Below are 144,179 nucleotides of genomic sequence, written 5' to 3' on the forward strand. Positions count from 1 at the left end.
AAATGGTACCCACCGCTCTATAAAATGATCTATTGGGACTTCAAAGCTGTGGCAATTGCATGTGGCACAGGATGTACGCAATTAATTATGTGATGCTTAAATGACAGGGTGTAGGAAAAATAGGGGAGGAGAAAAAGTTTAAATAAAAAAAAAAGCCAAAAAAAAAAAAATCCAAAGTAAACTGAAAGACCTGCTTGTCTGCCTGCCAAGAACCGGTAGCAGATAAGGCCTCCAGTTGCTGTGGAAACTCAGGCCTCCAGGAGCCAGAATCCAATTTCAGAAACCACAACATCAACAGAAACGTGTGCAAAAATAAAAAGGTTTGTTTGGCAAGTAATCCGGAGAAGGCTACCAATGTATAAAACACGTGAACCAAGGCGACCTCAGCCGTGCGGCCGTAATGACGGAGGTCGGCGGGCGGCACACTTGCCACCTCGGAACGGGCGCTAACGAGACGCAGCCCACGCTGCTCTCTGTTATCAGGTAATTGCTCCCTTTTTGAAATATTAACCATCCACGACCTCTTCCCGTGCCACACCTCAAAAAACACAACGCCACCCTTCAGGAAATCAACGCCAGAGACCTTAATTTCAGGCCAAGAGGCCAGAAAACAGACACCTAGACTTTCCCCTTTTTCCCCTTGCTCTTTAGATCATGAATTTCATGCTATGCCATCCAGGAAAAAAAATAATAATAAAAAAATTATATATATATATAGAGAGAGAGAGAGACAGAGAGAGAGAGAGAGAGAGAATGCTTAATAATTTCAAAAATTAATCTGCTTCTGAACTCTGTATTGAGTTTACTTAAGTTAGGAATAAAGAAGTAGCATCTAAGATTAATGCCTTCGGATGGCGGACAGCTTTCAATCCACACTTCCACTCCCAGAAGTTATTTACACAGGCACCGTCATGTTTGTGTCTTTTCTTCATTTCTGCTCGATACTTCGTCAATAGGTTGACGAAGTATCTGCCTAGGTAAGGCCAACTTTGTGTTCTATCGAGCACTAAGCCCAGAGGACTTTCAAGATAAACTTCACACAATGCACAAGCTTGAGGCCACACAGATCTCATGTAAATCACACAGATCTCACCAGTGTATTAGATTCCAAGAAAGTGACCTAAGCCTCTTCTCCAGGAAGGAAATAGAAAAAACAAACAAACAACACCTTGAATTCCAAACAGATGAATATGTAAAGAAAGAAACCAAACCCAACACATAGAAATCCTAACTATGTATCAATTCACCCCAAAAAGATCCCCATCCCTTTTATTTCTCTCTCCATCCTAAGTTTTTGCTCCTCAAACTGAAAATGAAATTTAAGGTGTATAATTGTATTTACAATAACCTAAATTATCTCCTGTGTGTGTAGAAAATCCTACCTCTGGGGCAGACTCCCTTTGTCTCCTGGGCCCACAGCTAAGCCCTGTCTCCTGGGGACTGTGTTCTGGCCAATGCTTTCGATGTGGGCAGAAGTGGTAAATTCCACTTTCAAGACTGGCCCTCTGATGACCCTCCCTACCCTGACCAGTTGCCCACTTACTGATTAAATACAGAAGATCCAACAGAAACTCTCATGTTCCCAGACACATCTCCTAAAGGAAGGAGTCGGGCTCTCTGGTCTACTACCTGGACAAGCTCCGGGAGGGTGACCTGACCAAGAGCAGCCACACTGGACATGGCAGGGATGACAAGCTTTGAATAGGTTGAGCCACTGAGATTTGCAGTTTGGTTGCCACACTGCAACATAACACCCCTCCAAGGACAACCTAAGCATGACCAACGTCTGGAAGCATCTTGGGCGTCTCTAGAAAAGCTTCTGCGTGCACCTCCTCCTGTTGCATCCAGCTCTAGTGGAGCACTGGTCACAGGTGATTGATATATAACTGTTACTGCAGTAAGCGTGCTCTTTAATCCATATTTTCTGGGTATCGCACAATACTCAAAGTTCATGTTGATGTTTGGAATCTAGAAAACGTATTCATCCATCTGCAGCTACCTCATCAGGATGAAGTTTTAAAGCCATAAAGGTCCAGACAGGTATTTTCTTCTTCCTGCCAAAAGCTTCTTTCAAAGCTCTTCAGAAAGACCATTGGGCAACCTGGACAACTAAGGGAAAACTCAGCTTATGTTTTGAACAATAAAAGACTGATCAGCCACAGGGATGGGAAGTACTTTCTGGAAACTGAGAGTGGCCAAGGGAAAGCTCAGAGCCCCAGGCTATTCAGTGTCATGCTGCCTTTTGACATTTAAGTGTCTGCTGTTATGAGCAAGGTTTGCCCCATATAAAGTTCTACCAGGAGTGGAGAAAACTTTATAGGACCAGCAGCCTGAGAACCTAAGGACTGGAAGAGTCAAGAGACACTGAGAACACTCTCTGTTCTTATAACTACTTAGGGACTGTAAGAAAGGGACCCCAATGTTAGAAGGTGTTCATCTGACTGGGCTCATGGGTAGCTGATGACACATCCTTTCTCACTAGTAGTTGCAACTTGAACTTTTTATAAAAACTCACTTATACGGAACACCCACTTGTTGAATTTATTATTGGTATAGTCATATAATAAAATTTTATGCAGACCTTAAAAACTCATGGTTCTAAGAATAGTTAATGACTTTAGAGAGTTTTGATATATTGTAAGTGAAAAATTAGGATATGTAATGTAACTTAAATCATACGAAATATTTGAGAAAGGGGCTGACACACCTATACTAAAAAATAAAAGCTATTTTAGTCAGTAGAATTATAAGGGGTTTTTAATTTAATTTCTTCTTTGTAATTTACTATAATTCCAGATTTTATCTACTAAATGTACATTGTCATTTTATTGTTAGACTAGATTAATAATTGTTATTTGTTAAACTAATTCAGATAATCCACATGCAAGATAAGTTTAGTGCAGCCTTCAACATTAAAATATGTTTAAATAGTGTATTCAAAAATAGAAGAGATCACCCGGCTGGCATGGCTCAGCAGCTGAGCATCGACCTAGGATCCAGGAGATAGTGGTTCGATTCCCAGTCAGGGCACATGCCTGGGTTGCGGGCTTGATCCCCCATACGGGATGTGCAGGAGGCAGCCGATCAATGACTCTCTCATCACCGATGTTTCTATCTCTCTCTCCCTCTCCCTTCCTCTCTCTGAAATCAATAAAGACATATTTTTAAAAAAATAGGAGAGATCATGAAAAATGAATGAAATAAAATTCTGTAACAATATTAATCATGCAACGTTTTGGGTACTCTTTCAAGCATTGGATGTATTAACTTATTTAATAACATCCAACAAAGTAGGTAATCATTTTACTTCCTTTTTACAAACAAGAAAGCTGAAGCACAGAGAAGTGGAGTAACTTGCCTCAGGTCACTCAGCCTAGTGGAAGACCTGGGATTTGAACTGAGGCAGTCTAGCTCCAGTGGCTGCACATTTTTGCAAGAAGAAAATGAGAGTTTGCCCTGGGGTTAGTCTCTCTCAAGGCAAACAGAGAGTACAGATTATATAGCTTTATCTTTCTATTAGAAAAACACAAATCAACATTTATCTGGATATAAAGATGTTTTCCCAGGCCTAAATTTTAAGAGGAGTGGATTGTTAAAGTTATTGAGTGGGAAAGTGGGCAGGACTTTCCACTGTATTCTTATAGAATATACAGAAATAAAACCCAGTCCAGGAAACAAAAGGAGGCAATGAATCCTTATGTGAGCTCGTGAGGCACCGCTTTTCAAATTTTTACCTTTTTGTAGGCAAAGGTGGATAACACTATGTTCTCTGACTATGAACAGGGGCCGTTGCTGGCTATGTAGTCTCCACTCTTTTCCCATTTTCCTCTTAATGACTAGAAACTACGACAAAGGCCAGAGTGGAGCAGAGGCGCAGAGTTAAACAAAATCTCTGTGGCAAAATCATTTCTTCCACAGGGACATGATTAATCTAATAAGGTTGCACATTAAATCCATTTGCACCAAGAAAATGAAAGCCACACATGGTGATATATAGAGAGCCTGTGGGAGCCCCCCCTCCAAAGAACCCCAAACCCCAGCCAGCGTTTCAGTCTCTTGCTACTCCTTTTATTTTATACAGAAAATTAAATTTTAGCAGTCAAGTTCTATTTTCGTTTAGAATGTCCATTAAAAGTCTGGCTGTAATATTTATGATTGCCAAAACAAGACCACCAGGGCACATATCTGCTAAAAGCAAGTCTCAGTTACAGCTCTGCCAAGCAGCAACTCAGACCTATAATGAAGAAAACACAATCATGTAAAAATCACGATCTAGAACAAACTATAAGAGAGAGGTTCAAATTGGGAAAACAGATAAAATAAAAGAATAAACGTTTTAAAATACTATTTAAAAAGTCCTCTGTGTGGTTCCGAAGCCCTTTCCTTCCCGTGACTTCAGGCCTGGGGTCAGATGGTATAGAATCGGCTTCAGTGAGTGCTCCCGAGACTCGTTATAAAAGCTTCGGGAAGAGACTTGGGAGGAGACACTCACATTTTTGTCAAGAATACGTTAAAGTCTAAACTGCCAGCATATTAAGCAAAGAATTAATTTTATCCCCAAATGTCTCCTTTTTTTGGTCAAAGCTTTTGCTGAATTCCTGTCGGATTTTCGTTTCATTTTGTCCCGTGTGTGTAAGAATCGGCTCACAGATGGACTTGGGCGGGAGTGAGGAGAGAGACAGCGATGGACTGTGAGGCTGTTAGCGGCCCATGCTGAGTGAGATAAATAACGATAGAACACATTCAAGATAAACCATGTCATAAATAATAATGGGAGCTAACGGGACAAGAGGATTAAATTTGGGGGGAAAATAAAACTTTTCTGCACTATGTTCCATTAACACATTACCGTCTACCATTTACCCCTCCAAGTTACAACTTAGGACCACCCTGGGCACTTGGAAATACAAATATGTTTTTACGTGATAAATTAATCCCTACGCTCGGTTTAAAAAACCCCCATCCGACGGCAGGTTCACCTTTGTCTGTGAGGTGGTCTTTGTCATCTTCTCAGGATAAGTTTTGTAAAAAGACAGTATTTCAAGACTGTAACACCTGCCCCATGGCATTGCTGTGCTGCGCCCCCAAGCCCACGGCGATGGGAAGGAGGCGTGGGAAGGGAAGGAGGCGTGGGAAGGGAAGGAGAGGCGAGAGGAAGGAAGAGCGTTTCCCTGCACTGCCCGGGTCTGCGGGTGGGGCCCGTGCCCGCCGCCTGCAGGCTCCGCGCCCGGGCCCCTGCGCTGCCCCCTGCACTCCGCACCAGCTCCTGCTCTCGACCACGTTTCTGGGCACGGCGGCGAGGCTTTGAAAAGCCTGGCCTGGGGGCTGTAGCCGTCTGGATGGTTGCTGCCAACGGACTGACTTTTTCCTAAACATTTCCCCCTCCCCTTTATTTTATATAAAGAAAGCAAGCCTCTCATTTCAGCTACAGGCCCGGGGAGAAGGATGAGGAGAGAGGGTGGTGATGTGGGGCGAGCTGATGAAAAACCCGCCCCGGAGTTCTTAATGGGTTTTGCTCTTTGGTTGAGTTTAATTTAGTGGCATTTCTGCGTCACTGGATCGGCTTAATCAGAGCCTTAGGCGCAGCGCTGGGCTGTGACTCAGAGCGTGTGTGAGCGTGTGTGCTCGTGAGCACGGCGACTTTCACGCCGCAGAGAACCGCTGAGCTAAAAATCTTTCCGCCATGGAAAGAGGGCATGGTTTTCCTCCAGCCGACTTTCAAAGGGCCTGCCCTGTCATCTGGGCGCGGGCTGGGGTGGCCCACCTAGACTCGGCGGGCGGCTGCGGGGCCCACTCCTCACTCTGCCTCCAGGGTGGCAGCCTGCCAAGCACTCTGGGCAATCCCGGGCTCTCTGCAGCTTTCCCGTCTATCGTTGAGCTCGGCAGCCCTTTTGAAGTGGACTCCCTCTGGCTTTGCTCACTGCTCTGCCATCCTGCAGAATGCCTCGGCGATATGCAGACTATAAAGGAATGTCAGATTGGAAAATCAGAACCTCAGGACCAAAGCTTCACAGCTGCACTGAGGAGAGCCAGAGTTGGAGGCTTCCGCACTCCCCCCCTCCGCCGTAACTTCTTTGCCACTAATGTACATCATTTCTTAAAACAGAAGCACAACCTTTGAGAATTATAATGTGATTCAGCCTCCAGTGTTGCCTTTTCATTAGGCAGAGAAAGAGCTAAGACCCAATCACCTTGATTCTGAGCTTGGCTGGCTTTCCCATTTAGCGGGCTCATCTATCTGAGTAGGCATGGTTGGCTTCACCACAGTAAATTCTAGAAAGGACTGACTTTTTTATGAGTCAGGTATATGAAAACTTTAAACATCCATCTAAGTTTATAAATTGGATACAGGACACAGATTTACCTTGAGGGAGAAGAGGTTGGTGATTATCAGGCAAGAGTTTAGAACCTCAGGTGCCTACATGGGGTTGGAGACCTGGGCCAAAGGTGGGATGTAGTGAAAAGCAGACACCAGCTGAAAAGGCTCATTCAGCGGGTACACCCTCATCACGCAGGGAAGGTGACAAGTTGAAGCATGATGCTTGATCGGGCTTTTAAGGCTCTATGTTCTCACGGACATACTAGACAAATGTCATTCCTCCGACTGCTTCCAACCAGGGTCTTTTTTGCTGGTTCTGATTTTCGACAAAATTGAGGTATATTTAGGTGACTGTCATTGCTGCAATATTGAGAAGGGAAGGGAGAGAGAATCAGGAAAGATTCAAAGTGCAAAATGGGCGCCAAAGTGTAGGCAGCTGTGATTGAGTCCTGACCGTGAGGGTGGGGATGGAGTTGGCCATGAAGAAAACAGTGCGTACAAGAACAATAGACATTTTGTTGTTGTTCATGCAATATTCATATAAACATCCTATCCTGAAAATCAAGGAAACTATTGAGACAGCCCCTGCTCTTAAATAAAAAGAGCAAGGCAATTTCTTCAGATTGCTCCAATTTTATATGCATTTCATAATGATGATTTAGTTGAAAGTCTTAAATCTGACTGAGTAGTTTAGATAGGAAATTATGTCTTATCGTTTGTGTTTCCTTTATGTGTTATCTTTGGTGATGTAGAGAAAGTGATTGATTTCAACTTAGTTCCATAAACTTTCCAATTAATCCAGCACATGTATTATTCAAGGTCATCCATTAAAATAATAAATCTTATAGGTCTACATAAAACATTTAGTCAACTAGTTTATTCATTGTTAATATCATTATTATTTTATGTTGCTAAGACTTAATAACACTTAAATGATTTCTTAAAATGAACTGACTGTATAAACATTTTCCAGGCATTTTTATTGTGTGCAAGCCCAGAAGATCGCACATAAAGTATTTTAAATACCTTTGATTACTTTACCTTGTGAGGAATATATCTGCTACTACCCCAGATCCAGCATCCTTTAGATTCTAGATCACTATTGAATCTAAAAAAGGGGTCACAGTTTTATAAAACTATAAAGAAATGATATGAATTTCTCAAACAAAGAACACACACATTAATGGTGATCTTTTCCAACAGATTTCCATCTATTAATGCATTTAGTATATTATCTAATAAGTTTGATGTTATATGACAAAGTTTTTCATCACTGCCGTGATAAATGCCCACTTAAAAAAGGCTTGAGAAGCTCCAGGATTCCAGAAAGAGGAAGAGGACTGAAAAATTGGCATCTGATGCTCCATCATGAGTAACGTGGATATCACTGTGCACAGCAAATACAGGGTGTCCCCCCAAAATGTATACACACCTTAACAGCTGATAGCTCAGTTGATGTTTCTTTTCAGATTTAACCCATTGGGATTAATAATTATTCAAAGTATGTACACATTTTTTGGGGGACAACACCCTGTAGATGGCCTTGACTAACTGGAGAACATGACATGAGGACATGGCAAAACCCTACCCGGGACATAATTTTATACTCCCCTTCCTTGCACAGTATTGCAAGAAGGTCCACGAGGTTTGAGATGGGTCAACTGTCGGCTCACTTGCCTGCTGGAACATGAACTTGAAGCCCTGAGAGCTTTAATGGCCATGTGAGTCTGTGAAACGTTGCAGTTGATTCCCTGCCATCACATCACACACAGAACTAAATGTATTTTCTGGCTGGCTTCCCTCTCTCTGTCAGTGGCACCACCATTTTTCCAGCCACCCAGGCTTGAAATTTTGGAGGTAGCATTCATTCTTTTGGCTCCCTACCCCTTCACCCAGTCGCTTACCAAATCTATTAAATTCTTTTATGCCTCTTTTCCATCCGTGCCTATCTCACATGTCCCACTGAGAGACCCAAATTCACACTCCTATTATTTTATGGCTGGTCAGCTGCGGCACCCTTATAATCGGACCCCTTTCCCACTCAGCTGGCCCTGTGAGCCCCTAGATTAATCTTCTTTAGACATTCCTTTGATGTTATTCATCCCCAGCGTCTCTGCCTTGTGCTTATCTGTGTTGCACAAGCGGGTGATGTGTTCAGCAACAAAAGTCATGAGATGAAAGAAATTGGGGGACGACCTCCTGTGCCTCTGTAGGAAACTCCATTGCTCCTTAGCATATAATCTCCCAACGCAAATCCCGGTTCATTTCACTTACCGCTCCCACTTTTCAAATTTAGCTGCACATGGGAACATTGTTCTTCGTGTACAAATCATTAATATCTCTTAGATGATGGAATATTTTAAGTGTCATACTTTGGGAAACATTTCTATCATAATATTCCTACTCCCGAGCTTGACATATTTCTTCGCGATCATGCCCCATTCTGTCTCCTCTCACGTGAACACCACCAGGGAGACGCGGCCATTCTCAGTGTACTGTCCTGCTCGGGCTTGCTCCTTCCCATTCACTTTTACTGGATAATAAAAAAAAAATATTTGTTTGCTTCAAGAGCCGATTCGATGCCCCTTTTTTATGAAGACCTCGTCATGCTCCAGTTTCAGCTCCGTAAGTTAGATGAGTCTCCCATGCCAGGTGAGGCACGGTCACTGTGACAGTCATAGAGCCATTCCCCATTCATCCAAATCAATTTAGCAGGAGTCTGTGAAGCGCCTCTAGTTGCCAGGCACTGAGGCAGGAAGTAAATGACGGGATGCCCTATACTAAAGTGCTCACCGGGGTGCCTGAAGAATAGGAGATACTGTTGTAATAGTGACATGAAAAGTACCATGGAAACCTAGCTCATTGTACTTGGAATTGGGGGGGGGTGGCTCACAGGAAGCTACAGAAAGATGGTCTCTGAGCCAGCTCTGAATTCAGTCCAAACACGAAACAACGGTCCTCATTAGACACTGATCCTGGTTAACCTATATGCCCGTACTGAACTCAAAAGCTCTATTATCTGGCTGTGCCTCATGACACAGAGGGCCCCCAGTCACCATCACCTATTAGGAGTTCCTCGTGGAGTTGAAAACTATTATTAAATATCTCTTCAGTGGTCACTTAGTCTTTGGGCTCCAGAAACCCGGCTCCTTTTATCTTTCCTCAAAGGTCTGATTTCCTTGCCTTTAATCATCCTTCTGTTTCTCTGAACTCCCTCCAAAGACTCCATGCCCTTCTTTACTTGCTGGTTCCACAACTGGTTACTATGTGGCATAAATAGCCGAGGAATGTCCTGGGCGACCATACAGCGCGCTGAGGTTCGAGCGAGTTAAGCACCCAACTCACAAATGCATATTCAGCATATCCCGACCTGGGAGTGCAAAACTTGGCCGGGGATCAAAAGTGTTTTAATGGTCTGTTCATACAGCATTACATGAGGGTGATGATTTTTTAAAAATTCTTCTGGGCATAATATTAAACTGCAGAAACCCCCAAATAAGTACATCTACACAACACACGATATTTAAGAGCTATTTATGATTTCCACTGTTTACTTTTTCAAATAAATATGACACATTAAACTATTTGAGATATATATCATGCACGCATACGATACTCAAATATACTAAATATCGAGTGATATAAAATTAAATAAGGCATGTAATAGGTTTTTTTACATGGTTTAAGTTTTGTGGCCTTGCGTGTGTGTGTGTGTGTGTGTGTGTGTGTGTGGCCTGCAATGGCCTGTTTTCTGACCACCAAATAGAGGATAGTCGAATACATCCTCAATCATAGGTGCACATCCCTAAATTAATAAAGTCTTCATCTATAAATTTTTGGCACAATAGGTAGAGGAAAATGACATCTCACTGAGAAAGGTAGAAGAACTGGACTGGTAGCAGATTTCCCAAAAGTAACAGCAGAAACTGGAAATCAGTGGACACTTCAGAATAGAAAATAACCATTGAACCAGAATAGCATACTGAGCTAATCTGTCTTTACAAAAATGAGATAAAATAACAATATAGTCTGAGTAAAAAGATTTCCACTAATGAGATGATTTGAAAAGTATGTTTCAAGGAGATGAAAAATACGTCTAGGAAGAAATTCAGGATGTAATACCAAGTAGTAAGAAAAAAAAAATGGTTCTTATAATTTTGGGGGGAGGGGGTTGAAAAGAGGGTTTGATAGTGTCAGGCTTTGTACTTGAGTAACCAACTATGCATGATAAAATTTCAGAAGTGGCCTCTAAAAGGGTAGTAATATGATTAATTCTAACTCTAGTTATTAGTTTTAGTAACATAAAAAATGGATCTTCATGGAAGATTTATAGTTTTAGAAAAAAGAAAGGGTGAAACTTAATGAGCTAAACATCCATTATTAGGAATTAGACAAAGAATGAGAAAGTAATCCTTAAAACAGAGAAGGAAGGAGATAGTACAGGTAAGAGCATAAATTAGCCTAATACAGAATAAAGATTCAATAAAGGACTCAACAAAGCCAGAAATTGTTTTTTGGGAAAGACTGACACATAAACTTCTCTCAAGGTCAAAAATAATAATAAGGAATGGGAATGGTGCAGATGCACGCATGCGGCAGGGATTCCAAGAGAGGGCATAATGAGCGACACTTTACCAGCCAATTTGAGAATTAGAAAGGAAAAGCGGAATATGGGAAGTGACTGTCAAGCGAGAAGCGGAACCAGGATGCCCAATTAGTCCAAAATGCCCCAAAAGGGCCAGGTGTGCATCACTGTAATAAACCGAGCTGCCTCCAAACCGCCGCAGGTCACAGCGGTGGCATCCGAATGAGTTTGGAGCCCTGGTCTTGAAGGCGCATTCCCGTTTTCACTGTGCCGTGCGTAAATCATAGAGACATGCTTTCCTGTCATTTCACGTTCCCGAGCATTTTCTCTAGGCCCCCTGCTCAGTCCTGGAGCCCCTCCCTTCCGAGCTGGAGGCATAATCGGATCTGGCCCGTCGGTACCAAGGCAACTGTCTGCGTGTTTTCTTTCTGCTGGATCCCAGGCCGCCAGCTCACAGCTAAGGAGCGGTCAGGGAAACGAAGCTGCTTCTTGAGGGGCTGATTAAGCAAGACACAGTCACTTAGCATCTGATTCCTCACAGGTTTCTGCAGGCAAATTGTTCCAATTACCCCAAACCAGTGAGCAAATTGTGAGATAATGAAAAGGGGAGGCCACGACTCCTCTGACAGGGCTCTGCCACCGAGCTGCCAGGAATTCTGCAGGAGGCCGATTCAGGGGCAACTCTGAACTTGCCAGTTCAGCTGCAGGAAAGTTCTGCTCCACGACCTATATCTATTAAAACACAACCCCTCTCTATGTTTTTTCATTTTAAGCGCATTTCAAGTGGGATGTGTTCGTCTACATTTTACGTTGTTTTGTTTGAGCAGTTTATGGCTTTCATTTAAATATAAAATAAATGCAACATCTTTACAAAGTGTGTTTAGTGTATATGTTGTCACAGCCAGGACGTTTTACAACTCTGTGGAATAAAAGATAGACTCCACTGCACTGTTTATAGTCTGTAACAGGCAACATGAAAACAAAGCCTGCATTAGTTGTGTAGACAGCATACTTTTATGGGCCTGTTAAACTTTGTTTTCACAGGCTACTTAGTCATTTCAAAATAGAGCCCAAACAAACTACCTGTGTATTGACTCTGTTTGTCACCAAGAGCTGAGATCTGATCTCATTAGGTAGGTGGTCATGAATGCAGAGCTGCAGAAATTTCTTTGTCATGTTTGTGGGAGAAGCTACCGAGAACCAAAATGGAACGGACCAGGAGACAGGATGCGGCAAGATTCCTTCTCAGAGCTGATTAGATGGCATTTTCTATGACATCATTTGAGCCTTCCGAGCAGAGGGAAATTGGGCTTTTCTGGTTGACATGATTTGGACAAAGAGCTTGTAATGTTGCACTGGTACAAACTTATAAGAAACCCCACCTCCCTCTGGAAAGGGGAAGGCACTGTAGCTTGTTTGTCTGAATCCGTTTGCACCCCTAAGGTGACTCAAATGAAGCATATGGTTCATAGTTTCCCAAAGGACACAAAACACCCGGCGGATGGTTAAAAAGAGCATGGCCAGCGCGGTGAGGAGTCAAAAGGGCGAATTGTAGGCAGGATGTCCGAGCAGTAGGATTGTGGAGGGTTGATGAAATCAGCCAGCTGCCTTCCAGCGCTTGAAGGAATGACGTGTGGCGCGTTAGACTTGTTCCGTGGGTCCCCCAGAATACACAGGGGTCTCGCCTCGTGATAAAGTATGATAAGGCATTACTTGACTATGTCACTTTCCCATTTATGGCATTTTAGTTTAATTTGTACACTATTATTTTCCTAGATTATACAGTTTTTAAAGGACTGAATATAACTTTATTCTATATTGAGGAAAAAAGGATTAGTATTTATTCTGTGTCTACTATGCACAGACAGTCCACTGTATGACTGACATCCAGGGGCCTCATTAGATGCTTACAGGAATTTGATGCAGTGAGAATGCAAATAATGGAAACCAAGATCCAAACTAGTTTTCTAGTTTGGCAATCTTTGTTTTTTGTCACTAAAGTGCACCAGTTAATGCTTGCCCTCTCCTTTATCTTCCCAAAAATTATTTGTAAGTAAATATTTATTAGTGCCTATTATATTATATACCAGATACTATTTTCAGTGTGTGGGGTGTATCAATGAAATAAAATCAGAGAGCTGGCAAACAATAAACTAGTAAATAAATTGTGTAAGGGGCTAGAAAGTGACAGAGACTATGAAAAATACAGAGGATGGTAAAAAGATGGGGACTGGGTGGGCTGAGTTGCACTTCAAATTGGGTGGGCAGGGTAGGCGTCCCTGAGAAGATACCATCACATGAACATGTCTAAAGAGAAGTCTCTCCATATGTGTCTAAGATACTTAGTTCATTTAAAAACTCACTTGAATAATAATTTATAGGGTTGATAAAAATCAGTGGATGACAAAATACTGAAACATAGTTGGAAAAATTACCACTGAAATCAAGAAATAGACAGGGTTATCAATTATTCTAGACATTCTAGCCAATGCAGTAAAGCTGACAACCAAAATCATCTAAATTGTGTGTATTTGTATCACCTAAATGAAAACCTCGCCTAATGCTTTGGAACACCATATATATACACACACACACACATATATATACATATACATGTATGCATATATCATACATACATCATATATATATATATATATATATATATATATATATATATATATATATATATAAAATTTTCCCCCTTTAAGATAATTCCATAAAGTCTATTTGTTTTGGGTCAAAGGGCACACATACAATTTAGAGTTTAAAAACAAATTTGCTAATTTTCCCTTAGAAAGTTAATGACACACATGCTCCTCAGGTTTAGAGGCTGGAGAGTGGGAGGAAAGGTGGGGAATGGAATTAAAAACATTTTAATCAACAGATTTGAGCTGTTTTAAAATGTTCCTCTAAAAGATGATGCGTAAGCCCAGACTATGTTGAGTTATATTTACACTAATTATCCAGCTCAGAAAAAGGGACAATTACCTAGAACAGCTTTGGTTCTCAAGTCACCTGAGTACTTACGGAAATATTGTTTTCACAGTAACCTTTTATATTTTTGCACTTTTAAAGTAACAATTAGATGCATCCCTAGGGAGGAGGAAGGATGCTACTTCAAGCAAAGCCTGACAAGGGGGTGTCACGGTTTCTGTGAACTCATCCTACTTCAGATGCACACGGAGAGAAACGGCCAGGATGCACTTATGGACTGCGGCTCCCCAAAGGAATACAGGATTTAATGACCCATTCACTGATATAGAGCAGAGCTAACCACAAAAGTCCACTCCAACAGCCAAGCGCCTCCCCGTGCCTGAAAGGAACTGAATGGCTGGGACACTGGCCCTATGGCTGACCTGTAGCAACACAGCAGAGCCACTTGTCTGTGACTCCCATTACCGCTGGGCCGAGTCGGCTGCCACTCATTCCGGCCAGAGTGTCAAGTTTCCCTTAATATTTCTAAACCAGGTCGGCTCTCCGAGTCTGTTTCAGCTTCATGTTCAGCTACCCCAATAGTATATATAAGCTCAATTAAGGCTATCCAAAAAAATGTAGCCTCTCTGGGATGCTATCTTCTGAGCTTCCATCACACCTGCGTGGTCAGAGAGCAGATGGATGAAACAAGCGTGCTCCTCAGAAGGAAAGAAACCTGTCCAACTTCTAATAGGCATTATGATTCATCCTCTGACGGCTCACAGGCCCCCCTGGACAACAGCGATTGGCCATCTGGTTTTACTGGGGATGATAAATTCAGCAATAACATGACTCTTGGTCCTCTGTCCCTCTAAACCCAAGTCACAAATATCATGAGTCAGATGTCCCCACCCAACAGCACAACGGCTCCTGAGCTCAAATGCTCCTTTGACGGGGCCCATGCCACCCAACTTCAATTATGCCTGGGCTGCATTTCTGTTGGAGGCACTACAAATTTTTTTTTTCTTCTTCAACACCACACATGCACACACACAAGCACACACACTGTTGTTTTTTTTAAGGAGGCAGAGACATCCAGCCAAATAAACTACGTTAAGCAGTGGGTTCCATTTTAGGTGTTGACAGTGTATAATAAATCCAGGCCTACCTAACATTTACAGGAACGTTATAAAATGAGTGAAATGGCATGAGCTGGTTGCCAGGCCAACCAGACAAACACAATAAACAGGCAGCTATGACAGGAGTAAGTTACACCATCTCTCCGGTCTGAAATATATCACTTTACATTAGTCCTTGACCGCTTTGAAAGCTCTTTCTTTTATATTTTTCAAAATGCTCTTTTACAGCATAGATTACCATGAAATCTTTTCAGATGAGGAAGTTGCTTTTTTTTTTTCTTCCCAAACTTGTGTAGCTCTAGAAAGCGAACATTTATTTTTATTTTAACTCCAATTAAAAAATAAATTCAAGTCTTAAGAACAATGTTAAGGCTCAAATCCTGAAGGTCCCTTCTGGCAGATTAAAAAAAAAAAAAAAAAATTTCCCCAGACTAGAAAGAAAATAAACAATAACAGTAGTTAGTATATTTCATTGGTTTAAAATGTTCTATTAAAATGGCAGCCTTCTGGGGTACTATTTAACTCTTTAACAGTCAGTCTGCACTCTGAGGAAGCTTCTCTCCTAATGGAGAATACATTTTATTATTAGCATGGAGTTCCAGAACATCATCGCTAAGGATCTCAGAAATCATCAAATAACTTCTTTAGTTGACAGAGTGAAAAAGAAATAAATAGGGCTTTTACAATTATTAAAAACAAGGACACCTCATTTTTGATGTGTATACTATACCAAAGTATTGATTTTACTCCTTTGGCCAATATTCATGTAAGTGAAAGAAGCAACATCTGGCTTCTGACTTTCAGTTTAGGCTTTGAGCAGCAAAGGAAAGTAGAATAATTTGGGATATCCCATAGAAAATGAAATAAACTACTATACCTGTAAAACACGTAGGGTGTCCCCACAAAATGTACACACACTTTATAGCTGATAGTTTCCTTTTTTCCAGATTTAACCCATTGGAATTAATAATTATTCAAAGTGTGTATACGTTTTTGGGGAACTGTTTAATAATCAGTTTAACCAAATTTCCTTGACTCATACAAAATGTTGCCAGGTTATCAATTGTCCTTTCCAAAGGCACACTTGGGGATGGGGTAACCGACTTGTCACAGTCTTTATGAGACACCCCAAGACACTGAAAGCCCATGTCTCAAAGAACCCCTCCACCCTGGGGAAACAGGTACAGGTGATGGCCTAGTTGGGAAGGCCATTTATTTTATTCTCATGATTTTACAATATATGTAATAAAAACTTGTTTGTAAATTTCTCAGAGGAAAATTTTACCCTTACCTAAAAGATAGTAGAAGTGAGATAAGCTCCCCAATAATAGTTCATTTCTTTATAATCAATTGAATCCATATTGGAAGTCAATTTCTACAACTGGAGCAGTGGATTTAATATGAGAGACTCAATATCGTTAACTCACGCATTATGTTCTAGTGTATAAATTGCAGCTATAGCACTAGAAAAATTCCATTGCTGGCAGGGAGAAAACAGCCCACTTTCCCATAGAGTGGTTATTTTTCCCCTCTACTTGCTCTGCTAGGACTTAGTTTTAAAGAAAACAAGGTAAATGTTAAAGAAAATTGAAGATGGGAAACAGACAATAAGGTGAGAAGGATCCCTGCAAGAGCTTGGTTACAATATATCATAAATCCCCAATACTGAATGATATTTTAGTATAAAAGGCACAGAATTTATGATACTCAAGAAAAGGCATTGTTCTTGATTTATCTGGGCCGGATGTAAATCAGCTCTCATAGATACCTCTTTAATAACTTCTCTTATCTAATTTTATATTTTTGGCCTTTTTATATCTATATGTAATTTGCCATCCTAATAGAGAAAATTGAAATTTTCTCATCAAAATGTTTTGAAAAGAAATAAAACATGTACGTTAACAGTACTAACAGCCCCAATTCTTCACCCCATGTTGCTCTCACACCCTTGGCCGTGACTTTGAACTTCCTTTCTCTGAATAGGTGGGGTCCATGTCCTCATCTTTGGAACCTATGAAATGCTTCAGTCAACAGAAGGCTATCAAAGACAGTGTACCACTTACGAGTCTAGCCCACTTCTTCCTTTTAAATTGTCTACATTTGCCATGAAAACATGCCTGGGTTAGCCTGCTAGAGAATGAGAAATACACGCCCAGTTGCCACCCTAGCTCCATGTCATAGTCATCGAACTGCCAGATCAATGAGGGATCCTATCTGAGATCGAAGAACCACCCAGCTGAGCCCAGCCTAATATGGCAACAAATTCCTAGATTTATGATTTAAAAAAAAAAATGCCAATTATGTTAAGCCACCTATCTTTGGTGCGGTTTGTTAGGCAATATTGTGACAGTAGATAACTGGTTGAAGATGGAAAGTAAAGAGCCTTCATAATCCCACCCCTACCCAAATAAACAAAACTCTAAAAAATTGCAAAGGGGACTTGGTGTCAATACCTCCTAACAACCGCCTTTAGGCTTGATTTCACCTAGTAAAGGCCATACTCCAAGCCAGTCAATGCCCACATGCTCTCCCTGGTTGATCGATGATCCTCCCTGAGGTAACAGTATCTCATAATGTACTCAAGCAAAAGACTATAAAAATCACACACACACACACACACACACACACACACACACACACACACGGCTGAACATACCTCCAGGAAATTTCCAGTTCAGTAACTCATGCTGATAGTTCCCACAGAGTTAGAACAATGCACAGTGAGCCTCTAAATTTCAAGAACACAGAAAACTGAGGAGGCAGCATTTGGAATACTTTTTGGAAATTTTAGAACATGGTCACTGACTACCACTGTTAGATCTAATGAATCAATTGGTTAATCAATATGTTATTCCTAGAGCGCCATCCACACCCAGCACACCAGCTGTGTTTCTGGAGATATTGATCTATTTAGTCAGGAACTGTCTCGACCTGCCACATCACCTTCATATTTTAGCAAATTTAATTTTTATTGCAAACTGGCAACTCTCTTTTTGACTCAATGCTTTATACAATGTCTAGTGAATAAACATTTAGAACTTAAATTTCCTGACCTTTAATATTATCAGAAGTCTAGCACACAGTAAGTGCTTAAAAAATACAAAAGTTAGGAAAAATAGTGAGAAGATGATTAAATGCCCTATTAGAAGAGATAACTTTATTTTAGTAACTAGGCATAATGATAACAGTAAGAATAAAATGTAGAAATAATGTTAGAAATATAGCACAGTGGTAAGATAAGACATTTTCTATTTCAAACAGATAGGAGAGAATCCTCACAATTTACAAAAGATGGGTTTTCTTTGGGCTACAAGAGGCAAGACTACCTTCCTGTAACTACTTTTACGTCAATTTTACCACATTGTGTGACCATTTCCATTGCACAGCTTCAAACTAAAATAAACAACAACAATTACATAAAACAGATACGTTATTGACCGTGGCTACTCCTATCCTCGATGCCTACCCCCGGAAACTAAATAGTAACCAAAGGAACTGAAAGTGGTAAGAAAGAAAAAAGCAGTCAGAAAGGACAACACTGGGTGTCATGGTCTGCCCCGAAATACTTTACTTTCTGATGTCCAAGTTTGACACTTAAATGGTAAAGAAATAAAGGATGAGCTGTCTAAAATGCTTAGCTGTGGGACTTGCTAATTGAGCATGAGCCTCTGAGTAGCTGTCCACAGCCGAATACAGCCGCCTCTGTGCACGACCCCGCTCTTCAGTTTTGCTCTCGATCATCTCTACGTGTCATTCCCCTCAGTCACCCTTCCCAGTCCTTGCTCACCATGCTGTTTGGAAGTCTCGAAAGGAAGGGTGGAGTGAGTCGCATGACTCCTACTCTCTTGCCATTTTTAGCTGCCTGCAACCTTTCCTGGCTGCCACAGTTTATAGACTTGGGCTCAGTGGCCCTGCCAAATAACAAGCGTCTGGCTCATGAACCCCGAGGTGGACTCCTGTGAAATGGAAACGTGTCCACTCCACCATATTAAAGCAGAGAAGGGGCTTGAAACGTCAACGTGAAAAAAGTGAAGGTTAATGGGGTGCAAGGTTTTTACAAGAGAACCCCCACCCTGCAATGACTAATTAAGCTGAGTGAGGTCCAGATGGCAAGCGTCTTTAAAGATGCCAATTATAGATTCAAATGTGTTCGTGTGACACAGTTTTCCTAGAAAGATCAAGGAGCAACGATAACTTGCTCTTAGTGTTAAGAGACCATTGTATTCTGTCAGAGTTCTGTCCAATGGCTGCACTTATGTGGACACTTGATGTTAACTTCGCAGTACACCCTGGGTCTGGAGCAGCCACCACCAAAATCCAAGGATGTGTGGCCAAACCTAAAAAAAGGGAGTGGCTCTCCGGTTAAAAATCATATTCCTGCCCAGCCGACCTGGCTCGGTGGTTCAGCATTGACCTATGAACCAGGAGGTCAAGTTTCAATTCCTGGTCAGGGCACATGCCCGGGTTGTGGGCTCGCTCGATCCCCAGTTGGGGCCTGCAGGAGGCAGCCGATCGATGACTCTCATCATAGATGTTTCCATCTCTCTCTCCCTCTCCCTTCCTCTCTCTGAAATCAATAATAATAAAAAAGAATCGCATCCCCTACATTTGCATTGATGCATTCTGGCACAGTTACCTCAAGATGGGCTTTAGAGAAAATTAATCTAATGCAAAAGATACTTTTTGGATGTCCACTCAAGACCAGTAAGTTCCATCACCACAGTCACCTGGACTGGTTCAAGGACATAAAAGATAAGAAGGAAAATAAAAGATCCCAAAAGATGCCATCAGGCTGAACACAGAGAAAATGTTCAACATGTTAGGCATTGGACAAGTCAGAATGAGGTGTACACCAATTCTTCCACTTTGCGATTCAGGCAAGACAAATCAGTCTTTTACTCTTCCGAGTCTCATATGTAGATCTGGTCCTCACTGGAATATTTCTGCTCAATAGTCCTGCACAGGATGATTCTAGAGATGTTATCAAAATATTCCATGTTAAAACACCTTAGCAAACTCTGTATTAAACTGAATTTGAAAGGTTTCTCTACTACAGGACTTCTCAGCTCCCTTATCTCACTATGATGTACCATGGGTTTCGAGATACAATATTGTAAGCTTGTCCCGCCCTTGAAACACACAAGACATCAGGGGCTCTCAGACATTAAATTTTTATATTTTAAATCTTTTTAGATGTAGATTGAGGGCAGTACTAGACAATTAAGGTTTTTGGAAGGAGGAAAAATGACAATGTTTGAAGACTGGAGGCAGTAATCTGGCAAGGGAATCTGAATACTGTGGAACAGAGGGAGGGGATGTGCTCGGTGCTTCTGTTTCTCACTATGATCCTTATATAAGATGCCGAAAGACTAAGCGTGGTGCAGAGGGAGTGACGGGAGGCATGGGCCTAGGAGTCACTCACAAGCAAACTTAATGGGTTTGGGGAACTTTCTAGAGTCTGGGAGCTAGGAAGAAGTCAAAGATGGTTCTGAGGTTTCAAGACTGGAAAAATATATGAATAAGTTTGGGGTAGGAAACTGGAGAGACTGAGTTTTGCCTTTGTGGAGTTTCCACCTGTGGGAATCTTTTGCAGGTGTGTTGGTAAAATGGAGAGTTAGCCTAGCCAAAATAAGGCACAGTCCTCCAAAAGGTAGGACTTGTTCCAAAAGGAAGGGATGGAAGGCTTTTGGTGTAGACTTCGACAGCTACACTGTGTGATGAGAAAACAGGTAAGAAAAATGACCCTGGGGCAAACGCAAAGGGCTTCGGGAAACAGGTCTTTATGGGTCTCATGCTACTCCAGGGCCACCCACCTGAATCAGACACAGAGACAAGGGGTGTGTGCGCGCGCGTGTGTAATAGCCCAAGAGCAGAAGGACAATTGGAAATAAGGTTACTTTCATGGAAGTTAGCAGTGACAATTTTGGTTAATATTACTGACCACTTACTAAAGTCCAGATATACAGCGTTAGGCAAAAGTAGGTTGACAGTTGTAATACAGATAAATAATACAATCATTAATAAACAATAATACAAGAATACATTCTGCTTTGAGTACTCATAACTGTCAACCTATTTTTGTCCACCCCTGTATATTTTACATTGCTAATACCAGTTGATCATCAAAAGAGCCTTTTTAAAAATTGATTTTAGAGAGAGAAAGGGAGAGAGATAGAGATTTGTTGCCCCACTTATTCCTGCATTCACTGGCTGATTCTTGCATGTGCCCTGACCTGGGATCAAACCCGCAACCTTGGTATATTGGGATGACGGTCTAACCAACTGAGCTACTCAGCCAGGGTCCAAAAGTATCTTATGATGCAGATATCACCCACCTCCTTTGTTAAAAAAAGTTGTATATGTATATAATAATGTACTTATCTTAACATTTCCCCGCTTTTAAATGTACGAGTCAATGATTTTTAGCAAATTTCCTATGCTGTGCACCCATCACCATAATCCTGCTTGGATTATTTTTTCACCCAGTGAAAGCCCTCCCATACATTCTCAGTTCCTGACCATTCCCATCCCCAGCTCCAAGCAACCAATAATCCACTTTCTTTCTCTGCACATTTTCTGCAGGGACCATTTTATCCGTATTGCACATCTGAGAACATTTTACCTTATCTCTTTCCTAGTTCTACATAAAATTCTCCCAATTGGTACACTGTATAAAAAAATCAAATGCCTTTGAAAAGCATCAGACAACTGCAACAAAAAATAAAATAGCTGAGGTCAGAAATATGACATCCACAGCACAGGAGATGGAAGAGGTTTCTTGTAATAAGTTCAGGTTTTTCATGTTCAAGAAAGTCAACAAAGAACCAAAGGTGATGTTTTGGCACAAGAAGCAAGGTCCTGCGAGAAAATAAACGATGCTTTATGGTGGGCCGAGTTTTCAGGCACCGGCAGGCTGGCGCGGGAACTGCGCGCAGGAGGACCTGGCGCTGTCGGGGAGAAGCCCTGATAGGCCACCGCACTGCGAAGGCAGCCGTGTGCTCGGCGAGGCATCTGGATCTGGCCCATGGTTTGAGCAGGGGGCAGAAACGGACCACATGGAAATTGGCGCTCGGAGATATTGCATCTGGAAGGCAAACTTTCCAGGCTGCTGTCGGCTCAAAATGTCAAATTGTTTGAAAAAACAAACAGCATGACATAACAGACACATGCAATGAGGCTTTCAAGATGTTCCCAACGGAGCAGCATGCGGTACTTGGCACGGTGGACCTCCTCCCCAGCCCCCAAAGGCTGTCCCTATGACCAACAGGAGGAGAAAAGGAAATTCTGAGACTAAGTGAAGGAGTTGAAACGCTCCCTCCACGGGCTGGACCTGCCGCTGCCAGCCCCCCTGGATATTCTCTATTAGACTCAGCCTTGTTCCCAGTAGCCCAGCCTCCTACATCTGGTCAGTGCACAGTCCTAAACCCCGAAAGAAACCATCTGCATCTCTTATATATACTCAGAGATGAAGCCTCCTGGATATGACAAAGATAGGGCTCGGACAGAAGGAAAGCAATCTGTTCCAAATTACCTTGGGGCTGGAATGTTCCTTCAAGGAGCTGATCATCGAGAGCAGCCGGTAAAGGAGCCACTGGATGGTCGAGATAAAAGAGAGTTGGGAAGGAAAATGAGATGCTAAATCTTCCAGGCATTTTTAAAACATCGTTTGATTATACAAAGTCTAAAACTGAGCTCCTTTTCCCCCAAAAGATATTTGTGGCTCACGGGTAGGCTGCTTGGCATTTCCATTGTGGTTTCCTCATGCTCTCACCCTTAAAAAATGTGATGAGTGGACTACACTGGACGTCCCTTCTCCAGGTCCAGCGTAGGCGAGGTCTACCCGGCTCGTCTCTGGCAAATGTCCCCTCCTGCTTTTGAGAATTTCCTTTATCACTCAACCCAATGCCTGGTGGTCCTTAATCTTCCCCAGTCACCTGCTCTTATCATTCCAGTATCAATCCTATCAAACTTCAAAGTGTTTTTCATTTTCACACCTTCTCTCCTTTGTGTGTATATAAACAATCGATAAAAGGATGAGAATTATAAGCACAGACACATAAAATGTCATTTGTCTCAGGCATCTTCATTTTCCAATTCTCTCATTGATGGAAAGAAGGGAAAGAGGCCTCGACATAGAAACCTAAACGGAATTCGTCCATGCTTTGTATCTACCTCTTCTCTCCCAGGCTCTCACGTACATTTCCGTGCATTCATCTTCCCACCTGCCCATGATGATTTCTCACCTCTCCGAGGCTCCCAAATGCAGGCTCTGTTCATTAGGGGACACGGGGGAAAAAGACGGTGGAAAGGCCAGACTGACACCGTGATTGCTTACCACAAGTTGTCACCCATACTAAAAAAATTAAAATGCAAAAGTAAAACTGGAGATGAGGACAACTGCAACATCGTCATGTTCGTGAATAATAATTTGTAAGTATATTCTCAGCGTCCCGCTTCGAGGGCGTTTCATATATTGCTTCCACCATGTGACTCAGGGGCACTGTTTTACTTGCTCTGATGGCATCGGCCATGGGGGCTGGTCTGCCTCCTTCGGCAACGCGGTGCCCGTGTCCTCCGCCAGCTGGAATGAAGGTGCTGCGTGTGCTGCACCCCCGACCCAGTCGCCTCCGACTCTTTCTCGGTCTGGACACCTGGGCCAGCCAACCTTCGCCGCCTGAGCAGCCTGTCCCCGGAGCATCGAAGACACAGCCCAGCCAAGCTCGGTGTCACCGGCGACGACAATCTGCATGTCAGAGCTCAGCCCGCCCACCTGCTTTGGGCCTCTCCAGGTCATGAAGCCCTTCCTCATCGCTTTCCCTCCACTTGGCAAACAAGGGGGAACCCAGGGCGCTGGGTGTGCCCCTGGCTATTGTGGGTGCTGGGCAAGCAAAGCAGGAGGAGAAAGGAGATAAACACCTGACTATAGTCAAGCTGGACCGGGTCCAAGGAGAAGTCTAAAAGCTTTTGTCTGCGGAAAACCAAATTCTTGGGGCTGATAATGGTGACTGGATATCAAAGGTGTAATAAAAAACAAAGTTCTCAAAGAAAACAAGCTGCGAATGCCGTACAATTGTATGATTTTTCACTTTCCTCCCTAATGGCGTTGTTACGCGTGTGCACTGCAGCAGACGTGCCTGCCAAGGAGGCACAGGACAGTCTGAGCTTGGCGTGTGTTTTACGCATGACTTCCCGAGCGAAGGCTGCAAACATGAGGTTTATATTCATCGGCATCACTGGACAGGGTGGCTTTGCAAGGATAAGTATGTGAAGGGTTTGAAAATATGTTTTAGTTGATTGTTTTCCGTCACTGCATGATCAAGGCATTGTCAGGAAAAATATTCCATTCTTTTCATCTTGTGTTTTAACTTTCCTTAGCTATTTTTCAGATGCCTAATTCCTAGTTCATGTATTTGATTTTTGTGTTATTTTTACTAGAGAAGCATGGCAAAACAATGCTGTATTGGAGAATTAAATTTGCTTTTTTTTTTTTTTAAGATAAAGGATTCCTGAATGGAGAGATTAAGGCAACTCTAGGGTGGAAGACCTAAAATGCACGTGTGACCTAGCGTTATAAGGTTACAAAGGTCATCGTGATTTATTTCAGTCTGAATAGATTATAGGATGGAAGTCATAACGTAATTACACAATTAAGTTATTATTTCTGATTTCATTGACCATAAAGATTAGAAAACATCCTTATGATCTGAGTTTTCATTTACCAGTGACTCAAAGTCTTGTTTGGAATCAAATGAAAATTATCCAAGTCTACGGTTGAGCACCCAATTATTAGTGCTTAGCTCGTTTTCTTTAAGGAAACAAGACACGTCTCCATTCATGGAGAGAAACCAGTTTCATGTGAAGCACGACTACTGACGTCCATGGCAAGTCTGCTGACTGAAAAGAAAGTGTTTATTGACTCAACCTTTCCATAACCCTCCATGAAAGTAAACATGTCTGAGATAACTAAGCAAAACATCAGATTTCACTCAACTACCATGTGGTCCCTTTGATTAAAGAACTTGGCATGGCCATTAGTCCAGCGCAGGTCCCGGCAGTGCAGAGGATGCGCGCCTCACGCGCATGCTCGCCCTCCCTCCCACTACGACTTTCTCTGGCTCCCCACGGACGCCTTCCCTACTGCCCTCCCTCGAGTCTTCCTCGACATTCAGTTCATCGCTCTCGGCCAAAAGCTCAGTGTCAGCCTCACTATAGTACCGTTGTAGTGACTGTCATTTTCATCTTGCTGTTAAGTTGGCATAAGCAGCTTCTTGCAGGAAATGAGGGAGTAAGTCTGCAGAGGTTCATCATCTTGGGGAAATGTCACCTTGTTGATAACGGTGAAGTCCATCACGCATCACCTAGGACTTCCAGATATGACCCAAAGCAAGAATTTCATACTTTAAATACTAAAACTCCCCAACTAAACATCATCTCACACATTTCTTTTTTAGCCTAAGGTATAATAAGTGGTTTTTCTATTATTTATAACGAAAGCAACTTTGGCTTATGCAGAAAAGTTCTGGCTACTATAAACTGTGAGTAGAAAGTCTCTGAGCATAAAATCAGAGGAGAAACAGCGTCAGCAATGTCTCCTTCACCCATGATTCTTCCTGATCAAGCAATGCCAGGGACAGGCAGACAAAAATTCTCACTTGCCATCGACCACAATAGTTAGGCTTTGGGCTTTGCCTAGATACATAATATATTTGGAGAGAAATACTGCACACTTTTTGGATCATAAGCTACTTCTTTTGAGTAAAGAAGGCATCTGTGCCAAGCTTTCCCTGAATCCTACCCTTCTAGTGAAGGCTGTCTCTGTTTTTTGTAATCTACAATTACAAAACCAATTTTCACTGCTGCTAGCTTGTGACTGAGTTAGGGGGAATAACTGGGGAGGCTCCTTAGACTCAGGCCCTCAGAAGTGGAAGAAATTTTATCAAGGGGTTTGACATGGTGAGAGGTAAACTCTAACAGGGTATAAACAGTATTAAAAGTGGTTGGTCCTCAATACGACTGTAAAAATAAATTAATAGGTGACAGTGTTAGGATATGTATTTACTAAGGGGAACCAGTCTGAGAGAGTCACTCTCTGAAACAATCAAAACGTGGACAAAAGCAAGTTATAACCTACTAATGAGACCGTAGAGCAGATAGTTCAGCTGAGAATAAAGAAAACTCAGATTAGTTTGAGGATGAAGAAAGATGCAGTGAGGGAGGTTCGAGCCGAATGTTGTGGCCTATGGCCATCCCCATACAGCATCCGCAAGGAGCGGCTGGGTAAGGGTTCTGAGTTTAGGGACGTCTAAATTAGGCCTTATCGTAATGAGGAATCGCTACGAGCTTTCTGCTTGGTAAGAAGGAAAGTCAACAACCACAGGACTGCCTGTCTATGCGCTCATGGTAGGGTTTGACTCTGAGGACAATTCTATTTCTCTCATTTTTCATTTTATCTCAGTCACAAACTCGGAAATGGTAGGACTGTCTCCTTGGACCAGTGGTTCTCAGCGGAGGGTGATTCTGTCCATAAAAATCTTGGCCCACAAGAGACCATTAGCATGCCCAGAGACATCTCTGATTGTTACAAGTTGGTGGCTTGGTGACAGCGGGGGTGAGAGGGTGGGGTGGGGGTGGAAAAGAATGAGGGCAGGTTATTTCCATCAGTGGATAGAGGTCAGGGTTGCTGCTAACATCTTACAATTCAAGGGGTATCCCCCACAGAGGAATGATGTAGCCCCGGGTTCAGTAGTGCTGACGCTCAGAAACCCTGCCTTAGACATACGGTTAAGTTGAAAATTATACTTACAATATCCCTGCTTAAACATCTCAATACAGATGATAATGCTACTATTGGCTGGAGGACAGTGAAACGCTTTCTTCAACTTTCCATAATTTCCCCAAGTCTTCAATGGCTTCCTTTTTGTTTGTTGAAAGTACTTTAAAAGCTTATAAAGATTCTACCAATACCAGGAATGTCAATTTTCTTTTTCCATATCGATGTTTCCTTCTGAGATGAGGCAGTCAGGTGATACTGAAAAACCCTTATTTACAGAAACCAGAATGTTTCCAGAAGGAGCAAGAAACGCCCCTTGTCATGGAATAGACGCTACGAAAACATGCAGAGGGGAGTGCCTCTTATTTCTAAATGTAGATCCTTCCAATAAAGAATTGGGTAAGTTCTCCTTCCTACAGATCCGTGTGAGGGCAGGTGTCATATCCTGGGTGTTTCCAGTGGTACAGAGTAGAGGCTGAGACAAATGACCACATTTGCCTTGTTACAGGTTAAAGTAGCCCAGAGCGCAATCACGAAGCCTGACTAGCACGAGATTATAATCCTAGAAGACGATTAGGAGTATTCATTAGCCCAACAGCAATGACCAAGCCACAAGAACTGGGGCTTAAACTCTTCACTTTTACTAAACGTCTCTAGCAACACCGAAGAAGCCAGTTTACGTGATTAAAGATGTTGAAGGATCTCCAGTTGGCTCCCTTCTCGCCACGTTTACTGCCACCTACATACTGCTTTCAGGCCTTGCTTTCTAACCTTAAAGTTATCTGAGGCCATCTCTGAACCTTCTCCAAGTTCCCTTCACCTCGGTCCCTTTCATGAGCCAGAAAGAACAAAAGCACGACCAACCCAGTCAAGGGGGAGTCTAGCTCGTACATTACAGGAGTCTGAGGTTCCGACTCCTTGCCTCGCTGCCAAGCAGCTCTCTAAGTTTCACAGAGACACACACAGAGTTGTACTAATACATTCACAGAACACACACGTGCACATGCACACGCACCTTGGTTTTTTCCCCACATTGAAGCTTTCTTGGGTGAGAACCATACTTGACTAATTATACTCTATGCCCCATCCCCCGCAACAAAAATTTCCAAAGAAAACAGTTGAAATCTCTCCATGGCCAGTGTCTGGATGAAGCTGTCTGGGGAGTCATGGGGTAAGCGGCTCCCTCTGTGGGGGGGAGAGAAAGTGATTATGTTGTAGGCAAGGCCTTTAAATTGAGGGAGAATTAACTGAGCTTATAATAAATCACTGTTGACATCCTCACTAAAGACTTCATGCTCTCCCAAGCCAGGGGGAATTCGGAGCTGGCCAAGAAGGAAACTTCACAAGCGCTGCTTATTATTTGCCTGGGCGACCTTCACGCGGGGAGCTTCTGAAGGGTTTTCCCTCTACGGCCTGAGCAAACTCCATCGAGAATGGCTACCCCACTAAAACAAACACAGATTGATTAATAACTTATCATATTTTGCAACGGAGACTTTGGAAAAATGTGTAAGAGCAGGAGGCCCTGTCTTCACCTCACTGGTTTTTAACTTACGTGTCGGTCTTACACACACGCTCACACACACATGTGCAGAATCTAAGTAAGAGAGACGGAGGAGAGCAATCCTTCCCTCCCTGGGGGTAGGAAGCTTTGCTTTTGTTTTTTTCTTTGTACTTTTCAAGGAAGAATCCATCCCTGGTTGGCCTGCTGTCATGAAATTTTAGAGACTTGGTGTCTTAGGCATTCTCTCCTTTGCTCCTGGCAAAGTCCCCGAGGGAATGAAGGCGTCTTCTGTGATGTGCACATTCGGGTGAAGGGGCCCAACTCTGAGCCACGCAGGGCCTGGAGGGCATCGGGGTAAGCAAGGCCAAGGCCGGCGCCCACCGGGCAGGAGCTGGCCTGCGCCGCGGCCCGCAGCCCACTCTCTATCGCTCCTTCAGAGAGGCGAGGGGTTTCTTTGCTGATAGAATCACATTTTACATGAATGGTGTGTATTGGACACATTAGAAAAATCCTCAAAGGGATGCTGATTCTCCACCAGAGCATTTTTCCTCCCAAGTCTGCTATTCCCAACCTTTGTGCTAACAACGCAACAAGATTCAGTGAAAGCTGGATTCCTAAGGATTCATCCCCGTGCTCCCCAGAGAGTTCCAGCCGATCTCTGGGGAGATGAACACATTTCAGTGTTACTGCTCTTGGGGGTGTTGGAACTGGTTCAGAATTAGGTATAAATTAAATGTGTGTAAACGAGATCAGAATGATGTTTCCAGATTAGTAAAATTCACTGCAATAAATGGGATACTCCAGAGCATTGTAAAGAAAAAGCTGAATAATCAGAGGTCAGCCTGTATCAATGGGGTAAGTTTGCTGATTTTCACATACTGTGATATTACCTTGAAGAAATTATCATGCCAAGACTTAATTTTACTAAAAGGCCATTTGGGATAAATTAAGTTACACCATAATAATAGATAGCTAGATAAATAGACAGACAGATACAGTACAAAATGGACATATATAGAAATCCCAGCTGTTCAGTTAATGGTTTCTACTGTACAACTTACAAATATAGACAATGTGTGCCATTCATATTCTGATTTTATGCTCCCAATAAACAAGCAAACAAATCAACTAACAAATAGGTTTTTAAAAGATAGTCTGAAAAAACAAAACAAAAAACCCTCATAGATACAGATAAGAGTATGGTGACTACCAGAGGGAAAGAGGGTGGGGAGGTAGGAGAGGGTAAAGAGGAGATAAATGGTGATGGAAGGAGACTTGACTTGGGGTGGTGAGCACACAATACAATATACACATGACATATTATAGAATCGTACACCTATATATATGATCTTATTAACCAATGTCACCCCAATAAATTCAATAAAAATAAAAAATAAAAAGGTAGTCTGATGTTAAATAATATATGTATATTTCCAATTAGTTACAGCAGTTAAATGCAGGGCTTCTGTGGCTCAGGCACACTAATTATTATTTTTTCTTGCAATTCGCTGTGGATTCTGGTGAACTATTTTGGCATCGGGCATTCCTAAGCACAGTCAATAGGCTCCTATTAATATAGGAAGGTATTTTGAGCTTAGGCTTTAGCTTTTGAAAAACCACACTGCTTCAAGTGTCCCCTTCCAGAAAAAAAAATTACCATGTTGAAACATAACCCCATCTGTATATGTCTACCCAGGGCTTTTGGCTTATGAAATGAGAACTCAACTGATAAAGATAAATCTATATGTTTAATGTTCAGAGGATTCTCAACAATAGGTTAATTTTACACAGCAGAAATATTTTTTATCTATTCTAATGTTATTTTTTACCCTTATTCCTGAGAAGCGCTAGCAGCAGCACAAACATGATGTGAGTATTTAAGGGAAAAATGAAACTGCCCGAGATTTGAAAACGATGTCCATCACGCCCTGCACAGCACGTGGCAGAACACAACGCGCCCACGAAATCACAGCGGTGGGCGCCCCAGTCTGACTTGCCTGGTTGGCCTTGCTGTGCCTGTGTGTGTGTGTGTGTGTGTGTGTGTGTGTTTCTCGTCTTTCCTTTGCAAAGCATTCTACTCAGACAGCCAGGGTAACAAGTCAGACAAGTTCTCCCACAAACAAACTCAATGCTGTTCATCAATCACTCTCTGCGCTCTGAGAACTTACTTCCTCCTGAAAACCACTTGTGAAACGAACCATTTTTCCTCTTCTCGGGATTAGGGAACTGGAACAGGGGGAATCAACGCGCCCGTGGTTATATATTGACATTTCCAGGCAAGTGAAATGAAAAGCAGCAATCCCTGCTGACGGCGGGTCGATGCTGCCAAGCGCAGGGAACACAGCAACGCAAGAGCCGTTCATCACCGATGCGCCTCCCTGGTTGGCGCTTTCTAGCTGTGTGCAGTGGAACTGGCGGCCGGATCCCATGTCCTCCGCAATCCAGAGGCTAATTTCCTCACCATCTCCATGATCCGAACGCAAACCTGAGAAACAGGGAGCCGAGGGGGCCCTGGACAACAGATTCATGCACTTCACTGAAGGTAGAGCCACCACCTGTCTCCCCCAAGGGCTATTCCGGCTTTGCTGAGAGTGTAAGAAGGGTAACGGGTGTTCGCGGAGCAAAGAATCCTTGTGGGGAAACTATGCACAAGAAATGCAACACTAAACAAAATGTTACCGGGTTGGTTTGCCACCTAATTTCTCTTCTCAGGAGCCTCAATCTGTTGCGTTACTCTGTGAAGCTCTGGAGGATGACGGGTCCTATTTCAGAATTCATTCGAACCCCTTCCCCAACCCTCCACCCCCGGCCTCTGTCCTCAGGAAACACGGCCACAGTCAGTTACATCAAAGTGCTCACCCGATCTCAAGACGGCTGGAAGGAAATGACGTAGCCTGGTGGGGAAGAGCATGAGCGTCACGTATAATTTCAGCATCAATTCCCAGGAGCTAATGTGCGGGTGGCCAGGCAGCGAGAGCACTGAAATAACCAGCAGGAATCTGCAGTATGGGCTGGGCTGAAGCCACCTGGGGTGGTAACGACAATTCTGAAGAACTTGCTGAGTTCACAGAAGAATCTATGTTCTGTTCATCCTGACGTGTCAGTAATCAAATATTTAAAACTGAAAGTTGGGTGAGATGTGGAAAATGACCTACGATAGCATCCAAATTTCACAGGGAAGGGAACAGAAATTCTGGGAGAGCTGCTCTTGTTGTTTTAAAGCTAGAACCCCAATCAGTTACTCGTCTAATGTCCAGACATCCCTCTTATAGTACATATTAGCACTACATTGAATGACGATAAACATTGAATGAGCTAATCACTCTGCTTCCCTGAGGTACAGGTTCAACTCTGCAGCCAGCATGTGTCAGCTGTTTAGAAAGTGCATCATTTCCATTTTGTTTTCTCATGGTACTCTCAATAAATGAGGTCTTCATTTCTTTTAGTAAACATTAGTGATAGTGGTTCGAATTTTGAATGTTTCGTAATCTCAACATTTCTACTTATTTTCAAATCGAACACCATTAAAGACTGTAACAATATATGTACACCAATTATTGCCTCTGCATGGACAATGCTAAAACATTTCTTTGTCAAATGTAATAAAAATATTCTCACTCAAATCAGGAGACTAACTTTGCGTGGCCCAGTGAGGGGGTCCCTCAAATCCACGTGAGCTTCTTAAAAACACAAGTCACCTATTTTAGAAATTGCTGCAGTGAGGAGAGCTTTCTTTTTAAAATGCTTTTGGGTATGGGTTATTTGCTAAGTCCTATTTCTGACCTCACTGTGGCACACCTTTTCTTTCCACAGTTATGGTTCCTCCTGTATTTTGCGTTCAAATCTCTTAGCGTTCTGGTTCATATGAAATGGTGCTATTTATTTATTCCAAAATCTCACATTTGTTTTATCCATCACAAGCCAATGTTTGCGTGAATTAGGCCCTAGAGATGTAATATCATCTTTAAAAAGCTGCCCCAGAGACAAAAAGCTAGGAATCAAGAGCAGAATGAGAACCAAGGTGCAGAGCCTGAGTTTCCAAGTTCATGTTCCTTGCATGGAAACAGCTAAGGCCCACCCCCCCTTTCTTCGCTCAAAAATAGCGAGTACAAAAATGTACAAACCATAGTGAAGACTGGATGGAGATGCCTGTCCAAAGACTGAATCAGAATCAAGTGAAAACAATGGCACACAATGCTGTGAAGCTACTAGTTTACCTTTACCAGCTCTGAACTTCACATCTCTCAACCTTTTGCAAACAATGATATTTGAAGAAGGCGTCATGTCATTTTATCAGTTGATTTTTGAGCTGTAAATGCCCCTTAAATATATTACTCTCTAGCAAAATAATGTGAGATTGTAAAGTTGATGAAGGTAGCTGGCAATGACCCTTCATCTAGTCAAGCATTAAAAGACCCAGGGACCTCTCAATGTTGTCAACTAAGAGAGTTAGCGACGTGCAACCACCTGATTTTCCCGGGAGCCTACAATAAGGTCAAAACAAACCCATTTGTGCCCTGGCCAGTTTGGCTCAGTGGTTACAGAGTCAGCCCTGGTCCGATTGGGGCCAAGGGCACACACCTCAGGTGGAGGTTAGATCCCCAGGCCAGACTGGGGCCCAAGTGGGAGGCAACCAATGGATGTGTCTCTCTCACGCTGACGTCTCTCTCTCACTTTCCCTCTTCCACTCTCTCTAAAAATCAACATAAAAAATATCCTCGATTGAGGATAAAAAAAATAAAAAGTAAAACAAATCCATTTAAACAAGAATTTACTAAACATCTTCATGGGCCTGGAACAGTATTAAGCACCAAGATCATTCCTCATACCTGCCCCTGAAGACCTCAATATTAATTGTGGGCTTTCCACAAAAGGTGGGCATTAAATTATTACAATGGCAGATAACTTAAAATGCAAGACTAAAGGCTCATGTATTGACCTGTTGGGCTGTGCACAAAAACCACATTTCAGGTTATGTCCATTTAGTTTATTATTGGAGGCCCCACTGGAGTGTGTTCAATTGAAATAAATTAGGTGGGGAATTTATTATGTTCAAAGGAAAAAACTCACCTTTCCTCTGAAAACTCTAAGATTCTCCAGCTGGGTATTAAGGTAAAACCTTAAGGTCAACTGATGTCAGCTGGTACAAAAACAATTTGCAGTGGCAGGGAATAAGTCCAGACTCTAAAAATGTCAAGAACCACCCAATAATTCGAGAATTTATCGATGTAACCTGCACTGTGATTCTGAATCTCCTTAGGTAGTTCCGTCATTTTATGGAAGTGGACAGGGCCTTAGAAGCAACTCTACATTGGAAACCAAACATCATTCCCTTCATAATAATATCATAAAAGTGCTTTATATCACACCTTCATGGCACAACTGGCATCTGCTTTGTTTCCAGGCCGCTCTGAACATCGCTCATGTTCCGAAGGGACTTGTTTCAGTGACTTTTCAGGAGTTTAACGAGTAGCTGGCAAAGTCATGTCACAGGCTGTCTCTATGAAGCTAATGGGCCGGTGACATAGTTGCCACTGCGTTCCCAGATTATACAGACCCAAACACAGCTTGTGATCCCCGTGCCCCTGCCCAAACCTGTTTTATACGCCAGGGGATGTTGAAACGATGTCCTGTTGGCACAGGCTCTGTTTACCACATCGCCTTGACTTCATGAGTTGGGGCACATTCTATTTGGGTTGTGCAAGCCAAGGTCATCATGGCACAAGGCAGGAGCCCACAAATTGCTGCTTCTTAGGCGATCTGATGGTCTCTGTTCACAGCTGAGGCTGAGCGAGAGTTACCCTGGGTTTCTCTGGGACGTGGCAAAGCAAACTTACTCAGAGTTCCTTGGTCGAATCCAGGAAAAAAAGTCAACTACTAAAATGAGTCACTATTGAGCAAAAAACCTTGTCTGCAACTCTCTTTAGAGGTTATGTGCTCTTCTAAAATTACATATTTGGATTGATAGGTTAATGTGGCTGTATTGTGGTTGCCTGGAGACAGCTTGGGAGCCACTGGGTTGGAAGCTGATGCTCTTGTGAGTGATGATATCATCTCAGGCATCGTGCTTCGCGCACGCCTTTCCCAAACAGAACTAGAGCTGCCCCTCTCACCTTGGAAAGAAAAGGCATTTTAGGTCCTGCCTTCCTCACCCTGTTCAGAGATATTTCAACTCAAGGGTACTTTATTCACTTGACAGTATCTGCTCATGAAGCTTAGTAGATCTGTAAGTTATCTGCACGGATGTTATCGCTTCAAAGTGACTGAGAGAGTTGGAAGAGACAGGAAAGATAACAAAGAGCCAAATGGAAATTTTAGAATGAACAGTTCAGTAACCAGAGTTTTAAAACTCTATTGACTGACCTGTTGTCGATGGATGGATTCTGTCCCTTGGTTAAGTGGATAAATGGTCATCCGGGAGGTTGTTTAGAAAAAGTGGGAGGTAGAGTTTAAAAACACAACTGTGACAGACCCCCATAAAGAGACTGTTTTAGTTTAAAATAAATGAAACAGAAAAAGTATGGATTTGGACTGAGATATTCCCTTTGAAAAGATATCCAATATCCCTTCTCTTGTTCCATCCTGCATATTATGAATCCATGTAACGTCCTCATAAAGTTTAAATGGGCATCTACACAAGGCCAAAATATGCGATAAAAAGGGGGAAATACCACCAAACGCCGTGATGACTTATAATATACCATGTTCTAATATTTGGCGGCAGCCTCGTGACCAACTGAAGTTTGCACTTTTCATCTGGCTGTTTTGGTGCCGTGTTGACACGGGTCCAAGAACTGGAGCGGTAGGAAAATCGCCCCAGTAATGCTGAGTTTTACTGGCTTCACAATGAGGGGAAACTCGCTTGTTGCTTGCCAGAGAAATCACTGGCTTGAGCTGGTGCTATCAGTCTCATGCTTTTTAGGAGCACTTAATTTAAAACAAAACTGTGGGCTTAACTCCCACCCTGATGTTTTGAGACCTCTGTAATAAGCAAATGTTCAAAGTGCTCTTTACCCAACCAAGTGGGTGAGCTTCTTGTTGGAGCTCCATCTAAACAAAAAGATTTGCATTTGGTGAGCGGTGATCCCTGAGCTGGCCCAGCAAGCTCAGGAGACGGCCCGGCCCACGGCCCCGAGCCTCCGGGCAGTAGGTTTAGCCCGACAGAACAATCACTATGGAAAACCAGCTTACGAATCGCACTCCCACTGAAGTAGAGGCTCGGTTTCCTACCGGCTTGTAATGGGAGCCGCGGAACAATATGAGGGATTGTTAATAGAGGTTTAGAGTTACTATCTCATGCCGGCAGCTTAAACAGTAACGCTGGCCCCTCGCTGTAGAGCATGCCCCGGCCACACCGACACGTGAGGGATGTCGGGATTAACCCCTCCCGTGCTCCGAGTATCTTAGGGGCTGTACTATAGGACAGTACGTATAAACCCTCGATTCTTGACCGACGATGTTCTGGCTTTAATCTGTGTTTCGACTCCATCAGAGACATGGTTTATTTGGATAAGATTATATTGAGAAAACATAGAAGATAATATGCCTCCTGAAAGGGGTGAAATAGTACAAGTTTGTTTTTTCCCCCAGAAACTGTACCATGGTTTCCCTCATCCACGTAAAACCTGAAGTTTCCTCAGGCCGGCGTGGCTCAGCGGTTGAGCACCGACCTATCAACCAGGAGGTCACGGTTCGGTTCCCGGTCAGGGCACAGGCCCGGGTTTCGGGCTCGATCCCCAGTAGGGGGCGCGCAGGAGGCAGCTGATCAATGACTCTCTCATCATTGATGTTTCCCTCTCTCTCCCTCTCCCTTCCTCTCTCTGAAATCAATAAACACATATATTTTTTTAAAAACCTTGTTTTTGTAGAAACAGTACTAGATAATGTATAATATTCCTGTCTCTGCTATTAGTTTTCCTAGTAACACAGCACCTATAATATTAAAAGGCCATACTTAAGGCTTCATCGATTCATTTATGGTACCCGTCGAGGTACCACTATATCCGCATCTCCACAGGGTTCATAACCAAGAAAATTAATATACATAAAACAAAACTCATTACCCTTTCTTGCCTTTCTTCTTCCTAATTGTACTAAGAACTTGTAACATAAGACCTACCCCTTCAGCCCATTTGTACGTGCGGCACACAGTGCTGTCAGGCGGGGGTGCGCCGCGGTGCAGCCAATCCCCTGACCTTCCTCCTCCCCCCACCTGAGGCTGCACACCCACGGAGCAGCATCTTCCCATTTCCCTCTGCCCCGGCCCCTGACCACCCCCATTCTCATCTCCACTCCCATGATTATTCCAGGTACCTCATATATAAGTGAAATTACACAAGATTTGTCTGTCTGAGGCTGGCTTATTTCACTTAGTATAATGCCCTCCAGTTTCATCTTAATAAGACCACAGATGCCCAGCGTTAATGAGAGTTTCATGGGGCAGAACCACACTCAGGGAACAATCCTTCCAAACATGCTCAGTGTCAAGGAAACAGAAGCAAAGCCAAACCAAGAGATGAGTTTTCTGATGAATCTTGTCAACCTGGGGGAGCAAGTTGGAATAAAGGGCTCATACGGGGCCTTTTATGGCGTTCCTCTTTTTTCATGAGGCCTGTGGCTCTTGTTTTATCATATACTGTAATTTGGTTTGAAAACTGCATAGTTGAGGTTTATATAATTGAATGAAAGCTATTGACTCAAATGATTGGAATGTCTCAGGGGCCATTAGTAAAATCGTACTGATTTCCACTTCCCGCTCCCCAGATCGACAGCGGCCGCTCAGAGGGCCCAAACGAGTGAGCCAGCTCCCTCCCGACTACAGTCCCTTCGTTTTCACAAGGTCGGCCTAATAAACAGCATTCCTAGAAGTGAAACAAAGTTGCCCATAATTAATGATAGTGATAACTGTTTCTGATAGTTACTGTATCGTTTAAACAAAAAATAATTTGAGAAACAAAGATAGAATATTTCCTAAGTCAGAAAACCAAGGAAAGAAAGCCATTGTTTTCCGTGGAGGGACTAAAACAATTAGTATCAGAACGTAGACATTCCTTTGTCTGAACTACAGGTTTGGAAAAAAATCTCTCTTTCTACATGAACAATTTCTATCTTCTGTTTTAACGAAGCAGTAAAGACATATCTGGTACATAGTCCACATAAACATTCTAATATCGCTGAGGACAGTAGGTAGAAAATTTGAAACTCAAAATTACTACACACAGAAAGGTGGCTGGTTAATCAGAGGCGCCCTGTGCACCCTGTCTGGCTAGTTTTCTAACTCACCAGCTATAAACCCTGTGAAGCACTTTGGGTAAGATGCTTCACCTTCCCGTGCCTTCATTTTCTCTTCTCTAAAATAGTGACAATAATAACGACCACCTCCTAGGGTTGTTGCAAAGATTAAATGAGTGAATGTGTGTGCTTAGGAAGGATCTGGGACATATTAAGCAACTTATTAAAGTTATGATGTGAGGAACTTAAAGACACTTAGTCACGTGTACATCGTTCATTTCAAAATAGAAAGTATCCGTGGAGAATATTTAATATGATAGTTGCTTTTTTTTTTCTTTTTTAACTTTAGTTTTAAGCCCATGGGGTAAATAAACTATAAGTCAGGATAAGGGAGTAATGGGAATAAAAGGACGGGGTGCTGGGGGGGAACTTGAGTAGCTCAGGAAAGTCACATGCTGTAACAAATATCCTGAAGTCAGCACAGTGTCTGTGACAAAGAGCATCCTTCACTTTTTCATTAAATTAAAGCCGGCTGCGCTGGGCCAATCCCAGCTCCCTGCACCAGACCTCAACTTACTAATAATGTCCCATCTCTGTTTAAAAAAAAAAAAAAATCAGCTGCAAAACGTATAGACAATTTACAGGTCTCAAAGATCGTGTTTGTCCCGGGGTCCCCCGCACAGATGATCCTAATGGAAGACCCTGTTGGTACAACATCATTAATCAGGCAGCCACGGCCAAGGAGGTGGGTGGCTGCTGATAGTTTTGGCCCATTGGAAAGGGCTTTGGACGCCTGCCAGGTTGTGTGTAAAATTTTGAAATGTTTGAAACAATACAGTCTTTACAATGTTATAAAATACTGGGGTGGTTAGAACGGGCTGCAGACTGGCTCACGGCCAGTAAAACCTCAGGATTCCAGTCAGCTGTAACCCGGAGTTTAATGTCGTCTGAGGTGTTCAAGGTCATCTCTCCCCGATGTCCTGTAGGTCAGCTGGGTCCTCATAAAGCTGCCTCGTGGAGCTACTGCTCTCCAATCGCCCTGCTCAGAAACACGTCAGTCAATTTGCTTCTCTTGCACCCCACCCCAACCCCCAAAAAATCATTTTGGGAGTTAACCTTAAAAGTCTTATGTAGGAAAACTATTTTAAAACTTGAACTTGCTTTTGTTTCTCTCCGTTTTAATTCTACATGCTTGCTAGGGACATGCTAAACTTGCAAAGTAGGAGAAGTCACCCCTGACTCCATCACCCCAAGGCAGCCAGCCACGTTCATGGTGAATTTCTCTCCAGGTCTCCCTTCAGTGTAGATTTGCACATTTCTATAATCATATTACATATATAATTTGTAACCATTCTCTCCCAAACTTTACATCAAAGTTCTGCATCGTAGGAGTACAAATTATTTCTCGAGCATCATGTTAACAATGGCACAGTGCTACTTCATTTTGTGTTTCCCCAAGCTCACAGTATTGAATGCTTATCCTGTTTCCTTTCACCGAGAGGGTAAATACTGTTACTGTTTCCACAGAGCTTTTCTGTATTTAGCATTATTGCCTTAGGGATAAATTTCCAGAAGCAAATTAAAGGGCCAAGTGAGATGGACATTTTTAGAGGTTTGACAAAAGTTTAAAAAGCTTTTCAAAGGGATCCACCCCCCAACATCCCTAACTGATGCTTCAGGTAGAGAAAAAGAAGAGCTACAAATGAACGTCTCTCCCAGATAAGGAGCCAAGCCGCCGGCCCCGGGAAACCTGGAATTCTCCGTCTGTAACACAGCGCCGTGCTCTCGGCTCTGACGTCAGCGACTCAGCCGGGTGGGTGTCAGTCTGTGTCCGTCAGCCCGTCTGCAGCTGAGGTGAAGAGGCGCAGCCCACCCCAGCCCACCCCAGCCCACGGCACCGGGAGGGTGGAGGGCGGCACCGGCTGGCGGGCTGAGGCCGGCGCCGTGCGGGGAGGCACACGCAGATGTGAGCTATTACATCGTGTTACAAACCCGCAGGTGGCCCTCGCGCCTTGGTCACATGCTCCGTCTTTGCTCTGAATCTCCTTCCAGTGTCCTTCATGGGATCACGGGTTTCCAGAAAGTTCTGTGCAACTTCTTACCCAGCGATGCTTTTTAAAGCCTTTCTTCTCTAGTGAATTGTTATAACCCGGACCATGCACACCACTCTACTGTAAACAAAAATCCCAACCCGCTACGTCTCCTGACACCCAGGAGGCCATATATATAATTTCACGAGCTAAAATATCAAGTTGACTTTATTACCTAAATACACCCATAAAAATAGGAAGAATCTGGTACAAAACTGGTAACTAATGAAATCAATACTTAATTTATTAAGTATTCCTTAATGAGCCTTCAAATTCTTGTTTCCGGTGAGCTTAAAACTATATTTAATGTGCCTTTGTATTTGTGACACACCAACAGGCAGTATAAGCGACTAGAAATTATGCTCTCATGTCTTGTCTCTCATTTTTTGTATCCCATCTATAGCATGGATTCTGTTATTGCTGAGAGGAGTAAAAGTGCTTCCTTTAATTCAAACCCATTACCGTTCCAGCATTTTAATGACTCTGTCCACGTTTTGAGTTTCTCTAAAAACAGTTCTACCATAATTAAGCAAAAACAGTTGATTGATGACATTGCAAAGCAGCTGTGTCGAAAATAAACAGGGCTTTGAGCTCAATAACCTTTCTTCTTCCCCAACCGTGCTGTGTACATAAACACATCCCATGTCCCCACATCCCCACGTCCCCACGTCCCTCCCGACTTCACACACACAGCTACTCCCAAGTAGGTGTTTCCCTGTTTGCCTTTCTTCTGGGAAACATCACCCCCAGGGTGTAACCACCTCCCTCGCTGCGCTGTCCGCGCCCTCTGCACTGCCCAGCCGGCACTCTCGAAGGTTCTGCGTTTACAGCAAACCCACTCAGTCAGTGCCCTCTGGAAGCTCTGGTGAACAGCTCAGCCCAACGCCGGTCTTGACGCCTGGCCAGCGGGCTCAAACAACAGACATAAAAGCGAAATCTGCACTTGCGTTCAGCCGCGAGGTTGCCAAGTCAGTTTTCCTGATACTGTACCTACAGTATATCCATCTCCCGATGTCTCAGACTCACTTCATTAACTTTGTGACATCAGCCCCTGATGTTATGAACTCAGTTCTGCTCATATAAATGATACAGTACCATAGAGAAATTTAAGAGGCTGTAACATTAGAAGCCTCTTCACGATTCCCAGAACCAGTCCTTGCTGGGAAAGAATTCCTCGCGCAGGATCTTAAAGCCACGCGCCCTTCCCCCAGCCCTCGGCCTCTGATTCCCATTCTACGTTGCAAATAGCTTTTAATGACAGAACAGGGAAATATATTGTGGTTTCACACTTTCAGGGATTTTATGGTCACTTATTCCTAACTAGGGGATAGAGACACATAGCAGAAAAGTTATTTTTTTGAAACATTAACCAGTTTAGTGTTCTGTGCTCTTTGTTCAAAGGATCTGTGTATTTAAGAACTGACACTATTCAAAGACCAACGCACAGAATGGTGTTTTCTTAGTGACAAGCCTCCGTATCTGCAACGCTGACTGTAAGATGGATTTACAAGCTCAGTCACTCGACGGGTGGGACGGACTCCCTGGGAAACTCCAATTTGCCACCACGAATGTACAGTATACACTGCGGAGGGTCTGGAAAGTGGACGGGCCATGGCTCCCACAGAGCGTAATGGATATTTGTGCAGCATCGACGCGTTTGCAAAATGTAGCTCATCTCCGAAGGCCAAATGCAAGGAGCTTTTCTCGTGTGACTTAAATATCTCCCTCTCTCCTACTTGGCGTCTTCCTCCCTAGCTGAGTGGAGCAGCTGCCGGTCACAGTGCCGTGTGTCGGTTACTGCACACGCGCCGAAAAGGGTGTGGGCAGGCAGCCCTGTGAAGTTAGGATGTCAGTCCCCTGGATGCAACTCCCGGCTTCCCTGTTATTTTTAATGCATGACCTTGAACAAGCTGCTTAACACCTCAGGGCCTTACATTCCTCTCCGTAAATATGGGGAAAGAATTAACACAGGGCTCAGGTGGAGATCAAGAGGTATAGTGTATGAGAGGCAATTACGATAGCTCCTGGAGCCTGGTAAATGGTGACAGATGTAGAAAGAGAGATAAAGACAGAGATATAAAATTGATATTAAGGTAGCCTTACAGTTGAATAGTGATCCGAAACAATGAAGAAATATCCTTACACATGTCGGCTGTTAATACTGATCCTAACTCACACAGAATTTTCCCGAACCCCACCTTCAAACTCCAAAGCGTAGTTGTCCTTTGCATGTGAGTGTGATGTGGTCTTTGTTGTCACTTAAAGTATCCATATGTGGAGGAAGTCGAAGAGCAGATGACAGTGATTGTCATCAATCAGGGCCCAGGTCTTCAAATGACCCACGTGCTCTTAGAATTGTCACAAACATTTCATTTTCAATATGAGTTCTTTTTAAAAAAAAATCTGCCTTTACTTTCTCACCAGGTCTTTTATATCCGAGTGCCAGCTCAGCCGCCCCTCTCCCATGAAGGCCAAGTGCCTCCGGTTTTCCATCGCGCTTGAGACAATCCTTCCAACGTGGTTCACTGCTTTTGTATTTGTATACTGTTCACAGCCGCTGCACAGGAAGCGACTTCGGAGGAGGGTCCATCTCTGTGTCCCCACCAGAGCCTGTTACAGGGCCTCTGGGGAAAGGTTCCATCCACATTTGTTGAGTTGAATTACACAATAAACGTGAAAACAACATGTATCACTACAGGGAACGGTGGTCGAGGCGGGAACCTAGATCTTCGGGCTGGTAGTTGAGCGGAACAAGTATTTCTCTTTCACTGGGGATGCCAAATTCCCACATTTGGATCCAAACATTTGGCCTTCATTATTGACTTATCCCAGGTATTTCCTATGCTATTTTTATTTTATGCTGAGATTCAAACAGTGTCCAAGGACTAGAATCGTGCTTAGCCAAAAGGTGGTTAATTGAAAATTTTAACTTTTAATAACTATTCTTGGGGAAAAAGGGATGTTAAATATCTTGGAAATAAATCTGTACGTCTTATTACAACTATGATATGATCTCTTTTTGTGCCATTCCAAATAATTCCAGGGAAACATTACAATAACCATGGGCATTGGGCTCAGGAGAGCTAAGGCTTGAAGGAAGTAGCCTGGCTTTACTCAGACATCAGCAGGATTAACGGGGCACCCCCAGCAATGCACAGAGCAGAATCCTGTCTCAGGTAGATTTCACGTTGCCCCCCAAGATCCTTGAACAGCATTTATCCCTCATGCAGCTAAATTATTTCCATTTTCCCTAAATGTAATGTAGGAACTTCCCATAATAAACGGTTCTATAGTTTGCCGCTTCTTTGATTGCCATTTAATTTTTTTTTTTTTCCAAGGAACCTATCGTTCACAAGTTATAAAAATAAACGCAAAAACTCCACCACATGCCACCGTTGGGCAGAATTTTTGGAATCTGTCTTGAAGCCACGAGAATTTACTTGCCCGTCCGGGGGCATGGAGGCGGATCTCTTGTTCTCAAACAGATAGCGGAGTTGCCTGGACAAATGGTTCGCGTTAGCTGTAGAAAGACGCTGAATGGAAACCATGTGCCTCTGGACCTTGTGGTTTCAGGTTGAACCGCGAGCAGGGAGAGGAGCTGTCAGTCTCTAGTCCTGATTTCAGCCACCCTCGTGGGGGAGAGAAAACCTGTCAGTGACACCCACAGTGGCATCCTCATGGGGAGACCTGTGAACTCCCGCAGCACAGGGGAGCTGGGATTGGGTGGGAAGTGAGATGGGACCCAAGGCAGCGTCCAGCGGGCGTCGTGAAGACGTGATTCTTCATGGGCATTCGCACGCAGTCAGCGTGGCAAAGGGGAGACTTTCTGAGGGACAGATGCGACCCAGAGAGGCAAAGGAACATAGACGTTTGCTGTCCTCTCAGAGCTACCATGAAGCTAAGAAAAACACCCGAGGAATGATAGACCCAAGACGGCTAAAGGCTACTAGGCCAGAAGAGCAAGAAAGACAGATCTCCAAGTGTACCATTGGGCAAACTCCAAAAGCAATGTGGGATGTTATAAGGGAATACTAAGCGCTATTTTATATCATGAAAGCAAGAGAATCGTTTGACCACAGGTAAGTGCGGCTTCCTCCGTTACCGCAGGCCATTCCTCACAGAGCCACTCGGAGAATGGAAAAAGGTTCTGAGCAATGGTGTAAGGTTTGACTGAGTCATCTAGCAACTGAAGGGGCAATGAAAACCTTGCCTCCTGTGAAAGAGCCCCTTTATCTCAGAGGGATTTATTTTAAGCAGCCAGCAAGTCCACTGGTTATGTTATTGATCTGAATAGAATTATATCAGACTCTAAACAACTAAACAATTTGCAGGCAAGCTCTGATGTCTTACGTCGCCACTGGATTGTCATGTTGTACAAGTGTCCTGATCAGTATAATAACCTACACATGTAAATGACCTTCCATTCTGTGCACTGTAGCAATCAGAATAATCTCTAGTAATTTGAACTAACTGTAGAGCAGAATCAGAGAAGTCATGGTCCTAAAGTCCATTTCAAAGCCCAGATTTGTTCAAACCAAACCAACTAAAACAATACACAGAAAAGGCTCCCAAAGAGTCAATTACTACAATCCATGTGGACCCATAAGCTCAAAACTAAATTTGAGCCCACATGTCAGCCAGTGTTTACTTACCACCTACTGTGTGTCATGCCCATGTGGAATTCGTCAGTCTATATCTCAGTGCTACAGAATGTTCTCGGAATTGCTAACTCATTCCAACACCTATGCTGACTATGTCTGATCACATTTAAATTCTGGAAAATCTGTTGCAGTGCTGAGCCCTATATAAGACAAAACATTCTCAAACACCATCACAGGTTGTCCATGTTTAATGAACCAAACTGCAAACACTCGATTGACCTATGGTATAAAATCCCCAACGTGTCTGTTGTGCTCATGATCAATTTAAATGATCAATATCTATTTTTCTTAAATAGTGACGTCATTTTTTTTTTCTATTTGAACATTTCTAGAATTAAGATGTGTCTTATAATTGAGGACACATTGGGTTTGGCCTTATTGACTCTCGTTAGTCTCCCCAACCCTAAAAAGACTGTCATTCAATCAAACTTATGTCTTAAAATGGAAGTCTGTCCAGAATGGAGTGATGCAGGAGTTTTCCTAACTCGGTCAGTCACCCTCTACCTACACCACCCACGCAAAGCAGAGGCGGGAAGAGAAATACGGAGAACACCAAGTTCCTGGTTCTGTTGACAGGCAGACGCAGCCCAGGTATCACTGCAGGACAGCAGGGTCCATATTATCAGCTCCCAGCAGATGGCACCTCGCCCTTTTCAGTTCCTCACAAGGAGCTTGCAGGGAAGATGCGTCCCCTGCGTGGGGACACACGGGACTCAACACTAAGCTTGTGTTTCATGAGGGGACGTCTGCCAACACAGTCACCTAGGGTGGGAATTTTCTGCAACCGGCCTCAGCATGTGGTCACCGAGACTGCCCACAAGCATTTGGTATTTTCAGCAGGACCAAAGCCTAGTGCACATTTTAATGACGGGACTGCCTGTTTTAGAACAGTCTGCACAACATAATTGTAGAGTGAGGTGGGAATGATGAGTCTTAAACAAGACCCGTAGGTGGGGATAACACGGGTATTAAAATAACCAAAGCCATCGGCTCTGTGTCTCTGTAGATAAGCCGCACACAGCTGTGATTCATGGCGCGATAAAGCCTTCTTTCAGGGGAAAAAACCTTGCCTACTTAACTGTGCCTCCTGCTGGGATATTTATCTTACCTTTGTTAAAAATGCCAATACAACAATATTTGCATTTAGTACTTCTATGAATAAATAAATGTCACGTTAGCACAAGATTTTTCCTCTCTAAAAGTCACTTGAAAGAGAAAGCCCTGTGGCCATAGCTGTGCGCATCTCTTTTTTTCCCCCCTGTATGTGTGGAAGGCCCCCTACCTGCTTCTTAGTCTAGTTACCCAATGTGACTTTTTCTTGGCAGTCCATTTGTTCTTAAATTTCAACAAAAATTGTTAAGAGCATGAGGATCTGTAATAATAACAAAATCCTCATTCAGTTTAATCACCAGTACAGCAGAGATCAGCGTAAACGCAGGCATTTTGAGCTACGCTGGGTCCTCGGATTAATGGGAGTTCGAGAGGGCTCTTAGAATCCACTTGGGGAAAGAAGATCATGCTGTAAGATGATACAATCCTAAAAATTCACGTCTACACGACATTATAAAAGGTGGTACATAACAATTGCTCACCGACAGCCCACAGCACAGAAACCAAAGCAGTCAGTGGGGGAAACTGTGGAGGCAGGAACTGAGAGAAGGTGAACATGGTTTTGATGGACAGAAAAAACCAAGTACAGTATTTATTTGGAAGGAGGCAGTAACAGGATTTGTCAACTGAGTCAATATGGGAATTGAATTAAAAGTGCACAGATAAGTCTGTGTTGGCAGAATGCTGGCATCGGGAATCGACCACGGAGCGCCGGTTTTAGAGGAAGGGTTTAAAATTCTGAGGCCGGATCAGCTTGAGCTGAAGGAAGGACTTTTCCAGTAGGAATGTCTAGAGGGTGACTGCAAATGTGGATCTGGAATCCAAGAGAAGCTGGAGTCATAGCTTGTCATTCAGGGGTTGTCCAAGCAAGATAACGGTTGAAAACTCGGGGATGGACCAAAGCCCTGATATAGAGACTCTGACAGATAGAGTGAGGCATGGAGGGGTGCAGGCTCCACGTTGAGTACATGGGGTTTGGGCTAGACTGTTCTGTAGTATGTGTGCCCTCAACTTCCTTAGAGGGAAGCAACTCCATTACAATTGCATCTGCTGAGGAGGTGAGAGGAAATCTGTCCACACTGTACTCCTGTTACATGAGTCTGTATGACTTCGGTAGGGTCCCGCTCGCCTCTCCAGTGCTCCTTAAAAACGAAAGGGGAACCTGCTTACAATGTATTTACTTGGATCGACTATTAATCATTTTCCCCAAAGATACGACCTCCTCTCTCCTTTCTCAATCAATGGCCAAATCCCTTCAAAGAGAAAAATAAAAGATTTTTATTTCTTTTCTTTTTTTTTTTTTTACATTAAAGGGCCACTTGTGTAACTCTAATTAAATGATCACTATCTAATTGTTTCTAACAGTTTTAGCAAAACCAAAGATTCAGGACACAGGAGAAATGACCTGCCTTCCTACGCAGTATTATACCTATTTCAGTTATCGGCCAGTGAGAGTGTCAAGCTGAATGAGTTTAGGGTCCTATGTTTCTCTTAAAGCCATAATTGTTAGGGTCATCTGGGGCCAAAGTAGGAAGTGACCATCAATGGGAAAGGAAGACGTCAACTCCATTTTTATTCCCAGATGGAGCCTAAAGATGACTTCATAAGCAAGAGGGGACCCGTGCCTCCCTCTCCACCTCACGTCCTCACTCCATCATTTCTGTTCTCCTGCACGTCACACCATCAAAAACCTGCCCCCGCGTCTGAAATCCACACCCCGAATAAGTGGAACAACTTTACACGGAGTTTAATGGGGTGCGCCGAGGCCCTGGGGAGAAGCAGAGTCGACTTTTTATCTTGGATAAAACCGAACTAAAAGGATTGAACATTGTGAACCGCGAGTGGGGAAATTTCCAGCAACTGCCCCTGTTGGGAAGTTCTGGGGTGGGTGCAGGCAGACCCAAGGCAACCTTTTGGAGTTTCATTGATTTAGACTCGGCAAAGGGGAGCTTGTGCGTGGCACTGTCGTGGCTGAGAGGTGTGGGAAAAGAGGAAAACTGGGGATTTCAAAATTGTAATTTTGACAGTAATTTTGAGAAGAGCTCACCATTCACAGAACTAAAAGTAATATGTTAATCTGTATTCCCTAGAGCATCTTTTCCCTGGATTTTTGTACCATCCACCCAGATTAGATTTTTTAAAAGTGGCTGTCACACACTGGTCACATTTTAAAGATCACAACGCTGTTCCTAATTTACTTTAATGAACATGCTGTCAGAACTGATGTAAAATTGACAAAAGCTGAGAAGGCTTTTCAGCAATGCACTGGAAGCCTCGGGCAACATAAACTCCCAGGTGCCAGGACTGTAGGAGGGCTCATCCCATGACCTCGCTGCTGACTTTATATTTACTCTGTTTGGACAGCTGCGGGGGAGGAAACAGGCTTTCGTTTTCCACAGAAGAAATGCACAGGGGTGCGTTACTCTGTCACATACAGGGCCCCGGCGCCTGCGCTGCAGTTTCCGCACACGCGCTCGGGCGACCCCACTCTCCGAGCAGGGGAGCGGCAGCAGCGAGCTCTCCCCGACGGTCAGACATCCCCTACCTGAGGCACCGGGATCCTGTTCAGCACTCGGGTCCAGAAACAGCAAACTCAATCTAGCTGTGGCAGGCCCGGCGGCCGGGGATGCCAGCTCCGGGCCGGGGCTCCAAACCACGAGGCTCTGGAAGAAAAGCCTGTGCTTGGAGAAATGACACGAACCTCCAGCCAAGAAATCTCACCCAGCTTTGTAAAAAGCCTCAGGACACAGTGCACACAGATCACCATTAACATCACCCTCTTTCCGCTTCAGACCTGTCCACCTCCACGTTTCACGCAGGGCCTGGAGTCAGGAAGATGGCAGCGCTGCCCGGATGCCCGGCTCCTGGGGTGCCGCGCTGTCGACGGGCCTGCAGCGGCCGCTCCCTGGGCTCCAGTGCCCCGGGTAACCTCTCATGTCTGCTTGTCAGTTACTAGCTTCACAAACTAGCCACAGCTACAGAGAGTACAATGGATATAGAGGTGCCTGTATATACTATCTATCTATCTGTATCACGCTGAGCTCTCCAATGTATGATTTTAATTAACTGAACCTTCTGACAGTTGACCTGATATGCCCTTTCCTACCCTCTGTGAACTGCCGACACGCAGCTTCCGAGGCCAACACGGGCTGTCCTATCAGCTCTTCATCTCCTCTCTCTCACACCTCGATGGGCGATGGACCTGCATTCAGCTGCTGGACACAGGTCACGGCCAGTGGCAGTGCTCATTAATTTGCAGAATCATCCGGACCAGCCAAAGAGCTAACAGTGACAGTGGCACCCAGCTCGCCGTTGGAAGGCGAGGTGCTGCCTTCCCACCTCCGTCTTCCTTCGCGACTCCGCGGAAACTCGCTGGGCGGCGATAAGCTTCGCAGGTAAGCTTTCACCTTGCCCTTCCATATCCTGGGCTCCTCTTCGGGAGGATGCTGTTGCCTGAAGTTTGGGGGCAGAGTTCGCCATCGCTGAATCAACCCTGGCTTATCTCGTAGAGCCGTCACTATGTCCTCAGTTCAGGATTAGCGTTTACTCCTGTTCCGTGCAGATCCTTTATTCATTACCATTCACATTTATTGAGCACTTCGTTTATGCTTGACACTGGGCCAAGTACTCCCCACACGTTGTCTGTCTGGACCTCACAGAAAGCTTAACCTGCAGGTTCTGATCTTATCCTTTCCGTGGGACAGACGGCGGCAAGGGGACTCCATCACTTACTGGGGTACAGCTCGCAGCACAGGGGGACTCCGGCTGAGTGCACCTCCCTCCTCCGGTGCGGACCTGGAGCTCTGCCTCCCGGACCCACTCCGCCCCCTTGGCGCATCTCTGCGCATTCATCAAGTCAGTGTGTCTGACACGGGTTGCATTTTCCTGTTCTTGGGCATACGAGCTAGGAGGGGTAAACGCAATAATGAAGAGACCTCGAATGACACCCCCAAGGGAAAGGGGTGCTTCAGTTTCACAGTAATGGTCACTGACTGGCGCCAACACGTCTCCCCTCCCTCTTCCATCAGAGAATCATCAGTGGGCAGAGGGTTCAGAGCTGTAGGCTGCCCCAGACCCACCAATCTTACCTCAACCTGAGAGATTATCGGTGTATGTATTACAGTCCAAGCTAGGTATCATCTTGCTGGGAGTGGGGTGGGCTGTGGGGCGGGGTGGGGGTAAAATGATTCTTTTATTTGCAAGAAAGAAAGTTTGAAAACTCTTGGTGTTGAGGATGAGGTAAGAGCCCTTCTGAAGTCAGACATATTTGTGGGCAGAATTCTCACGTTTTCCAATTACCCCCAAACCTCACAGACAGAGGCTCACAGCCATTCTCCCTAAATACGTGTACACTTTAATTCAGTAACTTTATCTACGATGATAATCTATATAATTGACCTTTCTAGAATGTCTACTATAGTTATCACAGAGTGCAACGTGCTTCATTCATGCCATGTTGGTATATCCCTGTCTCTTTTAACTGTATTAAATTTACTGGGGTGACACTGGTTAGTAAAATTGTATAGGTTTCGAGGGTACAATTCTATGATACATCATCTGTGTATTGCATTGTGTGCTCGCCTCCCCAAGTCGCGTCTCCTTCTGTTACCATACATTTGGCCCCCTTACCCTCTTCTACCTCCTCCTACCCTCCTGTCCCTCTGGTAACCACCATTCTATTGTCTGTGTCTATGAGTTTTTGTTTGTTAGTTTACCTCTTTTTGTTATTTCTCTCTTCTGCGTTAATTAATCTCATATGCTTGGCATACAGGAAGGAGATCCCATATCCAGGAATCAACACAATCAAATTCTTAAGTCATAAGTGGAAGGCACTGCTTGTGAACCACCCTTTCCCGGGTTTGCAATGAAACATTAATGAATTCTGAAGTGGAACACACTGTGTGTTTAAATTCTGAAACCTGTTTGACAATAGGCTGTAGTTTGTATATAAAGATGATGCACTGTACCCACATTATTAGGCTCTGTACTTGGAAATACTTATTTTTAATTTTGCGTCTTGGGGAATGACTGGCTTTTAGCTGAAGTTTCTTGCTCCTTGTGATTAATAGGAGGCAGAAACATTACAGGATGGACTTTCAAGATAATGCTCACTTCCTCTGACAGTGAAACAGATTAAATTGAAATGCGTTATGGGAGTGTGGACCCCACAACATGCTTCCATTTGCGCGGTTCTCATTACCTAGGGTGACTGGGCACCTGGGCATTAGTAACCCATTGCTTTCACGTTTGACTTTTTTTTTAACAAGTCACCAACTTACTCTTTTGATGACTATCACTTGCTTTACTAATAGGAGACTCAATCTCATTATGTATCTAGGTTCTTAAACGTAAAGCAGTTTTACTAAAAACAACAAAAAACACACACACACAGAAAAAACCACTACTAATCCAACATCTACAGCAGAACACTCAATTCTTTCAACCACCACAATAATAGAAAGCAACAGCTAATATTTATGGAGTTCCAATGAGACACACCCGAGGTGGTGTTTCCAGACCTTTTATTTCCTTTCTCCTTTCTCTCTGCAGGGTAGAGATTCGCGGATACTGGTCACCTGCAATGTTAACATCAGCTCCAAAATGGGAAAAATAAAACAGCCAAAGGCAGATGGTTTCTCTTAAGGATACAATCAGACAACATGTAGTTCCATAGCTGAATGAATTCTCATTCATGTGTCTCACGAAAAAGGCAATCCCAGCAAGACAGAGGAGCCTGTCCACTCCGCCCTCTCCTGATGCGTCTCCGTGGGTGAAACTCTCAGTCATTACTGTCAGTGGATGGTGGTCAGACGGGAAAGAGAGAGGGAGGTCAATGAAATTGGAGATTAGGAAGTAACAAAAGGAGAGAGATGAAAAACAGGCTCCTGTAACTTTTGATCATTTCCAAACACAGCAGGATCCACGACTGTAAAGGGAAGCAAATCCTGTGGAAATGTGAGGGGGACACGTCTGCACTATGCACCGAGTAATTTCCCATGGAACAGAAAAGGGAAGGTTTATTTTACTGTGAAATAGTGTACTCCACTTGGCTGACTTGCCAGCAAAGCAGGAGAAAAAATACAGCACCATCTTCTGACTCCCTCCCTAGATGCTTCATGGCCCAAACAGTGATGTTTCAATAATATGTTTACGCTACTTTCTCTACTGACAGTAGGTCCTAGACTTCTTATAGAAGTGTCCTTTTGTCACTCCACCCTTGTCCAGCTATTCTTAACGTCCAGAGCACAAAACAGCATGCCTGAGCCCTTGGAACATGTTCGGGATTCTCTTCAGGCCACAAACAATAGAAAGGCCTTTCCTACCCTTAGAAAAAGAGGAAGCAGCTGGAAGGAGAGGGTACTGAAATGGGATGTGTGCATCCAAGATGAGACTGCTTGAAAAAGGGACCAGGGCAATGTCTGCACATAAACCAGGGACTTCATGGTGTTCATTTTCTCTGCAGCCTCAGTGCTTGGTCTCTCCAGGGCCTGCAGGGAGACTTTCAGAGCTGAGTCTAGAAATTGGGTGTAGTCCCAAAGTACAGCAACCTGACTATTGAGGCTTCCTGGAGCTGTGTGGCTAGGCCCTGGAGATTTAGGGCAATGAGGAACAATGTTCTCTCTATACTAAGAAAAATAAATGAGATACACCAAGGAACTTTTATACTTATATGCATAGCCTATGGACACAGACAATAGTGTGGTGAAGGTCTGGGGGGAGGTGGTAGGGGCTGGGCAGAGAGGGGTAAGGGGGGGGGGAATGGGGACATCTATAATACTATCAGTAATAAAAAATATATTTAAAAAATCTAAAAAAGAAATATAGAATAATATGCTCAGTACAGGGGAAAAGAGATGAAGGTTTATTGAGGAAGCAGGCTCATGAACATTGGCTGATTGCTCTAGTGGCATTGTTGTTTGGGATTGAGACAAAAAACCCATCAGCGGTACCGATGGGTTTTTCCATGAAACATCCATATTGTACACACAAAGTGAATTGAGCAAAGGATTTGTTCTATGCAAGTCCATTTTCTGGGGTTAGAGACAGAAGGAAACTTCATAAATACAAAGCTAAAGATAACCATTCAGAGGTCGCGCCAGTGACCTCGGCCTCATTAGGAAGGTGCTCTAACCAGCCCAGTTGACTGGCTTTCTGCAACGCGACAGGAAATGGAATTCGGGGGCACACTCCTTTCGTGAGCTTTAACAGAAGCCTGTGTAAGTTGCTGTGGGAGGGATTCCAGCACCGCCACTGCCAACTGTGCACCATCAGGCATGTGCCCCAGCATCTTAAGCTCTGTTTCAATAACAGGAGTAAATTAATATGATTAACATCCAATAGAATATTGGGAAGCAGAGAAGAGAGGACTTGGGTAGAAAAACATTTTTCTTAAATCCTTAGGAGAAAGTATTAGGCAAATTCCACTACTATCATCATTATTTTTTAACTGTGGTCACCTGTGATTCACCCACACGGTAGACTTTCTGAAATCTTCCTGCAAAACTAAAAACATCCCCAACTTTCTGAAACTTGCAGGAATGGAAACAAGCTGGTTAGCAAATTTCCCACCTAAAAGCACTGAGGGGGAATCGCACAAAAGGATGGTTCGAGTTTGCTCTCTTCCTCAGCTGTGCTGCAGATAGTACCCCCAACGAAACGCTGGCATTTCCTCCAGCCTGCTCCCCATTACCTCGGTGGGGAGACTGAAAAATCAGTCTGTTCTCTGCACAACCGTATCACATCCCATTATCGGAGGAATGTCCAAGGCAAACCCCCACCGCCGACAGTATCAATCCTTCCCCTCCCTTTCCCGAGCTTCACTTGGGCAGCAGTTAGGAAAGTGCATGCCGACTGTCATCAGGCCCCGGGCGACTGTGGGTTCCCATAAGAGCCCGCGAGAAACAGGAGAGCACATTCTCTTTACAGTTGTTTCTATCCTTGACCTTGGGAGTCACGTGAGCTCCCTGAGGCTGGAACACGTTTTAGAAACAGAAGACTATGGGCCACGGCAAGCAGAACCCAATGCTCCCCTTGAATTGACAAAACAAAATGAGAGAATGCTCGGCCCGTTGGAATTTTATGGAAGAAAAAAAAACACAACAAGCCAAGATGCCAGAGAATGTGATGTACTGTTGCGGTGACATTTGGGAAGATCTCATAAAATAGTTCGACTCTTGGGGCTTAGGAAGCAGTGATGCCTTATCTTTGAACCTTCACCCTTAATTTCATATATACATATATAGGTCTATATATATCTATATATAAATTCATTCTTGGGCAAAACAAAAAGTTAAGATTTCTTTTGAACATGAACAGAAATTCCTGAATGCTTCCTAATACAATCCTACTGTCACGGATGTGACTTCTATTTTAAAGAACCCTTTATGCAATAACGGAACTTTTCTTACATAATTTTTTTTAAATATAAACCTTTCCTAAAAATATATAATTTTGTTAATTTTTTATATAACTGTAACCTCAATATATTTTATCTAGACATATTTTATTAGTCATACTTCACACAGATTTGGTAGGAAAATAGAAATGCTGAGCAGATCTCGGTGTCTGGGAAGTGCGGGGCTAGGAGAGAGAGAATTGCCTGGTAGCTCTGAGTTCATCCATCACAACCTTTTTCTGGATGTTAATCCTTTCGCCTGGTCACCCTTCCTTCTCGGCATCCCTCATCCCTTTCTTCCAGAGAATCAGCAAAGACAATCTCTCACCTTAAGTATTTCTTTACAAAGAAAGAACCCAAATCCTTCGGGACTATCACGATCTCTCAGGCCAGTCTGGCAACTTTTCGGATATTCTTTGACACTGGTCATAAAGGAAAAACCCTGTAGCTTCCAGCATCAAGAAAAGACATCGGGCTTAAGATTGGAGGCAGACAGTGTCCCTTCAGTCACGGTTCTGCCTCCCACCACATTAAAAACAACCACTCTGTGGTTCATTTGAGATGATGTCTATGACAGTTTTCTTGAAAATGCAGGTCATTCTACAGCTGCTGATGGAGAAGCCTCACCGCACTGAAGGGGGTGTTGGGGTGCCTGCATCATTCATAAGCCCCTCGTACCCTTGGACGAATTCCTGAGCCTCTCTGGTGCTGTCTCCACAGCTAAACAATGGAGAGGACAATCTTGAGCATCTGAAGAGATCATGGGTTTGTAAGAACTTAGTGCCTTGCCACATAGTAAGAGGTCAAGAAATGTTAGATGAAAATAATTATAAAGTCCCACTGAGATGATCTTCTGACTCCCTTCTGCTAACACTCAGAATCCCCTCATCGGGAGGGGTAGTCAGAGTAGAACCCCAGGCCCACTACAGTCATGGGAAGCAAGAACCTCAACTAGAAGCTACTAGAGATGCTTAGATTCTATACAAAGTCAAAAATCCTCATTCCATTGACGTCAGGTCAGAAAAATACACATTTCTGAGTCTGCAGTATCTCTTATCCGTTAGCGATTACTCTGTCAGATAGCTGGTCCCCTGAGGCCCACACTGGCAGAGTGCACTGGGGACGTCTTCAGCAAGATGAACTTCAACAACGTTAGATTGAAAGAAAAGAAAAAAGGCGTCTGCCTTGCCCTGTCAGCCCTTCCCCAGCCCACAATCTGAAGAACAGGGACCTTTCCAGCTGTGGTGGGGACAGTGGTTTTGGGGGTTGAGGAGTGGAATCTGAGACCTGTCCTGAGCCTCCACCATCATGCAGCTGTGGGAGGGATCACCCCACTCCCATGAAGCACATGCGCTCTCCAAAGAAGCTTTCCACCAGCCTTCAACCTGAGCACAAAGGGAGCTTGTCTTCCCCTCGTCTAAGGGAGTCACTGTTCTTGGGTTGGAGTGTTGGACCAGATTAACCAGCAGGATCCCCAGGTGCCAAACTATGCAGGGGCATAATGATTGGTCAACAGGGGAAAAAAGTTTGATTCTCTATTTCTATAAACACCATTTCTTTCTGGCATCCACGTCTATAAATTACACGAGGTAAGAACCTTGCTGCGGAGATCTCACTGAGGAGCGTGTTCATGGAACCATCTATGTGTGGCTATCGATGTGTGGCCACTGTATCCGGGCTGATCCATGAGTTTAAGCCTTTGGCTCCTTCCCTGCCTCAGTGTTTCATTTTTCTTTCCTGTGCAACACCACCCCTTCCCTCTTTGCGCCTTTGCCTCTCTCTCCTTCCCTTCTTTTTTTTTTTTCTTCTCTAGATCATGTAAAACTGTAAAAACAAAACAAAAAAAGAAACACATTTGCCTCTATTTTTCAAATAGGAAGGAGACTAGTCCCAAGACAGGGAGACTCCCCTACAGCCAAGATGACTGACAAATTCTTGTGGCTTTCTCCAAAAAGTCAAACCGAACTCTAACCAGCAGCCAGGCTTCGCGCTGGCAGCCCCGCTCTGCCTGGAAATGAGTGCAATCATATCCTAATAGCTATTTGGATAATTGTTCGTATGAAAGATCTGCCAACTAATGTTGGAAACAAGTCCTTATTACAAATATAGCATGCAGCCTAATCTGGAATATATTAAAATGTTATTTCTGTAACTGCCTATTTCCAAACTGAAATAATAACTCAGCCATTTATCACATTCGTTTTCAAGAAGAACTTTGAAAGTACAATGATAATGCTGCAACTGTGTGAATGTATCGCTACACGGGTAATATCCTAACTTAAACATATTTGCTTAATGTTTTATTCCTGAGTCCTATCTTCTAAAGAACAATCCTATTCTGTTTTTAACGCTTGATCGTAATATAAATGATCGAATTAAAAATGACCAGTTATTCTCTTGAGGCCCGCACCCTGGGAATAGCTGCTACTTGTGGATAGAGATGCACACTGCCAACGACGAGAGGGAGACAAACAAGCCGCTTCTCGGAAATCTGTAGCTGGAAGGCAATCAGAAGTAAAATCCCCCCCAATTAAAATTGCTACCTTATTTTGAGGTAAAAGGCAGTGCATTTAACTGCTACAATGGGAATCTTTAGTTGCCCCCATAAAGTTCGAGTGGGCAGTGTTTGCCTTGCTTTCCTGAAGAGACACTTGGCACAGGAAAGAACGGGGGCTCCGGGAGATGTGAAACAGCCCGCGTTTGAATTCTCACTTGTCTCTTGGAAACTGGAGAATCCTAGGTAGCTTACATTCTTTTTCTGAGCCTCAATGTCTTCCTCATTGAAATGCTCACCATAAAATCACTTCCCGACACCGTTCTAATGATTAAATGAAATGTCACAGTTTAAGTGACAAGTGCACACTGGGCACCTGGTGGACAGAGTTCTGCTCTGTAGAGAGGCAGCCCAGTGTGGCTGTTATGGAAAGAGGCTATGATATTGTCTGTTTTTTTAATACCCAAGTATCAAAACTTCCTAGCCATGGACAAACTACCCAAGTCCACCATGGCTCAGTTTCTTCATCTGTCCCTGGCTGCCGATTAGTGTCTATTATCCCAGTGCCAGCTAATCGGCCTAATAAACCTCCTCAATACTCTGGAGTCTCAGTCCTGGTATGTTACTTTAGATGTTAATTAATTTTACAGCTCTATCACTCTTTTTGGATGGAATATATACAAAGCAAGCGTCCCTACCTGGGTCCTTCATTTGTATTCAATTTCAAGACAAAGTATGGCCCATATCCATTCTCAGAGCCCTTTCCCAGAGGTGTCCAGGCATTTGTCAACAACCCACCTCACACTGTGATACTTCTCTGGACATGCTCCATCTCCCTCTCTCCCTCACAGTGGGATTCAGGTCTCAAACAATTCTGGGTCTCCCTGCCACTCCCGTTTCCAACCCCTGATTTAAAACGATGCCTTGCCCCCAGCATGTGCTTAAGAAATTGTTACTAAAAGAATGAGTAAAGCCTCAATGAGACACTCAGTAAGTGGTACCTTGAAATGGTAAAAATGAGGATCAGGAATTTATCTACGGAAACCCAGGACAGCCCCTGGGCTACCCTCCCTCAGGGGCATCGCACGTACTGGCATCCGAGCTGTGAGTGAGCAGGTCACGCAGGCCTGTTCCTTAAGATGCGCTCTTTGGGTGTAAACCTGCTCTGTTTGCTGCAGATGTGCAGTGCTCGCCATATTTCACATCCTCACCTTCACACCTCCCACTGGTGTCAGCCTCTCTTCCCCATGATTTACGCCCTTTTTTATTGTTCTGCCTGGAGCCACGCCAGACCCTGGGATCAAACTCCCCCATCTCACCAAACCCTTGGGTGACTGGTCGGAAATCAGAGGTGGTTAGAGAGGCCTGTGCTCATAATGTGGGAGAGGAAATGGCTTGCCCGTCTCCATGGATACATGCACAGGTCTTGGTTGTTGCCGAATAAATGAAAGTTGTATTCTTAATTCACAGGCCCCAATGTCAAGCAAACCCCGCAGCGTTTCTCAGGGCCAAGCACACTGAGAAGCTCCTAAAAGCAGAAGACTCTGTGGTGCATGACTGTAGCTACGGGGGAAATCACAGGGCTTGGGACTGAATATTTTATTTTTTGTTCCTCCGTCCCACCCTCTCTAGTCACATACCTCAACAACAACGCCCTCTCGATGGCATCTGCAAAACAGGCAGAAAGCACTCTGTTCTTAACATTATAAAAACGACTGATTATAATTGCTTTAGGATTTAGTGAACCCCCTTAACAATTATTAGAAAACTTCATCAAACATAATACCAAGGACCAGACATTGAGTGTGCAGTGTTATTTCACCAAAGATCCAGCCAGGCGCAAAGGGTTTTTGTTTCAATGACCATGCTTAAATTTTCAACAAAGGTTTCTGAGAGACGGCTTATTTAAGTTAAATCAATACTCATTCCCCACAGTTGGGATGTGAAGAGAGCTGGCCAGGATTTCCTACGGACAGGCAGCATACATTACAATTAGCAATGGGTCTTTTAAAAATACAGACCTTACAGCCCCACTCCAGACAGTAAATCACCTTTCGAGGTTCCTGGAACCTACAGACTTTATATAGTGTGTACTGTACATATATATATAGAAGAAGACTTAAGATGGGGTGTTCTATTACCTCTTAGTTATGCAGCCCTGAGTCTATTACTGAACCCCTGTGATTAATATCCCTTATCAGTAAAATGATAGTACAGTTAATTACTAAAAGTAAACCATTTAGAATAGTCTCTATCAAAGAAAGTGCTCAACACACGTCAGCTGTTTCCTTTATCACCACTTACTAGCTGCATGTCCAATAAGCTTTACCAGTGATTCGGATGCACAGTGAGGGTTTAAAACCCAGAATCTAGAACCCACCGTCCCATTTCATAGCCACTCGTCGCAGGTGCCTACTGAGCACCTCGAATACTTTCAATGTGATGAGCGGATTGAATTTTAGACTTTCTTGATTTTAATTATTTTTCATTTAGAAAGCCTAATAATTAAGTTGTTGGAAAATTTTTAAGTATGCTTAGGACAGTGGAGGTAAGTGACTGCATTTTAAATAGTGTATTTTATGGAATATAAATATAGATCAAGTATTTTCGAAGACACTTTAGCATATGAATTGAGATGTCAGTGTAAAATACACCATATTTTGAAGACAACAAAAAAGGGAAAAATATTTAATTTCTGTATTCATTACATGTTGAAATAATATTTTGAATATGTTAGACAAAGTAAACTGCCTTATTAAAATTAATTCCACTTGTTTCTTTTTATCTGTTTAATATGGCTGCCAGAAAATTAGAAATCACCTATGTGGCTTACATCATATTTCTATCAGTCAGTGCTGACCTAGAGGATGCCTGAGGCTCATCATCTGAATGAACAAATCCCAGTGTCTGACTTACCCACTTTTCCAAATCTAAAAATGTAAATCCATCAATAGACCCAAAGTCTATCAGCCTCTGGGAAACAGGTTCAAAAACACAAGCAGAAGATACATAAACCAGTAAGAAAATTATGTGTGACCCTGTGTGAGGGTGCGTGCATGTGTGTGTGTGGTGGAGTGTTTAACTGCGGTGCAAAATTATTCACCAAGAAGGGAATTCAAGAGGTGTTGCTGCCATAGGCAAGCCACGTGGTAAGCTATTTACAGCCCAGTTAAGTGTCTGAGCGCAGTTTCTTCCAGCCACGTGAGCCACAGCTTTACACGCTCCTTCAGCAGTGCACACAGCCCTACCCCAAAGACCCACATTCTCTTGTTCTGGAAAAAACCTGGTATACACACTGATATACTCCCCATGCATTCTGTTCTCCTTCACCGTGCTTTCCATTAAAATCATGCAATTTGGGGGAAAACAATCAATCAACGAATATAAACCAAAACTAATTAAGGCAAGGATCCCCCAAACAACATCCTGAATCACCTTGTCCTTGGCCCCTAATTCTATTTTCCAAACCAATGCTAATAAAATAAGGGGTTTATAAAACCAACGGATTTCAGTCGAGCGCAAGCCCTGCCAGACACCAAGCAACCTCCGGACCTCCACCCACAGCCCAGGCTCTACCCTCAGTGCTGACCTACAGCCTTGTTCTGTGATTCACTCTCAGGGCACTGCCAACCGCACCTGGCCCATCACGTATGTCGGCACCAAGAGGTGCCAAGTCCATTTATGAGATGGACAAACGCCCACTGACAGACATTAGGGAAAGATCTTGTAAACATTCCCCCTCAAGACTTAAAATGTTTTTGAACTTGTGTTTTCTGAGATAAAAGGTTAAATCTAAACTACATTCAGTGTCCATACTTATCAGTGACCAGATAGAAACCTAGAAAAAAATGATAAATAGTACATAAATGGCAAAGCACTAGTATTTTGTATATATCTTAAAAGAGGGATGGGCAAACTATGACCCTCAGGCCAAGCCCAGGACATCACCTGTTTTGGGAAGGTCCACCAGCTACAAGAATGTTTTAGGTTTTTAAAGGGCTGCATTTTTAAACAGATATAGAAGTACCAACATAATGCCCCAGATTCTGCCTCTGTCACAGAAAAAGTTGCTGACACTGGCCTTAAACCATGAAAAGTAGGCTTTTTATTCTCTTCTTAATTCAATTGTTTCCTTGTTTCCGTAGGCTATTTTTAAGATTAGAATTAGTGGTATTCCAAGTAATAAATTTTATTCTTCAAAGTTTGGGGTGACAAAAATATAGCTACTTTGAAGGAACTGGATTATATGTTATCTGATAAATCTATAATATGGTGGCTTCTGATTTAGGGGAAAAAATACTTTAAAAACAATAACTTTAAAATGGTTTCTACAGGGGTGAACTGTCCCTGGCTTCATGATATAGGTGTCTGAGAGTTTCTATTGCCACAACGAGGCAAGACCAAAGCCCCAATCACAAACAGCTGAGCGGATCAATACACCCTGTGTTTTCAGGCCATGCTTAGTTAAAGCCGTGGATGGAAAAAAAGGCCCTCTATTTATATATCTGGAGCTTAATGAAGTGAAATTATCACAGCCGACAGGCGCTGGTGTTGTAATTCGGAGACAGGGCTTGGCTTAGAGGGATTTGCAGGCTGTTTTGATTCCAATTTTTAATTTTTTTTTTTTTTTAGTGAAACTTCATCCCCTAATCAGTTCCAATTTACATATTTGCTGGTCTTTTTCTTCCAGCTCGATCCTCAGAGGAGTGGTGTCGGAGGCACGGAACAATTATTTGATTAAATAACTATTTCTCAGGACATGCTCTGTTCTATTCTGAGCAGGTGGACCCGAGGCCAAGGCACAGATAAAGCACAAGCACAGCGCCGGGCCGTCGGTGTGCGTTCGGAGCGGGCGCCTCCACCTGCGTGTGCAGGCACGTGTGCACAAGGGTGTAGGTGTGACAAGGGTGTAGCTGTGCTTAACCCGGCCGACCCCGCAAGGCTCTGCTCGCTCTGGCTCTCGTTTCCAGGCTTAGGGGCGAGTATTCTGCTACAGAGGTGTCGCTGCACTTAGATCTTACCGAGACTAAGCAGAGGACCAAACGCTGATGTTTACAACCGCGGTGGGTCTGGGTGCTGTCAGCAAACATCCTCCTTCCCCACAGGAGTTAACACACGCCAGGGAAGGGATCATCCTGGTGCGAACTCATCAGCAAGCCCTTCGTTTATATATATGTTTTCCTTTGGGTTTCCCTTAAAATTGGAAATGCTCAATGGATCGATGACCTTCTCCAGGGTGCAATTTATTTTCCCTGTTCAGAGACGGAGGCTGGGACTGCGAGGCTGAAGTCCACGTGGAAAAAGAGGCTATAGAGACAGCGAGGCCGTAGTTAAGCATCAATCTGTCATTTCCACCAGGTTTTCTGACGAGTCATCAGAAATCTCGCAGTTCTTAGAATCTTCATGACTCTCAAAAAGATTCCTGGTTAGAACAATCCGAAAATTAAGAAAAACTTGGGTGAATTATTTATTTATTTATTTTAAATGGGACCACAGGCTCATATTATTAGTAGCTGGAAAGTTGCAATTTAGTACCAGGAGGTAGCGTTATTCAAATCTCAAAATGAATCCTAGATTTTCAAGCATGCACTTGTCCACTTGGTGGGCCTTTGCGTACCTACAAGTAACCAAATACAAATACTGCCCTCAAACACATATCCGAAAAGAAGGCGGCATCTACAGAAACCTAAAAAAAATCTGATACTAGTAGGTCTTGTTTTTTCACCAGTTTTCATTGGAGCCACTGAATTTTTTATTTTTATTTTTTAACAACAGAATGCCATGCTGAAAATTACCCATTAGGTGATCATTCTTTGCTGGATGTGTTCATATTTCAAAGAGAGAGCAATGGAAAGTGGGCCAGGGCAGTTAGTAGGGCACTGTAAGGGATTAGACAAAAGAAAAGACAGCTGGAAAACACCAACGAAAGCAGGGAGAACCGGAGAGAAATCAATGGATTCAATGAGTCCCACATCAAAACCTGATGGAAAAAAGCAGGAGAGAAACAAAAGGTATGTAGGGCTGGGTTTATAGAAAGCTATCCATGAGAAATTCTTGCGGAAGAATGCTTGAGCTCAGCTCATGATTTCCCCACTGGCCTTCAAAAAAATTATACACAAAAAACTCCATGTTCCCTTGCTCATCCAAGCCAGAAAAGGGACAGAGCATGGCAGTAATGAGGAAGGTTTGGGAATCAGACCAATCTAAGTTTGAATCCCAGTGAAGTTATTTCTCAGTCATGTGCCTTTAGTTACCTTAACTTCCTCATACTCAATTTTCTTATATAAAAGAAAAATTACAATATCTATCATATGCAGGGACTAAATGAGATGGTACATTTAAACAGCTTGATACAAGGTCGGGAACACAGTTGGCACTCAAGACAGTAATTAATTGTGATTGGCATGTCAGCTGCTCAGGCTGAGGTCAGTTGAACCATGACCTCTCAATACCCTACTCCATAGATATTCAGAAACATTGCATGCTCTCAGTCACAAGAAAAACTCGAAGTAAGAAGGGTTAATCTTTGGAACAGGTTCTCCAAAATCTCCATAAGAGACTTCCAAACATTTGATATGAATTATATACTATTTTCTAAATTGTTTTCCCTGGATGCTAATTCAATTAAATCCAAAAAAGTACTTCTCGATCATTTGCTGTATGCCCAGAAGCATGGCAGGCACCATGGGAGACATAAAAATATTTTTATAAGCTCTCTTTGTGGTTAAGAATATTATAGTTTCCTTAGAAAGATAAAAATTGTGCCCATGAAACAAGGAAGAAATGTGAAAGGATATAAGGAAATAGTTGGCGTACTGCTTCAAACTCAACAGCACTGCTACGAGGCTTCCGAGCAGGAGAGCAGCTCTGGCGATCAGCAAAGCCTTTGGTTTGTGAATCTGGGACTGATTTCTGAAGGGGGGTGGGGGAGTGGACTGATTCCTGACCGAAAGACGGACCTGGGTTTGGTGGGGAGGAGAGAGAAAGAATCATCTCAACTAAGAATGGCGATGGAGAATTTGGGGAGCAGGACCCATATGCGGCAAAGAAAAGCTCACTAGGAAATTTTAGTTTATTTGGGGGAAAGTTTGAAAAAGTCACTAAAGAATTTTACTTTAATGGGGGCCATGTTTCTAAAACAAAACAGGGTAGTCAGCTGATCCTGACTGTGATTCTAACCGAAGCAGGTCACTCCCCTGAACTCCCCATTTCCCGCTAAAGCTGTGGCCCACATAACGTAACTCCTAATTTTTTTGTATTAACATCACAACCTTGTTAGCTCCCACTTTTAACCCTTCCTCTTGACCTTGTGGTAAAGCCACAGGAGTCCCATTTTCATTCTGGGCAACTCTATGGAATATTACGCACTGAACCAGACCCAGAAAATGGGATGGATACGAGAACAAACTGGATACACTGAGAACCTATCTTATATTCTGTGGTTGAGCGTTTGGAACCGAACCCAAATATTTTGGTATTGGGGCTTATTTCTCCTTGGCCAAACACAGCCTTCTGTTTTAAAGGAATGGGCGGGGGGGAGGGAAGGTTTTACAAAGCCTATTAAAAAGTCTCGAAATGCTTCTTCAACATCAAATAGCTCCTAGAAAAATATTTTGATGAGTTAAGTGTAAATGAATCAGAAACATATGGATTACATTTCCTTGTGATTACACATGGGTTTCAAAATTAAGGGGGAAAGTGCTCAGGGCAAAATGCATTCTGGATTTTATTGAACCCAAAATACTTAAGAAATAACTCACGATACTCGAAGAACCCAAAATCCTGCCAGGCCTCCCAATCCCTTGTGAAAAGCAAATTAGATTTTAAAGTTCTTTTTACTTTAGTGATCTATGGTGTTACATGAAATGTGGATGAAAAGTTTCTTTTCTGTATATGGTTTTTATCCTGGATATTTTCACTTACAACGTTGGCAAAAAAAAAATCAAGACTCCGAGTGTACTGTAGACTGGCTAAGTTGGCTACATGGCTCAGCTCCTCTCAGCCCTGCTTAGTGACAAGAATATTTAATCTGTCCCCTGCCTAGTCATAGAGAGGGGATTAAATCAAAGACCATCAGGCAGTTTCACAGTCAATGGTAACAGACAGTCTTTACAACTTGCCATTTTGCAATTAGTTTTCCACTTATTTATTGGGCACTGGAGAAAACTTCTCCATTATTTCTCATTTCCTAGATTCTATATTTCAAAACCATAAAGTGACCCTTGCCTATTTATTAATTCAATCTTTCGATTATCCCAATGGCAAGGCCAAAGTGTGGCTAGAGGAGGGTCTTAGATCCCTACTATTTCCACCCTTGCAAAGCCGCACTACGTAAGACCAGCACGCTTGGCAAGCAAACCCTTCCACAGCCACAGTCCCCATCAGTTGGCTGTTCCTAAGCCCCTCCTATGCAGACTTTTGGGAGTCATAATGTTTACTCTTTTATTCCTTCATTGAACATATTCCTCCTCTTTTTTTAAACCATTTTTTACTTTTCAAGTACAGGTGACATACAATATTATATCAATTTCAGGCATATGCCCCAGTGATTAGACATGTAACTTACTAAGGGATCATCCCAATAAATCTCATCCCCACATGACACCAGTTATTAGAATATCTTGGACTACATCCCCAGGCTGTCCTTTACACCCCGTGACAACTCTGAAACAGCCAAGCGGTACTAAGTTCTTAACCCCTTCCCCTTCTCCCCAGCCCCTCCGCCGCCCTCCTGCCTGGCAACCATCAAAATGTTCTCTGCGTCCATGAGTTCATTTCTGTTCTTGTTTGTTTATTTGTCTTTTAGATGCAGTTGTTGATAGATATGTGTTTATTGACATTTTATTGTTCATAATTTTTACCTGTCCTTCGATTCCTGATACAGCAGTGTGCACAGCGGTGGTTATAAGGGCCACACATCTCATCTGGCCCAGCCATGCCTTTTCCCGGAGCATCACCACACACACAACTCTCAGGACAAGAGAACCATAAATATATAATCTCCAAGAGCTCACAGTGCCAGAGAAGGGGCCGCTGAAAAGGAAACAGCTACCCCACTTTATAACTTCGTAATAGTAGTTGTTGAAATCTAATCTATGTGATTCTTCTGGTCGAACCATTTTAGAGCAAAGAGAGTTCAGGGTGAACTGTGCCTATTCTGTATGCCTAATATATTTTTCTCTTTTTCTCCTCTCACAAAGTCACACTTGCAGCTCAAGACTCAACAAAATGTCACCTCTACTGTGAGGCTTCCCATTTCCATCATGTTCGAGTAAAATATTTCTCTGAATTTATACCATACATTGAATATGTTCTTATATCATTTTTAGCACCGTGCTTTAATTAATTTATATCTAGAGTCTCTGATTAACCACTGACATTTTTTTTCTGGAAAAGAACTGCATCCTAGGCTTATTTTTCTTCTCAGTATGCAGCACACTGCCTGGGACACAGGAAACGCTCAGATGTTACTCAATGAATGGGTGATCGGGTGAACGACGCTGTTATTGGAAAGGGGAGTGGAGAGAGACAGAAGCAGATACCACAGTCTCAGTCTCGGTTACATTACCTCAGTGGTTTCAAGAATCTCATTCTAAACAGACTCATTATATTCTATGCACAACAAATGACTCATGTTTACTAAATTTGTCCACTAGTGACAAAGACTGCCCAAGTCAGAAGAACAATGGAAAGCTAATGTGTGGATTCACTTACAGAAATGCACCCATGCACGTAGCTGATCCCTCACCCAGCCTTTTCTTCGTGCGGGGCCATGATTTCCAGAAGGCCTTCTTTACAGTCTATAGTTCAGAGACCATGGGTAAAAACACTACAGTTATATAAGTGACGTACTAAATATTTAAAATATATCCCAAATACAAAACTCTGATATTTTCAGATGGGAAATGTATCCCAAGTTTCCTGGTTTGGTGAAAATGCCCACCAGGTAAATTCCTTACATTATCAAAAGACCCTTTTCAAGAGTGATTCACAGCTTTTAAATTTTCTTAGATTCTTCTATGGTTTCTAGGATTACACATGAAATTATAAATGACACTGGTGCCAATGGTTATCTGTAAACAGATAAGGACAATATCGAGGGAGACCTTTCAGGGAGAATGTCCTTGAGGCTCCTGTGTAGGTGGGATAAAACTGAAGAGTAGCCCATTGATTCCACAGCCAGGGATCCTCCTACATACGGATTAAAATGATTTTTTTTTATTTGAAATATATAATCCATAGCCCCTGGGACCACTGCCCTCTCAAATACATGCATAAAGAAAATTGAGCAGGACTTGACGTCTAGTCTCTTGCTTTTAGTTTCCCGAATCTTGGGTCTTTCCTGATGTGATTGAAAACCTCTATTAGTTTATTAGTTTGACAGGAGACCAGGTAATTACGCCGGCTTCTAAGTCCTACTGTAAGTTACGTCTGCATCTCCCCAAATGCACACAAAATTTAGTGCTCCTGCCGCACTTCTCAAAACAAATAAAAGATTTGTGAACTAGTCAGCAAGCATCCCACGCAATTAAACTGCATTTGTTTCTTTTTTGGCATTCTCACACAATCGAGGCCTTGTAAGAGGTAGGCGCTCCTCAGATCAGACTGTGTTTTCTTTAGGGGAACCTGTGCCAAAATCCTCCTACCCTACGTAACCGAGTCTCGGCTAGCAGGGGAGGGACAGTTGCAATCCACATGCAATACACACACACACACACACACACACACACACACACGCCTCTCCCTCTCCTACTACTAACACCATGATAGGCACATAAGGAAAAGAACACAAACCCAAAACCATACAAATATTAATGTGAGAAATAAGAATAAAACTTGCCAGACAATGAAATTTCTGCCCATAGTTTCAATCAATTATTGCAGCATTACTTGAGATAAGACAAACACGACTCATTTACAAGCATATACCCTAGTGGTTGAGAGTAAACGCAGAGACGGTAAAATGGGAACTGTTTTGAAAAAAAAAAAATTCAATTTTTTAGCTTTGGAGACAGGTCAAGATTGAGTTTACTTTGAGGTGCCTAGATCCCAACAGCTTGCAATAGCCAACTTCAAGCTGTCCCACACTGAACAATTTTTGAAAGAAAAAGTCTCTAAAATCTGGCTGATGAGAACTGACCAGCATTAGCTCTTTGATTGATTTAGGATCCTGTTGAGCTGGCTCGTGCTCACAGCTGGTTTCCCTGAGCTGGTCCCCCACATTGTCGTGGATACCAGGTAGGAACTTGGAGCCACACAACAGTCCTTGTTAAAAAGATCATTTATCACGGAAAAGCCAAGTAATGTATATGGGTGGTCAAAGCAGAGTCAGGTAGTTGCAAAGACGTATCCCCCAACTGAGGATCAGACGAGTTCTTCAGCGTCATCCTGATCCTGTTTCCATCTCTTGAGCATTAGAATCACACACTTCAATACACATCTTCCAGACATTATTCCTATAATCCCATAAAGTAGGTAATGTCATCTTTCTATTAAAGGTGTTGAACCTGAGGATTAGCAAGCATTCATTATCCGGCATCTAGTAAGAATCTGAGTTATAATTTAAGCCCAGTTTTGTCTGGTTTCAAAACCTAGCTTTCCCTTTACCCTCCACTGCATTTATCTGCCAAGTTCTTTATGGTGCAATGTGCCAGGGTTGCTCCATTATCTTACAGTGAGAGAAAGAAAGGAGAGAAATGAACCCTTAACTAAATAATTAATGGAAACAATAAAATATCCCTCCTCTTCCAAAAACGTTCTGTCTTTGGAAATACAGCAACTTTTTCTCCTTACACTAGTTTGCCAAAAATGTGTGAGGGTTTGATAAACTACAGCATTTTTAGGGCGCTCCTATGAATATTTATTATTGGCATATTGAAAAAAAATCATTTTGTGGAATAATAGACTATATAGTTATCAAAAAGAATGTTATAGGTGTGTATTGGGAGACAATTCTCCATGGATCTCTCACTTTTCTTCATGTCTTACAAACAGTGGCAATGACTGCCTGCTGTCCGGAACTCTTTTCAAAGATGTTTGTACAGAGAATCACCTTGGGACATAAAGATAATGTCTTCTTCCAGAGCAATGGCTGGCATGGTTACTACTATTCAGTATAAAAGACTCAGATTTCTAAGCTCAGGGTCACCTGTAACATGATCCATGGTGTGTGTAGGTGTTCGCCGACACACTTTTGTGTAGCCCTGTGGGAACTAGAGCTGAGAGAGTCACTGCAAGTACCCTGGTACTATGGCTCCTGTTACCACTGGAGTAATGAACTTGCATCTCTGACCCAGGAGTCTCGTGTCTTCTACCAGCACTCATGAAACTTACAAGTTTGTAATTATTGTAAAATCTCAGATCTTCACAAGAGAGCCTGTCCTTACTATCGGTAAGTGATTAATTAAACTTATATTTGTTACCCTGAAATAGTCATAAACGGTATTAAATACAATTCACAAAGGTTTGTTCATTTTATATTCTATAAATATACATTATTTATACTTGTATTCTCATTACTCCCTCTTACAGATGAGACTGAGATAATCAGAAGTGTCTTTGAGTCCTTCATATCCATTCATACCTCCCATTATATCTGTTTTCCAAACTACCACATTGAGCACCTATTTCTTTTGTTGGACAAGAGGGCTCAGGAAGTATGTGAGGCTGAGGAATCCAATGCCAAAGAGACACAAAAATATTAATGAGATCAAGTTATTCATTCATTCATATTCATTATCTATTACCTGCATTTACTATGCAAAATACTACAAAAATATCAATTCATGAAACAAAGCAGGTGCCAGACCTGGCGGAGATGTACTAGAAGAAGTGATTCAGACTTAGAACTGGGTTATCTTCATGAGCAGAGAATGAAACCGGTAGACCAAGGCATAACCCTAAAATAGAGGCCCAGAACAATCTTTTTAAGTTCACTAAGAGCATAGGCATATTATTAATGAGGCCATTCTTGATCAATAAAATGTGCCCCCTTATACTGAAAGGATTCTGAGCAGACAGTCCGTGGAAAGCACAGATCCAAAAGCAACTGAGACTTACCAATGCACTGTGGGCATTCTGTAAAGAAATAACTGTTTAAACATGCAATCCCATAATTAGCCTGGATCTCTCATTCAAGCACTGCAGGTCAAAACCACCAACTTTTCCAAGTCAATGGGGAAGAAAAAACCCTTCCATTTCTCTCTTGTGTATTTGGATGTGTGTAATTAGACTTCTCTTATGCCAACAAAAACCCACGAAGGCTCTCTCCATACAAGTTTAGATTGTTCCAGCTCCAGGAATGGGATCAGAACGTGCGGTACACCGTCAGCAACACCGCTGGATGGGAAACAGCGCCGTGCCATTTCAGCACGGGTGTGACTGCTCGCCACTAAGATAAATAGCTGCAATAAAAAAGAAATCGAACAAATGCAGCAAGAGAGAATGCTATTAGCCTAATGACTGCGATGGACTGGACATTGAACTGTGCCTGTGAACTCCCATGGATTTCCTTGGTTGCCGATGTTGAAGCTGATCCTATACACGGGTGAGCTATTAATGTGGTGAAAACTGAAGTCACTGACCACTGGATCAGTTAGATTTTGGTTTGACTACATATTATGTAAAATCAAGATAATAATGTAAGCAGGATATAAAGTCTCTCTCACGTGCGCGTGCGAGCACGCACACACACACACACACACACAGCCTATGAGTCAGCAGTCTAGAGCCATTACAGTGACCCTACAGTGTTACAAGAGATGCATATTCCTATCATTTTGTCCTATTCTGGGGGCAGATTGAAGTTTTCAGTGATGGTCAGGATGTGTGATCCCATTACCACACGTCCTTATGCGCTCTGTCCTTGCTAACCCCAATGAAGAGGTGGACAAGAGGCACCTCTCCCTAGAGTCTGGGCTGGCATGTCAGCAGTAGAGCAGAGCAGAAGAGATCCAACAGTTAGGCCAGCAAAGACCATGCAGCTTTGCCCGGTTTTCTTAGAGCATCTGCTCTTAGAACCGAACTCCCATGTGGTGAGAAGCCCGAGCACACAGAGAGGTAGATCATGTACAGGAGTTGCGGCTGTACATTTTGAGTTAAATATTCTGTTCCCGAAGAGGTCAGCAAGAATGTGAGACCAACGGGAAGTCTCTGCAGAAAACATCTATTTTTTTGGTCCCTCAGTTTTGTGCTAGGCATTCCCACTTCTATAGTCAGTCGTTTCATCAGGTAAGGTGTTATGTCTACTAAAAACTCCTGCCCACGTACAAACAAAAAACAAAGAAGAACAGCACCTGAGTGCAGGTGCTGAGAGGTGTCCTACTGATTTTGTTAGAATAGTATCTTTTAATCAGACAGCTCCCTCTTATTTCCACCATCTCTTCGACTCAAATTATTGACGCCCTTGCCTTCTTTGGATGGGGCTCTCCGGACACACAGCTGTGAAGATATGCTTCTTTTGATAGCCAAAGCCTACCTACTGCAGCCAGGATGGGTAATGATTAGCTAGGTTTAACCTCGGCCATGGATTTCGTTGAGATTGTACCAAAACCTCAACTGAGGCCTGGCTTCCTCCACACCAGGCTGAATATTGATTCATTAACAGCAGAAAGTATCTTAAAGCCTGGCAATGTCTTCTTGGAATGCTGTTATCTAAGGAAGCTGGCAAAATGCTAGAGGGATTCCAGGTAATTGGGCTATAAGGGCGGCCCTTCGTCGATGGAGGGCGCTCCTCAGACAATAACCCTGGCGTGGTCTTGGAGTGAAACGGTGACTCTATGCTTCAGCAACAGGCCCCTGAAGAGCCTCAGGGACACTTGCTATAGCAATCAGGACAGTAATAATAAGTGATATTTAGTATGATAACATATTCTTTCAACACCAGTTTGCATCAGGTACTTGAAGAGTTTGCACGGAGTGCTGTTCAGTCTTCACCGCAACCCTATCGAATGGTTCTGGTATTATCCCCATCGACCCCGCGCGGCCGTGGGAAATAACAGAGCCAGCACCGGCAGAGCCGGGAGTCAAACGCAGGCCCCGGCAGACACCCAAGCAAGCGGAGCGTCCCGTGAGTCCCGTCTGTCTTTCCGCTTCCTTTTCTATCTCTTTTGACCCGAGTTTACACACTGTGTAATGTTTGAGGTTTCTGCAATGGAATGGAGCCACTGGCCAAGGCACGAGCACTCTAAATAGCAGCACCTCATGCAGACGTAGCTGCGAAGGGACAGAGACAGGACAATAAGCACTGCTGCCATCAGAACGCAGGTGAGTGTGTCGTAGGGAGTCTCCTCCCTCCTTCCCCTTTATTTTTCCTTGTTGCCAGATGCACTGCCTAATAGAGGAGTGTGGCTCAGAGGCCGCCTTACTTCAATGTGCTTTGGGAGGGAGCCTAATACCTCATATTTTTAAAGAGAAACACACGCGCACACACGCACGCACACACTCACACTCACATATATATCCAAGCCAAAAATATCAAGCTGTTCGAGGCTGTTAAAAAGCCAGGGAACGCTGAGTCCCACCCTCCCATGTTTTTCTTTCAAACACACTGACCACCTCCCTTCCTCACAACATCTTATTTACTGAAACACACGTTTTCCCAACGGAATAAAATTTTGCAACACTGAAATCTGGATTCTGCCCGAAGTCTTCCTTCATTATGAAACCCCTCTCTCTCTCTCCCTTCCTCCTTGTCTCTCCCTCAATTCCAGGCATCACCGTGGAATATCTCCGAGGAGCTCTGGAGGGAAGGGGTTAATGTCAGAGGCTAGGAGCCAGGCCTCTCCTAACTGGGGAATTGGCAGCAGGCAGCTTGGACGGCTGCCTCCGTCTGCCTGAACGTTTTTATTACCCCTTTTGCCCAAAGGTGGCTTTTAGACGCCCTCAGCAGTGCTGGGCCTTCTGGTTGGGATGCGACAGGCGGGAGCCAGAAAGCTGTCTGCCCCTTCTGCAATGGCTGGGGAACCCCATGGAAGAAACCACCGCCCCTCCCCACCCCGAGGGTTGACTTGCCCTCCCTCGCCCTTCAACAAACTGCAGACCTACTGGGGACTTGTAAACGCAGTAGGGTGTCCTGAGAGGTGGGCTGGGGTAGGTCCAGGAGGGAGGGGGTCCGGGAGACCCAGCAAGGGTGAGGCAGGCCCAGAGACTCACAGCAGGTTGTAAAGAGGGAAGGGAAGGCCAGGGGAGCCGAAGACTCCAGAGGAGGGAGTGATGCTACAAGGACAATTACCTTGAAGACAGAAGGAAAGGGAGGGTCAAAGATAAGAGAAAGGACACAAAGGCCTGGAGGCATCCTCACCCAAGGACCCCCATTCCCCATTTTCCTTTGTCAGCAGTAATTACACCAGGAAAGGTCTGAGCTGCCATTTTTATGGAGTTATTTTAATTGCTTTGTCCTGACCAGCTCAATTAAAATGGACTGGTTTTCACCAGTGAAAGTCTGTGCCTCCTTGGAAATCTGAGATCGGAAGTGTTACAGGCTTGAGAGCAGTATTTTGCTGTTTAGTCTGGTTTCTCCATTTCCCAACAGGAAACACCAGGCACCCAGGCATTGGGAAGCACGAACAAGAGGCTGTTCTTGAACAACGGGAGGGTTAAGAACATCCAAAGAGACATGTGCAGAGTAGACCGGTCACAGAGCCACCTTCTGTCTCCTTTCTGTGTAGCCCCCCAAGACCAAACCGAGAACAGAGCCACCCGCTCCCAACTCAGTGCTTAGAAACATCCCGAGGCTGCGCTGCTCGCAGGTGGGGAATCAGGAGTCCCCATGACCAAAAACGCACCCATACAAAGAATGGTAGGTATCGCTCATATTTCCAATGAGCAGAGAAGGGAAGCAACAGAGTGTGTCTCAGTGTGGTCCACAGACCACAATCCAATCGCCTTGTTAAAGATGCAGATTTCCTGACCTCCACTATGCAGAGAGACGAAACTGGACTCCCCAATGGAAGCTGAAATTTTACCTTGCGCCCGAAGGGTTCCCTGTGCATGAGTTTAAAAAGCACAGGCCTAGCAGATTGAAGAAGTATATCACCAACATCTCAGTGGTGTTTTTTTACAACTACAAAACCTCGGTGGGATGCACCAGTAGGCGTTTATTGCTCAGAAGCCTGGCATGCTTGGCGGGGCCTCTGCTGATCCTGACCTGCCTTCGTATGGCCGCGGGTGTGCTCACCGGTAGCTGCCCGGGCTGACGGTTGGCTTCAGCGGGGCGAGTCGGCGCCGCTCCATTCGCCTCCTCTTGTCTACTTGAAAGGATTCTCACGTCCACGGAGGGAGTGCGAGAGCACAGTGGAAATGCACAGGTGCCATTTCAAGTGTCCGCGTCCCTTGTTATGACTCCAGTCATCTCACTGGCCAAAGCGAGCCGCATGGCCAGGCCCCACCGGGCCCGAGGGCACTGCAGGGCACCCCCAGGCAAGGGCCCCCCGCGGGCATGGAGGAGCAGCGTCCCGCGGAGAGAATGCCAGGAGGGAAGAACTCAAGGAAAGCCAAATTACGGAGCGCGGGCTCTCACCTCCGCACTCTGTGTCACGCCTTGCATTTGGGGGAACATCTGCTACATTTAATAAATCAACAGAAATACATCATTTGGCTAAAATAAGGGAAGTGTTGGGTTTCAAAAGTGTACACCTTTTTTTTTTTAATTAGGTTCGCCATGCTGGTAAGCATCACATCGAATTTGAGGATTCTTAGCTTATTTATAGATAAGCACATGCATGTATTTTTAAAGGAATAGCTGAGAAAACAAAATTTAACTTCAACTGAATATATATGTGATTGAAATTAAATTTTATAGTATAAATATATTTTTACATTATAAATTATATGTATGCTAAAAAGTGAGTTTACTTTGGCAATATGTATATGGTTTAATTTATAAAACATTAATGTACTAGCAATTTATAAAAGTTTAATATATTTGTAACTTTTCCAGAATTCATCTAGGACTAATCTGGATACATGTAATGAAACATTAAAATGGTTTGTTTTAGTTAAATTAGAAATCTATTTCTTTAGATAGAGTTCTGCTTTTTAATGTGTATGACTGTGAGGTGAATGTTGTTTAAGGATTTAAATATCTCCCTCAAGACATTAAAATTCAAGTGTCACTTAAAAAAAAGGAGCTGTTATTCCTGGTAAAGACCAAAAACAATTTTCACCTTGGTTTCCCTGCTAGTTGGACTAATGTCATAAGTCCCATCCTCTATCACTTTTCAAGTTTCTTGAAAGGAGTTCTTTAAAAGTACACATATACTCACACAGCCTCAGAGCATGCAAGCACTTATCAAAGCAAAAACAAACAAAAACAAAAAACTAAAGACAAACAAGCCCCCCAAATAAATAAACGCAATCCACTAATACAAATTCTTGTGAAATCTGTTATTAAAAAGCATCTCACATATTGTATTAAAGTCTAGTCACAAACTAAAACTTAAGTATCAAATGGCTTCATTATAGTTTTTGACTTCTTAGGAAACTAAGATTACAGAGCTTCCTATGTCTTTTTTTTTCTTTTTAAAATAAAATTCTTGTAAACAAGTTACTATTGTTCTATTACAATGGATCCCTGGCCAGCCCACTCTGAGGTTAAATGTTTAAAATTTGATGTTACAATGCTGTCCTTTAAATAAAAGACCATTTTAAACATGTAAAGTGTAATGCAACATCTAAATTCAAATATTTCATTTTTTTTGGTCCAAACGCTCTACTCTCCAGGTAAATGAGCCCCCCTCTTTTTTTAATGCCATAAGGAAAACCTATATGTTGTTTTATCTGAAGATCTTTGATTTATTAGAGGAAGCATGTTTTCTTAATCCTGGAGGCAAAAGTAACTTCATTAACCCGTAGGTGGGGGGAAAAGTAAGTTATAAAAGTATGGATTAAACAAAGGAACCACCCAGAGGCTGACGCGCTGTAAGGGTTGTGGCTTTCCTTTCCCACATTCAGCAGCATATGGCATTGCCTCCTAATGAGTAATTCAGTCGACCTGTGGGACCTGCCCATTTGCTTTTAAAAAGTTTAATTATTAATCTCCTGTCACTATCTGTCAACAACTATTCAGCTTGGTGATGTCTTGAGACACACATCTGTTCTCTCTAGCGATGGGTTTTCCTTGGTTGCTTTGCAGACTCAGGAGCTTCCCTGGTGAAAGTGAAAACTGACTGGCCCCATACATGGAGGCGAAGGGCAAGGAGAGGCTGAAGAAACAGCAGATGACACAGATTGGTAGGCGGCAGATCTAGCAAGCAAGAGAACGTCCTTGGGAGGCTTGTCTTGGGTGGCTGCAAGATGAGTGAGCTCTGCACCTGCTACCAGATCTTAAAGTTTATGGAGACGCCTTAACAGGGTGCAGTCAAGTGGGGTCTCAACAACCTACGGCTCCCTGAAGGCTGTGTCTGTGCAGAGGCTCCCACTGTGGGGAGTGTAACCTACATTCCAGGATCAGGGCGCAGGGGAGGAGCCTCCGGTTGTCCAGGTCAAGCTCTGGGGTGAACCAGCAGCCACGTCCTATCGATAACCTCCTCCAGCATCCTTATCCTCTGAGAATTTGTCAGAAGGGTAAGAGATCGAGTTGCTCTCATGTGATTTCTGGGCAATCAAGTTTTCTTCGGGAGACGGCATCAGAAATGAGACAGGTTCCATATCACCAACCACCACATACATGGACGCTTGTATTTTATTTTTTCCTATGAACAGAAACACACGACCGGACTTGATCCGCTGAAACCTTTCTTATCTTTTGAACCTGTCATGCTGTATTTTGAGGTAAGTATCTGATTGCATGCAGTTACAGAGGGCAAAACTGCCCCCCCCCCCCACACAGTCATTGCAGCAGAAAACAGCCCTCATTTTGTTTGTTGTTTTGTTTGCCTGCTTATGTTTGCATAACTCTGGGACTGAATTTATAGGTAAGAGCTGTCAGACACAGGCTATGTCACGTCTGTTGTTCCTCGAACATGTATGTTTCCCATCTGACGACCTGGCTTGCCCTCTGCAAGCGAAACAGCACGTTCCTTTGAGGACCTTGCCTTTTGATAATAATCGGACAGATGGAAGTAAACAGGATTCTGTGAACTCGGGTGGCTATTTACCAAATCGATACAGTACATGTGAATATAGGAAATGATAGCTATCTAGCTTGACTCTTTATTTGAAAAAATGTCTGTGACTTTCTGTTCCCTTTGTTTCCACAGAGTAAAGATACCCTGTCCCTGTTCTTCTGCAAGGCACTCCTCCCGGGCCTTTCCTTCTGCAGCCTCTCGTCTGCAGGTTAACTGTGGCCACCGCTGCGGACTCTGTCTAATAAATCTCATTTATCTGACTCCTGAATTTTATTTGACTTCCTGTTTCCCATGAAACTTGAAGGAGCTTTGTTCATTTTTCCTTCTCCGTTGTGAAATGGGTTCCACTTGTGCCAGCACATACTTGACTCTCACCTTTGATTTGACCTTGGCTTTGACTTGGTTCCCCCCTTCCATGGGGCTGCCCTGAGCCACAAACGGGGCATCTCCTTTACAAATCTCACTTCTCAACCAACTATTCCTGCCATCTGCATTGATCGTCAGCCTCCGAACTGCTGGAGGACTTGCTTGTCTCTATTTCTGTTACAGCTATAAAACTCCTTGTGGTGCTTTTTAATTGTTTTTATCTATTTTTCCAAATACAATGTTAACTCTTTTAGGACTGAGCCATTGCTTCCCTTTTCTCCATGTCCCTGCCAGCATTTATCTCTTGTCTCTTTGATAATAGGTAACAGATTATAATCATACCAGGTATGAAATAATATCTCATTCTGGTTTTAATTCACATCTCCCTGGTTATTAGTAACGTTGAGCATCTTTTCATATACCTGTTGGCCACCTGTATGTTTTCTTCGGAAAAATGTCTATTTAGGTCCTTTGACCCTTTTTCAATGGGGTATTTGTTATTTGTTTTTTTGTTTGTTTTGTTTTGAGTTCTAAGAGTACTTTACATATCTTGAATATTGTATATATGGTTTGCAAACACCTTCTCCCATTGCACAGGTTGCCTTTTCATTGTGTTCACTTTTTACTTTGACGTGCGGAAACTTTTTACTTCGATGTAGTCCCATATGTTTATTTTTGCTTTTGCTGTCTTTGTTTTTGGTGACAAATCCAAAAATCACTGCCAAGACTAAAGTCAAGGCGCTTACCCGCTAAGTTTTCTTCTAGGGGTTTTATAGTTTCAGGTCTTAAATGTAAGTCTTTAACCCATTTTGAGTTGACTGTTTTGTGTGTTGTAAGATATGGGTCCGGTTTCACTGAATCTGTAGACCACTTTCAGTAGTATGGACATTTTAACAATACTAATTCTTCTAATTCATCAACACAGGACGTCTTCCTCAGTTTTGAGTATGTGAAACACAGAGTTTATTCTTGTATGATTATTTATTGTATTATTTTCCATACAAAAACCTGTAAACCTACTTTTGCCCCACCCTGTATATATTTAAATATTTAAAGCTTTATTTCATGCTTTTTATGAAAAAAGAAGGAAAAAATAACAGTCTTCAGATGTTTAGTAGAAATTAAGCAATGTTGTTGGATCGAGTTGGATGATTATGACAACTGACATGTAATCAGCTGTGGTCTCTACAAAACACCTTTTGTTTTTACTCGGAAGTGCCCTCTGCATTTCAATTATATCCTGGTACACACAAGTGTGATGAATTATTTAAAAATATTATATTGTCCAATCACTGTGCATTCATGATACACTAAATATCATGAGAACAAAAGGACCAGGGAAACCAGTTCCGGTAAATTAAGATCCACCTTGGATGTCACTCCCGGGAGCAACCTTCCAGTGAACTTGACTAGAACTATTATAAAGTTTTGTTTGATTTTTGGCCCAGGTTGTATTTCACTAATACCAGAAATAGCAACAAATCTTCTTTTTTTAAAAAAAGTGTATATATATTTTTCTCATACCAACATAGTTTATGAAATAAAATCAAAGCAAAAATGTGCTGATTTTAATTCTTGAACTGTGCTGGATGTGTTGCTTTTGACAGGAAGCCCTCTTTATTTAAAACCAAACTTGACATATCATTGAGTGAAGCATTCGAGAGGATCATTCAGGCTCCAAACCCAAAGCAGAAAAAAAACAGAGTGTTGCTGATGTGTGACGTTGAATTCTATAGAGAAAGAATGTCCCACATGGCCCTGTGAAAGAGTTAACGCGCTTCTGAAGATTCGGAAAGAGGAATGTACAGGCTGGGGAAAATTGGGCTTCTTGCCCCTCAAATATTTGCCATTTTCTCAGAAGAATGTGGCAGCATGATGTTATCATTTTTAAACTGCTACCAGGGGCGATGTGGATATCACTGTCATCTTTGAGATGTTTTGCAAATATTCCTTTCCTTGGCCAAGCCACAGATTCAATTTGTGCCCAGTTAAATCCTCATAAAATAGTGTCTTTGACAAATGATTGTTTTTTTCCTCCTCAACCCAGAGAAATGCCAGACTGGGCTATTTTCACTTTTGGTGGGAAATGTTCCATGTAGACTGACGCACAATTACATGGCAAATCTCTTGGTGTTCCCTCCTTGTCACATGGCTGAACTTTAGAGAGCTGTGAAAGTGACCTGATAATGACATTAAAAATAGTGAACGTGGTACATTCCAGGCATGCTGCTTGAATGAGGTCTTGTTTACTTGCTATACCAGTGCTGAGGTAGGTACTGTTATTATTTTGATTTTACATGTGGGGAAACTGAGACTGAGGAAGGCGAAATCATTTTCCTGGAATCAGAAATCTGGCAGCCTCAGTTTCACCACTGCTGGCCACTCCTCATGAGCGCTAAATAATAAGACTTTGACTCACCCACTTAAAAATATTAAAAATGTTTTAAAATATCTTTGTGGATAATAAACACAAAACTGAGTGTCTCTAGTACTTAGAAAATTTTTCTATGAAACCACATCGTTTGTGCGGACAAACATAAATTATGTAGGAAATTAATTTTAATAATGTTGGATATCCAAAATATATTGATAGCGTAAGTATAGCCTATTTTAAAAAATACTTTGATAGGTGGATACATACATACACAGCCAGAATGAACTCCTAGACGATTGTGTAAAATCCCTGGCAGTCCCTAAATATTCAGTGAAATAAGACAAAATGCGGGTGATACAGGTGTCAGGGAATTAGACTAAATTTGAAAAACAATGACCCTCAACTTGTTACCATGGTAATGGAGATGAATCCTGATTGGTTGGTGAACAGCCATCATTCAATAGTAAAAGAGGAATCCCAAGGATGGATGGGAGGAAGCTGTCTTGACTCACTAACCCATTTGTTTAACCTTGTCTCACTTTTCTCACAATTTCCTCTTAGCTTCTCTGTTGATTCCTACACTATGTACCAGAAAGGACCTATGGGACAATTTATTGAGTAGTTTGGAGCAATTCCCACCACATGATTCTATGCTGGGTTCCCTCCCTTTTTTAAATATGTTTTTATTGACTTTTAGAGAGAGAAGGGAGAGGGAGAGAGAGAGAGAAACATCAATCGGCTGCCTCCTGCACACCCCCGACTGGGGATTGCGCCGGAAACCTAGGCATGTGCCCTGACTGTGGGAATCAAACCCTGACCTCCTGGTTCCTGGGTCGACGCTCAACCACTGAGCCACGCCGGCCAGGCTGTGCTGGGTTCTTTGTGGACCCTTTACGTCTTCATCACAGTTATGTCAAGGTGGGGGTATGAACCTCCCACACACCAGGCCCTCACTGCAGCTGCAGAGCCCTGGCCTCTCCTAAGTCTGGCATCCTTGGAGAGTTTTGTCCAACAGTAGCAGGGAGTCAGTCACCGATTCTAGAGTATTCTCTCTGAATGCTATTTTTGTGAGAAATCTTTTATCTCTGGCTCATAACGGCTGGTGTCATCAAAAACAACCAGCGTGACACTTTCCTTAGCGGATACTGTTCTGGGCCACTATCAGGGGGATCTCGTCTCAGTTACATGGAGTGGCCAGGCAACATCAGGCTTCGCACATAAGTCTGTGTGCACAAGGATATGTCTGTGGCTCCTTGGTTTGTGTGTTTAATAGGTGGGTGTACTCTGCCCCACAGTTTGGATTTTTAAAAATTAAAGGCTTGCAGTTGGTCCATTCAGAAGGTTTGAGTCACGGAAAGAGAGAAAGAAGGATTGAAATAGTAAACAAAGGCATCTTTTGAATAGCCCCTTATGTGGCTCAGGGTTTGGACACAGCCTGCTGGAAGGGAGCTGGTGGTCTGAGAGCCCATGAGCCTAGGTGAGCACCTGGTAAAAGATGGAGACAGGGTGGTCTCTGGGAGGTGCAGTGAAAGTGAGCACGGCTGAAGGAAGGGCTCTTGGCACAGCCCCGGGACTAAGCTTTTAGTGCGGCTCCTGGTCTAATCCTGAATCAAACCCCTACACTCCGTCTCTCCCTTGAATAAGCACTAAATCCACATGCTAGGTTTCAAAAGAAAGAAAAAAACCTCCTCTAACTGTTAAAACTTCCCCGAAACCCACTCATGGGAACTGGGAACATATGGTGTTGTAATTTTTTTTTTTTTTAAGTAAGACATCTGTACAATTCAAGAAATAGCTGAAATCTGTTGGATTCCAGAAACTCTTCTAAGTTGAACTTCGAAATAGGTAAATTATTTTTATTAGATTCAGCAACAGTCAATGCAGAAAGAAGATTCTAGCTGGCAAACAACTTTTCAAAAGAGGGACTTGGGTAATGTGTATGCTTCCTTATCAATTTCAAACAGCAACTGCTGAGAAAATTATTTTTCAATGTCTGTGTGATCAAATACAGCTACAAGATCCTGTGCATAAGGGGAAGCAATGGTGATACATTCTCCTATCAGCTCTTTAGGTAGCATTTCTGAGTGATTGGTGCTTCATGCAGGAAATATCTTTGAGCACCTACTGTATACCAGACATTGTGCAAGGGACTTGGAAGGCAGTGCTACACAAAACAGCAGAACACAAGCCAGCAGAGCACTAAAATCTACTAACAGGTATTAAAAGTGGCAGGTAATGAATTGACTACCATGGGGTCTGGGAAAACCTACTTAAGAAGTCGGGTTTCACCAGGGGAGACAACCTTGATTCTGTTCAAGGCTATGATTTGACTCAGTGGCTGGCTGGGGAGTCTTGCAGGCAGCTAGAGCCACACCTAGGCCTCCAGGAGAAGACATGAGACGTGTGAGGAAAGCAAAGTGGATCGGTGTAGCTGGAACAGAAAAAAGGAAGGGAACAGAAGCAAACAGACCTGAGGGAACTATGGGGCAGGTACATAGGGGTTTATATAACACAATGAGGACTTAAGATTTCTTCTGCAGAATCTTTTCCTTTCTCCCTTCAAAATGGATTTCCCCAAAGCACTTTGGTCATATGTCCATTTCTAGAATGAAACACATCTTGCAATGTTTTATAAGAACTGTTTGGAATTGTATACTTGGATATTATATTTAAGCCAATCTTTGAGTCACTAAGCACAAAATTTACATCATGGCTTCTCTGTCCGGTAGAAATAAATCAGGCTAATTAGTAAACTTTATCTTGGAGAAGATGGTGTGAGGAACAAAAAATATACCAAGTGAGGAACAGCGTTTAGTACCTTGTGAGTCGTCCATGAAAACTTACAGATAATACATATTTTCCATAATAAGAAATTCCTTTTTAACCAGAAAATGTCTGAAACAACAAAATCAACTTAGAACAAGACATTTCACTGGGAAAAAAAAAAACAAAAAACACACACTCTAAAAATTCTACATAACACAGTTAATTGTTTTGGAACACAGAAGAAAAAAAATCACAACTGTAATTGTGATTTTTATTTATTTTTTGTAAACTATTCTGGTTTTGTACCTCTTGACAGTGACACTCATTCCTTTGTTTTGTATACATTTTTCACTTAATGTTTCTTCCCAAATTTGAAGAGATGCTACATCATTATAATTTATAATGACTGAAATTAATTGTGATATTCCTGATTATGAGCCAGACTTGGAAGATTGAGAAAGCTGTTTGAAAAGGAAAGCTTGTCTGCACCAGGGTTTAATGTATGCTCAAATCACTAAATCTATGTAAAAAGGAATAAAGCATTGAAATGAATTTGTTGGAACAGTGCATGGGCCTTTCACCTCTAAAATTTGGCAATGCCAAAATAAATGGAATTAAATTTCAGAAATCTGCATATCTGTTCAAAGCACTTATTTAAATACTACTGATTATTTTCAACAGAATTTATTTTTTGGAGAAATTTTCAGTCCAAAGCACTTGAACAGAAAATACAGAGTTCCTATACACCCTCTGCTCCTCTCCCCACGGCAGGAAGACTCCCCCACTATAAACATCCCCCACTACAGATGAACCTGCATGGACACTCTGTTAACAGGCAAAGTCCATGGTTTACATTAGGGTTCACTCTTGGTGGTGTACATGCTATGGGTTTTCACGCGTGTATAACAGCACATACCACCCAGTATCACATGGGATAGTCTTATTGCCTAAACATCCTCTGCGCCCCCTGTTCATCCCACCTTCCACCCCAAACCTGGAAACCACAGATCTTTTACTGTCTTCACAGTTCTGCCTTTCCTAGGATATCACATAGTTCAAATCGTACAGCACGTAACCTTTCCAGACTGGCTTCTTTTACTTACACGCATTTACATTTACGCCGCATCTTTCCATGGCTTGATAGTTCATTTCTTTTTAGCTCCGAGTGCTATTCCACGTCTGCATGGAGCACCGCTGTCTGGGTGGAACGCGCTTATTTACCCATCCGCCCACTGAAGGCCACATCTTGGCTGCTTCTCAGTTTTGCAATCGGGAATAAAGCTGCTGCGCACATTCATGTGCAGGTTTTTGTATGGATGCGGGTTTCCAACGCATCTGGGTCACTATCAAGGAGTAGAACTGCTGGGTCAGATAGTAAGAGTGTTTCTGTTCCATGGGACATTTGGTAAGCGGCCTGGGAGTGCGGCTGCAGCCTCGTGCATTCCCGCAGGCCACGAACCAAGTTCCCCGTGTTCCAGGTCCTCGCCAGCGGGGGGCGGTGTCAGTGTTCCGGATGTTCACTCTCAACACCTATGAAGCAGTCCTAATTATGTTTAAACAATCAAAGAACAAAACAAAAGAGGTCCTGCTCTGGCAAGGAACTGGAATAATTCCGCCAAGTTTCTTTCTTCATACTTTTTGTTTGTTTTCACCACGAGTGCCCAAAGTATTGAAGATGCCATGGAACACCATTTCCTGTCACACAGGATCAAAGTTTTAACACACCCCAGGAGTTGCTACTTTTTTTTACCTTTCTTATTTAATATTTTTATCATGAATATGGATAATAATAGAGAAAAACTTACGAACCTTGCAGTCCACTCACTGCACAATGATCTCTCTCCCCTCCCTCCGTCCCTCCGTCCCTCCCTCTCTGTCTCCTCAGCCCCCTCCCACCACACTTTCGCTTCTACCGCTCCAGGGAAACTGCTCTTGTCACGATCACCAACAACTCCTTCCTGCCAAATCCAGAAACCAATCATCTGTCTTCTCCTTTCTAGATCGGGCAGGTCCCACATGCTACACTTTCCTGTAACTCCATTCATCCCACTGAACGAACGCACCTTCTCATTCCGTGTCCCTCACTGCTCTGCCCCCATCAGACTCTAAACTTCGGAATCAAAGGGATTCGGCAGGAGAGTATCTACTCTCCACTAAGTACCCTTTTCCCCTAAGTAATCTCATCCAATCCCATGGATTTAAAATGTTCTATCTGCTGATGCTTTCAAAATTTATAACTTCAGTTCTGAACCCTCCCTGAACTCCAGACTCATAAATCCAACCCCATAACTTAACATACCCAGGCCGAACAATTCATTTGTGAATCTTCCTTTTTACACTCCCTTATCCACACCCTAAATGTGATATTCTGTGGCCTCATGCTTCTCGGAGAATGGAACCTCTCTGTCCACTGGCTTGGGCCCAAAAGTTCCAAGCCTACCTTCATTCTCTAACCATTTCCAATCGTAAGTTCTTGTAGCTCTACTGTCAGAGCATCTTAAATCCTTCTGTCTGCCACCACCTTCCTTCTAGGCAGCCACGTGTCTCACCTGCCCTGCTACTGTTGCCCACCTGGTCTCACTCCTCCCTCTCTCGTTTCCATGCTTTTCACAGTAGTGACATCATGGAGTCATGAGATATGATGCAAGAAATGGACTCCCCCTGTCCCAGTGTCACCAAAATATCTGTATCAGACACCAAAGCAAATGTCAGGCAAATACTCACATGCAGTTTTTCAAAAGAAATTTCTGGCCACCTGTTCTGTCTTGACTCTCGGTCACCCATTCTGAACAAGGAAGAGTCCAGAAGGAAGAAGGTGTGGGAAGAGATGCTGGGGAAAGGGTGTCTTTGCCTCCTGTCCAACAGAGCTGCCAGGAAGACTAGGGATGTTGAGTAGAAGTGGGATATGTACTACTTCTGGACACCTTGGCGCCCAGCAAGAATGAGTGGTGAACAGGAACAGAGACATGAATCCCCGGGTAAAAGGGAGTACAGGAAACGTGGGCGCAGGACACAATGGCACGAGAGTTCCTGCTCTTCTACATGGTAGATTATTCTAGGCACGGTTCACTAGCACCTAAGCCTTTCCTAATTCCAGGTCACTTTCTGAACTTTCTCCTGATGCAGATGGTCAGCATATTGAAAAAGGCAGATGAATAACTGTTTCTTAGAAGAACTGTAAATGAGCCAGGGTGTGGACACATGTCATGGAGAGTGGAAAAAACAGAGGAAAAAAACAAAACAAGCTGCCTAACAGGTGACCACTGATGAGATTTAATGCAACCAGAGTAAACTCTCCTATGGGAATGTCAAGACAAATAGAGGTCTCCCTCCTGTTAACCTGAACGAGGCATTCTCCCACATTTCACACAAGGCTTATTGCATCAAATCATACTGCGACTCGGACAATATGCCAGTAACAAGCAGCCCAAAGAGGAAATCCCAGTTTATATGACTCACTGTTTTGAGCAAATATTAACATTGGCTAGCCCACACTTCCCTTTGTATCACTTTTCCAGATCACCAGAAAGTTATATAATACTTCAAAGTAGCCAACACGGGCAGGAGAAACTTGATAAAATACTTGGATTGCTGGTTTCATTACCAACTACTTCAATCAACTTTGACTTCGTCTTTCTCTGAAATATAGAAGAAATAAATTGTTTCCAAGCACTGAAACAGGCCAGTCCAACTCCCAGAAGTGCCGAGTTGGGAAAGGATCTGGACAGCACCTCTCCGTGTCCACCAGTCTAATATCAGCTCAGTTTGAGCTTAATTGGAGTCTCGCAGAAAACACGTTTTGCAAATGTGAAAGGGCTCATTCCTGAGAAGTTTTTACATAGACTGGCCCATTGCCTCCACATACAAGATCATGAACAAATCCTCAACAATATGGCAAATCTTAATAATATAAAGTCTCTTTTCAGATGGGTAAAGTCACATTTTTCTGGAAATTACAAAATAATGGCATTATTCAGCAAATTGCAGCCTGCATGCAAAATAATACCCCAATTGACGTTAAAAGAAAGGGTTCAGTAAGATGAGCTACAAGCTCAGTCCTTCCCAGACCTAAATCTCTCTAGTCCTTTATTTTCCAGGAGAGCCAAATTCCTGTTTTACTTCCTTGCTCTCACATGAAAATATAAGTGAATAAGTTGGTCTTTCTTATTCTGATGTAGGTGTAAGATTCGCAGGATTCTTCCCTTGTAAGAAGTTGGGTGAGTGGAGGAGATACAGTGAAGTGGTTCCTGGATATGGGGCATTGAGCGACAGGTCCCATAGAATTTAGCAACCCCACATCACCAGGGTGTTCGCTGTATTATGATTTTCCCGGTGTCATTCAGAAACGTCAGTCGGTCCTATTGTTTTCAGGACATGTCTCGTTTGCAGAATCCTGCGGGACTGTGGGGTAAGCACAGGTGATGAACACATATGTTGGCAGGGCAGAGGGTCGGTGGCGCAGAATGAACAGAAAGGGGTAAAGGACCCTGGATGGTAGGAGAGCAGAAAAGAAGTGAGATTCTGCACTTGGAACACACACATGTGAATTGGGAACCCTTGAAAAACACTGAGCAATGTGAATTCTCAAACACTGAGTACACCAGAGCCAAAACAATGGATAAGCAACCCTGTGTGTGTACATGTGTGATATAATAATACAGCGAGTAGCACTTAACACCACATGCTGCAGCGTGCGTGTCTGCATAGCGATGCCAGGAGGAACCATTCAATACAGATATTCTGGAAGCCATAATTTCTAGAATGAACACAACCCTTAGAAGAGGAGGGAAGCAGGCAGAGAAAAAAGTGCAAGATTAGCTAGGTCACGGTTTGACTTCACTTGTCCATTTTGGATCCCCTTAACCTAGATTTCTCTCCCTACATTATTGATTTAGCTTTGATCCTGAACTCTCCCTCAGATGCCACTTGCTTTAAAAACACGAAAAAAAAAAAGTCTATTGATTTTCTTTCTCATGGTCAGTCTGTTCCCCAGACCCTTGCAGCTAATCAGTTACCACCTCCTCCGACTTATCTTATCGGCTTTTCTAATTTCCTCCATTAAGAGATGTCTGACTCTGCAGTTGCTGAAATCTCTCAGTCTGGGTACACAAGGAGATTAAACTGAGTCACGGAGTCCCCTTGATCTTCTCAACTTCCCCTTGCTGAAGGCGTGTCTCTGTTTACTACTCCAGATAAGGGGGTGGCAGACGAGGTGGGGATCGGACCTTAGAAGATGCAAAGGATTAAGTTGTTTGCCCTGTGTATACAGTAGGTGACAAGAAAATCCCCCCATGGGAAACTATAAAGGGTTCTTCAACTATAGCTCATTATACTTGGTTTATGAAAAACCAGGGCTCCGGTGATGTCGGAGGGTGTGACCAGATCCCAGCCCTTTTAAAGGGTAGTGGTTAGTTGAAGTGTTTCTGACAGCTAAATAAATATTTTCTAAATAAAAATATACCGTATGTTTTAAATGGAATATCAGAACCATTTTTAGAAATGAGGATTGCTACTCTGGGATTCCCCAGCTGCCAGGGCCTGTTCTAAGTAGAAACTGCTATTTTGTGACCATCGCCAGCTGGAAGGTCCGGGCGCCCCAGTTAAACGGCTCTGTGGCGAAAGCACACAGGGTCCAGAGCTGTAAGAACCAGCGCCTGGCTGAACAAGGACGGCAGACTTCAGGAAAGTCGATTTTCAAAGCTTTGTGAAAACGTGGGCCAAATCCCAGAGTGAGCATCTGAGTAATCAGTGATTGAAGAGAAGCACACGGGGAGACAGAGAGAGCCCCACGCAGGGACAGAAACCTTATCATCCAGCAGCCGACCCACGAACAGTAAGTGACATGGGGACTGAAAAAAATCAGTGTGGTCGCCTTGAGTGTTCTTTCACAAGATTAAAAAGAAAAAGGAATTGCAAAAAAGTGGGAGGAACGGATAGCATCAAGGCTACCGGAAAAATTTCCAAAACTGAGAAACATCAGAATCAGGACACTGAAAGACCAGGAGGACTGGAAAGCATACATGTTATAAATGGGTTATGATTAGATTTCATTACACACACACTGAGTAAAGTCTTCACATAGCATAAGCGTTACTCTTTTACCTGCTGCCCCATTCTGAAGAAGCTGTCACTTGGTTCCTTATGTATTTTTCTAGAAATTTTCTACACTCATACAAGCCTGACGGTCAGCAGTGTTTCTCCAATGGAGGCAATTGTGCACCCTACTAAAAGGCCGTCTTCAAGTTAGAAAGTAGGAGTTCAATAATTATTCGCATAAATGATGTTTGATAATTATTTGTGTAAATGACTTCTAGAATATTTGGAACAAGATAAACTGTAACACACAAAGCAACGATATCAAGGCAACTGTCAGAAATCTTTAGCATCATGAAGAACAGGAGACGTGAGTAGAATTCTCGATTTCAAAGTGAGAGACTGGATAGTAAACACATACTATCATCACAACACCTCTCTTTTCACAGATTCTACAACAAACACATGGTTTAATATTATTAGGCAGATTTATAGCTGAATGATCTGTAATATCTAAGGAGTGTCAACCAAAAATGTCCAAGTAAAAGGGTCTACACTTAGTGATCAATGCAAATCCTGTCCTGTAGGATATTTTCATTATTTTTATGACCAAAATAAGGAACACTTTTTAGAAAAGTCACATGTCTTACATTTTAAATGAGTTCAACTGTGGAACAGTTGGTTTACAATAAAATTTCTTCCATGTATTTGGCACTTAACTATGTTCCTTGCTCTTAAATGCACTAATATGTTTCATAATCACAAACCCCTATTGCTATAATAATCGAATCAGAAACCAAGGCACAGAGAGATTAAGTAACTTGCCCAAAGTCACACAGCGATGGGTTTTGATCTGAACCCTGAGACCAGGTTGTCTGGCTCCAGAGTCTGTGTCATTAATCATGCTGCTTTATTGCTTCTAGCATATAATAATGTCATAAATAATAAAGTCAAATTTCACAATTATCACACCGGACTCCAAAAAGTTCACTATTTCAATGATGGTCTGGATGTTGACACCTCACAGGACTGATAGAGCAATATTCAGTGCGTGACAAAAGTCTCAGCTATCTCTAGCTTTGCTCAGCCAATGCAGGTGTGAACCAATGCTGAAGAGGTTGGTGCTTATATTAGCAACCCCATGCCCACCAGCAGACTAGGGCTTGGGAATGACACTTGATCCTATGCCCAGTTTCAGGTGGCCTTTGGGGACCTGAGTGACAACCAAGCCAGACCTTTGCTGAACCTTCACAACATGATTAAGTAGATTGCTAAGAATTTGAGGATTCAACAAGAAAAGGGACTTGGATTTCTGAAAATATTTAAGCAGTGACCAAAGAACCATCTGTAATATGCACCAGAAGAGGTAACACTGATGGATTGTTCCTTGAAGGGTTTACCCGCAGTCAAAAATCTTGGAGGTGGCAAACTTGCTTGTCACTTAGGCTTTGAAATGACAAGAGCAGGAATCTGGGGGTGGGACATAGCAACAGGCATCTGTAAACCAGGATGCAAACTATGTTTCCTCCCACACGTCAAGTCTAATTGATACAGGGTGCCTGGCTGCTAGAGGGTAGAGTCCCAGAGAGCTTCTGAGGCTGCACCCTAGCCAGGTGACAGGAGTGTTGCAATTGACTAGGGACTGTTCCCAGGCATCTCTTCCCTCCAGCTAACAGCACTACCTACACTTAAGTTTTGTGATTTGGAAGATGGTGTTTATAGGAAGAAACTCTCTGGAAAGAAGCAGTCCCCTGGGACTCTCTGGAAAGATGCATATCGGGAGTAGTTCCAGGGAAGAATGCTCAGTAAAAGTGAGGCCGGCTCTCGGCTCAGAGCTCCACCCTAGGCAGGAAGGAGAGCAGAGAGGAAAATGAACGCTTCTAATTACATGGATGGAATGCATATGGTGGGTGGGTGAGTGCTACCTGGACACGCCCCACCTTCCAGGCGCACGGAGTCCTGGGTGGAGAGGTTAAGATATTTAGCTGTCTAATATCCTGTCCCATAAATTAAGTGCTCGTGCAGTTCTCACAAGAGTGTGAAAATAGTTTTCACACATTCTTTAAGTGTAGGTTTTCATTCTTAATTTATTTTAAATGCATCCTACTCTCAGCCACTTAAGAAACTTCAGGCACAAGCTTGAAAGTAAAAGGAAGGAGAATCCGCCTGCAAGAAGCACATCCAGACAGCCACTCGACAAGGCAAACATGAATGGATACAAGCGAAGACATTTAGACTTTCACCGCAGTGGCCTTACAGAGCTATCTATAGTGTTCTTTCCAACCAGTTATGTTTCCAGGCTGAAATAATTTACTTAGGAGGATGTTTTTTTCACCCCATAGCTCATCCTTCTAATCCAAATTCAGAAAAATTAAGGAAAGCTGTTTTTTGGCACCTGAATAGAACATGTGCTGGGAAACACAGTCATCTGACCTGGGGCTTGTTCGTGTGTCTTACCTGCTTAGTCAGGAGACTAGGCTCAAATAACAAGGCCCATTCCACCAAGACTTCTGTTACCAAGATCTTCTTATTTTGTTTTTTTTTTGGTTATAGAGGATTCCAAACATATTTTGCTGTGACAGTTCAGTTGTGCAGGAAATATAATTGCGGTAATAGAAACAAGAGTCCCCAAGAAGCATTGCATGGCTTTTAATAACCCCATTGACAGCCTAGGTTTGATGTCACGGTTTAATGAGTGGTTGTTATTTTCTTTCCCCTGAGAAAATGAGTATCGTCTCTTCTGTTAGAAAGTACTTCCCTGAAACTGCTATTTACAGAAGATGTAAAAGCATTGGTGAATGTTTAATGAATCAAGTGACCCACAGCAATAAAAAAAGGAAAAATGTAGGAGAAGGTGAGCTACTTAAAAAGGTAAAGGAAAATTAGGGACACCCAGTGAGTTCCTGTTCCTTTCTTATAGTGACTTCTACAGTAGAGGAAAAAGGTCACATTTATATTAGGTAGGAGAAAGAAACGGGGGGGGGGGGAGAGGAGAGAGAGAAAGAGAGAGAGAGAGGGGAAGGGCTAAGACGGGAAGAAGCTTAGGCTGGAGGAACGATCCTGAGAGTTTTAGTTTGTGTCTAAACGAGGCTATCTCAGCCTTCCGCTGTTCTCCTTCAGCTCCTTTCTGCCCTGGCAGTGTCTTCTCCATTCCTTTGGGATGGGTGGAAGGGATGCTCATTCACAGTCCCCAACCCCAGTATCTGAGAGACCATCACATGAGACAAACTCAAGGAAGGCAGAACAACCCTTGTTGACCGGTGGGCACCCAGAGCCCTCGCGGCCAGCCTGCCACAGATCTCCCCCCACTGCTCTGTCCCAGGGCCCTCAAATGATTTCTTTTCTGAAGGCTTTCCCGGTTCCCGAGCCCCGCGGTGAAAGGGTAAAACCTCCGCACTAACCCCTCTGGGAGTCCGAGCGCTTTAAGCCATTATCACAAACACCTAAGAGGAAGTACTTGAAAAATCAGAGGCAGATTAAAACCTGATGGGGTGCGGACTGAAATGCCCAGGAAGGGGAAGGAGAGGCACCGACGGAGGAGAGAGGGTGCCAAGACAAATCCCACCTCCCTGCCAAACGTCTCCGAGGTACTCAGGGAAGTGAGCGGAGCTTCTGCGTCTACCAGGCGGCTCTGAAACCAATCCTTTCCATGGGAATAGGGGAAGAGGGGGTATGGAATTGCAGTCGGTGGGCTCATATGTATTCATATATGCGCTCCCTGAAACATAATCAAAACCTCCCCATCTCCTCTTGGCAGTGGGTTTGGTTTTCGGCAGTTGTTCGGGGCAGCCTGTTCCTTACTGGAGCCTGTTTGGGCCGGTAAACTCCTTGGCAGCGGAGCAGTCTTTCTGGGATCACGTGGTAGCGTCAATTTCTAGAACTCTTCCAGTATTTTCTGATGCAACCAAGTGTAACAATGTTGTATCCTAGTAAACACGGGAATGCAGCGAGGGAAACATGACCCCGCTTCTGAAAATAATAGGCTGGATTGGGGGCTCAAGTTGGGAGTCCAGGAGCCTGCTGGAAGTCTTCGTTTTTTTTCTACCAGGTTTCTTACATTCCTTTTGCCTACAAGATGAAAAAATTAGCAAGAAGAACAGGACCCAGCCATGCAGAACCCATTATGCATTCATTCAGCTGTACGGATTTCAGGATGGACAGGTGCCAAAACGGGCTGAAAACATATCTGATCTTTGGCTGTTCCAACTGCCCCTCCTGTGTAGGAGAGGCCGAATCTGATCCCCGGCTATGCAAATGTCTTTCCTTTTCATGCTGATCTTTCTGGCTGGGTGGCAAAGAGGAAAGACCTTTTTCTTGTCATTAAATCACTCACCAATGTGTGACCTGAGGAGGCCTCCAATATCTCTGGGCATCTATTGCTTCATGTATAAAATAAGAGAATTATAACAGCTAATGCTAAACACTTGCGAATATGAAATGTTAAAGAAATAGGCTTCGAACCTTTTTATTGCTTTTTAAATTTTGCACAGCTTTTTGTTTGTATTTTTTTGATTGAAGAAAATACTCCTTCCATATTAGAGAACACAGTAAATTTATTTATTTTTTAATTGTGGTAAGAGCTCTTAACATGAGATGTACCCCCGAACATATTTTTGTATTGTACAATAAAGTATCTTTATGTGTAGGCACAATGCTGTTTATCAGATCGCTAAAACTCATCTTGCTTAACTGAAATCGTACACATGTTGATTATCAAGTTCTCATTTTTAACCCCCCTACCACCAGTTCCTGACAACCATCATTCTATTGGATTCTTTGACTACAGAATATCCAAAAAATAATGTATATACCACTTTAACAGCTGATATAGCACAATTTTGAAAATGAAATGTATCTCAGTAAACAATGTCTTCATAATTATTCAAAGCGTGTGTACACATTTTTTTGGGACACCCTATATTTTAGATGCTCTGTATATGTGGGATCATGCAGTACCTGCCCCTCTGTGACCAGTTTATTTCACTTAGCATAATGTCCTCAGGTTTCCTCTGTGTTGTCACATACTGCAGGATTTCCTTCTGCTTTAAGGCTGAGTAATATTTCACTGCATGTATACACAACATTTCTCCTTCCATGCTTCCACTGAGGGACATTTGGGCTGTTGCCACACACGGGCTACCGCAAATAGGGCTGCAATGAACATGGGGGTGCTGATATCTCTTCAAGATCCTGATTTCGATTCCTTTGGCTATATTCAGGAGAAGCCTAAGTATCTTCCTGGTGCTTTACTGGCGAACATTAAATCACAGGTGACAAGGGTAAGAAGCTCAGCCTTTTGGAAAGCAGGAAGGGAGCACAGTGTCTCAGGCATGAAGTACCTACTGTGTGTAAGAAGTTGAGCTGAGTGATGCACATCCACTGCATTATCTGATCTTTACAGAAACATGGGGTTTTAGGAAGAGACTCAGACTGAGGGGGTGAGGAGTTTGTCTTACAGCTCACAGATCTTAGGTAACCGAGGCAGCCTTCAGACCCTGGATGGTCACACACGAAATGCTGTATTTTTCATGCCATATATTTTCATTACCACGTATTCACAGCCACGTCGCTGTGTTGCTATAGCTGTTGACCATGTTGCAGAATGTATAAAACATCACTATTTCCATTCTTGTTTACATTTTTTAAAACTGTTAAGTCATCAACCAAAACTATAGACAGGCAGAAGAAAATAATTCACTTTAATTTTTAAGCCACTTTTGGAGTAGGCATCTTTCATTATTAAATGACACTTAATAATAAAAATCAGATGAAAAGATTTGGGTGGGGCTGAATTACATTTCAAATATGCCTGATATATTAAAACACGTGTCTCGCAAGTATCTACTGCTTGTTCAGCATGGTTTGGAAAAGCTCTGGGTAGAGATAGAAAATAGGCTTTGGACTGTCAGAGGTAAGGATTGACACCAGTGAACTTGACTTTCTCAGCCAAATGTGTTACTCAGTCTAGACCTGTGCTTAAGGTAGGCTTCTTGAACCAAAGCCCTCTTAGAAGAACACTCTGAGGCTTACATCCATATCTGATGATTAAATGCCTTGGCGTTTTTAAGTATTTTACTAAACATGAGAGATTAAGAAAACCAGGCACCATAAATCTCCTTGTCCCTGGCCCACACGTGCTCTAATAATAGAATTAAGGCTTTGAAACATTCTTAATCTCTCAACTGGAGGAAGATGAACTCACATTTTTGACTCGAATGCTCTTGTCAGACCTCAGGATTTCCCCCTTTCACTTACGGACATGAAGGCTGCTCTGAGCAGAACCAGGTATTTTACAAGCTAAGACTTTCTCCTGGAAGATCGATGCAATGGAGGGGAAAGCTTCCTTGGGTCAAGTGCTCTCGTATTGTTGGTCCTCTCTCAAAGCCATGATGGGAAAAGAAGCCAAGTAAACCAGAGTTTTTGGATTTCATTGTATACAACAGGGGTGGGGAACACAGGGCCTGAAGGCCGAAATCATTTGGTCTGGCCCTGCCAAGGCAACCACAGGTGGGACTCGAAATTCAATAAATCTAAGAGCTTTTTTCATAGCTGATTTTTAAGTTGATAATTTCATATGGCCCCGAATGATGTTATAACTATCCAGGTGGCCCTTGGGAGAAAAAAGGTTCCCCACCCCTGGATACAAGATTGTAGTTATGTATTGTTCAGTATTACACCTCAGTTAAGGTGCTGCTGGTCGGTTTCTTAAATTGCATTATTTCCTCTTGAGGTTCCTATTTGGCGAAATGTTCTCAGTCGAACGTGATGCGAACAAGCCTGATGGGAAACAAAGTAATGCCTTGTTCTTAAAGGAAGTCTCTGGATGGCAACACCATTATAATTTGGAAAATTAAAAGCCTGTAGCAGTAACTTACAGAGGCAGAATTGTCCCTGCTGGGACTAATTCTTCCATGAAGGATTCGCTGTGGTCCTCTATTGTTGCAGGTGTCTAATTTCTATCTCCATACCTGCTTAAAGCTGAGTGGGTGTGAGGGGGAAGGGGCGGCCCCGCACTTACAGGAATTCACCACACCACCGTGGCTGATTGTCGAATCGCACTTTGTACGCTCCCTTCTCAGTTTTCAGTTACTCCAAACAGAAGTTGCTGTGCCCACTACAGCACGGGTCACCCTCCTTACCGCTTCGTGCACCAGAAACTGTCTCTATTCCACAGCCCTCCCAAAGTAGGGCTTGTTCTGTGTTCACTATTTGCATAATAGATTGCTACAAATTTTTGGTATAAAACAATGGACAGTAGCCAAATATCACTTCCTTTGTTTTGATAAGTCAAGAGTGAAATGTAGAACCTCACTTCCATCAGTGGAGTCAAAAACAGCCCTCAATTGTAGGAAAATGGATCGGGATGAATGATGGATCATAAAGAGAAGGGAAACAGAAGTGATAATTATGTAGGCTGCAGGTTCAAATTAATTCATTGCCCTCATTACAGGTATTTATCAAGTTACGATTCCAGTTCAAATGATAGCTACCTAACAGCCCAAATTCCTTCTACTTATCCATCTATACTTTTCACAGAGACTGATGCCAAACCCTTCTGGTCTGGACTGTTTCATATAACCCTCAAATATAGCCCTGGAGAGGCTGACTTTGGAAACAACAAAAATAGCATTGCCGTCTGTCTACCACAAAATAGAAAGTTTCTACAGTCTGGTCCTTTTCTGACCAATCAGATCTGTTTGGGGTGGGGAGTGGGGGGAGGTGTTCAAACTGGGGTCTGAAAGGTGGAAAGAGGGATGGGAGATGCTTTCTCCTAATTCCAGAAAAAACGATTCCTTCTCCACTGCAGTGAAATACAGCTTGAAGAAACGGCGAGCTGGCCCTGACAAAAGCGACTGTCTTACGTAAACCTGTCTGATTTCCCAACGGTCCTGTGTTCCTTGCATTTTGCCCCGAGATCTGTTAGGGGACAGGATGGTACAGATTAAAATGAATAAATAAATACAAGAAAGAAAGAAAGAAAAGGAGGGAAGCGGGGCCATTTCCTTATTTGTGAGATGCGGATTGCACAATCGCCTCTCAGCTCGGTGCCAGGACCAGGCCGGGAGGTCTGTCAGGACAGGACTCCTCCTCTGGGACGCATTCTTTTGTGTGGCAGAGAAGCCTCCTTGGGTTTTAACGGCTTTGACAGGAGGTGGAGGGAGGCTCTCATCCTTTTCACAAAGCTCTCATTGACGAAGTTTATGATTTTTGTTCGAAAGCACTTCCTACAGGAGGAGCGAGACTTTGAAGTTTCCTCTTTGTTCAGTCATGCTTGTTATGGTTTCGTGACTAAGAAAAAAGGAGAGGAAGAAAAAGCCCTACTACCTGCATGGCCAATTCTCTGTACCTAAAAAATTGTAAAATATATATATATTTTTTAAAACATATCTTTATTGTTAAGAGTATTCCAGATGCCCCCTCCCCCCCTCAGTGGCCCCCTCCCCCCAGCCCCAGGCCTTCGTACTGTGGTCTGTGTCTATGCATGTAAGGTCTTTGGTTGATCTCTTCCCGCCCCCCACCCCCACAGCCTTCCCTCTGAGATTCGCCAGTCTCTTGCATGCTTCCACGTCTCTGGATCTATTTTGTTTGTTTATTTTGTTTATTAGATGCCACTTATAAGTGAGATCATGTGAAACTGCTTTTGCACAAGTCAGATATCGAACCCTCCTTCAAAGTTGTTTCTATCACACCTTCGATTGCTAAAAATAAAAGCTGAGTAGCTGATGTAGTTCACTGTATTTATAGATTTTTCCATTTCAAGTGAGTGTGAGCGTGTGCGTGTGCATGTGTGTGTGTGAATATGTATATATTGGCCTATTCAGCATGGAAAATGAAAGCAGAGTTCTGTAATAACCTTCATATCAGTGTCTAAATCTGTGTCTTTCTATGATCTCCCCAATTCACAGAATTTCAAAGAAATGCTTAAAATGAGTCCCACTGTGATTTTTCTCTTGTAAATTTTTTTTTTTTTTTTTTGCATCCTTTTGGACATTGAAACAGCCTTCCAACTCAACTCTAAGTTCCGCTGAACGAAAGCAGCAGCGACACCTCAAATTTCTAATTTCTGGAAAAGTCCTGGTTGTTTATGTTTTCATTTTGGGTCTCCATTCCTGGCAGTAATTTGCCACGTGTCTAGGTCTGGTTCCTTCTGGGGATGTTTGGCTTTCTTTTTGTTGTGAAGTCCCAGTGGTCTAACAATTGTTTGCCCTGTTCCCTCCACCTGGCCCCCAGCTGGCCCCGGGCTCCATAAAAGCATGCTGAAAGCTGGCCGTGCAGGATACAAACACCAGCCGAGGACTCGGACGTGTCGGGGAAGGCGACCCACCGAGGAAACGCAAACGCACGTGTCCTCCTGTGGCTGAAGGTGGGAGGTTGTGCCTCTAGATGACACTTCATGAACGGTTTTATTTCAGAGCACAGACGTTATAAAATTGCTGCAGAAGACTTCCTGTAGTTCGACACTCCGCTCCTCCAGCCAAGGGCATGAAATGTATTTGACTTCTTAATAACTTTCTTTTCATATTGAACTTTATATTGTAAACTACCTCTTTTATTGTTATCCACCAAGGAGCGGTTTCTTGGCAGAGATTGAGGCTGAAACCTTGCCAAAAACATTTTTTGGCACGGGGCATCAATTAAAACTGATAGACCAACCTGGCGGGGAGAGATTAGAGCGATTTCCCAGCACCGTTTTCTTGATTACTGCAGAGCCAGGCCACAGCGCGCTCTGCCCCGCTCCTCAGAATGGGCCTCACGTGAGAGATACTCTCTTGAATGTAATACTGGCATCATCATTACCTGAGCGCTGCAGTATCTAGATTGAAAATAACGTATTATTTTTAATTTTTTAAAATATGTTTTTATCTTTATCTTTTTAAAATATTTTATTATTTTTAGAGAGGGAGGAAGGCAGACGGAGAGAGGGAGAGAAACATCTATGAGAGAGAAACATCATCCGTCGGCTGCCTCCTGCACACCCCCTACTGGGGACGGAGCCCGAAACCCAGGCACATGCCTCTAGATATCACACAGGTTAAGATCCACCAATGAGCTCAATATCACCAAGCTCATAAAAAGGCAAAGCTCTGTGAATGAAATCATAGGCACAAACCACAAAAGGACTGACTAAGTAGGTAGGTGCCAATAAAAAGTGGGAGACAGCCCCACTCAGAGGTGGCCGTAAGGACAATGGTGAAAAGAGAGAAAGACGTCCTGGGGGCAGGATTTTGTCCAGTGCACCTCATCATGCACTTTGTGGGAACAGAAAAATGGCCTGAAATAAGAATACACAGTCTCGTGGGCAATGGTAAATGGCTGGGTTGATTGGACAGGGACCTGGAAATATTGGAAAACTGGGGACAGCGGTGCTGGGGAAAAGGCGTGTGGATAACCCAATGGGAATGAACACAGAGTCTTTGTATCTCACATTCATATTGGGCAAAGAGCAATGCCCACTGCAAAAGAAACACTAAGTTGACAGAATGATGTAGCCAGTAGATGTCAGCCAGCCTCCGGACATCCTTGGACATCCCAGTGTTTGAGCAGTGGGTTCGTGTACAGAGTAACCATGATGGCTGAGATAAGGGTAGGCACAGGTTCCACAGCAAGGGTTGCCTCTCACCCATGCTAATTTAGCCACTGCTGGTGGATGGATGCACCTGCTAGCAGAAGAGGCCAAGGCTATGGCCCACCCTCCCTACTAGAGTCCAATTTGTCCCATCAGCCAGCCATTTGGTGACAAGTTGGAAAGGGCAATATATTGTCTTGGCTTGGATTGACTCATAGTCTGGATATGGGTTTGCATTTTTTGTGTGCAGTGGCTCACCCATCACCAACCTTTCAGATCTCAGAGTGTCTGATCTACTAGCATGGCATCACATCACACAAAGGAACATGTTTTACAGCAAATAAGGTATGTCAATGAGAATAAGACCATGGGTTGCATGGGCCTTACCATATAGACACCATCTGGAAGCTGTTGGGTTGAAAGAGCATGGCCTCTAGAAGGTCCAGCCCAGGCATCAGGTTGGAGAGAACACCTGTGAAGATGGGGCACCGCCATTCAGGATGTAGTATTTATTACTTCTTCAACCAGTGTCTCATCTATGGTGCTGTGTTCCCAGCTGGTACAATACATGGGCTTGGGAATCGAGGGCAGAAGTAGGAGTGGCCCCATCTACAAGTATGGTGACTCACGTGGGGAATGGGTGCTTCCTGCTCCTTCAAGTTCAGGCTCTGTGATCTGGACATTCCAGGTCTCAGAAGGGATCTATCAGCAGGGAAAGTGGTAAAACTTCACAAAAATTAAAGCTAAAGCTGTCACATATAATTTTGGAATCCTCATGAGAATAAGCTACAGACACAGAAAGTCATTACCATGAGGAGATAAAACCACTGATATAACATAGGGTCAGGGCAGAATACGTTTGCCACTGGGACATCTCTTGGTATCCCCATGCCCATTGTTAACAATAAATGGTGAAGCACCCCAAACCAACAACAACGGCAAGACAGAGTCAAGGGCTCAGACACCTCAAAGATGAGAACCTGTGTCATGCCAGGAGGTAAGCCACCCAGACCAACAAAAACGTTAGAGGAGGAGACAGAAGCCTAATCAAGGGTGAGAGAGGAAAGAGATGAATATCATTTACTGTCTTGGGACCATCTGCAGCAGCAGGGACTCCAGTTAATCTCACTAACGCTTCTTTTTCCAGCATCGCTAAGGCTGTCATGGGGACTGGGGATTTGGGAGATGAGATGGATTGAAGTCTGACTCATTCCCTTACATGTGCCAAGTACTCCATAATCAAGTAATATACACATTATATGACCTAACTTGTACAGATATCTTCCATCTTCAAAGATCACATATCCTTTGAGTGATTTAAAAACAAAAAACCTGGGTTTTCTTTCCGCTCAAACGCAGGAAGTTGTCTTTTACCAAGTTGCCCTCCAAAAATGTTCCGTGATAATCTTTCTAAGAAATGCATATGCATTGCACCCATCAGTCAGCCAGCCCCCCGGAGTCAGGTAGCAGCTAGCTTGTACTTTTTCGGTTGCCTAAAAATGCTTGTATTTTGAGCATGGCTTCAATCATGCTAATGCCACTCCCTCTGTACAACTGAATCTATCACTTAAGACTTCTTATGCTGCAGATCACAAAAAACTCATCTCAAACTGACAGGCACAATAAAGGGGATTTATCAGCTTCCACTACAGGAAGCCCATCCATAGCAGGGGCTTTAGGATTGAGGAACCAGCCGTTCAAAAGTGTCACCGTTACACAGTTTCTTCCCTGTCTTTCTCAGCCTCGAGGGTGCTAGCGTCATCCTAAGTCTGACTCTCTCCCTTCCCACTCCCCGTGACCCCAGGGTCATGGAAGTCCGCCAGGAGAAGATAATGCCCCAGGTTCCCTCACTCCTCTTAAACAGGAAAGCGAGAGTGTCTGACCCAGCATTCCAATGTACGGCACCAAGACTCGCCCTGACTGCTTGGTTTAAGTTACACAGAGAATGAATTTCTGTCCCACCAAAATTCATATGCTGAAACTTCACCTCCGCTGCGACAGACCGTATTGGGAGGGGGGCCTTTTGGAGATGAGCAGGTCATGAGGGTGGAGCCCTCCTGAATGAGATTCGTGCTCTTATACAAGAGACTCCAGAGAGCTCCCTCCCCTCTTCTGCCATGTGAGGACTCAGCAAGAAGATGACCACCAACGAACCAGGAAGCAGGCTCTTGTCAGACACCAAATGTGTCAGCACCCTGATTGTGGACTTCCCAGAACCGTGAAAAATAAGTTTCTACTGTTTATAAGCCACCCAGTCAGTGGCATTCTGCTCTGGAAGCCCAAACAGACTAACGCAATACCTAACCTTGGCCCAGTGGGTATGACCAAGGAAGAATGTATACTGACGGGTTGAACCAACTAGGACCCACCTCCTGAGCTAAGGTAGGTTCAGCTTCACCCAACGTGTGCTAACTGTGTTGAGAGAACTGAACAAAGACACATCTGGTAATTGTTAGAAGTGAAAATGGATGCTGTGGAACCAACAAGGTTCACCAGAGGCACTTTTTTTTCCAGTTGTGGATAAGGCCCTCCCCTTAACTCCCCTTGGAACCAAAGACTGAAAAAATAACAGAATACAGAAAGTTTACAGAGTAAATCCAAATAAATTTTTTAAATGAATCTTCTATATGACTGTGGCTGGATTCCACAGGCCAATCTCTATCCTCTAGAAAATTCTCTGTGGCAGTTCTTCCTAAACTCTATGGTGTGTACACGACCTTGACCATCCTGCGAAAACACAGGCTCTGGATGAGGCCTGAGAGTCTGCAGTGCTAACAAGCTCCCAGGTGATGCTGAAGATGCTGTTCCGAGGACCACGCCTGGACGGCTCTCTCCTGTTCCTGGTCCAGCACCGAGCTCACCCATTGGAGAGGAGGCACCCTTGAACTCGCCTCTTCTGCTGAGACACTGATCTCTGTTTCCTCCAATCCCACAGAAGAAACACAAGTTCCCAAAACGAAACGCTTGGCAACATTTTAAGTTCACCTCCAAGAAAGACTGACCTTATATCATTGGGAGAAGAGCTGAGCTCCACATTGTTTCCCATTTGTCCCTTCTGAGTGAGAAACTGCTCCACCAAAGCAGAGGCAGAGGAGTCCTGCACATCTCTGTGTCTTTTCCAAAAACAAAGACGTGTATTTCTGCAATTATAAATGTAAATTCTATAGCTAGAAAGAAAACAAAAAGGCTACCCACATTATAAACGGCGCAAGCAAAAGCTTTAAAATGGCACTGCCGCACTTACAGCTTTCAAGAACTTTAAATGATAGGATCTAGTCTCAGTAAGGATACGCACACACAGAAACACACAGACACACACACAGACACTCACCAGGACAAATTATGCCAATAGCTCCTGGCATGTTTACTTCTCTCCTTCTCTATTTTTTTTGAGGCTCTGGGTGGCTGGCCTGGGAATCTAAACAGCATTTAGTGTAACATTTCTATCTGAGTACGCATTTCGGTTCTAAATAACTAACTTTCCAACTTTTCAAACACAATGTACGTGCCTAGAGAAGACCAGCGCACAGGAAGAACTTCAGTGCAGGCCGCAGGGACGCACCATCATGCAGGGGAGCACCGAGGACCACTGAGGCACGGTAAGTGAAACATATCTCCAGCTTTCTCTGGAGGAGTGAGTTTGTGACTAATGTGAGAATTCAGCAATACTAGGTCATGGGCATTCTATCTATACCGCTTGCTTAAAGTAGGCTTTTGGATATTTGATTGTCTTGCAGTCCAGATCATATCTAGTTAGTGACAGAGAAAAGTACTTCTCTTCTTACATAAGGGTGAACTGGGGAGGAATCGGGCTTCATGGGAAAGCTTTGCATTGAATCGGGAGCCTGTAGAAATGCCTTTTCCGGGGTGGATGGCACCTCTTGATTCCTGAGACTCTCACAGTGTTCTCTACCTTTGTCTGTAATTAAAGGGCCAGGAGCTAGTTTTATATATAACTCAAGGCAATTGTAAAATATAAGTATATTTCCCCTCTGTTGGAATGAATGGAATAATTTGTCCCATAATCACATTGGTCTCTGTGAGCTCTTGAAGTTTTATTAAGGTGTAACTTGTGAGTCACACTATTACTTGGTTATTAAGCTTGAGTCTCATAGTACTTTTTAAAAATATGAATCCTAACATTGTGTAACTTTAAAGAATGGGAAGGTGTGAGGACCCATCGCTATGGAAATCATAAAGTCCGAGAGTGCGTATCCCTCTCAATCTGAGCATAACCTATGCAGCGTCAACAGTGTGTTAGACAAGGAGTCGAGAAGCAGAGAAACCTGGTGGGTAAGAGCACAAACTATGAGGCTGGTGTTGTCACTCAATAGCTAGTTACAATTTCTCTGGAAAGATGCCTAAAATATCTTTACCTCCATTTCCTCCATTGGAAAACAAAGAAAATGATAGTGCCTTCTCTAGGGATTGGCAGAATAAATAGTGAGTAAGCGTAAAGACCCTAGAAGAGAGACTGGTATGTAATAAGCACTCAGTAAATCTCAGAGATTGTTTTCACCATGGCTCAGTGTTTCTCAACCAGGGGTGACTGCATCCTGCAGGGGACATCAGGCAATATTAAGAGACACATTCGATTGTCAGAACTGGAGGTGGAGGCTGCTACTGGCACCTAGTGGGTGGAGGCCGGGATGCTACTTAACATCCTACAATGCATAGGCCAGCTCCCCCCACCCCATCACGACCACCAACAGAGAATTATCCAGCACAATATCAATGGTGCCCAGAGTGAGAAATCATGCCAGGGCACAGTGTGTTTTTATTAAAATGTTGCTTTAAAAAGAGTATTTTATTATTGATTTTTAAAATTTTTTTTGAGAGAGAGAGAGAAAGAGACATCAATTTGCTGGTATTCATGCATTCATTGGCTGATCCTTGTATGTGCCCTGACCAGGGAAAGAACCTGCCACAACCTTGGCATATCGACACAATGCTCTAACCAACTGAGCTACCCAGCCAGGGCCTTTCCTGGCTCTTTACCTGCAATTCTCCCTTTGTAGACTCTGGCCCAGACACACTGTCCTCTTTCTGGTTCCCCAAAGATGCCACACAGTTCATGACTCGGTGACCGTTGTATATATTCATCCCCCCACTCTGGGTATGGTGACATGGTCTCATCTATCAGTTCTGAGTGTAAGTGTCAGCTCCTGGAGGGGCACTGCCTGCTGAGGCCATGTATGTTCTTGACATCCTTCCCCTGCCCTGGCGTTTACTAGGCCTGCACACGCTTGTCTGCCTAGCACTGATTGCACCAAGCAACTGTTTGTGTTTTTGTGTGCATGCCTGTTTGTGGTACTCTCTGGAGGGACATATGTGGGATGTGGGCAGCTAAGCAGTGCACTAAGGTTGTGAAGGCTGAAGCCAGACAGTCACACACACATCACAGCTCTGCCACGTACTACCCGAGAGACACTGGACCAGCCGTGGATCCTCCCTGTGCCTCGGTTTCTATATCTGTAACATGGGGATAGTTCCTTTAGCACCTCCCTCATCATGCTGCGAAAATCAAAATCAATTCTACTAAAAGAAACAGGCTGAGAACAGTGTGTGATGAATGCTAAGTGCTGTTCACATGTTTTCTATTACTACCCTTCTCTTTCACCAAGGCTGCCGTGTTACCAAGAGGCAAAGCAGGCACCCACACTGGGCACTGACTGATCCCTAACACCTTCCTGCCTTCTACTTGTAGGGTCCACACTCTGGAAGGCACAGACCTGTGCTTCTTGATTCCAGGGTGGTCCCAAGAAAATATAAGATTATCTTGAGTCACCGAAAAGTATTTATTGACTGAGGCTGGACAAGGGAATAAAAATGGAAGTAGGAGATTAAGCATCCAAGTCACAAACACCTGTTGTTTCTGCCCGACAAAAAAAAAGAAAAAAAAGAAGATTGCGTCTCGTAACTCCTCCACACATCCTTAGACAGGTCATGATCACCTGCCTCCTAGACTAATGCCGAGGATGCTGCACCGGCTTCTCCCCACCCCAGTCGATTTCCTGCACACATTTAAATTTTCTCAATGCAATGATAAGATCTATCACTCCAGTGCTCAAGCCCACGATGGCTTCTTTCTGTCCCACTCACCTATGGCCCAAAGGCCTTGCCAGGGCTCACGAGGTCTGCAGGCTCTGCCCTCACTGGCTCCATCTCCTGCTCTCCTGGCTTTCACTCCGGCCCCAGACTGCCCTCTGATGTCCCCCGACATGCCAACAGGGCTCTGATGTCTGCTCCCTCTTCTTGGAGTAATCCTCTCTGGGTGTCCACCTGGCTCAGTGTCCATCTCTTCAGTCAGGTTTCTACTTAACTGTTGCCTCCTCAGGCAGGTCTTCCCCAGCCACATCCCCTGAAATAGCTCCCTTAGCCTACAGTCCCTCACCCTTGCCCTTCTTCCCTAGAGAATCCACCACCTGAAAAACACCTATTTCTTTGGCTTTTATGGGTCCCACCTACCACTAGAATATAAACTCCATGAACAGAACATTAGCTGGTGGGGCTAATTTCTATGACATATAGAAATAAGGAGTTGCTTGGCTGGTGTGGCTCAGTGGTTGAGCATTGACCCATGAACCAGGAGGTCATGGTTCGATTCCCGGTCAGGGCACATGCCTGGATTACGGGCTCGATTCCCAGTAGGGGGCATGCAGGAGGCAGCCAATTGATGTTTCTCTCTCATCCAATACTTCTATCTCTCTACGCCCCTTCCTTCCTCTCTCTCTCTAAGTCAATTTTAAGAAAATGTAATGTTTTCAAAAACAAGAAATGAGGAGTCATTATCATGATAGTATTAATAATAGCCACTGCGGCGAGCTCACTGGAGCACATATTGTCAGTGGGCCTCGATGCTGGCGCTTCTTATGCATGATCTAACTTAATTCTGCTATTGAATCAGTCTTACTACTAATCCTGTTTTACATACAAGGGAAGTGAGAGTGAGAAGGGTCCAGGGATTGGTTCCAGGCGCACAGCTAGTCACCGGCGGCCTGGGAACCCATTCACACCATGGTCTTCACTCAAGAGCTCTTCGTGATCACACCCTACAAAGCACCAGTGAGAAACTCCCATTCATTCCACGCTCTCCTTAGGACCAATCATAAAGGTCAGGATGAAACCGGAGCAGTTCTAAGAGCACATCTGACCCCAGCTTTCTCCTTAGCTTCAGGGTAAAATTGCCGGTTGCCAAGAGGCAGGCAGTGACTGGACCTTTCTTGTCACAGTAATTAAGAGAAGGAAGGGAGGGGGGCGCAACAGAAATGGGCTAAATTCAGAATTCTCAGCACCAGAGAGGCTCGGGTTCAGAAAGAGCCTTGAATTTATCTCCATTTTAATGTCTTTCCACATTTTAAAATATTAGTTGAAAAGGGGGATTTGAGAAGGCAGGCAGCCAAAGTAAACATTCAACACACTGTTATACTAGAATTTTATTAGACTCAAGTTCGCAGGCGCCTTCGCTGCCCCGGCCTGTCCAGCGGCTGGTGAATCACCGCCTGTGTCTGAAACGGAGACAAATAGAATGGAAAAAAGATCCATTTCTCTGTCTGCGTGTGTATTTTCACAGGCAGGACGGTGGCCTCATGCACTTACGATAACAAAGTGGTAAAAAATAAAAAAAAACAGCCCAGTTTCAGTACTGAATTAACTTCATTTTTTATGCCACCGTGACACAGGTTTTTATTTTTTTTCCTTTATGCACCAGACATTTATATTTTCATATTGTCATGGAGACGGGATGTGAGTCCAATGATCGTGCTTATTATTATGGAATAATTTGTCTCCTGTGAAGTCATGTTTTCGGTGATACATACTGTGGACAGAACAGATTAAAGAAAAGAGCTCGAGACAGTCGGTGTGTGCAATGGGACAAGTACACACACAGGGGATGATTTAATAATGCAAGTAAGTCAGAGGTTCTGGCAAGGATGTGGGTGGTAAGCCAGGGCTACAGGCGGCTCCCGTAAGTTGGGTTGCCTTCCTCCAGGGAAATACTTACGGGTTTTTTCTTCAAGAAACATTGGGGCTAAAATGGGACTAGCCCGAGGGTAGTAACTGCTAATCTTCTAGCTCCTCAAGAAATAGAGATGCGCAAGTGAGTCCTCAGTTTCCCCATCTGTAAATTTGGATTTACTTATCTAAAACGTAAAATTTCTTCTCTAAAGACAATAATGATGAAGTTGAGGAGGCAGGCAGCACCTCTATCCAGCAGTCCACTTAAAGATCTCTCTAAGGCTGTTACACACACACACACACACACACACACACACCCCTCATTTTGACTTCCCAGCTTTTCCTTTTTATCTTTATTGTTGAAAGTATTACAGATGTCCCCTTTTTGCCCCCCACTGACCCCCTTCACCCAGCATCCGCACCCCCCCAGGCCTTCTGCACACTGTCGTCTGTGTCCATGGGTTATGCATATATGCACAGAAGTTCTTGATTAATCTCTCCCCACCCACTGCCCCACCCCCGCCTTCCCTCTGAGATCTGACTTCCCAGTTTACCCCTGAGAGAAGCAAGACCCTTTCAGGTGCTGGGAGTCAGGAGCACATTGCCTGACCTTTGCAGAGTCCATTTTGGAGACGTATCCTCATACCAACTTGGATTAAAGTTGCACAATGCCTTTGTTTTTCAATTTTTTTTTTCCTTTTGGCACGTACATTTTTATTTTGTAATAATTTTATATTTATAGAAAAGCTGAAACTATACTACAGAGTGATCTTGCCCAGTTTCCTTTATAGCCATCTCCTTAGATTACTATGATATGCACGAAGACTAAGAAACTAACATCAGTACACTACTGTTCATTAAACTTTAGTTTTTATTTGGATTTCACCAGCTTTTCCATTCATGTCCCCATTCTGTCCTAGAATCCAACCCAAGATACCTCATCGCATTTCGTAGCTTTTTCTTTGATTATTTACATGGGGGTGGGCAAGTGGTAGAATGCAGAGCCCACAGGATTAGATAAGCAGGCCTCAAGCCCTAGATCTGACTATCACTGAGGAGCTGGGTGACCTCGAGCTATTTAGCCTTGCTGAGCTTCTGAGCTCCCTCCAAGTGCATCCTCTGAAAATGAGGGTCAAGCACGTTTTGTATCAGCCAGACCAGGACACTGATAAGACTCTGCCTTTCTTTGGTTTGTGCCACTAAGACAACTAAAGAAAAGTGACCCCATCGCCTCTCCTCGCTGGCCCCCATTTGCATTTGCCAAGCTTGCTTGGACTCTTGTTCAGGAATGTATAAAAGAGAGACACTGCCAATCTGTCAAGCTCCAGGGAAAGGACGCTGCTGCTCTGGAAGACCAGGGCCGCTGATCATTCCCACGTCTTCTCTCTGCAGGCATCTGCCTTTGAGCCAAGGATGGACTGGCCTTGAGGCAGAAAGAAGGGAGGGGATTATGCCTGGAGGAGATGCCTGGGGAACAGAACCTTTTAGCTACTGTGTCTCTCCCTTCAGGCACCCCCACGCCCCCCACTTTCCTGCCCCCTGCCTTTTCCACGCTGCCTTCTCTGTCCCTGCCTCTTACAGCTTCTGCACTGTCCTCCCTTAGCGGGACACCAATCCTGCAAGCTTGCAAAGGCCAAACAAAACCGGGGCTCACAAATATGTAACTGTTTTCCTTAGCTCGTGGCATAAATCAAAAAAAAAAAAAAAAGAAAAAGAAAAAAAATTCTGTTAGCACAGGGCTCAGGAGTGTTTATTTTTTTGCCAGCTGCAACATGCTACCCTCACAGGGGATCACCTAAAACCAGTTATGGTTTGGGTTGGAGGGGATGTCAAACCTAAGCTGCGGGCTTGGCCTCTCTCAATGAATTACGACCTTGTCAGGAACCTATTTTTTTAAATCAATGCAGGTTTTCTATCAAATCAAATACCTGCACACTAAATTATATTTTTGGTGCCAGGCTGGCTCTCCAATTTTTTTTTCCCCTTTGCTAGTTTTTTCCAGTCTCCTCCCCCACCTCTCCCCCTCCCTCTCCCAACTGTGATACAGACAGTTTTTGTCCATGAGAAGAAAGTGAAAAGCGAGCCTTACATTTGGAGGGAGAGGAGGGACTGTCCTTTGTCATTCCCTGTGCACGCATGACCACCGTTTATAGCCTGTCTCAGTGGCTTAAATGACAAGAGTGTGTCTATGGACTAACAGAGGCCAGGGGGTCCCTTGGGACCATCCATCCAGTAGCTGTGAAGACATTTGCTTTGGAAGGAACATGTGGGTTTTTTTTCTCTTTTTCTTTTTAAAAATCTCTGGTGGAGGTGGACCTGGGATGAGGGTTGGGGAGGCGACTACACAGGTGTTGGGATGAAGAGTTAAATATTCGGATCATCTTTTCAATACAGTTTTGAGACACCCCTTCCCCTCATGGAACTTGGTAAATGTGAGTCGATTTTAGAGAATCAAGGACTTTTTCTTCCCCCCTCTCTCCTTACCACCCCCTCTCCCTCCGCCCTCTCTTCCTTTTTTCCCTTGGTTCTTCAATTCTTTTCAACAAGGACAGAGACTCTCCCGCCCTCGCCTCCTGCCCTTCCTGGTCTGTGAGATCTCATTCTAGCAGTGAGTTTGGCTCCTAAACTGGTAGCCTCGTGGAGATGACATTAGAGCAGGAGCTGCCCGCCCCGCCGACTCCTGGAATTGGGGCGAGTAGGATTTTTCAACAAGGGAGTCTCCGCGTCACCAAGTCCACTCACAGCAAAGCCAAGGGGGCATACAGCTCAGTGTTGGCAGCCCCTTTATGGGGCCCAGATGTCTTTATTTGGTGGTTTTTCAATTAAATGCCACATATACTTCAGGGCATATGTAAAGAATCCTCAAATGAATTGCAAATTGTTTCCGGAAGCAAGTGGGATGGATAAAAACACCGGCAGGGAAATTCCAAGGGCAGTGTTTGGGTCTTCCCAGGCCGGGGCATTTTCTGCAGGCTGTCCCGCCGCCAATGGTGCCCTCGCTACACAGCGAGTGGCTGATTCAGCAGGGACCCCTCTCCTCTCCTCTCTGCGCCCCTTACTCAGCCGGAAGCCCCTCGCCCCTCTCCCCTCACCCGGTGTCATCTTTGCCGATGCGGGCTTGCTGACTGATGTAAGCAATCTTGGTTGTGAGCGATTTTCCTCACTTGAGAAATTCAAGGTGGAAAGACACACCAAGAATCATTCTGGGTGGGAAAACAGAGGAAGAGAATCATTCGCTAAGGTCAAAAAGCTAAGACACGGGTATATTAGACAGAATTTAAGGTGTACCGGGACCCAAATGGCTTTGACCATTTCTTCCTAAGATTTGTAATTCAGTTGGACAAGTATTTCACTAATTTCTTGCAATGCCAGCATTTGTAGGCCAGCTGTTCTAGGGCTCAAATATGACTGGGACATGGTCCTGAATCAGAGAAAGCTTTAGTTTAGGTGGAGAGGGAGTCAGGTAAACCACCTGTGATAAAAACAAAATAGACTGCAGCCTGGGATGAGTGGACAGGTCACTTTTCAAGGTCAGCATCCAATGACCTCATCCCAGTGTTTCCTGAGAAAACCACCCCCATTTGTATTCCTCAGTCCATCTGACTCCAATGGAATTAATCTTGGTCTTACTTTCAGGGATGGGCGATGATAGGTCTAAGCTAATTAATGAGTCCCTTCCTCCTGATTTCAGTGACTGTCTCTGAGAGGCAGTTAAGACCTACTCCTCACTTATGAGAAAATAGCATGTGCACACAGACAAGAGTCCAGATCCAAGAAGAAGTGGCCTGCAGTTTGCTTGATGTGAATTCTAAAGAATGCCTATAAAATTCTTAGCTCAGATCCAGGCAAACAATAAGAGATCAATAAATATTAGCCAGGAAAATATATAGAGGGTGTCCCAAAAAAATATATGCACGCTTTGAATAATTATAAAGGCAATGTTGATTAAAACACATTTCATTTTCAAAACTGAGCTATCAGCTGTTAAAGTGTGTATACATTTTGGGGGACACCTTGTATGTATATATCTCACATTTCTCACAATTAAAGGGATCTAGAGATTGACTGTATTAAAGAGGATAGAGTGGAAAAATTAAAAGTAAATCTTAGGGATTTCTGTTGTTGTTATTTTTGGTTTTGCTTTTATTAGGTTATTTTAATCAAGTTCTACCCAGGCATCTACGACAGAGAAAATACAAGTGAACATTCATCCCATTAGTACAGCAAATTCTTTAGTTAATGAAGGCAGGCATTGTATCCAGGCAGTTTCATCTCATGAGAAGGGACACTGGACACTGAATTCCCTCCTTTTCTGGTTTTTGTCCAGGGTCCTCCTCACACTGGTTCTAAGCATGAAAATATTACTAAGCATGAAATTATTCCTACAATCTCTTCTATCAGCCTTTGGATTTCTAAATCTGGTATTCCTAAAGGGAACGAAATCTCTCTTTGAAAGCTAACAACGAAAGAGGATGGTACCCTGGGATACTCCTGATTCCTGGGGGATTTCAAATCCCTGTTAAGTGGGAGACACCAGAGGATGCTACTGCTCACCTCAACTGAAAAAAGAACTTAAATTTGTTAATAATCATTCACATTTTATTTCCATGTGGGAGTTGGGGCTTTTGAACCACTGTGAATGTAAGCATCACTCAGTCATATGTTATTTCTATTCTGGGACTTTTATCGAAAAGGAAAAGTAAAGCTGGATTGGCAATTTGGGCTGCTTGGCACCAGAAGCCAGGCGGTGAAGATAAACTTAATTTTATTATGATCGTTATTAAATAAAGACTTGGGAAAAGAGCAAGGGTATGTTTGTGATAGAAATTATAAGAAATGTATGTAAATAACCATGTAGATTTTATACATCCCTTAGGCTCCAAAGAATATTCCAACCCCCTTCCTGCCCCTTTGGAAACTTGATTTTTTTTCTTTTATTTTTTGAGGACTTATTGATCCCTGGGTTCCCATTCCATTAGACCTAAGTTGAGAAAGTTATTTTCCAGATGGGAGGCTGACTTTAACGATCAAAGCATCTGTTTACAAAGGGATGCCCTTTCCTTTCAAGAGATAGGCTTTGAAATTCTAGGATTATGGTTTTGTGTGGGTTTTTTTTGCAGCACCTAACCAATTGATGTTTTCCCACTGTATCTGGTAGCTAAGGCATTTTCCTTCCTGTTCAGGAAGCACTGTGTCCATGTAGTGCTGTGGAAAGAACTCAAGGTCTGAAGTCGAGGATTTGAATTCAGATCTTTCTGCTCTTCCTATCTGCTTGGGGTGTTGAGCAGGTTGTACGACCTCTCCAACCCTCAGTGAAACAGGGGCTATCGACATCCATCAGTCCTACCTCAAAAAGGTGGTTGTCAATATCAAATGAGAACACGAACAAGAAACTGAATTGCAAATGATAAACTCTTGTAGAATATCCAACATCTAATAAATACTAAGCATGGGTTAAGAACCTGGCAGTTGGCTTAAAGGTAGAAGAAATCAAGACCGAACAGCAGTCTACAGGCGGAAGTAGCTAAATAGTTATGCTGAGATAGGTGCCAGAGTAAAGGAAAGAAAAGATGCTCAAAAAGAACAAAAGTAGGCCCAGCCCTTGTGGCTCAGCGGTTAAGTGTCCGCCTATGAACCAAGAGGTTGCTGGGCAATTCTCCGTGAGGCCACATGCCCTGGTTACGGGCTCGATCCCCAGTTGGGGGCGTGCAGGAGGCAGCCGACCAATGTCCCTCTCTCATTGATGTTCCTCTCTATCCCTCTCCCTTCCTCTTTCTAAAATCAATAAAAATAAAAGAAAGAAAGAAAACACAGAAGTAGGACATCCACAGCACAACAGGAGGCCAGAGAAGGAGGCAGAGAGGCCACACTAGAGCTGAAATCTGAGGCTTCCTTCACCACCTCATTACCTCTGTGGAAATTAAATTCCTAGTACCCAGCAATGGGTCAGTCCATTGCCTGACTTTCCCAGCACAAAAGCCAGTGTGCTTCATTAATTACCCAGACAGATTATCCACCTCTGCCAAATCTCCCCCACCCTACCCTCCCACCAGGGAAGCCTCAGCCCTCTATCCTGTGCAATGCAAAAGGCTCCTTAAGTGTAGGGAAAGTGCCAAAATGCAATGTGAAGTCCCAGTGAGTCAAAAGGGTAATATTGTTCCTCTCTTTTGTAAGGGGACACTGATGTGTTCTTAATTCTCTTGCCATTCTGTATTAGAGTTCAGATACTTAGTGTCTAGAAGTCAGTCAACTTGAGGACATTTGTGGCTTCTGGTTATACCGTCCATGTTCAGACTCCGCAGTTGCTGGCTGTGACCTACGGTCTGCTAGAACGGGTCTCCCCGATGAGAGACAGCTCTGGGAGATAACACACTCATATTGAGACAGTGGGACAGAAAAATGGGCTGCGACAGCTCATCTGGACGAGCGCCGCTATCCAGTTGTATGGTGTTTAAGGATATCTCTTTGTACAAATTATTCAGTTGCTTGTTATACAGTGGGATTTATTTGCAATAATTCAGAATCACCAGCTCATCGGTGTTTCTCCACTCCATCTGCTGTGTGAATTACTTCATAAAAAACACTCCTAGCGAAAAAGAGAAAGAAAAAAAAAGAAAAACCGTCTCCCCACCCAAGTAGTGAGGGTCATTGGTTTATTTTCCCTGTTCCTAATATCAACTTTATGGCACATTTTTGCCTGCTTAAAAAAAAAATAAAGTGGCCTATATGAATCTACCCCAGTATATTATTTATAGTGTTGTGGCCAGATCTCTCCATGATAAAAATGTAAAACCCTCCTGTAAAAATTCCTGATTTTAAATAAAAATCGCTTGTTCCTCCCATTTAGATCAGCTCTCATTTTGCTCCCTAACTGCCGAACCTTGCAAACCTCATTGACACCAGTCAAGAGACGGGTCTTCAAAGTGCTTTTCCGAGTCCTGCTTTAAATCTGCTTCTGCAATGGCAGAAGGACTCCCCCCACCCCCGTCTGCTAAGGAACTAATAGGACACTAAGGCCCTGCATCTCTGGCCCTAAATGCCTGCGTGGGTGCGGGCGCCCAGCGAGGAAGTGCCGCCAAGGGCAACGCTGAGTGTGCTTGATTTCACTTTAAAATCTTCCCTCTCCGGGATTCAGGTCTTGAGATAAAACATCTGGATTTCAACAGTGTCCCCGGGGAAGGAAAGTTATAGTTCTCGAGACTACATATTGCCCATAATATGGTCTTGTTATTTCTACATTAGCACTGCTCCAGCCGGTGCCTGCCGTTAGCGTGTCAGTCTCCTGACACGTCATTAATAAACAGGTAATTTCATAACTGATTTCCACCTAGTGTCATGCTGAAAACCACCTGGGTTTTCGTTTTCACTGACATAAAAGGGACACGCTGGAGGGAGGCCGTTATTATTAAACTGGGACTAATTTAATTGAATAATGGATCGGATCAGCGAAAACAAATGCATATGCAGAAAGACGAAAAAAAATTTTACAGGCCAAGGGATAGGTCTGGATCTACTAATGAAAATGCGACTGCTCTGTCCCGTCCTCTTGCCAAATGTACACATTTAGGAATTATTCTGAAACCGTGCCCACTGCCTCCAGGAAAATTCCAAAAAAACACCAAGGAAGCAGCCATTAGAGAAAAATCTATACTCTTTAAATCGGGACATGTGAAATTAGGTCTAGAGCATGCTTACGTACTCATTGAATTGTAAATTAATATTGAATGTTACAGGCATTACGGATTAAATACGGTCGCCAAGGTGAGCCATTGTTTCCGCTGGCCTATGGATCTGGCCAGATGTGTGAGCCAGACAGCAACAGTGCTCATTGTACCTGGAAATGGAAACAGGTATAATCCACACCTCGGCCTATGCTGGGCTTTTCTTTTTTTTAAAATCCTGATATTATCATCTTATCAGCCTCGTTCCTACTACACAGGAGAGTAGCTGAGAATTGCTATACCTGACTTCATTCACATCATCAAAAAGGGTCTAGTCTTGGCCCAGTAGCTCGGTTGGTTAGAGCATCGTCCCAATAAATTAAGGTTGTGGGTTCGATCCCTGGTCAAGGCCTATACAAGAATCAACCAATGAATGCATAGGTAAGTGGAATGACAACTTGGTTTTTTTCTCTCTCTCTTCTTCTCTTTCTGTAAAAAATCAATTAAAGGGGGGTCTATCTAGTGTTTCTCTGGGGTCCTTTGAGTTGTATGATGTATTTCTGCAGGAATTTTTTAATTTCTTCATGAACCAAGGCTAATAATTTAATATCTTGGGCTTTGACTCCTGCTCATGGGAAATTTCAATCACAACAGGGAACCCAACGAACTTAGAGCATTATTATGGCATCTGCGATGTCCTGCCCATTTGTACTTAGCAGACAGGAGAGAAAAGGAGGTGTGCACTGACTTCTCTCTGACCTTCCATTCCATTTTCACATCCATCGTGACCTGAGTTCATTCTTCCAATCACAAGGACAGATTACACAAAATCTATTCTTCGTGGTTTAGGGAAAATGCTAAGTAGAAACTGGGAGATGAAGAAATGTGATGCCAAAATGTCCTTAGTTTTGTGTTTCCATAACAAAACTTGTAAGAAATGATCCAGTTTACATACAAACATCGAAGCCCACTGGCCATACAACACAATAGGACAGATGTAGTGAGAAATTTGAACATACCTAGCATATCACCTCTATTTTGCAGTTGAAAAAAACAAAACAACAGAAGCATAATAAAGATACCATCAACTGCCATCAACTGCCTGAAGTCTGTCACAGACGTTAAGGTGGAGCTGAGATTAGAACCCGAATGCTTCCAAAGTAAAAGTTACACGACATCAAACATGAAACTACCTGAACTACACTTCCTCTGTCAACTCATGCTCCTAATCTATGCAACTGATTTCTTGTGCCCAGTTCTTCATAGGTCTTGTGAAGGACTTTTGTTCACACTCAAAATAAAACAAGCCATTAAATGATCAACTAGTAAAAAGAATCAACATTCCTGACACAAGAGTCACCAAAATAGGTACCAAGTGAAGCCCTTCACCGTGCCCCAGACCAGGAGACAGTGGGCAATGCCTGGTCACAGTTAGTTGTCACAACTAGGAGGGTGGGGAAAGCTGCCTGTATAGAGAGCGGAAAGGGCAGAGAGAGATGCTGCTAAACATCCCACAATGCACAGGACAACCCCCCTGACAAAGCACCATGGGGAGAAACCTGCTGTCGACTGCTTGTCAGAGGCATCGATAAAGCTGCCAGCCTGTAAGGCCCTAAGCACCAGCACGGCTCCTATAGGCCGTGTGCATTTCATCTAAGCCCCGCATTGTTCCATTCCCAAAGCAAAACGTTACGCTCTTCAGCGTCTCCAGGGAAGCTAGAAGCATAAAGCTTTGGGTGAAATGTAAATTTCTTAAAATATTTATCCATCCATAAGTGGCTACATTTTTGACATTATTATAGGGTTTCTCAGTGTTCCATTTTATTAAAAAATATTTATTTGGTTTCTAAGATTACTGCTTCTCTGACCACAGAAAATTCAATTACTGCAAACTGCAGCTATCAAATTGGTTGAAAATAAATAGCCTTTTATCCAAAGCTGGCAAAGACCGGGGTTGCTTTTAATATGTAGCCATTTAAAAAAAATAAAATAAAAATAAGAAAACATTTCCATTGCTCGCTGATGGACTGTGGAGTCCGAAGCCAAACAGTCTTTCACATCATCGGGTTTTATTTAAAATAGGATGGGAAAGGAGTGGGGGCAGTTTAAGGAAAGAAGCCATCATGAGAGTAATTCACCATTATTTTTCCTCCTTTGTTTTACAAGACAGGAGAAATCTGAGCCTCTTTGCCAGTGGAGATCACTTTCTCCTGCTCTCTCTCTGTCTCGGTTTGAAATGTTTAGTAATATACAGGAAATGTGGTAAGTGAGAGCTACAAACGTGGGCTCCCAATATCAAGGCTAATTATGTGCTAAGCTATGGATGGCAGCATTATTGCCAGGGAACCACAAAGGAGGCTGAGCTAGGATGCCCAGATCTCTCTCTCTCCACTTCCCTCATTTGCTTCTCATTTCCATTTTAATCTCCAACACTTTTTTTTTCCATTTCTGAAAAGAACACTTGTCCATATTTCCTTAGTGAAAACCAATCAACCCACAAGAAGAGGCAACTGAAAAACCGGTAGGACCACACTGTAAACAAAAGCACAGAGACTGTCCTCCCTGCGAAGTACATCTAATGATGTTTCCATCTCCACACTGCTGCCCTCTCCTCCAGGCTCTCTCTCACTTCACTGACAGCCAACTGCACACAATCCGAGCTAACTTTTATATTAGGCTAAAAAGGAAAACATCATTGAGAATTCAAGGCTATGGAGAAAATCGATGATGCTTGTAGCCACGATCCAGAGTACCGCTTGTCCCCTTTTTGAAGATTTGCTGAGAATTACTGAGACTGTGTTAGAAGAAACTCCTGACAGAGGAGAATCAGGAGACCTAGGTTTGCTTGCTGTCCTGCTATTAATCAGTTGGGTGACCTTCACCAAATCATTAGCCCAAATGCCTATCAGTAGATGAATGGATAGAAAAGTTCTGGTACATTCATATGATGGAATACTATGCAGCTGTAAAAAAGAAGGAACTCTTACCCTTTGTGACAGCTTGAATCGCCCTGGAGATTATTATACTAAGTAAAATACGCCAGTCAGAGAAAGACAAGTATCACATGATCTCACTTATATGTGGAATCCAATGAACAAAAAAACCTGATGAACAAAATAGGACCAGAGTCAGAGACAATAGTGTGGGGAAGGCCTGGGGCTGGGGAAGGTTGGAGGAAGGCAAAGCAGAGGAAGGGGGAATGGGAGTCATCTGTAATAGAGTCAACAATAATATAAATGTGTGTGTGTGTATCTCACACCAAAAGAAAACCCTTACTGAGACAGTTCCTTTATCTGTAAAACGAAGAGGTTGGAAGAAAGTGTCTAAGACCCTCCCTACCTCTGTAAGTCTTTGCCCATCTCCATAGGCTTTGATTCTGTTCACTCAGGACAGTATGAGCTCCGGGCTAAAGATAGGCCACCACTCACAAGAAGCATCGTTGTTTTGAATTTGGGATTGTGGATTTATGTGAAAGCTGTGACCAATAATGGTGATAATGTGAGAATCTTCTGTTGCCATTTCATTTTCACAAGAAGTGCTCCCTTATGATGAAAGTATAAATAATGATGTGTGATGCTAATTACAGCTTTGGAAACAGATCACCTTTGGACACAGGAGTCCAGCGCATTGTATGTTTAAATGGATCAGCATGGACACTGGCTGAAAGGAGTGGACTCCACACCACACGCCTGCCTCCTCCCTCTCCTTCTCACACACACACACACACACACACACACACACACACACACACACACACACACACACACACACACACACACACACACACACACACACACCACCCTGAAATGACTCTTCTCCTTGGCGGGTGGGAAGGGGTTGGCAGGAAAGGTCTAACCACAGTAAGCGTATGGTGTCCGTGACAAAGCACACGGTACTAGAGGAGACAGGACAGCCGCTGTGCCATGGCCAGGCCCGGCCGAGCGAGGGGGAAAGGCTGACTTCACGAGGAGAGGAGCTCCCTAATAAAGGAAAGAGAAAACACACCCGCTCCCTCTCTGTGTTCGCGTCTCCCTTGGTTAGGCGAGAACCACAGGCTCCCAGATTTTACTGTCTGGTTTTGTGGTTTTATTGAGGGCTAATGTGACGACAGACAATAATGGTTCTGGGGCCTCCCGTTTGAGAACTCTTTACTGTTTTCCGTCATCCTACTTACTCTATTAGAGTTGTGGGTGCTGGCTTCTTGCAGCTGATCCCACCTGTTCGAACCTTTCCTTGTTTGTTACAGACCAAAGCTGGAGAGGCCACACCGGGACCTTCTTTGGACAAGTCAGAAAGATGAGCAGGGGACACCACAAGTTCTGGGAATTTGGGGTGGGTGCAGAGAATGATGCTTTTGTGGATTAAAAAAAATTAATTAAAATTGTGAGTTCAAAACACATCTCTACGGAGGCAGAGGGATTCCACTGTCATTGGGTTGTCTATTTTGGCCCGTGGCTTGAGATGAGGGGCTGATGTCTTCCTGTCAGAGGGCAAAGGGCATCAAAGGATGGAATTTAAAGCATCTTTAAAGAGCACAGGGTCAGTAGATCTTTGCTAACAGCTTCTGTTAGCGGAACTGCTGGTGTGGACCTGGTGCACCAGGCGGGGCGACTGCGGCTGATGACGGACAGCTCTGTGATGACGGGACCTGACAGGGGACGCTCCCATCCAGGCGGGGCTCCGGAAGGGTGAAAAGAGGTGGGGAGGGGCTGGTGCTCTGTATTCCAAGTCCTTTTAGCTCTAAACAGATGAGTTGCTGCAACTCCTAGCTGGTGACTGTGATTACAATGTTGTCACCACCGAGTTTCAAAGTTAACGTCTGGTGGACACACTTTATAAATTTCACATGCACAGCAAAACTCCAAAGCAGTCGGCTAATTGGGAAACGCCAGGAAGGTTAAGTGTTTGTCAAAGAAATGCCATGAATGGGAGAAGACACTTTACATCCAGGTCTTAATTCCCCAGAAAGCAAAATTATTAGAATAATTGTCAGAAATGACAGACTGGTGGACAGGATGAACTGACGAATGGGTGATGTGTGCTATTACATCAGGGCAGACAAAGGCAGAGCACAGTGGGTTTGTAGGGCAGTGAAATATTGTATGAGACTATAGTGATGGGTACATGTTATCACACATTTGTCCAAGCCTACAGAATGTACAACATCAAGAGTGAACCCCCAGCCTGGCCCGCAAGGCTCAGTGGTTGAGCATCGACCTAGGATCCAGGAGATCTCAGTTCGATTCCCGGTCAGGGCACATGCCTGGATTTCCGGCTCGATCCCCAGTCAGGGGCGTGCAGGAGGCAGCTGATCAATGACTCATCATTGACGTTTCTATCTCTCTCTCTCCCTCTCTCTGAAATCAATAAAGACATTTTTTTTAAAGAGTCAGCCCCAAGTAAACTACGAACTTGGGGTGATCATAATATGCCAGTGTAGGCTCATTCGCTGTAACAAATGTACCACTCTGGTGGGGGCTGTTGATGATGGGGGAGCACAGGGTATATGGGAAATCTCTATACTTTCCTCTTGATTTTACTGTGAACCTAAAGCTGCTCCAAAAAAGAAAAAAGTAAAAAAGAAAATCGGAGTAGGTTACCTGCACCTTTTAGACAAAATCCAGGTATTTAGTATTTAGGAAGGGGACTTAAGACCCATCCTGTGATATTTGCTTACACCTTGGATGTCCAAGGCAAATCTTAGTAGACACTAGGCCACAGAGGGGGGAAAGGAACACGTTAATTAAAATCACCCAAAAAAAAGAAAGAACTAAATTCTTCACTGTGCTTTTTGCCTAAGTGGACCCAGCTTTTGCAATAATAATGGGAAGGAAACATCTTTCCAATTCAAAAATGACTATACTCATTTCACACAATTAGTTACACTAAAAAAAAACAAAAAAAAACAAAAAAACACACACACACAAAAAAAACCAACAACAAACCAATCTAGCTTATTTTGACAAATTCATCGGTCATTCACCATGGGCCAAGCATAAAGTCTGTAGGGTCCTGGAATTCAGACATAAATGAGACTTGTCCACAGAGAAGCTCTTCTCTTATGTGAAGCCAATGGTATTATTCTAACTATCCCTCCGTCTCCTTTCATGAAGAGAGTAGTTGTGGAAAAAGGAAAGTCAAGCCATCACACAAGAGACATATTTAACTTTTTTTCTTTCTCTTTTTTTCTTTTTAAAATCAAAGATTTATGGTTACAGGGGGAAGATAGAAAACCACATTTTCATTTTGTGTGAAACACACACAAAAAAACCTCAACGTTTTCGCATGTTTATTGAAAAAGCTTTAGACGCAGTACGGCCGAGGCTGGGAAAGAGCATATGTGCAGTCAGCTGTTGAATACGTGCGGCAAGAAGCAGGGAGTTTCAAAGACAGACAAATCTATTGTTTGAATATCCATGGCAGGGGAAAAGGTGAAGAACTCCCACTCTAATCTACTGTCGATATGATTTCCAAGTTCATCTGGTGGCTGGTTGACGAAACCCAACCGCTGCACATTTGAGACATAATTACGTGGAAGTAGGAAGAAAGTCTGTAATTTATACCAGTGCCTACCCTGTGTCAGCTTCCAAGAGACCTGACCCTTTCCCCAGCCTCTCTTTGACCAAACCAGCCGGACTCATTCCCCAGTCGCAGTGGAAGCTACGGGTTCCCCTGGAAACATGGTTTATGGATAATGTATCTATAATGGACTCTCCACTCAAAACCAATAGAGCAGTAGCCTAGCCATCAGCAATCAGTCCATAAAATCTGCAGTTACCTTCTTTTTTTTCTTACAGGGGGCAGGAAGCTAATGGATTTGAAATTGCAGGAGCGGACCACAGACCTTTTTAATAAATGAAAATAAAATCGAGTCTCAGGTTTATGTTGATCTATAGAACTGTGAGTCCCAGAGTCCTCCCACTGTTTCCCTCAGGGTTGATTTCTAGCCTAAACCACCCAACATTTATAGCTGATAAGTGTCTACTGAAGGGTAATAAAATACAGTGTGTGTAGTTGTAGAGAATGTAACTTATCACTTTCATCAAAAGCTCCCTGAAAATGTGTTTATCTAAAAGGCTTGTATGTTTGTGTATATTTCAAATATCTCTGCCGTTAGATTGAGCTCCGTGGGCATTTAAAAGCTATTCCTTGAAAAGGCTTCTTTGGGAACTGTTTAGCTGTGGGTTAATGGTTACATTTCCTTGGATTGGAGATATCCTCCAGGTTACAGAATTCATACAAATATATACAAATGAGACATTGACTATTGCCCAATTTTATTTTCTCACTAAATCAAGATAAAAGATTTAAAGCCCAATTCACAAAGAAGAAAAAAAAAATCTTTATGTGGGTGTTAGGTGATTTTTAACTCCAGCCCAACTGATGCTGGGGACTTTCCAAGCATGCAGCTGCCTGGTGAGGGGGGAAAAAGTTTGAGATGTTGAGAAAACGTTTAGAAAGCTTGGTAATAGCTGTGGACTACGACTGCACGTCACGTTTAAAAGCTCACCACTATGTGCATGGTTTACAGATGGGGTGAAGATGGTCATAGCTGAAGACAATTCTAGATCTCTCCAGAAACAGACACAAACCAGCCGGGCCAGGGTGGCTCAGTGGTTGAGCATCAACCTATGATCCAGGAGATCACAGTTCGATTCCCACTCAGGGCACATGCCCAGGTTGTGGGCTCCATCCCCAGTAGGGGGCGTGCAGAAGGCAGCTGATCAATGACTCTCAACATTGATGTTTCTATATTTCTCTCTCCCTCTGCCTTCCTCTCTCTGAAATCGATAAAAACATATTAAAATAAATAAATAAACAGACACAAACCAGATTTTTTTCAGTCAAAGACTGTACGAGTTATAAATGTCCCTATAACACACTGAGTTTCCCTTGAGGAAGGTGCTCACTAAGTATCAATGATGGAACAGTTGTTAAGTGAGTTGGAATGTCATATATTTTCTATGCATGTTTACCTGCCTGGAGGGATGGTAGGTCCATGGAGACTTAGACTAGTTATAAAAAAGTGCATGTGACAATGTTGCAAAATGTGAATATATTCATGGTTCAGAAAACAGTCTAATTCGTCTCCAGATGCCCTGTATCCAGAGCATCGGGCCATTTCCCGAGCATCTGCTAATAAAGCAGACTTTGGTGGGCATCTTGGTCCTGTCCAAATGCACCCAGCCCCAGCAGAGGGAACCACAAGCCCTGGGTTGTTGATAGCTCCAAACAGGGCACTCAGGGCCAGTCACAAACAGCGTCTGACATTGGCCTGCACCAGAGACCCTCCAAAAAGACTGAGATTCCTAGCAGATCTACCTAATACACAGAGCATTTGCTATTTAACAGTGACAGTTTATGAGTGGGTTTTGATGTAGCATGACTGGGGAAAAAGCCCCGATGCAGACTGTCTTTCCCCCAAACAGACAATCTCGGGGATCACAGGGCAGCTGGGCTCCTTCTGATCCAACTTGTTAGTCACAGTTTATTCTTGATTTTTTTTTTTCTTCTGCTGAGTGTTTGGAAAACTCATTCCTCCTGCTAAAATGATGGCTTCAACGTCTGGGCTGAATCAACGCAGAAGGACGCCAAGAATGCCAGTCTAGTGCTGTCGTACAAGGCTTTTGATCTAGAGGGCTTTTCATTTTCACCAAGCTTGAGCAAAAAGATCACAGTGCATGAGTTGTGGCTGCTCTTGCTTGGGGCTATTCTGTTCATGAAGAGACTCGCGACAGAGTGGGGCAATCGCTATGTTTCATTCTCATACTCATCTCTCATAGTACATGAGAGAGTGTGGTGTTTGGAACAGGCACTCAATAAATGTTTACCAATGGCTGATAACTCAACATCCTCTCAAGTCCCATAAGCTCAGGAAAAATGGCTAGTTGAGATTTTAAACTTGGATTGAGATACCGCCTCACACCAGTCAGAATGCCTGTCATTAATAAATCAATGCACAAATGCTGGTGAGGGTGTAGAGAAAAGGGAACCCTGGTGCGCTGTTGGTGGGAGTGTAGACTGGCGCGGCCACTGTGGAAAGCAGTGTGGAGTTACCTCAAAAATTAAAAATAGAACTGCCTTATGACCCAGGAGATCCACTGGGAATATACCCAAAGAAATCCAAAACACTAATTTGAAAGAACATACGCAACCCCCTGTGTTCATAGCAGTGTTATTTGCAATAGCCAAGTTTGGAAACAGCCCAAGTGTCCATCAGTGGATGAGTGGATAAAAAAGCTGTGGTACAGCTACACAATGGAATACTACTCAGCCACAAAAAAGAAGAAAATTTTACCTTTTGCAACAGAATGAATGAACCTGGAGAGCATTATGCTAAGTGAAATGAGCCATTCAGAGAAAGACAAGTAGCATATGATTTCATTCATATGTGGACTCAAATGAACAAAATAAACTAACAAAGAAAATGGAAACAGGCTCATAGAGACAGAGAACAGACTGCCAGCTGTCAGAGGGGAAGAGAGTTGCAGGGTTGGGTGAAAAAGGTGAAAGGATTAAAATGAGAACAAAACACCTCATAGACACAGACAACAGTTAGGTGATTACCAGAGGGAAAGGTGGCGGTTAGGGAGGTAAAAGAGGGCATGGGGGGATAAATGGTGGTGGAAGGAGACTTGATTCGGAGTGGTGAACACAAAATACAATAATGTATTATAGAACTGTACACCTGAAACCTATATAATTTTATTAACCAATGTCACCCCAATAAATTCAATAAAAAAGAAAAATAATGGATCAGTAATCTATATTAATCTAAGCAGCTAGACAACTGTTCCTTTCTTTATTTTTCCACATAGACACATGCTAAAATTTAAATATTGATATCTAATTATTTTAGTGTGTTTTAAAAATAGATACCAAAACACTAAAATATAACTTGCAATATTAAAAATAATAATCTCTAATAACATTCATTTATTCTACAATCTTGCCAAGTTCACAGCTGTAAGTGATGGAACCAAGATTGAAGTTCATGTCTTCAGGCTTTGGCACATGTGCCAAACCATATTATATTTGAAACAAAAACCCAAAATTGGGCCACTCTAATATGGGAGCTGCTTAAACAAGGGTATAGAGTTATAGTCCCAGGTGAACTAGAGGTGAAAGCACACCAGTAGTGAGTCTGAAAAGTTAACCCAGATCCTATGTAGTGCCTTCTTCTTTGGAAGAAGACTGTACGCCCAGATAGGGTTTTCAGCTTCCTCAACAGATGATAATAAATGTGGAGAAGTACCATCTACATGCCTTGCCTTGCAGTCCCATCCCAGGTCCCTAATATGTTTGCAGAATAAAGTACTTGGGTGAAGTAAATACAATGCAGGCAGTGATCGCTGCAATTTTATTTGGAAATCTGGTGTGTGGAGACTATAAAAACAGTAATAATAGCAAATTTACTTAAGGGTCATGCAGCGGAATGGAATGTAACCTAAAGACTTCTATCTGTAGCTTATTAAAATCAGCCCTACAAGAGATATACACCCCTCATAGTCCTTTTCATCTGTGGTTCGTGTGTGTGTCCCCCAAAATTTCATTTGACATTTTGATTTCAGTATACATATGGATTTCAATATATATATAGTGGACCCTAAGAAAGAAGAGACTTACTAAGAAGAGCTCCTGGTGTCTAACTGGGCCTCAAATTTTTAAAAAACAGAGCCTAGCAGTCATTTCTACACAGGGGCCTCTCACGTAAACTTCGCTTCAGGGAGAGGCCTGCACTGAACCGCCTGCCTGCACTGTGTCCCTGCATCTGCACCAGCCCTTACAAACCAGTTCCCCAGTCCTGTTTCAACTAATAGGACAGAGACCTTCTCCATCCAATCAGAGCTACTCAGCTATATCCCCATCAGCTTCTTCACTGACCAATCAAGGAGGCTCTATTCTGACCAATCAGGACAGTCTCTTTTGGACCAATCAAACTGTGAGGATTTGGAGTCCTCATCTTCATGAGAATGGACCAATCAGGGACTGGGGATGGAGACTTCTGTCTACATTAAGTCAGCTTCCTGCTGGCTCTGAGAGCACACTCTCCCTTTCCACGAAGAGTGTTTTCCCAGCTAAAGCTGAAACATCGAGGATGTCTCACAGCAGCAGAACAGAGCAGAGTAGCCTGGAGTGGAGCAGAACAGCAAGGAGCAGAGCAGAACTCTAGCTGGAGAGGAGCCTGGCCCCAGGGTGATGTGTCGCAATTGAGCTGTTTGGCACTGAATAAAGTTCCCTTCATCACCGCACCCCAAACTGGGGGTTCCTGTTGGCGATGACTGGTGCCAACAACCATCGGTTGACAATGTGAATTTCAATAGCTGACAAATTACTACTATATGTGAATTGAAGCATCAAATGGAAACTTGGAAGTAGCTAAAGAACTGGGATAGTTTTGTGTAGTGAAGTTACAAGTCTTTCGTTTTTAAGTGGGGGGATCTGAAGCTAGGACAATTAAACGGAACATCACTCCCAATCTTAGGATCTATTTATTAACTAACTGAAACCAACCAGCCAAAAAACACTTTCTGGAAATTCTGAATAACTTCATCCAAATCCACCAGTCACACTCCTGCTTTCTCTTTGGAATAATTCCCTGTCTTTCTCAGTTTCAAGACACAGTACTTAAGAAATGACTTTCGTGCTCATCAAAGTGCTCAGACAATAAATCTTTTTCAAAAGGCCAATTAGCCAACATTAATGTAAAAGCACTATCACAACGGAATGATACTAATTTTAAAAACTTTAGCATTCTAAGGAAGTTATATGCATTCCTTATTTGAGTTTTGATGTCTCTCTTTCTCTTCCTCCTGTTCACATTCCTTTCTCTGCTGCCTCATTCCACCCTTCACTTTGTCAGTTTCATCCTGAACGTTGGTGCCCCCCAAAAAACCCTGTGCCAAGGGCATTTCAAAGAATGGGATCCCATTTTTATTCTAAAGACACTATTGCAACTTATTTTTACAGAGTCAAGCCAAACCAAATGGAACTCATTTCAATAGCTGACAAATTCTCAAAATAGCACTTATTATAAATTGTGTCTCCTGTGATATATTGAGCTTCTGAAAAAAAGGAAATAAGAGATAGAATCCATTTTAGCCAGAGAAGGTATATCCAAATACTTTTAATTTTAGAATCAGGCTGTTAAACAAATTAAAAGTCTGAAAACCTCTGCTGATTTGGAGCACTCGTATCCACCAGGGCGGTGCTGACTGGAAGTTCAGTCCTTTTTGTGCTTAATGGAGCACCTTGCCTGGGGGAAGGGAGGTGGAAAAACAACCAGGTTTCTCTAATTTAGGGATTCCCTCCTCCAGGCAGGATATGGAAGTAGCTGAGTCTGATGTTCTCTGACAGGCAGAGGGAGGAACAATGGAAGTTAGCACAAAAGAACTGTCTGAGAGTTTTGTTGCAGGTAAAACCAAGTGCTCTGCGATCAGCCACAAAAGTTGCCAACTTGCATGATTTCTCTGCCACGTGTGCTGCTGTCCAGGGATCGTAGCAGGGTTCGTTTTCTTAATGCCTGACGCCCTGTACACACACACACACCCCAGAGAGGATTCTTTTTCATATGTATTCTAGTTACATTTTTGAAAATGTGGGCCTCCTGGAAATCAATGGCGAATGGAATTCCCAGCCTGGTTGCATTGCTGATTTATAGAGCTTTGGCTGACCAGATGGATCGGTTTCCCCAGGAAAATGATAATATCTGTGCTAATCACTTCCTGAATAAGTTGACTTCCAGGCCGATCTCTCGCCCTGTTAGGTCTCTCCAGTCTTTCATGATTTGCATCTTTAATCTCCTCTTATAGGCATGCCAGCGTGCTGTACACGATCTTATAACAAACAGGTGCTCGTATGGCATCTTGAGTGAAGATGTGAAATGTGAATGGGGAGGGGGAGTAATAGATGAACTGTATCAGCAAAATAAATTGATGTGATCATTCTATAATCATTCTACCCTAGACTCAGAATAGATGAACTTCTTTTTTGGCAGGTCAAACACTCTTCTCATTCCTGGAGACCTGGGAAAGTCAGTCCAGGCTTGGCCAGTGACTTCCAGTCTGTATTATGCCTCATGGGTAACCGGGATGGTGAGCCATGCCTCCCTTGGGGACCAGTGTCCACAGTTTTGATACACAGCCATGATACACACTTAGCAGCCCAGATCCTGGGGAGGCCAGCCTGATGTGACAGTTCTCAAATATTTTTTTTTTCAGTTTCTCAGCCAATGGGATGTCAGACATGTGCAGCTAAAATCGGGACCAGACAACTATTCAGGGAACCATACCCACATACCCACATAACTCTTCTATAATGCACTCTGTACAGAGAAGCAATAACCTCACTAATAAATCTACTGAGAGCACGTCCCAGCCTCCATCAGCATCTGCAGGTACTCACTTAAGAATAGAAATAGCTATTTTAAAAGTGTGTGTGTATGTGTGTGTATAGAATAGCTTATAATACATGCATGAGCTGGATGCCAGCCTTTGACAGGGAAATTTAGTTTTTAGGTCACTCAATTTATGCCTCTGAGGGGCACAAATTCCCCAGAAGATTAAACTTTCATTAAGTTCTTTCTTTTATTTCCTGCCTTTGCACCCATCATATCGAAAGTCCCATAACTGATGTCTTACTGCGGTCGTAAAATGGCTGGGCTTGAACTTTAGGGACCTGTCAAACACCTCTCCCTCTCCCCCTTTCCCCCCAATAAAAAACCTTTTAGAGAACAGTACTTAAGTCGAGAGTCTCGGTGGCCACCCTCCCCAGCCTGTGTCAGTGAGAATGTGCCCAGAAGAGATGGGGAAGGCAATGTGCACTTTCGACAATCGCACTGTGAGGCCCATGTCCCCCACGCCCCTGCCCCCCACCTCCCTATTGTTATGACTAGACAAGGGATCATATTGAGTAGATTAACCAGTCAATGACTTGGGACACCTACTGCTTGGAATGCCATTGCACTTAGAGGGAAAAGGGATACAAACGTCTCCCCTCCACCCCTGATCCCCTACTCCGTGGCAATATTTCTGCCACAGAAATACTTGGCTGTCAGCTCCAGCCAAGCAACCCTGGATGGGCGCAGTAGTTTGTTGTCAGAATGAAAAATGGCTCCGTGCAAAAGGTCTCGGGGCTGCGATGCTAACAGTCCAGGATCCCTAAGTCAGGCATCTGACAGAGAACTTTGGTCTTGCTGTTAAATACCACTTAATACTGTCCTGCCCGATAATCCCTGCTGTTTAACAACTGTGTGATCACGGCCCAGCCAGGGCAGGATGCCCTTTAGACAGGAGGGAAATGGCCAGATGTCATACATTTGCTTGGGAGCAAAGAAAATACATCTCTTTGCATCCAATGAAAATAATAATGCTTCAAAAAAAAAAAGACAATTGCAAATCCATTACAGCCTTGATTCATCTTGAGACTTCACAGCCGAGAGAGAAATGAAATTCTATCTGAAGTTAGCTTGATATAGATATTAGAACTCCAGACAGTTCCTGCTACTTAAATAGTGGGCTGGTAGTAAAGAGATCCGTGCTAGTTATTTGGGTCTGAGTATTCAGGAATAAGTGACTTTGTCAAGCATTGCATGGATTTTGACTTAGAATTGTGTACCAGCTCATGCATTCATTGGGTTTTCCTCTCTTTATCAGAAGTATAGAGGAGTTAACTAATGATGCAAATTGCCTCTTTGTTGTTTTTAAAAAATAAGATTTAATCATTTTAGTATGAATTCTCTTACCTAGAGCCATAGGTGATAGGGATCGTGATCTTTTAGGAAACTTAAGATGACATTAAAATATGCTAAACTCTAACCAGCATTTCCATACTTTTCTGATGGTTTCTTAGATAATATGCTTCAAATATGTCTATCCTGTAATCTTTAGAAGGAAGTATTTAAATGAGCGACCAAGGTGTAAAGAGAAATAGAATTTCATTCAGTTTAAGGGAAACAAGAGTTGAGCACCATAATGGACAGAAAGAGGAAGCAGAAGCACCATTAAATGGACATTTCTGAGCCCCTGAAGATGTTCAGGTGGGACAGGTGGCCTTTCCGAAGCCACAGAGGAGGACGTTCCTTCTGAAGTAGAGGCTAAAGTCCAGTGCTTGCACACTACTTCTCAGGATGCTAAAACTCTAAATAGCTGTGTGGAGATGATACGTTCTGAACACACAAAGATACAGAATGATTTTTCTTATTGGTCTAAACAATCTATCCTTTTAGAAGCCCTAGCTTGGAGATTGACACTACTTTTTCATGTATTATTGTTTTTTACATTATTCAAGAATAATTAAGGCCCGGCAGGAGAATCTGACACCCTTGGGATAATAGCACATATAAAATCTCTGTCCTACCTTGATGTGGGGGAGCCAGGATAGCTATAGTTGCGCATTTGCACCCCAATCTAATTTGATGAACACCTTTGCCGCAGTCAACACAACATGGGTCTGTTTCAAGTCATCCTAACTTACTCTCCTCATTAAATCCCAGACCTCCAACAACCAAAGAAACAGAAAGAAGCTAAACAAATACTTGCGGTTTATTTTGAAATCTCAGTGAATTCCTAAAATAGTTCACTTATAACTTCTCTTCTGACCTTGTCACTTCCTATCACATATAACAGCTATTTTTAAAATATGCCCTATCTTCCCCACCATTCCCTAATGTATGCCCCCGGACGTTATACTGGTATCTGATTAACATTTCAATCCATAACTACAACTAGCACAGGAGCTCGCATTCAGCAATATTCGGTATCATACATCTTCTAAAATATGTTAATAAATATTCTTAAAAAGATTTTTTTTGCCTAGATGAAAAAATTAAGTTTTAAGAAGGTAACTTCTTTTCTGTTACTCATTTAATAACATATTTATAACCCCATATTATAGTACGTGAGGTTAACTCAAATAATCCATTTTCCACTCATATTTCATAAGACCATTTTCTTTCAAAATTCTCCAAGAGGATTTTTTAAGAAAAAAAATAGACCTGTTTTAGCCCTCGATCACACTTTTTTGAAAGCCTGTGACTTTGACCTCTGTATCTGTGACTGTGCTTTATTGCATTCACGAATGCTGCTGCTACTGGAAGTTATATCACAGGCCCTATGTCCCGTTTGGATCATAAACAGAGAGTTGTTTGGTTCAGGTTCAACTGCAGGTGTATGTCTGGGATCATCATGACAACCCATTTTTTAAGTAACCTGTATAGGCCAAATTTGCAAAGACATCCTTTTAACTCTTTTATAACCTATTATCTCAAGTAATCCTATATGCATCAAAAAGTACTATTAATAGACTTATTTACAAGTTAATATGTCTTTCCAAATTACTAACTGCATTTCAAAGTAAATAACTAATAAAATATTCTATTACAGGAGAGGCTTTATAAAGATTGGAAATTTCAGGTGAGTCTTTTTTCGGACTACAGGTTTTGTCAGTAAAATGGTCTTACACTCAGGCATATTTATGTGGTTCCCTTGTATATCCTACGTTCCCCTTAGGACACTAGACTTTAAAATGCTCTCAGAGATCCTGCTGTAAGAAAAGAAAAATGACTAAAGCCCTGGCCGGGTGGCTCAGTTGTTTGGAGTGTCGTCCCAATTCGTCAAGGTTGTGGGTACGGTCTCTGGTCAGGGCACACACAAGAATTAACCAATGAATGCATAAACAAGTGGGACAAATGACCTCCCTTTCCCGTCCTCTCTCTAAAATAAAAAATAAAAAATAAAAAAATCTAAAAAAGAAGACTAAAATCTGACCATTTCTTCAATAGTATCTTACAGGATTTTTGTGAGGAATAAAAATAGTGTGCGTAAGGTGTCTGATATAGAAAGACCTACAACAAACAAAGCTATCAATTTACAATTAGCAGTTGCTCAGTCAATGTCCATTAAATAAAGCAAGCTATGGGTACCCAGTGAGTACTAAGTGCTCCAGGACTGGCTTACACAGAGCTAGACAACAGTCAGCATCCTTCGGTGAGGAAGATACTTTGCAATCCCACATTTTTGCCATAGGAATTTGAGATTCATGGGATGTTAAGTCCCTTACATTCGAGGAAGCGAAGCGGTGGGTGCTGCTAAGTCTCACACTGCTTTCGAGGCCTACCTGACTCAGAGCCTGCTACATTATTCTAAATGAATGCACGGAAAAATATTTTATACTGACAACATATTTTAAACAATCCCAGGATAACTGCTGAGTGTGAGAATTTGAATCAATAACCACTATGAAAGGGAAAGTCTGTTTCTAGCTCGGGCACTGAAGATCTTTAGTAGAAATGACAGCTGGGATCATGTATCCCAATGATACCCAAACCGTGTTTGTTTTGTTCCCCGGATGGGCTCCCCTGCGCCTGGGGCCTCCAGACCCGTGTGTCTTCTACCCGCACACCTGACTCACCTGCACTGAGTCAGCACTGTTGCCCCAGGCTCTGCCCGTACCCTCCCAAGACTCCTTTGCCCCCGGCTTCTGGCTTGTGTTTATGGTGTACACAGTTGCTATCTGGGACTCACTAATTAGATCTCCCAAAGATAGTGTCAAAATTAAAACCTCTAAATTCATATAAACATCAGGGGATGCACCAGCCAAAGCTTGGGCTCTTCTTGAGAACTGGCAGCTCTGTCTGTCCTCTAACCACTCTCTTGTCTGAGCTGAAGAGAACTGCCTCCAGCCAAAGATGGCCCTGAGCACTTGCACTTGCGTAAACAGCCCTGCTGCTGAGCTCAGGGTGTATCCTTGGCCTGGTGCTCCCTCTACCTTACTGCAAATTCAGTCCAGCGCTGGGCAGGCTGGAGGAAACAACCCTCTGCAGCCAGCCCAGTCAGCACCTCCTGAGTGGATTCTCTGGGTGGTTTAGCCACCTGGTACACAGAAGCTGTCAGGGATCACCTTGGATTTGACTGCCAGCTCTGCTGTGCCAAGGTGGTTGAGTTACTTTAACCAAGTCTCCAGTCTAGTCCTCACTTCCTCATTTGCATAACGAGGCTCATAGGTTTCCTGTGAGTTTGGAAGACAGACGCAGGCAAAGCTCTTAGGCGGGCCTGCTATCCTGTAAGCCCTGTAAACTCTGTTTCTGGTTATAGATGCTGCCCGGCTTGCTGGAGGAATGAAAGGAAAGGTGTCAAAGCATTCCCAAATCCCATCTACTCAAGAAGACCTGAGCCCAGCCTGCGAAGAGCCCAGTGGTTGAGCACTGACCTATGAACCAGGAGGTCACAGCTCAATCCCCAGTAGGGGTCGTGCAGGAAACAGCCGATCAATGACAGTCTCTCATCATTGATCTCTCTCTCTCTCTACCCCCTTCTCTTCCTCTCTCTGAAATCTCAATTAAAACATATACTTTTAAAAATAAAAGGAGACTTGAAGTGGGCCTTATCTCAGAGTATTCTCCGAGGCTGGCCCAGGAGGTGAGCGTGATAGCCCCCCCCCCCCCCCCCCCCCCGTGGATGCCTCGGTGACTGATTTGATGGGGATATACCTGAGGGGGCCTATGAGACACATATGGTAGGGAAGTACGGTGGAATACAAAGCATTTGGGTTTTATCATTTAACTCCAATGCCAGCTCTGTCACTCAATGCTTCTGCTACTTTTGCTAAGTTACTTACTTTCCTTAGACTTCAGTTTACTCTTTTTTTAAAAAATAAAAAAGCATAATATTTCCCTTCTCATGTTATTAAAATTAAACGAGATAATGTTTCTAAAACATTTAAATCCTTGTTCCCAGGAGCTGGTGAGCAATATTGTTAATTTTTTTACTCTTCCACCTCTGCCTCCCTACACTGTAGTCTTCATTTCATGATACAGACAACAGTAAAAATCAGCTGCAATGAGGCAAGGAAGAATGAGTGAAAGCTGTGAGCAGAGCCAATGGAAAATAAGTGGGAGAAATTTAAGTGCATAAAGCCAAATTATGTCTAAGCCTAAAAATAGTGCAACATAAAATGTTAAGTATGTTCGGAGGGCATCTATTAAATTTTGAGGTTCGCATCATAGCGGACAAAGACCATATTTTCCCAACAAAGCGCCCACTGTTGCTACTGTATGAGGTGGAACGATACTCTGAGACCGGATGACAGTTCCCTTGTTCTTCGTGATAAGCATCCTTTTATGCGGTGAGGTTCCCACTTGGCAGTCATATGCTCAGACAATTTCACGCCTCCACAAAAGTCACTCCGGGTTTCAAAGAGATTGCGTTTTAGGGACATGTCGAGGATCTCTTTGGTTGATGATGCCTCAACTCTGACGGGAAGCATCTGGACTCCTTAAGAGGAAGGAAAGGGTAACACAGTGAAAGAATTTGCGGCTGAATTTATTTTCCAAGTACTCAGACCCTGAGTCCCAAAAGGGTCCCAGGCTAGTTCAACGGGACAGTCAGGAGACTTGAGCCCACAGACTGCACAGTGAACAGTGAACTGTTTCCTGACGCTGAGGCTCCACCAGGCACCTGCCCGATTGAGAAACGCTGGGCAAGTCAGCTCCGATTCACTGGCCCAGATTCAGCGTTTCCAGAGGGAGGGCCTGGGTCTCAGGAGGAAGTGCCTCCGCATCTCACAAATGGTACAATGTCTCCACTGGAAAACTCAAAACATCCACATGATCTTCAAATAAAATTCAGGCCTTAGTTTTCTCATGATACTTGAGATGCATTTCCTCCTGTTAACTGAGCTTTAGTGGAGGCTCCTTTGCTGTCAGACCTTGGTGTTGCGTAAGCCTCACTCACAACAGTCCTGCATCCTGGGCGATGTACTCCTTTTTGGCCAATAGAAAACAAAAACTGAGCGAGCTGACATCACAGACCCAGAGCTAGGTGGACAGGTTACAATTTCAGCTGAAGTTTGAGGGCCTTTCCATTGTCCCATCCTGGCCTTTAAACTCTAACTTCTTTCATTTCCCTTCTTCAAACTATCTCCTTGATAGGCGAGGCTTAGCATTTCCAAAATCCGCAGCCTGGTGGTGTCGGAATGAGGGTGTGCAATCGGTGCCTCGGCCACTGTAAGGAGCGTGGTCCATCATCTCGGGGACGGACCAGTGGTCCGTGAAGGGAAGGAGCACAGCTGCAGAAGTCTCATTTGCTTTCTGACAGAGAGAGGCGGGGTTTTCTGTTCAGAGTGTGGAGAAGGAACATAGATACGTACCTTCAAGAATTTACAAGGTGGTACCAAGTCCCTAAGATCAGTAGTTCTCAACTAGGGGCGATTCTGCCTCTTCGGGAGACATTAGACTGCAAGAGACATATTTTTGAACGTCACAATGGGGAAGGGGGTGCTACTGACATCTAGAGGGTGGCACCAGGGATACTGTTACACATTCTGCAAGGCACGGGGCAGCCCTCCTCCGCCAAAGACTGATCCAGTTAAAGTGTCAATGGCACAGAGAAACCCTGCCCAGGGCTGTGCCTCCTTGAGATAAAGGATATGAAAGGAACTGGAATATTTATGAATGAATGAATGAAACACGAACTAATGATCAGGTGATGAAATAACTACATCTGGTAGCACCAATGAGACCTGGGAAAGTGGCCTTAAATTGTATCTTGATTGATAAGTGTGTACATCTTAATTGACATGCACAATTATAGGCATGTACTAGCATATCCGTTAATTCAATGAAAGCAGAAGAGAAACATAAACCCACCTTCCACTCTCTGACCCCACCATGGTAGCTTGTGAGGCTAATAAATTTTTAAATTAAAAAGTATATAAATTATGTAGCTCATTTAAAGCTTTCAATACTTATTGTTTCCTCTTTTTTAAATTTCTTCAAACCTATGTCTTTTTAGGGTACACTCTGGCTTCAGCTCTGATTTTAAGGGGAAAACAGCTCTAATTTAACAGGGTCTGTTGTAATTCATATTGCTTTTGCTATTGGGTTCTCTCTTTTTCCCTCTCCTTTAATTAAACTTAGGTCATATCATCAGCAGACATTAGTCAACCAAAAAGCGCAAAGAGGGAGGGGGAAAACAGCGTAGTTAAACCTATCACTCCCCCATCCATAGGTAAACGACGAGCCAATAACCTCACCCCCTGTGCGATCCGTAGAATTACAGCGCAGCTCCTCGTGCCGGGTTTCATTACAGTAAACCCACGGTTTCACCAGGGAGGGCATTTTCCCACGAGAACATCTTAATTAATTTATTCATTGCAAACGAAGCGACAGGTGTTTGAGTGGGCTGGTGGCAGTGTGTGTGTGCGCGCACGGGAGCCCATGCGCGTGAGTGTCTGTGCGTTTTAATTGCCTGTGTAGCCGCCTCCCTGGCTCAACCTGTCCTGGCCAGTTAGCAGCCCCGGCAACCAGTTCCCAGGCAAGTCCGCGCAGGTGACTTGCCACGTGATGGAAGGATCCTGTCAGGCCCGCACAGCTATGCAGGAAAAGAACATTGTCACATTCGGGCTCTGGCTTCTTGGCACCTGGCCCTGGACCCTGGCCCTGGAGTAGAGATTGGCAGCAGTCTCCTTAGAGACTGAGGTGTTATTTCTGACCATAATCAAATGTTTAGATTCTTTAAAAGTTTTCTCGTTATGCCAAAGAAGGTCTGATCTCCCATGCCAGTCTTAGCACCTTGCTAATGATTTTCAGATTGCATTTCTAACCTGGGGAGAGCAAGCCAGCAGCGGCCCCTGCTCAGTCAGCAAAATCCTTCACAACTGGGTTTTGGGGTCTCAACAAAGTGCCATTAAACCAGGCAGGCAGAGATTTGGACAGAGCCACTTCTTAGGAAGGAATTGGCATGGTAGACAGAGCCAAGAATTTGGGGTTACACGGAGCTGATCTTTAATCCCTTTTCCGTACCCAATTAAATATTGAGCAACTTACCTAAATACTGTAGAGTCTCATTTTGTCCATTAATAAAATGGTAATTAAAACAGCTACCTTTAGGACCATTGTCAAGGTTAGCAAAAAGTGGGGCTGTCTGACACATAGTAGGCACTCAGTCCATGTCTACTACATCCCAGGGTCATCACAATTATTCTCACATAAGTCCCACAATGACTATGGGGTTGTTTTCATTCTCAGAATGATGGTTTCCATTAAAAAAATAATAATAATTTGTTTCCATCTTTAAAATTGAATATACAAAAAATAATAATAATGAAAGCAAAGCAACTCAGTTCTGTATTTCCCTTTCCCTTCCCATGCCAACTGACAGATATGACTTACTATGGTTAATTATGTATCTGTTTCTCTGCCTAATTTAAATTAAAATGTGAATCCTTCCACGACAAGAGCTAGGTGTTTTCCACGCTGTGTACTCCCTCACCCCTTCGGTGCCTTAGGAACTATTAACTTCTCAGCACAGCTGTCGGAAGCTTTATAGATATATTCTGGGTCACCCTTAAAAGCTTATGGCATATCACTCAGGTTAATTAAGAATCTCTTAGCCCCATTATCAATAGGGCGCACAACTCCTCAAGTGTCCTGTGTCTATAGTTTAACCTCAAATGGGGACTGTCATTTGCAAAAAATAAAAATAAATGATAAAAATAATGAAAGTCATGGATAACAATTTTAGCATTTATCTTGTAGGGATGGAGTTTAACACGGTCCTATAATACGCTCCGTGTGTTTTCCTTCTCAAAAGCTTATTGCTAATTAAAATAAACATTGGATTCCTGAGGTTTACTGAAACTTTATTGCATTTTTTTTTTCTCCAAAAAAAAAGGCAAGCGTGTGTGTGAGAGAGAAAATGAGCGAGAGAGAGATAAAAGTTAATTAATAGAACCTGGCCTTCCTCCAAAACACACTGTGTGAGTTTGAGGCATTTGAGATTGGGCAACTCAGGTTGGCTGGTATGCAAAACACATCTGTCAGGATGGGTCTTGCCACAAGACTCCACTTGCCGGGAAGGCACAGGGCATCTTCGGCGGCATCACGATGACTTTCAGAAATGTGCCACTTCCTACATGACACCATTCGGTGTCTGGGTCCTGACTGGGCAGTGCTCTGTATTGATCACAATGCTTTCCACCTTCTGAGACTGGCCTGGAAATCCGAGTGGTGAGTGAAGTCATTAGCTCCCCTCGGAGTTGATTTATACCTCCAGTGGGAGCCAGTGTTTCCGCCACTTTTTCTGAAATGGAGTTGGGAGAGTTTGATTGGGTTTGAAGTACCCTATCTGGTACTATTTATAATCTACTAGTCCCCTTTTACTACGGGGCCTGGAACTAATTGCACATAAAAATCCCCAACTAGTTTCTGAATTAAAATAGTTATTTTTATGGCAAGAGCTGGGTTTCCCAAAGGGTGTTCCATAAAACTCTGGTACCACAAGATGCTCCTCAGAAAGAGATTCGGTGCTCAAATGAATTAGAGAGAAACAGTCCATGGATTCTCCCTCTTCTTTGAATGTAGCTCAAGTTTAAGGTCCACGGTAGCAGCACCCGTGTAGATACTCTATCAGAAACGCCCCCTCGCGCGGTGCGCAGCAAACGTGAGACATGCTCAATTCTGTTGATAAATGAAGAAATTACTAAAGGCTCAGCAAGTCCTGTAGTAAAGAAACCCACTTAGAGCTGCTCAACCAAATAGTTTCCAAATTTGTAATGATACGGAACCATTCTCTTTGTACAAAACTATTAACATCCTATAGAACTAATCTTCCAAAGGACATACATTAGGGGGCTCTGGCCTAAAGTGTTAAACACATTATTCAAAAGAAAATTGTTATAGATATCGATTCATTCAACAAACATTTTAGTACCTATTATGCTCTTTGTCCCAGGGATAGATCAACCAACAAAACAGAAGCTCTTCTATTGTTGGACTAATGACCTATTGTTGAAGGTGACACATGCATGGTTTTAAAACAAGGCACCCTGTGATGTGACACAAGAAGTACAAATTAGGGGACTACTGAGAAATGGAAAAAAATATCTACACGTGGATACCATCCTCATGACATGGGCGTTAGGAAGCGCTTTTCCCTTAGCTTGCAGTCTGTATAAAGAGGGAGGTCTAGTGCTCCTGGAGGGAGTCAAGAGAAAGAGAAAGGCTGCTTTGACTTCAGAAAATTTTCATGAACTGCCTCCAATGGCCCCTCTTGTATTTTCCTTCCAGAAATAGAACGATTGGATTTACTCAGGCTAATGGAGACCATTCCCCACACCTTGATTACCCCTGCCTGCAGCCAGCAGCTCTATCATTTAGTTTCTTCAATTATAGGGGCCACAGAAAGCAGCAGCAGCAATAAATACAGAAAGTAGAACATCAATGATGGCGTACACGCTTAGACTTTATCGGTTCATGTAAATTGTATGAAATTGAAAAGGCCAAAAGAAAATAAAAAAGCACCTCCCAGACTGGATTTCCACTCTGCAGGGTAAGACTCTTGACAGACTGCAACTCTCTGTCACGTAAAAGTGACACCAAAACAAAGTGACTCGCCATAGGGAGGAGGGACGGGGGGGGGGGGGGGCAGGTGCTGGCTGAAAATAAAAATGTGGAGTGAGGAATAAATAAGCAAGCGAGCGATCAAAGGAAAGAAAGAGTCTAATCTTAATAGAAACAGGGTTGAATTCAGAGGGAGAAGCATTAAAGAAGACTACATGGGGAGAGGGAAAATTCTCGATCCACAGCGAATACCTAACGTGTAGGAACAAGCGAGCACCTAGAGACAGACAGATTTCTATAGAGAAAAGCAATCGGAAATACAACACACACACAGAATCCCAATACTAGCAGATTTAAACTCACCTCTCCTGCTCTACAGATTCAGTGAGTAAAAGTACGCATGGAAATGGAAAACTGTAAAAAAATACAAAGACAGGAGATCTACACAGCCCCATAAGATATTCACAGTTGTCAGTATGTGAAACCACAGGGAAATGTTAACACATCCTAAGAAAGCAGAAATAGGATGGGTAGTAGGACAGAAAACATTTCCTCATCAAAATAAAAAATATATGGTAACAAAATTGAGGGGAAAATGAGAAAAATTATGAAAACTTATCTGAAAGTAAAAATAAAATGCAAGATTACAGGAAATCTAGACACAAATGTAACGAAATGGATAGTGACAAACTAAAACACAAGAGAATCTGCAAGATTCAGTTAAGGTATTTAAGAAACTATTTTTTTAGCATAAATACCAAAACTGACAAAAATAAGGAATACAAATAAAGCATCCAACCCAAGAAGATGGGTAATAAAATAAATATGTATATAAAATTTAAAAGGAGGAATTTCAAAACTATAAGCAGTTATTAATGAATTTGGTAACATTAAACTGAAATACTATAACAATAAAATAGCTTCCAGTTATTGCATACTTAATCCATGTAAGCATTATTTTTTTAAATGGCTTCGATGTGTTAATTTAATTAGAATTTACAATTTTTAACAATAAGAATCAAGAAAATTGACACTGTTTGCTTGAATCGACAAAATAAACAGTCAGAAAATGTTAAGTCAAAAAACTCAATTAAAAATGGGTAATGTAATGAGTAGTTCACAAGAGAGGAAATCGTAATGACCAATAAGCATGTAAGAAAATGCTCAACACACTCCAATAGTCAGGAAAATGCAAACAAGCAGGAGATCATTTCACACTTATTAGACTAGCAAAAAATAAATTAAATAGAAGGTCTGATAATCCCAAATTCTGGAGGCAATATGGAGAAATGACCACTGGGGGGGGGATCATGGGTGCACTTAAGGACCCATTTATTTTTATCCCACCCTAAGTCCTCTGCCCCCCATGTCCTTGGTTTAACAGGTGTCCCCAGACTTACTCAAGAATCACCTTCTAAGATCTCACTCCTCCCAGATAATATTTGCATTTTAAAGAGTCCACCTGTAACTTATTTGCATTTCAATCCCCCATCATCTCCAAACAGATGGGGGCATCAAAATGACTCAGAAGTTAGGATGGAACCACACAATTCATGGAAAAATACACATGAATTGTGTATTTTCTAGGGCACTGACTGGTTTGTGACTTTGTGGAAATACAGGATGTCCCCCGAAATGTATACACACTTTGAATACTTATAAAGGCAGTATTTATTAAAATACATTTCATTTTCAAAATGTAATAGAATCAGCTATTAAAGTGTGTATACATTTTGGGGGGACACGCTGCATGTTTCAGACTTAAGCACACAGCCATAGATCAGCAACTGCACGTGATACACAGACCACCTCTGCGGCTGTGGCAAAGCCACTGTGTAGACTGACACCTTCTCCCTAAGAACAAGGGAATGAGCATGGAACTTGCTCCCCCCCCACCCCCAGATCCTCTGGACACATCCATCAGGTTCAGCTGGGGTGGCTCTGAACTTGCGTTTTATAACTGACCCACGTGGAGTTTTTCCACATTGAAATCAAAATGGGTGGGATTGGTTTTGTTTTATTTTAACTAGTTTTCCTTCGTATGTGAGATTTCTGGCACATCGCCTGAGAAGTCTGCCGTCATGAAATGCATTTAGTGCAGAGAGGGGAAATAAAATTTCTCGTCTTCTTTTTAAACTCTTTTTTCCGTGCCTGTAAACACTCCATTTCACCTGGCAGGGACGTTGTTGGTGACCGAAAGGCTTATAGGCAAAACAGGTTTGGACCCAAAGGAAACAAAGAGTGCTCTCCTCCTTCCTGTCGGGCAGAGTGATTTCCACACACTGACCCACAGGTTGAGAGGAGGATTTTTGTCCCCAACAGCTGTCCCCAAGGGGGCCTGGCCTGCCCCAGGTGGAGCAGGTATGATTTACAGCCTAAATCCCCAGGACCCAGGCACTGCCGTTGGCCGCCGTCATTCTCAGCAGACACTGCTCTTGCGATCAGTTTTTATCTGTGAATCCTTGGCAGGGAAATAAAATAACAACAGAGGAGAGCTTCCTGTGCTCTCTGCCACTTCTCCCTGTGGGTGACAGTTGCATGTGCGAGACGAGCTGATTTTATAGAGAGCAGTATTTATAGGCTGGTGTATTTATAGGCTGGGATGGGGCGAAGGAAGTGGGGAGCAGTTTTTCTGCCTTAATCACTCTCTTGGGCATAAGACAGAACAGCACAGGTGTGTCTGTCTCCTCGGGGGCTCGATTATCTCATGATAACCACATCCTCTGTGTTCCCTTCTTGCTTTTTTCCCTCCAGGTTCAGCTACAAAGAAGTGATTTAGATGATGGGATTGACTGACAAAAAACTGTCAGCCGGGCTGCACCGTGACATGTTAAACGACAATATCCACTTTCTGCAGGTTCGGCCGCCAACGGGCCAGTGTCAGCGAATTAAATGTTTCCTGGACGAGCTAGGCTTCTGCAGTAGCCGCTGTGTTTACCTTCCCGGTGCCCCTTTCACAGGCAATTCGATACCTACAGCCTGCAAGCTTTCACTGCTCTTAGAAGATAAGGGGCACAGGGAGTGAGCATCGCTACTCCAGAAACAGGCCCGTCTGTCAGCGGTTTATGATGGATTCTGGGAGGTCAGCTGCCATATGCAGGTTGGCCTAGTGGGTCAAATGCAACAAGGATGTATCTCTTACACTAGGCTGAGACAGGAAAAGCCCAAGGCCAGAGGGTTGTAAGCAATGGATGAGTCACTTGGCAAATTTCATAACTGACTCTCAGATAAAGCGATTGCCAGTATTTCAATCTGGTTTAATTCAGAGTAAGAGATTATAGTAATGATTCTATCTGGTTTTTTGGACAGAGTGCTTTTAAAAGTCTGCTCATTAGTATGATGCTCTGTGATGTTTCAGACAACAAAATTAAATAGGGGGTTACGGAGAAATGAATGCTGATTTCTCATTTTTATCTTAAAAAAAAAAAAAAAAGCCTGAGATTGTTTTGAAGACATACTGTGTGTTAAGATATCCTCTAGTCTAGGAGTAGGGGACGCATTACTGACGTGAAATGTGCTCCCACACATTTACCATCCTATTAAAGTCAGTGGAAAACTAGGGTTGGGGTTGGGATTAGGTCACTGCCTCAATAGTGCGTGGGTAGTTCTTTGCAGCACCAAGATGTCCTGACAGCAGACTCATTTCCTGGGCCAATGTGCAGTTGCATAGGACGCTGGCCCTCTGAAGTACAGCTTTGCAGAAACCCAACCAAGCACTGGTGGAATCAACTACGCTGATACAACTGAAATGATGGTAACCAGGGGTAATGGATAACTTAGCCTAAAGGCATGTGAACAGAGCCCTTTTATATCAGATTTTTAAATGGTTTCATGCTCAAGGTTTCCTTTCTCTAAGGGGATCCTTGCATTTTCTATTTTCTCATATCCTCGTATAATTCCTCCCTCAGGTCTCTATACACAGTAAAGTCTCAGTAAGTGCTTGTTGATGCTACTAACAAATAATACTAACTAAAAATACTAATTCTAATAACTAATAATACTAACTACCATCACTACTAATAAATTCTCTTTTTTGCTCAAAATAGAGAGTTTTGGTTTCTCCATGGTATAAAAAATAGCAGCAAGAGCAAAAGATATTTAAGGTAGTCACCTACTTGGGCAGCATGGATTTGGAGGTAGATTATGATATTAAGAGTGAAGCCTCTCCCTTAGTTGAAAGAAAGTTCAGCCAGAAAACAAACATCACAAGGACATAACCTGACTAGGAAGTGATGTGAAACTCTACAAGAGAAATTACCACCTGGGTTCCTTGCAGGGGGCAACTGAAGGGCCACAAGAAAAATTTCTCTTTGTACTTAGAGCCAAAGAGACACAATTGAAAGAGAGGTAACAGTTAAGTTAAACGGCTATGTATCTAAAGTTGATGGGTAGGTTTCAGTTTATGGTGAGAGAAACACAAAGGTACACATTCATTTGACTGCACGAATGGGGCTGCTAAACACAGCTAGCATATTTTCGTAAAGAATATAAACAATTTTATAGTTTATCTTTCTAATTTTCCAGTAAGTCCAGGGTCTTGATGGTAAAATGACTCCATGCAAATACATATTAAGTTTTCATTTATTTTTCCTGCAGTGCTCCTGAACGCCTGAACGAAACAGTTCATGAATGGAAAGTTAATCTCCCCAGACCTGGATGCCTGAAGCATTATGAGAAACTGGACACTTTTTTTGGATTTAGTCAACCACATAGGAGCATTGTGTATAAAGGTTAGGATATGGACTTGATCTCCAAGCCCAGAGCTTGATCCATAGCTGAAATAATCAAGGTACTTTGCTTTTTTTTTTTTTTTTCTTTCATTTGAACGGGTTCAAATCACTGGCTTACTCAATTTTCACCCAGAGCTTAATACACCGAGGAATGCCCAAGGCGCACAACTCTAAAAGTGAAATGATTATTTGTGATGACAAATGTTCTTAATGACATCAGAAAGGTGGCCATTGTGTAAGTCTGTGTCCCCGGAAATACATTTGGCTATGGCTGGATTCGTGCACAACTACTTATACAACTTCCCTATTAATTTTCATTGAATTGTTTTCCAAGCACACAAATAAGACATTTAGCTTGAGACAGGGATTTAAAATATTTAAATCCTGTTGGTTTTTGTGAGCAGCTCCATTCACAATAAGTGTTTAAATTTTGAGATATTATAAAGATGTTTGCAGACATTCATCGGAGAAGTAAGCAGGCACGTTTAAAATGAATTGTCATCATATTGGTCATATCTGAACAGTGGTCAGGACCGTAATGTACATCTCTAAGAGGACATTCACACTGACGGTTTAATCCCTGCCTCCAGACAAGAAAAGTTGCTTAATATGAGTTAATGACAAGAACACAATGAGAGCATAAAGCAGTTATAACTTGAGAAATGGAAACTGTGGCATGCCTTGACATTCTCATTTTGGCTTTCTTCCTGCCTTCTCTTAAATATTAGAGAAAATATCTAAATAACATAAAAATCATGCTTATAAAACATTTTCAGGGTATTAAAAAAATCAACACAACCACGATCCGTTCTCCCACCACACTTTCAAAGAAACCATACATTATAATTGGTCTTTAACAGTGAATTTTACGTGTACATGAAAAGCTTAAAAACAAAAACATTATTTGACTAAGGGACACAGCTAATGAAAGGATACTGAAGTATGCTCCAGCTGATACACTTATTCATAAGACTTTAAAAATAAGTTACCGAAAATACATTTTTGCTTTAGCAAAGCATTGGGATCCCCTCAACATTTATTTGCACAAACATACGATATCCCAGAATCGGGCCCAGCAAAGGGCCTTATACTCCTGCTTATAATCAAGT

This window comes from Miniopterus natalensis, chromosome 17, assembly GCF_054644295.1.
Source record: "Miniopterus natalensis isolate mMinNat1 chromosome 17, mMinNat1.hap1, whole genome shotgun sequence".
In the NCBI taxonomy this organism is placed as follows: Eukaryota; Metazoa; Chordata; class Mammalia; order Chiroptera; family Miniopteridae; genus Miniopterus; species Miniopterus natalensis.